Below are 144179 nucleotides of genomic sequence, written 5' to 3'. Positions count from 1 at the left end.
AATGCTGATTGGTTTACACATGCACACAGTTCAGCAGGTCTCTTGAGCAACCAGGCTTTTCATGCACAATGGAAAAAGTCTTAGACTATGAATTCCGTTCTTGGTCCTCGAGCAAGTCCAACCCAGCTGGTGGCCTCCAGGCAGAATTGAAATAACTAAATCAATCATGTAATTCAAACCCCCAATCAGACCACAGAGAGTACATCACAGAGATTAAATGGGCAAGTCAATTAGATTGAAATAACTGTCCATTGAGTGATAAGCAAAGCTGTCTTTCTGTGAACAATGCACTCAGTTTTGAGTTTGTATGGTTCTTGACCTATACAAGGTAGGCCTAAGGCAAGCTACCAAGGTAGAACACACAACTGATATGTTGTCATTCCTGCTAGACCTGCTGAGCCTAATCTAGAAAGGTACAGTTGAAGTCAGAAGTTTACATACACCTTAGTCAAATACATTTAAACCCAGTTTTTCACAATTCCTGACATTTTATCGTAGTAAAAATTCCCTGTCTTAGGTCAGTAAGGATCACCACTTTATTTTAAGAATGTGAAATATCAGAATAATAGTAGAGAGAATTATTTCTTTCAGATTTTATTTCTTTCATCACATTCCCAGTGGATCAGAAGTTGACATACACTCAAATAGTATTTGGTAGCATTGCCTTTAAATTGTTCAACTTGGGTCAAACGTTTTGGGTAGCCTTCCACAAGCTTCCCACAATAAGTTGGGGGAATTTTGGCCCATTCCTCCTGACAGAGCTGGTGTAACTGAGTCAGGTTTGTAGGCCTCCTTGCTCGCACACGCTTTTTCAGTTCTGCCCACAAATTTTCTATGGGATTGAGGTCAGGGCTTTGTGATGGCCACTCCAATACCTTGACTTTGTTGTCCTTAAGCCATTTTTCGACAACTTTGGAAGTATGCTTGGGGTCATTGTCCATTTGGAAGACCCATTTGCAACCAAGCTTTAACTTCCTGACTGATGTCTTGAGATGTTGCTTCAATATATCCACATAATTTTCCTGCCTCATGAGCAACATGATGCTGCCACCCCCGTGCTTCACAGTTGGGATGGTGTTCTTCGGCTTGCAAGCGTCCCCCTTTTTCCTCCAAACAACGATGGTCATTATGGCCAACCAGATCTATTTTTGTTTCATCAGACCAGAGGACATTTCTCCAGAAAGTACGATCTTTGTCCCCATGTGCAGTTGCAAACCGTAGTCTGGCTTTTTTATGGCGGTTTTGGAGCAGTGGCATCTTCCTTGCTGAGGGGCCTTTCAGGTTATGTCGATATAGGACTCATTTTACTGTGGATATAGATACTTTTGTATCTGTTTCCTCCAGCATCTTCACAAGGTCCTTTGCTGTTGTTCTGGGATTGATTTGCACTTTTCGCACCAAAGTACGTTCATCTCTAGGAGACAGAACCCGTCTCCTTCCTGAGCGGTATGACGGCTGCGTGGTCCCACGGTGTTAATACTTGCGTACTATTGTTTGTACAGATGAACGTGGTACCTTCAGGCGTTTGGAAATTGCTCCCAAGGATGAACCAGACTTGTGGAGGTTTACAATTATTTTCTGAGGTCTTGGGTGATTTCTTTTGATTTCCCCATAATGTCAAGCAAAGAGGCACTCAGTTTGAAGGTAGGCCTTGAAATACATCCACAGGTACACCTCCAATTGACTCAAATGATGTCCTGTGTGAATTTAAGTATGCTCTCTCTAATTCTCTCTTTCTCTCTTTCTTTCTTTCTCTCTCTCGGAGGACCTGAGCCCTAGGACCATGCCTCAGGACTACCTGACATGATGACTACTTGCTGTCCCCAGTCCACCTGGTCGTGCTGCTGCTCCAGTTTCAACTGTTCTGCTTGCGGCTATGGAACCCTGACCTGTTCACCGGACGTGCTACCTGTCCCAGACCTGCTGTTTTCAACTCTCTAGAGACAGCAGGAGCGGTAGAGATACTCTCAATGATCGGCTATGAAAAGCCAACTGTCATTTACTCTTGAGGTGCTGACTTGTTGCACCCTCGACAACTGTGATTATTATTATTTGGCCATGCTGGTCATTTATGAACATTTGAACATCTTGGCCATGTTTTGTTATAATCTCCACCTGGCACAGCCAGAAGAGGACTGACCACCCCTCATAGCCTGGTTCCTCTCTAGGTTTCTTCCTAGGTTTTGGCCTTTCTAGGGAGTTTTTCCTAGCCACCGTGCTTCCACACCTGCATTGCTTGCTGTTTGTGGTTTTAGGCTGGGTTTCTGTACAGCACTTTGAGATATCAGCTGATGTAAGAAGGGCTATATAAATACATTTGATTTGATTTGAAATTTGAATTAGCCTATCAGAAGCTTCTAAAGCCATGACATCATTTTCTGGAATTTTCCAAGCTGTTAAAAGGCACAGTCAACTTAGTGTATGTAAACTTCTGACCCACTGGAATTGTGATACAGTGAATTATAAGTGAAATAATCTGTCTGTAAACAATTGTTGGAAAAATGACTTGTGTCATGCACAAAGTAGATGTCCTAACCGACTTGCCAAAACTATAGTGTGTTTACAAGAATTTGTAGAGTGGTTGAAAAACAAGTTTTAATGACTCCAACCTAAGTGTATGTAAGCTTCTGAGTTCAACTGTATGATAGACAGGGACACAAAACTGAGTTGTATAGAGGATAGATACTACTGAAACCATGTTATTATATATGGGGTATGGTTGGGCGGTATCCAGATTTTCACACGTCATACCGTTTCTGTACCATACAGTATACATTATTACCGGAAGTGCCCACAAGGGGCGCTATTTATTAAATGGTATTGAAAATCATACCATCGGTATTTTGAAATTCCCCAGTAGACAATACAAATGGTATATCGCCCAAGGCTAATATGCGATGCCGAAAACTTTAGAAGTTTTCATTCTGTCCTCTAAATCGTCATAGTAAGTTGCAGCTCTTGTTAAGGGCAGGCTAAAAGTGTGGGATAGATAAAGAGAGGGGCATCATTATTATATGTGACCCACCACCTGGATTCGGTCCTATGGTGCAAAATTTGAAGTAGTGTATTTTACATTGGATAAAAGTAGAGACTCCTAGCTAGAAAATTGTAAATCATACACTGCAGTTGAGGAACAATGAGAAAGTTATTCTGTTTGGAAAGTTGATAGACTTGTAACCCCACTTTTGAGAAAATGTCCCATGAATGTTTTGGTACACCTACTAGAGTACTCTTCTTTGTTTACACCCATGCAGCATCGTTCACACCCTCTTAAGCCTCAGCTCCTCCCATTTCTTTAAGGATTCACAGTGTAGTAAAAAAACAAAGATTTCAAGACAAAAAGTGGTGAAAGTAGTAGCAAAAAGTATTATTAAAAATTAAATGTATCTAGTCCTTGGCCTATATCCTAATCTGACTTTGGTGCAGGTTCTTCACATTACCATCTCTGGTAAACACACACCATATCAAATAAAATCTAAGTTTATTTTACACATGCACAGGACACAGGTGTAAACGGTACAGTGAAATGTTTACTTGCATAGAAGTGGGATAGATAAGTGGAGTCTTTTGTTTAGACATGTAGCTAGCTAGCTAACTAGACCTCGGGCCTCTTTCTAGAGCTCCTACAGAGGTCATACATGTAATGTTATCTAGCGAGCCAGCCAGCTAAAGTTAGCTACAGTAGATAGCTAACAGTACACTTTAACTTACAATGAAAACGACTTTCTGACAAAATTAGAAACATATTATATCTTAAAATGTAGCTAAACTCTTACCCGTATACATGGATGAACGCTTCTCCCTCATGGATGCCATGGTTGCCCTTAGTTTGATGTAATCCGAAGACAGGAGTTTTATACAACAGCCTTCTTTCTGTGTTTTCTTTTTGGACTCTCTCTGCATTTGGCAATCATCTCTCTGCCTCCACTGGGCATTCCACTGATTTCAAAACTCGTTCAACATCTTCCATGACAACAACACTGTTTCTTCCCCACCATTGTCATCAGAAGACTCTACAATTTCTGGTTCAATGAAAATGTTTTTACCTAAATCAGGGATTTCCTCATTGTCTGAATCATTTTCAGAGTCAAAGAGAGTGAGCATGGCATGATCATCCTCCAGAAAGTAGTCCATCACAACGTTTTCACACTGTGCTTTGTCGATAGCGCTATTACCTTCAGGGCAGCAATGTTGAGAACAGTAGCTACATTTATTCAGTTCTTCATGATATATATTGTTTTAAAGCTGTGGAAAACAGCTTTAAAAACAGGATTTTCCACACATATTTAGCAGCTCATGTTATAGACAGAAGCATGCTACATAGCAGCACAATCCGAACTCATCTCTCGGCATGTCCAACTCATCCATTATCTCAGCCAATCACGGCAAGCAGGAAGGTTCCTGTATTTTTCGAGGCTAAGCCAACTAGGCTCGTTATTTAGCAATTTTATTCGTATTTACAGATGGCATACAAGTTCGTTATTAAGGCCTTCACATGTTCCACATGTTCCATTTGTGCCCAAAAATGTATTTTGATAAACATTTTTACAGAAACTTCAAATGCCTCTCCTGTGAAGTAGTGATGTGCGACATATTACCTATTTTCTTCAGAATTTTCCTTTGTCTACACCCATTCTTTGAGAGTGTCACGTGTGCTCCCTCTCCGGCCTCTAGGTCACCAGGCTGCTCGTTATGGCACACACCTGTCACCATCATTACACGCACCTGCGTGTCATCACTCATCTGGACTCCATCACTTCCTTGATTACCTGCCCTATATATGTCACTCCCTTTGGTTCCTTCCTCAGGCGTCATTGTTTCTGTTTTCTGTCTGTGCGTTGTTCGTGTTTCCTGTTTTGTATTATGTTTCATTTATTTATTAAAACACTCACTCCCCAAACTTGCTTCCTGACTCTCAGCGCACATCGTTACAGAGAGGGAGCTTTTGAGCATCCTCTGTTCTCTAGCCGAACCTGTCTCCCAGAGAGGCCTGAGATGTCCCACTCTCTCTCAGGCGATGTTTGTGCAGTATCTTTAGGGAGGAATTCATTAAAGTGAAAAACAAATGCTCTGGCATTATTTATAACATGCATTGTCAGGACTGTCTGGTATAGGGATCCCTCTGCATGGGCTGGAAAAGGAATGTGGTTGGAATAGGAACCCCAATTCTGTCTAAGTTTTACATTAATGGAGATTGAGATTACTAACATTTTCTTCTCCCACCATACATTCTATAGTTTCCTCATACTAGCGTTAACAGCAGTTGTCCATACTAAACAGTTAATTGATAGAGTAGTCTAGCAGGAAAATATTGGATAGCTCATTGGGGCGCTAACACATCATGGCGTAGAAATGGACCATGCTTGTGGCCTTCCTGGTTTATGGTGTTCAGCATGTTAGGCCATCAAGTATTCTTGGGAGAAAGAGAGTGATGCCATCTTTTTTCATATGTCCATACAGCTCAATGCAAATCTACAGGTACAGTAACTGCCAAAAATAAAGGAAACACTAACATAGTGTCTTAATAGGGTGTTGGGCCAACACAAGCTGCCAGAACAGCTTCAATCTACCTTTGCATGGATTCTACAAGTGTCTGGAACTCTATAGGAGGGAGTTTTTAGCCCTGAATACATCATTTGGTGTTTTGTTGATGATGGTGGAAAACGCCGTCTCAGGCGTCGCTTCAGAATCTCCCATAAGTGTTCAATTGGGTTGAGATCTGGTAACTAACACACACACACACACACACACACACCCAACCCCCTATGCTCCTTTTAAACCCCTCTTTCAAAGTCACTGATAGCTCTTCTTCCAGCCATGATAGCGAAAAATAATAGGCAACTGGGCATTTTTATACATGACCCTAAGCATGATGGTTAATTGACTCAGGAACCACACCCGTATGGAAGCACCAGTGATTCATTCTGCAGACAACTCTGCATACATTGTAATTCCTCACAAATCTAAGCCTGACCATTGGAAACACCAATAAAACACTTTACATGCTGTATGTGTGTAGTGGTGAGGTTGGACCCAGGCACAGAGAAGAGACGAGACAAGGAATTGGTGGTTAAAGATAAACATAATACTTTACTGAGAAACGGTAAACAAACAATCACAGTAACACTGGGAAAACAACAAACACTAAGTCTTGAAAACTCACTAAGGAAACAAACGCACACGTCAAACAATTCAAGCTTCTGCAAAGGAAACCAGAAAACACCCCTCTTTTAACAGGTAAATCATAATGAGTAGTAGGACACACCTGAGTGTCATTAATGTCTCTAGGACGGTCTCTGCCGCCCTTTGGTGACAGGTGAAACCATGACAATACCCCCCCCCCCTTCTAGGAGTGGCTCCAGCCGCGGAGCCAGGGCGACCACCACGTAGTTGGTTGAAGTCCCGAACAGGTCCTGGATCCAGGATGTCCCGGGCATGGGTCCTCATGGGTCCTCGGGACAATAGCCTTCCCAGTCCACAAGGGTACTGCAGGGTGCCTTGGACCCGACGAGCCTCTAACTGACGACGGACAGTGTAGGGTGGATGGCCATCCATAAGTCAAGGGGGCGGAGGAGCAGGTGTGGGCAGAGAGAAGGGACTGGTCCTTACCATCTTGAGATGGGAGACATGGAAGGATGGCCAGACCCTCATAGACCTGGGAAGCTGGAGACGATAGGTGACCAGGTACATGCGACTCAGGATCTTGAATGGTCCCATGTAGTGTGGAGCGAGCTTCCGTGAGTCCACCTTAACTTCTTGCGCATATCATCCTGTTAGCGGGATCATTTTCCAGCGAAAACTCCTAGCGACATTAGCATAACGAAATTCAATATTTTTTTTTTCAAATATAGGACTGTCTCATATCGTTTTATAGATACACCTCTCTTGAATCGACCCTCGTTGTCCGATTTCAAAAAGGTTTTACAGGAAAAGCACAATATTAGATTATGTTAGAGGAGTACATGGTAAAAGTAGCATCATATGAATTTTCCGACCAAGCACACGCATCACATATAACCAAAAAACAGCTAAATGCAGCACTAACCTTTTACAAACTTCATCAGATGACACACCTAGGACATCATGTTACACACAGCATGCAATCTTTTGTTCAATAAAGGTCATATTTCTATATAAAAACAGCATTTTACATCGGCACCTGACGTTGACTAACTATTTTCCCAGAAAATGCGTCCCGGGAAACAGTGCTACAATTTTATAAATTACTATTCGAAAACGATTTTTTTTTTTTATATTGTCAATCTAAGATTTATAGATGAATATCTCTTGAAAACACCCGTCATAACAGATTTTAAATTAACTTTACAGGGTAATCACACTTTGAGATAAAAGGGGATGCGATACCCAGAAAATGAGCTAGAAAGCCTAGCTCGTCGCCATCTTGGAAAAATCGCACATCACATCTGATCTTGTATAATATTGCCAATAATCCCTCACCTTTAGTTGTCTTCATCAGAAAGCACTTTCCGGGATCCCAGGTCCACGACAAATGTATTTTCGGTCGAAAAAGTCCATCCTTTATGTTCCATTAGCTTGCTGTTGTTAGCGCGTCCTAAGGCTGTAATCAAATGTTGATACGGGCGCGGGACCTGCCTAACGAAAAATGACTTTTTTGACTGCTGTAGGTTCGTTCAAACATGTCAAACGTTGTATAACATTAATCTTCAGGGCCTGTTTCAACAAGAGAGCCAATCAGATTCGAGTGGGACGATTTCATTGTGTTTCAAAAGGTTTCCAAAGGTGGGGGCAGACACGGCCGCCGACGTCACAATGCTGATGGCCCTACTACTGTGACCAGTTGCCACATCGTCTCCTTCACTGAGTTTCGACCGCAGAAGCCTCAAAACACTTTGTAAAGACTGGGGACATCTAGTGGAAGCACTGGAAAGTGCTCAATTATTATTTTTTCACGTTGTAAATTATAGGGAAGGCTGTGAAGTCGAGTCCACAATTCAGAATCCCACTTCCTGGTTCAATCGGTCTCGGGGTTTTGACTGCCATACGAGTTCTGTTATACTCACAGACACCATTCAAACAGTTTCAGAAACTTTAGGGTGTTTTCCATCCATATAAAATAAGTATATGCATGTCCTAGCTTCTGAGTTTGATTAGTAGGCCGTTGAAAATGGGAACGAATTTTTTCAAAAATGCGCTGTGGCGCCCCCATTGGTAGGGTACTCGCAAGAGGTTAAAGGGAAGATCATGGGTGGAGAGCCACACCCAATGACCCGGTCAGAGGAGCCAAAGAGGCCTTCGGTGTCAGTTTGCCTGGTATTGGTGTCGGGCAGAGGAGTGGAGCAAGGAGGATCGGGCTCTGATCCAGATGGTTGACATCGTCCAATGAATGCCTCGGCTGATGGCACCCCTGCATTGGCCTCTTGTTCAGGAAATGGGGGGTGAACCCGAACTGACACTCAAACGGTGACAATCCAGTGGATAAGTTCAGCAGAGTGTTATGAGCATATTCCGCCCAGACGAGGAACTTGCTCCAATTGCTGGCCTGAGTGCGGGTGGAACCCCGAGGAGAGACTCACTGACGCCCCCAACAGGGAGCAGAAGGCCTTCCAACACCGTGCAACAAACTGAGACCCACAATCTGAGACAATGTCCTGGGGAAGTCGGTGTAGTCGAAATACATGGGTAATCCTGAGATCAGAGGTCTCCTTCGCTGAGGGCAACTTGGGTAAGGCGATGAAATGGATTGCCTTGGGGAACCGATCGACGACCACCAGGATAGTGGTAAGTTATTGGGATGGAGGTAACCCTGTGATAAAGTCTGGGGATGGGCAGAGGTTAGAGCAACCCAGCCGGTCGCTGTCAAGAGGACTTGCTTTGGGCACAGGTGGAACAGGCCGCAACAAAGGATCTCACATCCTCAATCATGTTGGGCCACCAGAATTTCTGTCTCAGGAACTCCAGTGTCCGATTAACCCCTGGATGCCCAGTTAATTTAGAGCAGTATTCCCATTGTAGCACTCCAGAACAGGCTGATTGCGGAACATAAAGTCTGTTAATGGGACCCCTGCCGGGGTCAGGTTCTCAGGTCTGGGCTTGTTGTACCATGGTCTCAATACTCCATATCACAGGGGCCACAACGCGGGAGTTGGGGATGATGGGCTCAGAGTCCCTCTCCTCACTAAAGACATCATGTTGGCGGGACAGGGCATCTGCTTTCTGATTCTTGGATCAGGGAGATAGGCTAGTGTGAAATCAAACTGTTAAAAACAGCCTACCTAGCCTGGTGAGCGTTCAACCTCTTGTATTCTTGAATGGAGACCAAGTTCTTATGGTCCATCCAGATCACGAAAGGATGAGGTAACCTCCGCAGTAGAGATTCAGCACCCTTCGCACATTCACCTGTCATGCTCCTGTGGGCTCAGACGTGTGTGTCCCAGCTGCATTGGCTCCTCAATACTGAGTTCGGGGGGCTTGGGGTGCTCAGGAAACCGTGATACTGGGGTAGTGTCAAAAAGGCGCTCTCACGTTCTCGGAGGCGGTTGTCGATCCTGATTGCCAGCGTTATCAGGGACTCGAGGTCCTTTGCCAGTTCCCAACAGGCCAGTTCATCCTTGATGGAGTTAGACAAACCCTGGTTTGACCCAGGCGCAGAGAAGAGACCAGACAAGGAATTAGTGATTAAAGATAAATATAATACTTTACTGAGAAACGGTAAACAAAGGATCACAGTAACACTGGGAAAACAACAAACATTAAGTCTTGAAAACTCACTCAGGAGACAAACGCAGACGCCATACAATTCAAGCTTCTGCAAAGGAAACCAGAGAACACACCTCTGTGATTAATGTCTCCAGGACGGTCTCTGCCGCCCACTGGTAACAGTTGGAACCATGACAATACCCCCCCTTCTAGGAGTGGCTCCAGTCGCGGAGCCAGGGCAACCACCACGTAGTTGATTGATGTCCCGAACAGGTCCCGGATCCAGGATGTCCGTGCAGGCACCCACGCCCGCTCCTCGTGGAACCATGACAGTATGTCTCCCTCTTCACATTTTTTCATCATACCTGACTGGTAGTGTGCAGGCTTTTCTTACACTAACTTCTCTCACTGAATTCATTTATGCACTTGTCAATGTTCAGAGAAGCGCACAGCTTCACGGCTTAACCCATTAGGACTATGCATAAATGACTGAGCTATTGTGCAAACTCCAAATGTTAAATTTTTCCATTGCATCAAAATGTAACACCATTTTATTTCAGGCAGGAATTCAATACCCTTGTCTGTACATTATGCCCTGAATCTATCCTACCACACCCAGAAATCTGCTCCTTTTATTCTCTGTTCCCAACGCACTAGACGACCCGTTCTTATAGCCTTTAGCCGTATCCTCATCCTACTTCTCCTCTGTTCCTCTAGTGATGTAGAGGTTAACCCAGGCCCTGTGTGTCCCCAGGCCCTTTCATTAATTGACTTCTGTAACCGTAAAAGCCTTGGGTTCATGCATGTTAACGTCAGAAGCATCCTCCATAAGTTTGCTTTACTCACTACTTTAGCACACTCCGCCAACAATGATGTCCTAACCGTGTCTGAATCCTGGCTTAGGAAGGCCACCAAAAATTCTGAAATTTCCATCCCCAATTACAACATTTTCCGTCAAGATAGAAATGCTAAAGGGGGCGGAGTGGCAATCTACTATAGAGATAATCTGCAGAGTTCTGTCATACTATCCAGGTCTATGCCCAAACAGTTCGAGCTTCTACTTTTAAAACTCCATCTCCCCAGAAATAAGTCCCTCACTGTTGCCACTTGTTATAGACCCCCCTCAGCTCCCAGCTGTGCCCTGGACACCATATGTGAATTGATTGCCCCCCATCTATCGTCAGAGTTCGTACTGTTAGGTGATCTAAACTGGGATATACTTAACACCCCGGTCATCCTACAATCTAAGATAGATGCCCTCAATCTCATACAAATTATCAAGGAACCTAACATGTACAACCCCAAATCCATAAACATGGGCACCCTCATAGATATCATCCTGAACAACTTGCCCTCTAAATACACCTCTGCTGTTTTTAACCACGATCTCAGCGATCACTGCCTCATTGCCTACGCGTCCGTTATGGGTCTGCGGTCAAACGACCACCCCTCATCACTGTCAAACACTCCCTAAAACACTTCTGCGAGCAGGCCTTTCTAATCAAACTGGCCCGGGTATCCTGGAAGGATATTGACCTCATCCCGTCAGTAGAGGATGCCTAGTTGTTCTTTAAAAGTGCCTTCCTCACCATCTTAAATAAGTATGCCCCGTTCAAAAAGTTTTGAACTAAGAACAGATATAGAGCCTGGTTCACTCCAGACCTGACTGCCCTTGACCAGCACAAAAACATCATGTGGCGTACTGCACTAGCATCGAATAGTCCCCGCAATATGCAACTTATCAGGGAAGTCAGGAACCAATAAACACAGTCAGTTAGGAAAGCAAAGGCTAGCTTTTTCAAACAGAAATTTACATCCCACAGAACTAATTCCAAAAAGTTTTGGGACACTGTAAAGTCCATGGAGAATAAGAGCACCTCCTCCCAGCTGCCCATTGCACTGAGGCTAAGAAACACTGTCACCACCGATAAATCCACGATAATCAAGAATTTCAATAAGCTATTCTCTACGGCTGGCCATGCTTTCCACCTGGCTACCCCAACCCCAGCTAACAGCTCTGCACCCCCCGCAGCCATTCCTCCTGACAGAGCTGGTGTAACTGAGTCAGGTTTGTAGGCCTCCTTGCTCGCACACGCTTTTTCAGTTCTGCCCACAACTTTTCAATGGAACTGAGGTCAGGGCTTTGTGATGGCCACTCCAATACCTTGACTTTGTTGTCCTTAAGCTATTTTGCCACAACTTTGGAAGTATGGTTGGGGTCATTGTCCATTTGGAAGACCCATTTGCGACCAAGCTTTAACTTCCTGACTGATGTAATGAGAGGTTGCCTAAATATATCCACTTAATTTTCCTGCCTAATGATGCCATCTATTTTGTGAAGTGCACCAGTCCCTCCTTCAGCAAAGCACCCCCACAACATGATGCTGCTACCCCGTGCTTCACAGTTGGGATGGTGTTCTTCGGCTTGCAAGCCTCCCCCTTTTTCCTCCAAACATAACGAAGCTTCTAAAGCTATGACATCATTTTCTGGAATTTTCCAAACGTTTAAAGGCACAGACAACTTAGTGTATGTAAACTTCTGACCCACTGGAATTGTGATTCAGTGAATTATAAGTGAAATAATCTGTCTGTTAACAATTGTTGGAAAAATTACTTGTGCCGTGCACAAAGTAGATGTCCTTAACCGACATGCAAAAACTGGTTTGTTAATTTAACAAGACATTTGTGGAGTGGTTGAAAAACAAGTTTTATTGACTCCAACCTAAGTGTATGTAAACTTCTGACTTTAACTGTACCTACCTCATCCCCATATTTGTTTTTGTTTTTCTGCTCTTTTGCACACCAGTATTTCTACTTGCACATCCTCATCTGCACATCTATCACTCTAGTATTAATTGATAAATTGTAATTACTTTGCCACTATGGCCTATTTATTGCCTTACCTCCTTACTTCATTTGCTCACACTGTATACAGATTTTTCTATTGTGTTATTGACTGTAAGTTTGTTTATCCCATGTGTAACTCTGTGTTGTTGTTTTTGTCGCACTGCTTTGCTTTATCTTGACCAGGTCGCAGTTGTAAATGAGAACTTGATCTCAACTGGCCTACCTGGTTAAATAAAGGTGAAATATATATATTTTTTTAAGTCTCTCCAGCTCACGAAGGTATATTAAACTGCTGCTGTGCTGAGTTTCGTAGACGTAAGCTGTATTGCACTTGTTTAAAAGAGCAAGTTTAATGTTGTGAAGCTGACAGCTGTAAGCCTTAGTTATTATTCTGTTTTTAAGTTAACGATTACTCTTCTACCATACTGAGTAGGTATGCAAATACTTGGTGCACTCTGACCGAATCCATAGTAGAATAACAAAGAACTGTTTTCACTCTGAAAACCCTGATGGCATCATGTTTTATCTCTGAAAGTTGTAGAAACACTTTATTTGTACATCATAATATCTCAACACAAGAGTTCTGGCTCCAGTCTTATGTCTGTGTCCATAGTTTATACACACACATTGTCCACATACCAACAGCATGGGCTCTGTCTGTTCACATGGAGGTAGGAGGGAAAATATGCCAATGCACCCATGATGAGTGATGGATTACACATCATGTCAATACAATGATAAGGCATTCAAATGTTTTTTTTATTGATTATTATAATTGCTGGCTCTGCTCCAATCACTGAATACTGCCAACTTGCACATCCATGACAATAATCATAATAACATACAGGCTCCAGTTTATTACTGCTTTTATAAAAAAACATGTTTTACATCAACAATCAATAAATTGTTCAGGCAACAACCCTCATGTAAGCATTTCTTTTTTGCAGCTCATCATTTTCACACCTAGTCAATAATTATTGGCTTTATTAAAAAAAGCTTATGATTGCTTTAACTACAGGTTTGACTTGCTGAGGTATTATGAAACCTAAAGGCTTCTTCTGCAAGGAAGGCAGATGACCCATTTTCAAACCTTCGACACTGAGAAAAAAAACACTGAAATATTGCTGAAGCTCTGCATTGTCTCTATCGATCAATTCTATGAAATTTTCTACAGAATTATGCCTACAGAATCGTAATTTTCGTGAATGTTTGCAGTCTAAACCTATATAGTCGTGGCCAAAAGTTTTGAGAATGACACAAATATTAATTTCCACAAAGTTTGCTGCTTCAGTGACTTCAGACATTTTTGTCAGATGTTACTATGGAATACTGAAGTATAATTATAAGCATTTCGTAAGTGTCAAAGGCTTTTATTGACAATTACATGAAGTTGATGCAAAGAGTCAATATTTGCAGTGTTGACCCTTCTTTTTCAAGACCTCTGCAATCCGCCCTGGCATGCTGTCAATTAACTTCTGGGCCACATCCTGACTGATGGCAGCCCATTCTTGCATAATCAATGCTTGGAGTTTGTCAGAATTTGTGGGTTTTTGTTTGTCCACCCGCCTCTTGAGGATTGACCACAAGTTCTCAATGGGATTAAGGTCTGGGGAGTTCCTGGCCATGGACCCAAAATATTGATGTTTTGTTCCCCGAGTCACTTAGTTATCACTTTTGCCTTATGGCAAGGTGCTCCACCATGCTGGAAAAAGCATTGTTCGTCACCAAACTGTTCCTGGATGGTAGGGAGAAGTTGCTATCGGAGGATGTGTTGGTACCATTCTTTATTCATGGCTGTGTTCTTAGGCAAAATTGTGAGTGAGCCCACTCCCTGGCTAAGAAGCAACCCCACACATTAATGGTCTCAGGATGCTTTACTGTTGGCATGACACAGGACTGATGGTAGCGCTCACCTTGTCTTCTCAGGACAAGCTTTTTTCCGGATGCCCCAAACAATCGGAAAGGGGATTCATCAGAGAAAATGACTTTACCCCGGTCCTCAGCAGTCCAATCCCTGTACCTTTTGCAGAATATCAGTCTGTCACTGATGTTTTTCCTGGAGAGAAGTGGCTTCTTTGCTGCCCTTCTTGACACCAGGTCACCCTCCAAAAGTCTTCGCCTCAATGTGCGTGCAGATGCACTCACACCTGCCTGCTGCCTTTCCTGAGCAAGCTCTGTACTGTTGGTGCCCCGATCCCGCAGCTGAATCAACTTTAGGAGACAGTCCTGGCACTTGCTGGACTTTCTTGGGTGCCCTGAAGCCTTCTTCACAACAATTGAACTGCTCTCCTTGAAGTTCTTGATGATCTGATAAATGGTTGATTTAGGTGCAGTCTTACTGGCAGCAATATCCCTGCCTGTGAAGCCTTTTTTGTGCAAAGCAATGATGACGGCACGTGTTTCCTTGCAAGCAACCATGGCTGACAGAGGAAGAACAATGATTCTAAGCACCACCCTCCTTTTGAAGCTTCCAGTCTTTTATTTGAACTCAATCAGCATGACAGAGTGATCTCCAGCCTTGTCCTCGTCAACACCCACACCTGTGTTAACGAGAGAATCACTGACATGATGTCAGCTGGTCATTTTGTAACAGGGCTGAAATGCAGTGGAATTTTTTGGGGGGGATTCAGTTCATTTGCATGGCAAAGAGGGACTTTGCAATTAATTGCAATTCATCTGATCACTCTTCATAACATTCTGGAGTATATGCAAATTGCCATCATACAAACTGAGGCAGCAGACTTTGTGAAAATTAATATTTATGTAATTCTCAAAACCTTTGGCCATGACTGTAGTACTGTTTGTAATTATTGAACAAGAATTGCACTTTTTTGCATCAATCGCACCATCATCAGAATGTGGACTGTTGAGTGAAAATTCTGAGAGTAGTTGTCATTGGAGCTACATAAAATTAGCAAAAAAAGAAACATCCTCTCACTGTCAACTGTGTTTATTTTCAGCAAACTTAACATGTATAAATATTTCTATGAACGTAACAAGATTCAACAACTGAGACATAAACTGAACAAGTTCCACAGACATGTGACTAACAGAAATGGAATAATGTGTCCCTGAACAAAGGGGGGGTCAAAATCAAAAGTAAGTCAGTATCTGGTGTGGCCACCAGCTGCATTAAGTACTGAAGTGCATCTCTTCCTCATGGACTGCACCAGATTTGCCAGTTCTTGCTGTGAGACGTTGCCCCACTCTTCCAGCAAGGCACCTGCAAGTTCCCGGACATTTCTGTGGGGAATGGCCCTAGCCCTAGCCCTCACCCGCCGATCCAACAGGTCCCAGACGTCCTCTATGGGATTGAGATCCGGGCTCTTCGCTGGCCATGGCAGAACAACTGACATTCCTGTCTTGCAGGAAATCATGCGCAGAACGAGCAGTATGGCTGGTGGCATTGTCATGTTAGAGGGTCATGTCAGGATGAGCCTGCAGGAAGGGTACCACATGAGGGAGGAGGATGTCTTCCCTGTAACGCACAGCGTTGAGATTGCCTGCAATTACAACAAGCTCAGTCCGATGATACTGTGACACACTGCCACAGACCATGACGGACCCTCCACCTCCACCTCCAAATCGTTCCTGCTCCAGAGTACAGGCCTCGGTGCAACGCTCTATCCTTCTATGATAAGCACGAATCCGACCATCACCCCTGGTGAGACAAAACCGCAACTCGTCAGTGAAGAGCACTTTTTGCCAGTCCTGTCTGGTCCAGCGACGGTGGGTTTGTGCCCATAGGCGACGTTGTTGCTGGTGATGTCTGGTGAGGACCTGCCTTACAACAGGCCTACAAGCCCTCAGTCCAGCCTCTCTCAGCCTATTGCGGACAGTCTGAGCACTGATGGAGGGATTGTGCATTCCTGGTGTAACTCGGGCAGTTGTTGTTGCCATCCTGTACCTGTCCCGCAGGTGTGATGTTCGGATGTACCGATCCTGCGCAGGTGTTGTTACACGTGGTCTGCCACTGCGAGGACGATCTGCTGTCCGTCCTGTCTCCTTGTAGCGCTGTCTTAGGCGTCTCACAGTACTGGCATTGCAATTTATTGCCCTGGCCACATCTGCAGTCCTCATGCCTCCTTGCATCATGCCTAAGGCACGTTTACACAGATGAGCAGGGACCCTGGGCATCTTTCTTTTGTTTTTTTTTCAGAGTCAGTAGAAAGTCCTCTTTAGTGTCCTAAGTTTTCATAACTATGACCTTAATTGCCTACCGTCTGTAAGCTGTTAGTGTCTGTTCCACAGGTGCATGTTCATTAATTGTTTATGGTTCATTGAACAAGCATGAGAAACAGTGTTTAAACCCTTTACAACGAAGATCTGTGAAGTTATTTGGATTTTTACGAATTATCTTTGAAAGACAGGGTCCTGAAAAAGGGACGTTTATTTTTTTGCTGAGTTTACATTGGAAATATGTGGGAGGTGTTTTGGGGTAGATAACATATATGGATGCTGTTAGACAAAATTGAGTATTCTTAATCTGGCATGAATGACGTACTACACATGTACTGTAGTTGGGATGTTTCAGGGGATGCATTTACGATGCAGAGGAGTGGTATGAACCATCACCTTCAAGCTCTTCTTAAAACCCCATCAGTGTCAGAATAACAAAGTAGCTAGTAGCTGTGCAACCTTTTGAGTCTGTGCCTTTCTTCAGAATAATTATGAACATAAAATATTCTCAGTTGACATTACAAATTCTCTTGTTTGGGAAAGTATTGCAATCTTTTAGGCCAAATGTTTCTGACACATTAATTGGCATAAATAAATTTGTTAAGATGCTCCTTCTTTCCCTTTACCCAATCAGGAAGCTCAAACCTGGGGTATCAGGGCCTGATATCAGCAAGGATAGATAGCACTTACAAGTTGAAAGTCTTAATGCTGCATTACTTATTTATTGAAACACTGATTATTGGCTTACTGGTACATGCTCCTATGTCATCAATGTCATAATAATCCTCAAACTCTCAGAGACCCATTTACCATCACAAAACGCCTCATTGCATCACAGAGCTCTGCCTATAATAACATGAATGGACCATGAACCAAAATTTGTTCTAAATTAAAAGGAAATTACAGATTAAGCAAAGTAAATCCCATCGGTTTAATTCGAACTCCATTGAGCAGCAATGTTCAGTGTATGTGGAAACCATTCACAGCACAGTCAATGGTCTGTGACTTCACGCTACAATACCCAAGTAAATAAAGGAAAAACACAGGTTTAACCATGCAGGTGTGTGTGATATCTAGTTGATGATGTACATTTGCCACACCCTAATTCCCCCCTAAAATGGCTGCTTCCATTTGGCTCAATTATCAATCAACCAAGCCATTCCTCCCTTCCTCTGCAACATGCATAATAATGAGAAGAACATGCCTTCCACCAATAAACCACCACCATACCCTCCACCCTCTCAGCCACTTTAATGGTAGATACCGCCCGTCCGTGTCCACGACTGATTGAACCATAAAGTCTCCAGCAAGCTAATGGAAGGGGCCCACCCACAGCCTGCTCACACACAGGAATGGATTCAACCCTTCTGCAATTAAAGCTAATCTGAGGCCAAAGGCGTAGCCTAATGGATTTCAATAAAGGAGGCTGGCTGCACCAGACAATTGGGACTTTGATTTATGTGTGCTGAACTGGAGAGGGAGAGTGGTTGATGTACAGGAAGCACTGTGAGGAGCTGTGAACATCTCAGTGGATGTTTCTCCTAGAGGGACATCATGTACTGCTGAGGGTAATGACTACAGGCTCAATCTTTCAAAGGTGATGGGTTTGGGGATGGATTGACCTTTACACTGACTAGATTCCTGTTTCCACTCAACATACCATATCGTATGAGCATTTGTCTGATCTTTAAACCTGACCAAACACAGCAGAGCCATAACAGACGATTTACGATTATTTTATTGGATAGCAAAGGATTCGTGCCTTGTTCTCATTTGCAAAAACATTCTACATTTACAGTGCAGGCTGTTCAAGGTCTTTCCTCCAGTAAGTAAGAATGAAAAATACACAGTACACCACCTGCATGATTTATAAACAATTGCCAGTGGATTCCAGATTATTACTCTCTTCCTACAGACAATGGTGTAACTGTGCACACTATAGGAAACTGAAACAATAGCTATACCTGTCATGCTTGTCATATTACATAATACCACAAACACAATGTCTATACAGACATATATAACAACCTCTTGATAACCAGCTATCTATTCCTCCTGCATCCTCTCTGTCTTTTATCTCATAATCTTTGCTCTTGCTTCCACACACACCAACAGGCACGACAACGCCTCTTCCCCCTCAGGAGGCTGGAAAGACTGCAAGGCACTACAGAGGGTAGTGCATACGGCCCATCACTGGGGCCGAGCTCCCTGCCATCCAGGACCTCTGTACCAGACAGTGTCAGAGAAAGGCCGTAAAAATTGTCAGACTCCAGCTAGCCAAGTCACAGACTGTTCTCTCTACTACCGCACAGCAAGCAGTACTGATGTATCAAGTCTGGAACCAACAGGACCCTGAACAGCTTCTAACCCCAAGCCATAAGACTACTAAATAGTTAACCAAATAGCTACCTGGACAATCTGCATTGACCATCTTTGCACTAACTTGTTTGATTCATCATATACGCTGCTGCTACTGTTTATTATCTATCCTGTTGCCTAGGCACTTTACCCCTACCTATATGTATATATCTACCTCAATTACCTCATACCCCTGCACATCAACTTGGTACTGGTACTCTGTGTATATAGTAAAGTTATCGTTACTCATTGTGTACTTGTTCTTCATGTTGTTATTTTTTCTATATTTTTCTCTCTGCATTGTTGGGAAGGGCTAGTAAGGAAGCATTTCACTGTTAGTCTACACCTGTTGTTTACGAAGCATGTGACAAATAACATTTGATTTGATGGTTTTCACCATCCTGCTCTCAAGTATTCTCCATGCCTCTAATGAGTCTAATCCAACACCCCGTTTGCAATATCTCGCATATTCTCTCTCTCATTCACACACACTTCACACCCTAGTTTCTTGCTGTCTAGATTTCCAGCACACACTTAGACACTTCCAACCTATGCTCTCTCCCTATCTCTCTATTCTTTCTCTGCTTCCTTTGAGCTATGGATCGTTTGATGTATTTTCATCACACTGGGCATTTGGTTGGGATTATTATTCATTATTCAGGACTGTTCTTCTCTACCCCCCAGCTGGTGTGATAGACAGAGATCCAGCCTGGCAGCCTCCCTCCCTGGGTCTGGTGGTGAATCACACTTTATGTATAGTGACCTGGGCTCTCCAGGAATTAACATTTAAGAGGCGTGCAGTGGCAGCCCACATGCACAGACAGAAAAAGAACAAAGACAAAAGTAGGCATGCACTCACTCATACAAAACAAGAAACCAGATTATTTAATTGCTATTAGGTAAGGCAAACACCCCACCCAATCCCCAACTCCCCATTCCCCAAATCCCCACTGCGTGACTAGATGCGACTTACAAAATGAGCAGTGAACACTGATAAATCATTTTCATGAGCTCTGGTGGTCTTCGCCAACACTTAGGATGACAAGGGTGATTGGTCACGGTGCACAATAGTCTCAAAGGCGCTGGTAAAAAAAAGAAAGCGATAGAGAGAGAAAGCGTAGTGCAAACAGAACCCCCCCGACAAATGGAGCCCTTGGGATGTCACGTGTTTACACATTGATTATTTGGGGTAACTATAAAACAACATTACATGTTTACTATGCATGTTTTATGTGTTCCAACTATCATGCAACATTAGGCTACAAGATAATTTAAAAAGATAATATATCTATTAGCCTACATTGGCATGTTACAGGCTATATCTTCTCATTTAAACAAGTAAAGTACACATTAATTAGGCCTAGGCTATACATCAATAGTTGCGTTCAGACTTGCAATAGCAAGCACGGATATTTTTATAATATGTTTCTGCAAATCAACATAAAATCGTCTGCAAATTGAATCAGAGTATGCTAAACCAGTAAAAGACTAATAAACAAGCAAACACACGACACATTCGGATCTGATGTAAACGTATCCCATACGTACCTCGGATAAAAACGGACTTCATTATGGAGATAGAATCCAAAAGAAGGCACCTCTTGTGTGTGTGGTTTAATACTTGTTCTCTGCTTGAAAAGCAAAGACCCTGTTCAGAGGGATAGCAGTGGAAAATCCAGGGCACCGTCCATGAAAACTTTAGCCCAAGGTTTTAACATAGAAGCGAGATGGAGAACGCAGTCTCCTCTTCGCGCCACGCTTAGTCATTTGAGAGGTGCGCAGGGAACAAAACCTCCGATTTACATCCGAATACAGACAACCCAAAGGAACGTCTCCAAACGGACCACATAAACGCACGGGTGGCAGCAATCCAATGGGCTACAGAATTAAAACCAGCAGCTGTCCACGGTTAAGAACAGTCATATATCCAATCATCCTTCGTGTGGTTTCCAACGCAGAGTTATCCTAGATGAGTAGTTCATTGTCGGTTGGCTTGTGAAGGTTGGGATCCAAAGACCTGCGCATCTCTAGCAGCTTAGAACAAGACAGGGCAGTGGGGAGATGCAGGCGCGCGGGCGTCTTTTTGAGTCAGAACGTGAGGAAGCAACTGAGATCATAGACTCATTTACACAGGCAGCCCAATTCTGATATTTTTTTCCACTAATTGGTCTTTTGACCAATCACATCATATCTTTTGACATCTGATCTATTTCAGAGCTGATCTGATTGGTTAAAATACCTATTAGTGAAACAAATATCAGAATTGGGCTGCTTGTGTAAACGCAGCAAATATGTTGGTGTTGGTGAACTTCTCTGTACTCTGATCACAACCCATATCGTGGGACAACAACCACACACACGCAGAACCGATGATCGCAACAAACGACATCCACTTGGCAAAAACTGGTTGTATCAACGTTGTTTCCACGTCATTAAAAAAACACTCAAAGAAACAATATGATGACGATGAATCAATGTTGAAAACTGATTGGATTAGTGAAAAGACTACAATTTTTTTTACCCAACTTTTAACCTAAATCCAATGGCATGGTGACATTTGTTGTTGATTTAACGTTAAATTCACGTTGACAACTCAACCAAATGTAAATCACAACTAGACGTTGAAATTATGTCTGTGCCCAGTGGGTAATACGCATCTCAGGACCGTTAAGTGATGGACAGCAAAGAAACTGTATATTTTTATTTACTGATAGGTGTTATTGCTCTTGATTTATCTCGACCCGTTTAATTGATTGTAACACGTCATAGAAAACGAGTTTATATCATAGGATATTCGTAATGATAGGTGAGAATGAGATCTCCCTATCAGGCTATTCTAAATTAAGAGAGAGAGACGCCTCCCAGCGGTGGTGTGAACGCTCAAGTTACCGCACCTCCCTAACTGTACTGTCTCAACAAGCCTATATTACATAACTATTATACATGTTGCTGTAAAAAGCACACCATTTAATAGAAGCCTATCAGTCGTTGTTACATTAAATGTTTTCCATAGAGAAGACAAACATGTTTTTTCTTTGAATGTCTGTAAAACACACTTCAACAGAGATTTATATTTTTGCCTTTTCCACCTTGCCTCGTTGTGTTTATGCTAATCAGCACCATGGACAGCGCACGTACCCACCGCGCTCTTTCCCCTCTAGACGAGTAAACGTGAGGCTATCCTGCAGTAAGGAGTGCAGACGAGAACACTGGTTGTTGTAATTACTAGTCCTGTTTCCATGATAGTGTTTAATGACCACTGTGTGCAAGTAACAGCAGGCCTAGCTCATGCAATGGAAATTAGCACGTTGTTTACTAAACGGAACACTATTTTGCGCCATAGAAAACATAAACTCATCAAAAAAAAGAAATGTCCTCTCACTGTCAACTGCGTTTATTTTCAGCAAACTTAACATGTGTTCATACAAATATTTACACAACAAAATTCAACAACTGACACAAACTGAACAAGTTCAACAGACATATGACTAACAGAAATTGATTAATGTGTCCCTGAACAAAGGGGGGTCAAAATCAAAAGTAACAGTCAGTATCTGGTGTGGCCACCAGCTGCATTAAGTACTGCAGTGCATCTCCTCCTCAAGGACTGCACCAGATTTGCCAGTTCTTGCTGTGAGACGTTGCCCCACTCTTCCACCAAGGCACCTGCAAGTTCCCGGACATTTCTGGGGTGGAATGGCCCTAGCCCTCACCCTCCGATCCAACAGGTCCCAGACGTCCTCTATGGGATTGAGATCCGGGCTCTTCGCTGGCCATGGCAGAACAACTGACATTCCTGTCTTGCAGGAAATCATGCGCAGAACGAGCAGTATGGCTGGTGGCATTGTCATGTTAGAGGGTCATGTCAGGATGAGCCTGCAGGAAGGGTACCACATGAGGGAGGAGGATGTCTTCCCTGTAACGCACAGCGTTGAGATTGCCTGCAATTACAACAAGCTCAGTCCGATGATACTGTGACACACTGCCACAGACCATGGCGGACCCTCCACCTCCACCTCCAAATCGTTCCCGCTCCAGAGTACAGGCCTCGGTGCAACGCTCATTCCTTCTATGATAAGCGCGAATCCGACCATCAACCCTGGTGAGACAAAACCGCAACTCGTCAGTGAAGAGCACTTTTTGCCAGTCCTGTCTGGTCCAGCGACGGTGGGTTTGTGCCCATAGGCGACGTTGTTGCCGGTGATGTCTGGCGAGGACCTGCCTTACAACAGGCCTACAAGCCATCAGTCCAGCCTCTCTCAGCCTATTGCGGACACTCTGAGCACTGATGGAGGGATTGTGCATTCCTGGTGTAACTCGGGCAGTCGTTGTTGCCATCCTGTACCTGTCCCGCAGGTTTGATGTTCGGATGTACCGATCCTGTGCAGGTGTTGTTACACGTGGTCTGCCACTGCGAGGACGATCTGCTGTCCGCCCTGTCTCCCTGTAGCGCTGTCTTTGGCGTCTCTCTAAGTAATGTGCCATCCCGCTGTACAAAAACTGGTTGAATCAATGTGTTTTCCACGTCATTTCAAACCCAGAAATGTCAATGTGATTATGTTCAATCAACGTGGAAAACGAATTGGATTTGCAAAAAGTAATCCATTTAACTTCATTTAATCTTTTTTTCATCCAACTTTGAACCTAAATCCAATGACATGGTAACATTTTTTGTTGATTTCACCTTGAATTCACGTTAGTTGACAATTTAACCAAATGTAAATACAAAACTAGATCTTTAACTGAAGTCTGTCCAGGAGGATAGATAACACATAGCTTCAGAAAACAAAAACACATATCTGTTAGGGTCAGTAATTTGTGCAAATCTCTGCATTCATTATCTGTCTGTCACACTTGGCATCCATTCACATGAAACAGACATGCTTTATTCCATCGTGGCTGGGACCTCTGTTCCCAACAAGATCTCACAGTCTCATTTCAGCATTCAACATTTGTCAAATTTTGGAGGGTTAAGTTTGGGCATTAATTCTGACTGGTTAAGGTAAGAGTTAAGGTTTAGGATATGGTTAAAACAGTAAAAACATAATGGTTAGGTGTAGGCATTCATTCTGACTGGTTAATGGTGCAATATGCAGAAATCGCCATTTCCTGGTTACTACAATTCTAATAGTTCTCCCAATTTCAGCTTTTCTGACGTAACAAGCTATGTATAGTGTAGAGAATCATTGTACCGAATCGTACCGAAATAACATATATATATATTTTTTAATTCTTCTTAGACTTGCTTTCAATGAGAATGACAGATATATAACTCACATTTCTATGTGAATTTGGCCTGCTCGCCCAAAAAGTGACATAATGCAGCTTTAAGGTAAGGGTTAAATAAAAAAATAAATACAAATAAAATAAAATTGTGCTTGGCACTGGGATTGAACCCGCAATCCTCGGAGCTTGAGCGCACAGGTAATAGGAACTCACGTTGCCCCCAGTGGACGGTATTGAAGGAATCTCCTGATGTCCTGGATACCTGGCCGAATGTTGAATACTGAAGTCTATCTGGTGTGATCTAGCTACTCTTCCCTACTTATGAGATATGGCTAATTTGCCTCTCGAGGCTGAGAAAATGCTGCACTCCACTGCATTGTCTTTCAGAGAGAAACACAAACCTCATTAACATCTTGCAACCGGGACAATGTGAAATTGCTTATGTTAAGCTGCAATTACATGGCATCCTACTCTTTTTACTCACACTCATCATTTAATTGGATTTCCTAACACTTCCTGCTGTTTGCAGGCTGCAGGATGGAGGGGTGTAAGTGTAAGTCTCTCTAAAATGCATGTCTAAATCTGCCTACCCCTAACACTGTGAATAATAACTTTTGTCAGTAACTCAGTATAATGTAGAAGTAATTCTACCTGTTATACATGTTCCTATGATTTTCAGGGTTGGCAATCTGTTTATTAACCAATACATTTTAGCTGAAGTAATCATGTATCCAATTGACTTGCTCCTGCCATACAGTACAGCTATGACTGGGCTGTAAAGGATTTCCTTCACATTACAACCAGACAACAAGCACAATGATGCAACAAGCTCTTCTGCTTCTTGGATACACACGTTTATATGGAGCTTCATGAAAACTTAGTAGCTTATAAGCTGTCTATAATATTGGTGAATGCTCATGGCATGTTTGCTCTGGTCATCGGCTGTGTTTGTACCATCCCTTTGACTCCAGTTCCACCCTAATGTTGAGCACTAGTAAAGCCTTTGCCAGGTCATTTTTTCTGCTGCATTAATTAATGATGGGCATGTTCCCTCATATGCCTATGGAGTTTTTATAAATAAGCCAACATGTAAAGGAATGCATGCCCTGTCTGACGTATTACAGATATATAATAAAGTATCGTAATATGCTGCAGGCATTTATCAAAAGACAATCACTTTATTAAATGCATCACTTTATGCTGTTGATATTTTTCTGTTCAGAAACATATTTATTTTTTAAGTCCACACTTAAGACATGTTATATAAATCTTCTGTGCTCTGTCTTTTGGTATTAGGCTTACTGTGAACTTGGGGATACAGACAGTTCTGTGTTTCTCTAAACTGGTTGGTTTGTACAAAACAAGTACAACAGATCTGTTTACTCTATTTACTGTGCCTCAGAAAATTCTAGGTCATATTTTCTGCAAAATGTCTGAAATTATACATCAATACAAGGAAGGTAATGTAACTGTTACAAGTTTTGGCCTGAGGCAAGAAGACTTTATGGATTTTGAATCAGCTTATATATCTAGCCGAGAATTCTCCTCGGCATCACAAAAACAAGTTATCTTTATGTACATATACAATCTATCCACAGAACTCTACCCATCTCCCACTCGCTCCCAATTATATATGGAGCCTGTAATTAAAAGATGCAAATCACTGTGGGTGTTTCAACTGTCAGGGAAGGGGGTGAAACAGGAAGGGCTTTGTGATTCAGACCTTCTGAAGTACCTGTGACACATGGTTTGTAGTCAGTTGATTAATTCTATGCTCCGTGGACTCACTCACTACGCTTCTAGAAAGCTTTCCGGGTCTATTTGAAGACATCTCCAAAAACACTTTACATTTCACCAAGATACCCTAACCCTACAGAAATATGCACCTTTCATGGCACAGACATGTACTGCAACATCAGGTTCCAACAACAGTTTTATTTAAATCATAAATCATCCTAGTACTGTCTTGGTACTGTTGGAAAGAGCTGTGAGCAGGTTCAGCAAAGGTCTCTTAGGACAGGCAATTTTCTGTACAGTAAACTTGAGCAGGAGCCATATGATGGACGCTCCAGCACCACAATCTATGTTCTGATTAGAACTTAGCAGAGATTGAGTGATGTAACAACTCTGTTTGGAGATGTGTAGGCAGCTATTAATATTCTTGAGACAGTGTTCCGGAGCAGGAACCCAAAGCTTCTTAGCTGGGGGATGAAAAAGTCAATATGAACATGAATTAATGATTCCTAAGCTCATCAGCAGCGCAGTGCTCACCAAGGCCGACATTTTGTGTACAGTCATTAATTACCTCTGTGCATACATCAGGCAGGAAGGAAAACATTTGTGTCTGACATTGTGGAACTTCCAATATGGGTGGAAGACACTGATGGGCCCCAAGTCCAAAGAGGAGAAAGCTTGCCATCTGCCAATGACAGAGAGTCAATGACAGACACATCTGCTCTTTTCACCAGTTTGGCATTAGCGTCAGACATCTATGCAGGAGACACACAGACACAAAACATTTAGCAAAATGACTGAAAACGTATTTGTCATCTTATTACCGGTGATACTTTTTCAATAAGCTAAAAATTCCTCCTGCAGGATTGATGCCCCTTATTGAACAAAACATAGCTCAAGTTTCAAACTCATTCATTAGGTGAATGGTAACAGACCCTTTCTGCCTCCAATGGACAATACGAATGAACACAAGAATAGGAGGACCTTTCAGCATTAATAATCATCTGTTCCTGCTATTCAGGAGTACAAAATATAAGTCATCCAAAGAAAAATTAGAGTGTTATGATTGAGAAGTAATGCTCAAAGTACAGGGTTATGATTGAAAAGAAATGCTCAAAGTACAAGTTTATGATTAAAAATTGATTCTCAAAGTAAAGGGTTATGATTAAAAAGCAATGCTCAATGTACAGGGTTATTCTTGAAAAGAAATGCTTAAAGTGCAGGGTTATAAATGAAATGTAAGGTTAGGTTTCACTATCACCAGCACGATGACAATGATTTAAGTATAGCACAGGAGTGCATTTCTATTTCAACTGAAAAAGTAATGAAAAAAGGAAACTCAGAGTGATGCATCAACCTTACATATCCACATTTATAAAGCAATGGTTCAACACAATTACCCTTGTAGAAGTCATTGCCCTTGTGAATTATCCTCTAATAATGAAAAAGTTCACACCACAAAGCAAAATATAACATTTTATGCTTATTGCCACTCAAAATGGGCAAATTTCCACATTTCAACAAGGGCTAGAACAGTGAAGGTAAAGTAAAGTTCAGCTATTTCTCAACCCTGACATAGAAGTGACATTGACGTGTGGCCTAGTGGGCACCTTTCTCACAGTACGTCACCTTCGTCAAGGTGCTTTGTCTATATTTGTTGACCGACCTTTCCTACATTCAGATAAATTGGAAAGGTATGGTGTTCTCTGACAGGGTCTCTTTTAAACGTTCAAGACAATGACAAGACTGAGTCTCTCCAGCACATTACATTACCATATATAATACTGTACTTTATATTGATACAAAGACTTATGATTAATCTCTTCCATTGCTACAGTATCGTGTATTACATGTATTTGAAAGTGTATATATCCCAGGTAAAAAAACAGAAATCATATATTTTAACAGCATGATTACTGTCTCAGTGGTTACTAGAAAGAGCAGAAAGAACGGAGGCAAAAAAGCCATTACCTTGTCCTGGAGAGGGCTCTCTCTGGGTGCTTAGCTGACTTCTGATGAGCAATTACATCCTCAGGTTTCTTCTCTGTTGGTACAGTATTTAGAATAGCAATGGGAGGAAAGAGAGGGAAATGCTTCTGGATCATTATTTTCATAGATCTCCTGCAGATGGGATTTTCAGTCAAGTCTTGTCTACCTACTCAAACAGCTTGCTCTTGCCTGGGTTGCTCTTGGAAGGGGGGAGGGGGGGGGCTGAAGAAGTCACGTCTCACCAACAATCTGACATTCCTCAGAATTCACACCCACCTTAGCTGGGTGAGAAGCAAGCAGACCTGTAACGACAGGTGAAGAAGGGAGAAGGCCAAGCACGCAATAGAGTACTTTCTCCAATCTGTGCCTCAGGCACCTACACTCCAACACCACCATATTATGTGTCATCCTATATCTTGTCTAATATAGAGGTGATTGCAGTCTGAATGGCCCTAATAATGTAACAAATCCTGTTGTCGTTTTGTGAAAAAAGCAGTCTCAAAGGTCTGACAACTGTTGTGCGATCTGGAGCTGATGCTGTTCACACCTTGGTTCTCAGTGTTAAATAGAAACAGTCTCTCTCTCTCTCTCTCTCGCTCTCTCTCTCTCTCTCTCTCTCTCTCTCTCTCTCTCTCTCTCTCTCTCTCTCTCTCTCTCTCTCTCTCTCTGTGAAATGGAGACCAGTGATCTGTAAACAAGGCCATTCCACAGGGCAGAAGTCAAGGCTCAGCCCCTGTTGCTAATATACATAACCGGGGAATATCATAACACATCAAATGTTATTTGACACATGCTTCATAAACAGGTGTAGACTTACAGGTCATTTTCCAACAATACAGAATTAAAGATAATACAAATAAAAATAAAATGGTGACACAGTGAACAACGAATAACTATAAGGAATAATAAATTACTTATATACAGTGGGGGAAAAAGTATTTGATCCCTTGCTGATTTTCTACGTTTGCCCACTTACAAAGAAATGATCAGTCTATAATTTTAATAGTAGGTTTATTTGAACAGTGAGAGACAGAATAACAACAGAAAAATCCAGAAAAATGCATGTCAAAAATGATTTGCATTTTAATGAGGGAAATAAGTATTTGACCCCTCTGCAAAACATGACTTAGTACTTGGTGGCAAAACCCTCGTTGGCAATCACAGAGGTCAGACGTTTCTTGTAGTTGGCCACCAGGTTTGCACACATCTCAGGAGGGATTTTGACCCACTCCTCTTTGCAGATCTTGTCCAAGTCATTAAGGTTTCGAGGCTGAGGTTTGGAAACTCGAACCTTCAGCTCCCTCCACAGATTTTCTATGGGATTAAGGTCTGGAGACTGGCTAGGCCACTCCAGGACCTTAATGTGCTTCTTCTTGAGCCACTCCTTTGTTGCCTTGGCTGTGTGTTTTGGATCATTGTCATGCTGGAATACCCATCCACAACCCATTTTCAATGCCCTGGCTGAGGGATGGAGGTTTTCACCCAAGATTTGACGGTACATGGCCCCGTCCATCGTCCCTTTGATGCGGTGAAGTTGTCCTGTCCCCTTAGCAGAAAAACACCCCCAAAGCATAATGTTTCCACCTCCATGTTTGACGGTGGAGATGGTGTTCTTGGGGTCATAGGCAGCATTCCTCCTCCTCCAAACACGGCGAGTTGAGTTGATGTCAAAGAGCTCCATTTTGGTCTCATCTGACCACAACACTTTCACCAGTTGTCCTCTGAGTCATTCAGATGTTCATTGGCTGTCACGACTACTGCCAAGGGCGGTTCCTCTCCCTGTTCGGGTGGCGCTCTGCGGTCGTCGTCACCGGCCTACTAGCTGTCATCAATCCCTTTTTTGTTTTTCTGTTAGTTATGTCTTTATGAGTTACACCTGTTTCCCATTAGTAATTGGTTTTATTATTTAAGCCCGCCTCTCCACTTGTTCTGTGTGCGGGCTTGTTACGTGTCGTCACTTTGTATGTTTTGTGGTACATGTATTTTGGACTTCGGGGTTATTGTTTCGCCCTGTTGTGTTTGGACATATTTCCTCGGTTTTCAGTACTTATTAAATTACATATTGTACCAAACATTTTCCTGCTTCCTGCGCCTGACTCCACACCCACGAAGCCCAAAGTGTTACATTGGCAAACTTCAGATGGGCATGTATATGTATTCTTGAGCGGGGGACCTTGCGGGCGCTGCAGGATTTCAGTCCTTCACGGCGTAGTGTGTTACCAATTGTTTTCTTGGTGACTTGGTGACAAGATCCTCCCGTGTAGTTCTGGGCTGATTCCTCACCGTTCTCGTGATCATTGCAACTCCATGAGGTGAGATCTTGCATGGAGCCCCAGGCCGAGGGAGATTGACAGTTCTTTTGTGTTTCTTCCATTTGCGAATAATCGCACCAAATGTTGTCACCTTCTCACCAAGCTGCTTGGTGATGGTCTTGTAGCCCATTCCAGCCTTGTGTAGGTCTACAATCTTGTCCCTGACATCCTTGGAGAGCTCTTTGGTCTTGGCCATGGTGGAGAGTTTGGAATCTGATTGATTGATTGCTTCTGAGGACAGGTGTCTTTTTTACAGGTAACAAGCTGCGGTTAGGAGCAGTCCCTTTAAGAGTGTGCTCCTAATCTCACCTGGGAGCCTGGGAGACAGAAATCTTTCTAATTGAGAGGGGGTCAAATACTTATTTCCCTCATTAAAATGCAAATCAATTTATAACATTTCTGACATGCACTTTTCTGTATATTTTTGTTGTTATTCTGTCTCTCACTGTTCAAATAAAACGACCATTAAAATTATACACTGATCCTTTCTTTGTCAGTGGGCAAACGTACAAAATCAGCAGGGGATCAAATACTTTTCCCCCCCACTGTATAGGGAGTACCAGTGCCGAATTGATGTGCAGGGGTAGAGGTAAATTGATGTAGCTTTATACATATAGGTAGGGTTAAATTGACTAGGCAGCAGAATAGATAATAAACAGTAGCAGAAGTGTATGTGGTGTGTGAAAGTATGCATGTGTGCGCATGTTATGTGTGTGTGGGCGTATGTAGTGTGTGTGTACGTGTGTGTTGTGTGTGTTGAGGTGTCAGTGTAAGTACTGTCCATTCAGAAAGTATTCAGACCCATTGACTTTTTCCACATTTTGTTACGTTACAGCCTTATTCAAAATTGATAAAATATGTTTTTTCCCTCATCAATCTACACACAATACCCCGTAATGTCAAAGCAAAAAACAGTGTTTAGAAATGTTTGCAAATGTTTAAAAAAAAATACTGAAATAGCACATTTACATAAGTATTCAGACCCTTTACTCAGTATGTTGATGAAGCACCTTTGCCAGTGATTACAATATTCTTGGGTATGACTCTACAAGCTTAGCACACCTGTATTTGGGGAGTTCCTCTCGTTCTTCTCTGCAGATCCTCTCAAACTCTTTTAGGTTAGATGGGGAGAGTCACTGCACAGCTTTTTTCAGGTCTCTCCAGAGATGTTCAATTGGGTTCAAGTCCGGGCTTTGACTGGGCCACTCAAAGACATTCAGAGACTTGTCCCGAAGCCACTCATGCGTTGTCTTGGCTGTGTGCTTAGAGCCGTTGTCCAGTTGGAAGGTGAACCTTTGCCCCAGTCTGAGGTCCTGAGCGCTCTGGAGCAGGTTTTCATAAAGGATATCTCTATATTTTTCTTCGTTCATCTTTTCCTTGATCCTGACTAGTCTTCCAGTCCCTGCCGCTGCAAAACATCCCCACAGCATGATGCTGCCACCCCCATGCTTCACCATAGGGATGGTGCCAGGTTTCCTCCAGACGTGACGCTTGGCATTCAGGCCAAAGAGTTCAATCTTGGTTACATCAGACCAGAGAATCTTGTTTCTCATTGTCTGAGTCCTTTAGGTGCCTTTTGGCAAACTCCAAGGGGACTGTTATGTGCATTTTACTGAGGAGTGGCTTCCAACTGGCCACTCTACCATAAAGGCCTTATTGGTGGAGTGCTGTAGAGACGGTTGTCCTTCTGGAAGTTTCTCCCATCTCCACAGAGGAACTCTGGAGCTCTGTCAGAGTGACCATCGGGTTCTTGGTCACCTCCCTTACCAAGGCCTTTCTCCCCCGATTGCTCAGTTTGGCCGGGTGGCCAGCTCTAGGAAGAGTCTTGGTTGTTCCAAACTTCTTCCATTTAAGAATGATGGAGGCACATTGTTCTTGGGGACCTTCAATGCTGCAGACATTTTTTGGTACCCTTCCCCAGATCTGTGCCTCGACACAATCCTGTCTCGGAGGTCTACGGACAATTCCTTCAACCTCGTGGCTTTGTTTTTGCTCTGACATGCACTGTCAACTGTGGGACCTTATATAGACAGGTGTGTGCCTTTCCAAATCATGTCCAATCAATTGAATTTACCACAAGGGGACACCAATCAAGTTGTAGAAACATCTCAAGGATGATCAATGGAAGCAGGATGCACCTGAGCTCAATTATTAGTCTCATAGCAAAGGGTCTGAGTACTTTTATTTTTTTATTAAATTATTATTATTATTTTTTATTTTTTTATTTAATCCATTTCAGAAAAGGCTGTAGCATAACAAAATGTTGAAAAAGTCAAGTGGTCTGAATACTCGGTGAATGCACTGTATGTGTGCGTTTGTGGGTAGAGTCCAGTGTATGTGTAGAGAATGTGTAAAAGAGTTAGCGCAAAAAAGGGTCAATGCAGGTAGTCCGGGTAGCCATTTGATTATCTATTTAGCAGTCTTGTTTAGCGGTCTTATGGCTTGGAGGTAGAAGCTGTTCAGAGTCCTGTTGGTTCCGGACTTAGTGCATCGGTACCGTTTGCCATCCGATAGCAGACAGAGCAGTCTATGGCTGGTGGCTGGAGTCTTTGAAAAAGATTTTGGGCCTTCCACTGACAGCGCCTGATATAGAGGTCCTGGATGGCAGGGAGCTCGGCCCCAGTAATGTACTGGGACATACTCACCACCCTTTGTAGTGCCTTGCGGTCGGGTGCTTTGCAGTTGCCCTACCAAGCGGTTATGCAGCCAGTCAAGATGCTTTCAAGGGTGCAGCTGTAGAACTTTTTGAGGATCTGAGTGCCCATGCCAAATCAGCTTGCTGAGGGGGAAGAGGCGCTGTCATGCCCTCTTCACAATTGTGTGGGTGCGTGTGGACTATGTTAATTCCTTTGTTATGTGGACACCAAGGAACTTGAAGTTCTCAACCTTCTCCACTACAGCCCCATCGATGTGGATGGGGACATGCTCGACACTCCGTTTCCTGTAGTCCACAATCAGCTCCTTTGTCTCACTGACATTGAGGGACAGGTAGTTGTACTGGCACCACACCACCAGGCCTCTGACCTCCTCCCTATAAGTTGCCTCATCGTCGTCTGTTATCAGTCCTACCGCCGTCGTGTCGTCAGCAAACTTGATGATGGGGTTGGAGTTGTGTGCAGCCATGCAGTTGTGGGTGAACAGGGAGCACAAGAGGGGACTAAGTCCACACCCCTGAGGAGCCCCTCTGTTGATGGTCACTGTGGCGGATGTGTTGTTGCCTACCCTCACCGTTTGGGGCGGCCCGTCAGGAAGTCCAGGATCCAGTTGCAGAAGGAGGTGTTCAGTCCCAGGGCTTGGGGATGAGCATGGAGAGGACTATGGTGCTGAGCTGTAGTCAATGAGCACCATTCTTACATAGGTATTCCTTTTGTCCAGGTGGATGAAGGCAGTGTGCAGTGCAAAAGCGATTGCGTCATCTGTGTATCTGTTGGGCAAAGGGTCATTACAGGACTAAGATCGAATCCTACTGGTGCTCTCATGCATGGTTCAGTGTTGCCTCTGTATAGGGAAGGCTTTTTCAGCAGAATTGTCATATATTAAACCGGAAGAAAAACATTCTGTACACAATTCCAATTAGAAATTCGAATTAAAAAACTTTATTTGAAAATTTGTCTAAGGCTTCAGTAAATAAAAACAGATATTATGTAATATGCGCAAGTTTTATATCGACAGAAGGAGGAGATTGAGCTGCACTCACTGCAAGTTATGGTAAATCTCTAGCATAAACACACAGGGAGTTATTCTATATTCAGAATGACCCGTGACGTATGACGTGAGGGCGCATCAATTGACTACACCATCAGGAGCACATCATACTCGAGATCATTAAATAAACTTTACAAAAGTGCAAGTGCAGTTCCAAGTTAGTATACATTACATCATCACTGGTCTAAAAGCCATAATCAACATAAAAATGTATAATTAAAATAAATCATCATAATTAAATCATTAAGACTGAAGGGCACCTGGTCATCTACATAATTCAATAATTCATATGTACGTACATCATGATCCTAAAAAATTATATTAATGGCATAATCCATCCCCAGCAATCAAAATCATAATATTGCTGACAATTTGGTGAAAGCCTATGTTCTATTAGTGAGTAAAATTCTCCCTATGATTTAACTTCTAAGGGGTCTGTCTGTGAAATCAGGAAATCATTTAGGAATGCATCATAGTGTAACGCCCTGGCCATAGAGAGGGTTTTTTTGTTCTTTATTTTGGTTAGGCCAGGGTGTTACATTGGGTGGGCGTTCTATGCTCTTTTTCTATGCTGGTTTGTTTTGTTGATTTTGGCCGTGTGGCTTCCAATCAGGCACAGCTGTAGAGTGTTGTTGCTGATTGGGAGTCACACATAAGTGCCTGTTTTTCCGTTGGGGTTTTGTGGGTAATTGTTTCTGTTAGTGTTTTGCACCTGACAGGACTGTTTGGTTGTCGGTTTTCTTATTTTTGTATAGTGTTCTTTCGTCTATTAAATATTCAATGATGAACACTAACTCCGCTGCACCTTGGTCTACTCTCTCATGACAGCCGTTACACATAGCTACACTACATTACCAAAATGATGGGGACACCTGCTCGTCAAACATCTCATTCAAAAATCATGTGCATTAATATGGAGTTGGTCCCCCATTTGCTGCTATAATACCCTTCACTCTTCTGGGAAAGCTTTCCACTAGATGTTGGAACATTGCTGCAGGGACTTGCTTCCATTCAGCCACAAGCGCATTAGTGAGGTCGGGCACTGATTTTGGGCAATTAGGCCTGGCTCACAATCGGCGTTCCAATTCACCCAAAGGTGTCCGATGGGGTTGAGGTCAGGGCTCTGTGCAGGCCAGTCAAGTTCTTCCACCGATCTCAACTAACCATTTCTGTGTGAACCTCGCTTTGTGCACAGGGGCATTGTCATGCTGAAACAGGAATGGACATTCACCAAACTGTTGCCACAAAGTTGAAAGCACAGAATCGTATAGAATGTTATTGTATGCTGTAGCGTTAAGATTTGTCTTCACTAGAACTAAGGGGCCTAACTCGAACCATGAAAAACAGCCCAAGACCATTATTCCTCCTACACCAAACTTTACAGTTAGCACTATGCATTGAGGCAGGTAGCGTTCTCCTGGCATCCACCAAACCCAGATTTGTCCGTCGGACTGCCAGATGGTGAAGCGAGAACTGCAACACTGCTGGGTTTTTCACGCTCAACAGTTTCCCGTGTGTATCAAGAATGGTCCAGCAACCAAAGGACATCCAGCCAAACTTGACATCACTGTGGGAAACATTGAAGTCAACATGGGCCAGCATCCCTGTGGAACGCTTTTGACACCTTGTAGAGAACTGAGGCTGTTTAGAGGGCAAAAGGGGGTGCAACTCAATATTAAGAATGTGTTCCTGGTGTTTTGTACACTCAGTGTATTTAGCTAAGATGTGCTCAATCTAAACAGTGTACCAAATCATTCAACAAAATGTATCCTTCAAGTACCATCTCGGAATGGTCCCTGCGTATCTGTGGGAAACGTGGGAAAGGCTGTTGTTGCCATAGCAACATACTCTGCACTTGCTCTGAGCAGAGAGGAACTGCAAGATGAATTAGTGAAATAGACTCCTAAATTGACAGTGCAGTTTGTTTAGGCAATTGTACAGCTAGCTAGAAACTTCACATGCTGATATGTGATTGATCTAGCCAGCCCCAAGAGAGCATTGCATTGTGGGTTTTGTAGTCGACTTGAGCTGCAACAGATTTCCACAACGATTTTCACGTTGCTACCAACCTAGTCTCGGTTAGTAAAATTCTCTCGCGAAAGTATGTAATTTCCTGTTTTACTTCTGGGGGGTATGGCGTTAACAATTGCGATTACCTTTTTACAAAGAAAAGAAGCGAAGTTTCCTCCCTCGCAAACGGATTCTCTCTGCCAAACTCCTCCCTTCCGTTAATTTCACCAATGTTTATAATGAGCACATTTTAGCTTTCATACATTTTTCTGAATCAGTAAATGTTGACTTTGTGGCTGTGGAATCTTGTGGAAACTGTATATCATTCGCACACAGGCTTGAAATCACTGCACCAGTTTAAGCACTGCCTTTGCCCAATCCTGATTCGTGCAAATAATCAATGATAAAAACCCCAAACCAGGAACTGCTGCTGCTCGTAATCACATAATTATATGTGAGCCTTGATAGATTCTCATTGTTTCATCTGTCCATGAGAGATTACTACCAACCTTATTATAACAACAAAATTAAATATTTGTCCACCAAAAAATATTGTTTTCGCATATTTGTGTTATTTAACACTGTTTAACACTCTTAATCATAGGAATGAGTGTTTTCCCTTTAACAGTGACAATGACACATTCAGAAATATCAATGGAGTAGGTACCTCTCCAGTAAACCACTAACTGTCTGGCAAAGAGCCTTTGTAATACCAAATCCACTGTCAGGCCATTTTAGTAGTTGCACACCTCTAAATAGTGTGTCAGTGTTCTCTCAGCAGTCAGTGTCTGTCTCAGTAGCAGCTTGGCTGGTGAGTGTCTTCACACAACACAAACATTTGATCCCAGCTGTAATTGATATTCATCTAATCCCTCCTCCAATTCCAGGCGGTTAGACATGCTAAAATCATTGCATCCCTTCTGCTCATGCTCTAAAGCCTTCTCCTGCTTGGCAAATTGATGTGTGTCCCGGAGGGCCTTGATACACATTAATCTGCTTAATCCAAATGTAATTGCTGCATGCTTCCTCTTCTCTTCAGAACGGCTCTGACGGGTTTACTGAGTGGTGTTCATCATCACGCAGGGCATTATTTCCCTGTCTGTTCGGTTGTATTAAAGGCGGCTCATTGCCACCTTCACAGTTCACACCCTAACTGCCGGTCTGGTAAGAATTCCACGGCATGGAATGTTGGATACATACACTCATATGCTACTTTTCGACTGGTAACACCAGTGTTACACTAGGGCATAGACCCTTATGCTGTACTAGGGAAGTTGTGTTTCTAATGCTAGGGCTGTCAGTGAGGAGAATCAACAGGTGTTAAAGTTTACAGCTAACCAATGTTATTTAAATGAAAGCTGAAAAGTACCGGTGACATGGCTTTGGCCCAAAGTGAGAACCGGTCCGCCGGGCCATGGCCAGTGAGACACAGGTGCCGGCCCACGTAGATGCAAACAGAAAAGTCTGAGCCTTTAAATCCTGTATGGAAATGTGCCAATAGAGTGTATTACAGAGGAGGCTGGTGGGAGGAGCAACAGTTGAAGTCGGAAGTTACATACACCTTCGCCAAATAAATTTTAACTCAGTTTTACACAATTCCTGACATTTAATCTTAGTAAAAATGCCCTGTCTTAGGTCAGTTAGGATCACCACTTTATTTCAAGAATGTGAAATGTCAGAATAATAGTAGAGAGAATGATTCATTTCAGCTTTAATTTCTTTCATCACATTCCCAATGGGTCAGAACTTTACATACACTCAATTAGTATTTGGTAGCATTGCCTTTAAATGTTTTAACTTGGGTCAAATGTTTCAGGAAGCCTTCCACAAGCTTCCCACAATAAGTTGGGGGAATTTTGACCCATTCCTCCTGACAGAGCTGGTGTAACTGAGTCAGGTTTGTAGGCCTCCTTGCTCGCACACGCTTTTTCAGTTCTGCCCACAAATTTCTATGGGATTGAGGTCAGGGCTTTGTGATGGCCACTCCAATACCTTGACTTTGTTGTCCTTAAGCCATTTTGCCACAACTTTGTAAGTTTGCTTGGGGTCATTGTCCATTTGGAAGACCCTTTTGCAACCAAGCTTAAAATTCCTGACTGATGTCTTGAGATGTTGCTTCAATATATCCACATAATTTTTCTTCCTCATGATGCCATCAATTTTGTGAAGTGCACCAGTCCATCCTGCAGCAAAGCACCCCCACAACATGATGCTGCCACCCCCGTGCGTCACGGTTGGAATGGTGTTCTTCGGCTTGCAAGCCACCCCTCCCCTTTCTCCTCCAAACATAACAGTGGTCATTATGGCCAAACAGTTCTATTTTTGTTTCATCAGACCAGAGGACATTTCTCCAAAAAGTATGATCTTTGTCCCCATGTGCAGTTGCAAACCGTAGTCTGGGTTTTTTATGGCAGTTTTGGAGCAGTGGCTTCTTCCTTGCTGAGTGGCCTTTCAGGTTATGTCGATATAAGACTTGTTTTACTGTGGCGAAATATGCTTTTGTACCTGTTTCCTCCAGCATCTTCACCAGGTCGTTTGCTGTTGTTCTGGGATTGATTTGCACTTTTCGCACCAAAGTATATTCATCTCTAGGAGACAGAATGCGTCTCCTTCCTGAACGGTATGACGGCTGCGTGGTCCCATGGTGTTTATACTTGCGTACTATTGTTTGTACAGATGAATGTGGTACCTTCAGGCGTTTGGAAATTGCTCCCAAGGATGAACCAGACTTGTGGAGGTCTACATTTTTTTTCTGAGGTCTTGGCTGATTTCTTTAGATGTTCCCATGATATCAATCAAAGAGGCACTGAGTTTGAAGGTAGGCCTTGAAATACATCCACAGGTACACCTCCAATTGACTCAAATGATGTCAATTAGCCTATCAGAAGCTTCTAAAGCCATTACATAATTTTCTGAAATTGTCCAAGCTGTTTAAAGGCACAGTCAATTTAGTGTATGTAAACTTCTGACCCACTGGAATTGTGATACAGTGAATTATAAGTCAAATAATCTGTCTGTAAACAATTGTTGGAAAAATGTCTTGTGTCATGCACAAAATCTACTGGCTTTCATGTTGTGATCATCAGAGGGAACTGTCAAAGAATATCAACTGCTTATTCTTCATCTCGACATTTTGCCTAATTAGTTTAAATATTCTCTCCTATGAATCCTTCCTTCACTTTAATGTTACTGTCAAAATACAGATATCAAAAGTTCTATTCTAATCTGTCTTTGCAACTAAAGTTAATGTTTTTAGAGAGAAACTGAGAACTATGCTTTATCTATTCACTTTCATGTGCAAGCTCAAATATCAGTCATGAAACTTGTTTAGACCAGAGCCATACATAGCAGCTCTGGTCTCTAGACTATCCCTGGGTATGTGGTCTATTCGTGGTTGATGATGATGACACAGGTAAACCTGCTTCACCGGAACACTTGGTGTCGGTGTAGCTGTCACAACAAACACTGAGACAGCGCATTCAGCCATCAGTGAAGAACGGCACCAGAGATTGGAAGAGAAAGGTAATCACCCACGTAGCAAATACCTAGCAAAACTCAAGGATTTTTCACAGATCATTTGTTCTCCAGACTGGTTAGGTACTGTTATATTTTTCTGATTGTCTTAAACTATGTGCAAAGAGCCATACTCCCTGTGGTTCAGCTCCCTCATGACCAACTCTCTGATCATGGCAATCCATAGAAACGCGAATATTCCCAGTAGATACCCTACACAATTTCCGGTACCTAGTATGAGAAGGACAGATGCTATTTAAATATTTTCTGTAAATAGAAGAAATGTACAATAGCATCTATTATTCTCATACAAACATGGGAGTGTTTCCATTGGTATCCTAAGTAATGCACCATCTCCATCTCCGTTGAGCTATTCAAAATATTAGATTATTTTATTTCCAGATAAAGCTCCAACAGATGATTTGCATTCATTTATTTAGGTTTGTGATTCTCACACAATATTGGAAAATTATTCAGCTACGACTGTAGATAATAAGGGTCTTATTCAAGAAATGTTTTTGTTGAGGTAGTTATCTTATTTTTTTATGGGATACCTATTCACTATGTCATATGGCATGCTGACGTGTAATTTCTTGCCCTTAAGAAATTTGCCTTATCTTATGAGACTGTATTTCTCCATATTTAGGGTAGACTATATGAATATGATTCTTGATTGGTCTGGTATGGTATTTATATTCTTTACTGGTACACAGATTTATCCGGAACTCCTGTGCTGAGCAAATAAAATAGGTGCCTGGGAAGGACTCATGATCCAGTCCATCTCTACAGTAGAGTACAGGGCAGTGGTGGATAGCACCAATAGATCCAGTCTCAGGACAATGTAATTCATTTGGTGCAAGATATCATCATGGCGTACCACAGTTTTGTGAGCCCACCCCCCCACCCCCACCCCCCATTTTGCCATGAGACAGAGAGAATAATTTGTAATTTTATAGCCAACATCATGCTGTTCTAAAGAATGGTGCCGGAGGGGATGGCTGACGATTTACGGGCTCCTAACCAACTGTGCTATTTTGTGTGTTTTCTCGCATTGTTTGTAACTTATTTTGTACATAATGCTGCTGCTACGGCCTCTTATGACCGAAAAGAGCTTCTGGATATCAGAACAGTGATTACTCACCTCGAACTGGACAAAGATTTCTTCTTTAATGAGTCCAACACAAATTATATACTGTTTCACCGAGACCAAGCCCAAATCCCTGTCATTCTCGTTAAGAAAAGACGGAGGTACAGGGGGCGGTGATCGGGGTGCCATGTGAAAATTCATTGGCGAGTGTGTAACCTGCCTCTACCATCTGTTCTATTGGTCAACGTGCAATCACTGGAGAATAAACTGAATGATCTCCGTTCTAAACTATCCTACCAACGGGACATTAAAAACTGTAATATCTTATGTTTCACCGAGTCGTGGCTGAACGACAACACGGATAATATGCACTTGGCTTGGATTTCTGTGCATCGGCAGGACAGAACAGCTTTCCCTGTGGCTGAGTTGGTAGAGCATGGTGTTTGCAATGCCAGCATGGTGTTTGCAACGCCAGGGTTGTGGGTTCGATTGCCACGGGGGGCCAGTACAAAAAATGCATGAAATGAAATGTAAGTCGCTCTGGATAAGAGTGTCTGCTAAATGACTAAAATGTAAGAACAGCTACAGTGAGGGAAAAAGGTTTTTGATCCCCTACTGATTTTGTACGTTTGCCCACTTACAAAGAATTGATCAGTCTATAATTTTAATGGTAGGTTTATTTGAACAGTGAGAGACAGAATAACAACAAAAAAATCGAGAAAAATGCATGTCAAAAATGTTATAAATTGATTTGCATTTTAATGAGGGAAATAAGTATTTGACCCCCTCCCAATCAGAAAGATTTCTGTCTCCCAGGTGTCTTTTATACAGGTAACGAGCTGAGATTAGGAGCACACTCTTAAAGGGACTGCTCCTAACCGCAGCTTGCTACCTGTAAAAAAGACACCTGTCCACAGAAGCAATCAATGAATCAGATTCCAAACTCTCCACCATGGCCAAGACCAAAGAGCTCTCCAAGGATGTCAGTGACAAGATTGTAGACCTACACAAGGCTGGAATGGGCTACAAGACCATCACCAAGCAGCTTGGTGAGAAGGTGACAACAGTTGGTGCGATTATTTACAAATGGAAGAAACACAAAAGAACTCCGGCCTGGGGCTCCATGCAAAATTTCACCTCGTGGAGTTGCAATGATCATGAGAACGGTGAGGAATCAGCCCAGAACTACACGGGAGGATCTTGTCAATGATCTCAAGGCAGCTGGGACCAAGAAAACAATTGGTAACACACTATGCCGTGAAGGACTGAAATCCTGCAGCACCCGCAAGGTCCCCCTGCTCAAGAAAGCACGTATACATGCCCGTCTGAAGTTTGCCAATGAACATCTGAATGATTGAGGACAACTGGGTGAAAGTGTTGTGGTCAGATGAGACCAAAATGGAGCTCTTTGGCATCAACTCAATTCGCCGTGTTTGGAGGAGGAGGAATGCTGCCTATGACCCCAAGAACACCATCCCCACCGTCAAACATGGAGGTGGAAACATTATTCTTTGGGGGTGTTTTTCTGCTAAGGGGACAGGACAACTTCACCGCATCAAAGGGACGATGGACGAGGCCATGTACCGTCAAATCTTGGGTGAGAACCTCCTTCCCTCAGCCAGGGCATTGAAAATGGGTCGTGGATGGGTATTCCAGCATGACAATGACCCAAAACACACGGCCAAGGCAACAAAGGAGTGGCTCAAGAAGAAGCACATTAAGGTCTTGGAGTGGCCTAGCCAGTCTCCAAGACCTTAATCCCATAGAAAATCTGTGTCAATAAGAGCTGCTGCGCGATGTCTAAAATTAGTGAAGTCTCGAGGTATTGCTCACCTGAGGTAGAGTACCTCATGATAAGCTGTAGACCACACTATCTATATTTTTCGAAAGACCGTCTATTTACCACCACAAACTGATGCTGGCACTAAGACCGCACTCAATGAGCTATATAAGGCCATAAGAAAATGTGAAAATGCTCATCCAGAAGCGGCGCTTCCTGTGGCCGGGGACTTTCATGCAGGCAAACTTAAATCCGTTTTACCTCATTTCTACCAGCATGTCACATGTGCAACCAAAGGGAAAAGAAACTCTGGACCACGTTTACTCCGCACACAGAGATGCATACAAAGCTCTCCCTCACCGTCCGTTTGGAAAATCTGGCCATAATTCTATCCTCCTGATTCCTGCTTACAAGCAAAAACTAAAGCAGGAAGTACCAGTGACTCGCTCAGTACGGAAGTGGTCAGATGACGCGGATGCTACGCTGCAGGACTGTTTTGCTAGCACAGACTGGAATATGTTCTGGGATTCATCCAATGGCATTGAGTATACCACCTCAGTCACCGGCTTCATCAATAAGTGCCTCGACAACGTCGTCCCCACACTGACCGTACATACATATCGCAACCTGAAGCCATGGATTACAGGCAGCATCCCACCAAGCTAAAGGCTAGAGCTGCCACTTTCAAGGACACTAATCCGGATGCTTATAAGAAATCCCACTGTACCCTCAGACGAACCATGAAACAGGCAAAGCGTCAATACAATTTTATTTTATTTGATCTACAGGATACTGCCTATGTTAAACTTTCTAATTCATCGTCTGCCTTTTCCAGCCAAGAAAATGTATTGTCTAAACTGCTATGGGAAAACAGGACAAATAATGAGTCTGGGAAGAATGGAGCTCGATGTCCCTCCTTCCAGGCAGCCTTCTGCCCCCCCATAACATGTCCCTCTGATGAGGAAACGCTGTGAGTGCATGTGGCTCTCTTTCATACAGACACAGACCTAACCTACTCCCATCCATCGATTGGCTCTTCCTGACACCAGGACAAAGGCTGTGATCAGTCTTCCTACAGAAGGAGGATTAGCAGTGTGCTTTGTATCTGGTTACGCCAATAAAGATTTTGTCCCCTATTTTCTCTCCACTTTAGTGTAAAAATAAATGTAATCTGCGATTGCATTGATCATCTTGCTATAATGATGCACATTAAGTATGTAATAGAGCTTTATAGATGTTTGTGATAAATGGGTGTACACAATGTCACACTGCAATACAGAGAAGAATGATGTGTATTCAATTATGTTCACAAACAAATCAGCTGGCATACAGAATCAAACCAAAATTCTCCCAAATCAAATTATAGGCTAAATCTCTGAATCACAACTGAAAATGCCAAATCAATATCATGTTTTAGTTAAGCAGCAATCTCTATGTCCTCCAATGAATGTACATGCTCAGTTCAGTCCCTAAATCTCAAAATAAGATCGAATTATTCAAGCCGCGATAAATAAAATAAGGCTTGAATTTTGCAGTTCATTTGTAAATCTGTGTAATAATCCGTAAGGAAAAAAATCACCAAACTATTTTGGTGATAGCCTTCCACACTTTAGTTATTGTAAGTCAATTGTCCACACAAAGGAAATGTATCTTGATGATCAACACAATTTCCCTTACCAGCATTTAAGAAAGTTCTCACTTGTATGGAGCAAGAAAACTAGGCTTTTAAACTATACCGAACAAAAATAAATGCAACATGCAACAATTTCTAAGATTTTACTGAGTTACAGTTCATATAAGGAAATCAGTCAATTGAAATAAATTCAGTAGGCCCTAATGTATGGATTTAACATGACTGGGAATACAGATATGCATCTGTTTATCACAGATAACTTTAAAAAAGGAAGGTGCGTAGATCAGAAAACCAGTCAGTATCTGGTGTCACCACCATTTGCATCATGCAGCACGACACATCTCCTTCACATAGAGTTGATCAGGTGGTTGACTAAGCCCTGTAGAATGTTGTCGAACTCATCTTCGATGGCTGTGCGAAGCTGCTGGATATTAGCAGGAACTGGAACACGCTGTCGTACATGTTGATCCAGAGCATCCCAAACATGCTCAATGGGTGATATGTCTGGTGAGGTCATGGAAAAACTGGGACATTTTCAACTTCCAAGAACTGTGTACAGATCCTTGTGACATGGGGCTGTGCATTATCATGCTGAAACATGAGGTGATAGCGGTGGATAAATGGCACGACAATGGGCCTCAGGATCTCGTCATGGTATCTCTGTGCATACACATTGCCATTGATAAAATGCTATTGTGTTCGTTGTCCATAACTTACGCCTGTCCATACCATAACCCCACCGCCACCATGGGGTGAACAGAGTGTTCACAAACTTGTGTTGTGACTTGACTTTCATTAATCTGATGACTGTTATTTATTTAATCCACTAACTATGTTTAATTGTTACCCGATTAAATTAATCATGTAACAATAAACCCATTAGGAATTTGGGGCACCACGCAAGAAGTTGTTTAACGAGTTACCGTCTCCCGAATTAAACTGTAGAAGATATAAATTATATATCGATAACAGTCACTTATTAATCATTACCTCATATCGGTCTCATTCTGAACAGTTGTAACCTTTTGGATCCGCAAGAACCCCAGTCTTGCTGATTATTCAGTACTACACAAATCATTTATTTACTAATTAACTAAATAATAACACAGAATACACATACACACTTCAATGGGACAAAAGTCCCTAGTGGACTGACAAGATATGACGGTTTGTTAAAACATAACATTAGAGAGGGGAGAGAGAGACAAAGGGAAAGAGACACTTATCGTATATTTGGAAACTACGCTCACAGTAACCATTTACTTTGCACACGAACCACCACCCGTTGGGAGTAATAAATTAATGTATTTACGAGTTTGAATGCCCTCTTTCGTCATCTATCTCTGTTGAAACCAAACCTTCTTGAAAGGGGGTTTTGTTGGCCTTTAGTGTGGGTCACTTGTACACGCTCTGATTGTCCACCAGAGGTCACAATGTCCTTCTTCTTAGTTGTCCGGTCTCCAAAGTGCTGTCTCCTCAGAGCAGCTACTTAGCTGTACTCGTGATTGTCTGTGAGGATTTTCTCCTTTCTTCCTCGGGTAAATAGTCAAAGTTCCAAACTCACTTTACACGCACAGTTGCAGACTGGCGGGGTCCTGGTCTGGTAAGTTAATTTTCTTCACCTCGTGTTGAGAGTTTCAGAGTTTCTAACCATTTCAACAGGTGGTCTCACGTCTTTCTAGTCTAAAGGAACATGAGTTTTACTTCTTCACCTCGTGTTGGTTCAATGTTTCAACCATTTCCTACATGTAGCTAACGCTCCACACTTTTCTGGTCTCATTGGTGAGGTTATCTTCTGCACCTCGTGTTGAAATTGAAAGTTTCAACCATTTAACTTCTTATGCGCAGGGCCAACATCCGGTGAAATTGCAGAGCACGAAATTCAAACTACAGTATTATAAATATTTTACTTTCATAAAATCACAAGTGTAATACATCAAAATAAATCTTAATTTCTTGTTAATCCAGCCGCTGTGTCAGATTTCAAAAAGGCTTTATGGCCAAAGCACACCATGCGATTATCTGAGGACAGCGCCCCGCATACAAACACATGAAAAACATATTTCAACCAGGCAGGTGCGACACGAAAGTCAGAAATAGCGATATAAAAAATGCCTTACCTTTGATGATCTTCTTCTGTTGGCACTCCAAAAGGTCCCAGTTACATCACAAATGGTCCTTTTGTTCGATAATGTCCTTCTTTATATCCATAAAAACTGAGTTTAGTTGGCGCACTTCAGTCAATAATCCACCCAGTTTCCCTCCATCAAAATGCATACAAAATGAATCCCAAATGTTACTAATAAACTTTTCCAAACTAGTCAAACAACGTTTATAATCAAACCTTGGGTACCCTAATACGTACATATACAATTGAATTTAAGACGGAGAATCGTTATTATCTTTACAGGAGAAAAATAGCAAAGAACGCGCTCTCTTCCATGCACTTGGAAACACAACAGCCAAAATGGGAGACACCTAGAAAAACTACAATTTCTGGCAAATTTTTCCAAAAACCAGCCTGAAACTCTTTCTAAAGACTGTTGACATCTAGTGGAAGCCCTAGGAACTGCAATCTGGAAGGACTTTGTGTAATGGATTTCTTTTAGAGAAGTAGAGGAGTCAGGCGCAGGACACAGGGATCAATGTAAACAAACGTGTTTACTTGAAAAATCAATAAATCTTCTCATAGGAAAATACATAGTGCGGAGAAACACCTCCAACCACACAAAACAGGAAACAATCACCGACAAGACAAACAGGAAATGCAGAGGTTTAAATAATGAACATAATTAGGGAAAATCAAAAACAGGTGTACACAATAAAGACAAAACCAAACAAACAGTGAAACATCGATCGGTGGCAACTAGTAAGCCGGTGACGTCGACCGCCGCCCGAACAAGGAGAGGGGCCGACAGTACCCCCCTCCTGACACGCGGCTCCAGCAGCGCACCGACACCGGCCTCGGGGACGACCCGGAGGACGGGGAGCAGGGCGATCCGGACGGAAGCGGTGAAAATCCTGGATTAATGATGGGTCCAGGATGTCCTCCGCCGGTACCCAGCTTCGCTCCTCCGGGCCGTACCCCTCCCACTCTACGAAGTACTGAAGGCCCCTCGCCCGATGTCTAGAGTCCATAAGGGCTCGTACTGTATACGCCGGGGCCCCCTCGATGTCCAGAGGGGGCGAAGGAACCTCCCGCACCTCCGACTGCTGGAGTGGACCAGCCACCACCGGCCTGAGGAGAGACACATGGAACGAGGGGTTAATATGATAATCAGGGGGGAGTTGTAACCTATAACAAACCTTGTTCAATCTCCTCAGGACTTTAAATGGCCCCACAAACCACGGACCCAGCTTCCGGCAGGGCAGGTGAAGGGGCAGGTTTCGGGTCGAGAGCCAGACCCGATCCCCGGTGCATAAACCGGGGCCTCACTGCGGTGGCTGTCGGCACTCGTCTTTTGCCGCCTGATGGCTCGTTGAAGACGTACATGGGCAGCGTTCCACGTCTCCTCCGAGTGCCGAAACCATTCATCCACCGCAGGAGCCTCGATCTGGCTCTGATGCCATGGTGCCAGGACCGGCTGATACCCTAGCACATACTGAAAAGGGGTAAGGTTAGTGGAAGAGTGGCGCAGGGAATTTTGGGCCATCTCTGCCCAGGGGATAAATGATGCCCACTCTCCCGGCCGGTCCTGGCAATAGGACCGCAGAAACCTACCCACCTCTTGGTTGACTCTTTCCACCTGCCCGTTACTTTCGGGGTGGAACCCTGAAGTAAGACTGACCGAGACCCCCAGGCGTTCCATAAACGCCCTCCAGACTCTAGACGTAAATTGGGGACCCCGATCAGACACTATATCCTCAGGCACCCCGTAGTGCCGGAATACATGGGTGAACAGGGCCTCCACAGTCTGTAGAGCCGTAGGGAGACCGGGAAAAGGAAGGAGACGGCAGGACTTAGAAAACCGATCCACAACGACCAGGATCGTAGTGTTACCCTGTGACGGGGGAAGATCCGTCACGAAATCCACCGATAGGTGTGACCACGGTCGTTGCGGAACGGGAAGGGGTTGTAATTTCCCTTTGGGCAGATGTCTAGGTGCCTTGCACTGTGCGCATACCGAACAGGAGGACACATAAACCCTCACGTCCTTGGCTAACGTGGGCCACCAGTACTTCCCCGTAAGGCAGCGCACCGTCCGACCGATACCAGGATGACCAGAGGAGGGTGATGTGTGGGCCCAACAGATCAAACGATCGCGAACATCAAACGGCACGTACACGCGCCCAACGGGACACTGGGAGGGGGTGGGTTCAGCACGTGACACCCGTTTGATGTCCGCGTCCACCTCCCATACCACCGGTGCTACCAGGCATGAAGCTGGGATTATGGGAGTGGGCTCTGTGGACCGCTCCTCTGTATCATTCAGCCGGGACAGTGCGCCTGCCTTGACGTTCTGGGAACCTGGTTTGTAAGAAAGAGTGAAATGAAAGCATGTGAAAAACATGGCCCACCTAGCCTGGCGAGGGTTCAGTCTCCTCGCTGCCCGAATGTACTCCAGATTTCGGTGGTCAGTCCAAATGAGGAAAGGGCGTCTAGCCCCCTCGAGCCAATGTCTCCACACTTTCAGAGCCCCGACAACAGCTAACAACTCCCTATCCCCCACATCATAGTTTCGCTCCGCCGGGCTGAGCTTCTTCGAAAAGAAAGCACAGGGGCGGAGTTTTGGTGGTTTACCCGAGCGCTGAGATAGCACAGCCCCTATTCCAGCCTCGGATGCGTCCACCTCAACTATGAACGCTAAGGAGGGATCAGGATGCGCCAGCACTGGAGCCGTGGTAAACAGAGCCTTCAGGTTACCAAAAGCTCTGTCCGCCTCAGCCGACCACCGCAATCGTACCGGTCCCCCCTTCAGTAAGGAGGTAATGGGAGCCTCCACCTGGCCAAAACCCCGGATAAACCTCCGGTAGTAGTTGGCAAACCCTATAAACCGCTGCACCTCCTTTACCGCGGTTGGAGTCGGCCAATTACACACGGCTGAAATGCGGTCAGTCTCCATCTCCACCCCTGATGCGGACAAACGGTACCCAAGGAAGGAGACGGACTGTTGGAAGAACAGACATTTCTCCGCCTTGACGTAAAGGTCATGCTCCAACAGTCGACCAAGCACCATTCGTACAAGAGACACATGCTCAGCGCGGGTAGTGAAGTATATTAGAATATCATCTATATACACCACTACACCCCGCCCGTGCAGGTCTCTGAAGATCTCATCCACAAATGATTGGAAGACGGATGGAGCATTCATTAACCCATACGGCATGACGAGGTACTCATAGTGCCCAGAAGTGGTGCTAAATGCCATCTTCCACTCATCCCCTCCCCTGATACGCACCAGGTTGTACGCGCTCCTGAGGTCCAATTTTGTGAAGAAGCGCGCCCCGAGCAATGACTCTGTCATACTGGCGATCAGAGGCAGCGGGTAACTGTATTTAACAGTGATCTGGTTCAAACCTCGATAGTCAATGCACGGGCGTAAACCACCATTCTTTTTCTTCACAAAAAAGAAACTCGAGGAGACAGGTGAAATGGAGGGCCGAATGTATCCCTGTCCCAGAGATTCAGCGACATATGTTTCCATAGCCATCGTCTCCTCCTGTGACAGAGGATACACGTGACTCCTGGGAAGTGCAGTGCCCTCCAGGAGATTTATCGCACAATCCCCCGGTCGATGGGGTGGTAATTGAGTCGCCTTCCTTTTACAGAAGGCGATTGCCAAATCGGCATATTCGGGAGGAATGTGCATGGTGGAAACCTGGTTTGGATTTTCCACCGTAGTGGCACCTAAGGAAACACCTAAACACCTCCCCGAACACTGACTGGACCATCCCTTGAGAACCCTCTGTTGCCACGAAATAATAGGATCATGAGAAGCCAACCAGGGAAGACTCAACACAACGGGAAACGCAGGAGCGTCAATCAGAAATAGACTAATACTCTCTTCATGACTCCCCTGCGTTACCATAGCAATGGGAGCTGTGACCTCCCTAATAAGCCCCGACCCCAAAGGACGACTATCTAGGGCATGTACAGGGAAGGGAACATCAACAGGAACAATAGGAATCCCTAATCTATGTGCTAAGGACCGATCTATAAACTTCCCAGCTGCGCCTGAATCTACTAACGCCTTATGCTGGGAATGCGGGGGAAACCCCGGAAGTCCTATAGATACCCACATGTGAGCAACAGGGGGGTCTGGGTGAGTCGTGTGCCTACTCACCTGAGGCTACTTAATGTGCAAAGTATTCTCAAAACAAATATCTTAGAAAACTAAAATCACATTCCTATCTTAACAAAAATACTCTCATAATTTGTCATATTGTCTACACAATGTATTGGATGTAAACTTTTCCTCTAGATATTTACAGCAGGATATGAAGGGTGACCATCCAGCAGCTTCCCCTCTCCTCTCTGTGGGAGAGAGGCCAGGTTACTGTCACACACACACCACCACCCCCCCCCCCCCCCCCCCCCCCCCAGTTGACATCAGCAAACTGCTCGCTTACACAACGCCTTACACGTGGCTGCGGTTGTGAGGCCGGTTGGACGTATTGTCAAATTCTTGAAAACAACGTTGGATGTGGTTTTTGGTAGAGAAATTTCTCTTGCAACAGATCTGGTGGACATTCCTGCAGTCAGTATGCCAATTGCACGCTCCCTCAAAACTTGAGACATCTGTGCCACTGTGTTGTGTGACAAAACTGCACATTTTAGAGTGGCCTTTTATTGTCCCCAGGACAACGTGCGCCTGTGTAATGATCATGCTGTTTAATCAGCTTCTTGATATTCCACATTTGTCAGGTGAATGGATGTTGGCAAAGGAGAAAGGCTCACTAACAGGGATGTAAACAAATTTGTTCACACAATGTGAGAGAAATAAGCTTTTGTGCGAATGGAACATTTCTTGGATCTTTTATTACAGGTCATGAAACATGGGACCAAAACTTTACATGTTGTGTTTATATTTTTGTTCAGTCTACAAGCAGTTTCCTAGTTGCTAAACATTTTGGACCCCAACCTGGGGTGTTATTATTAGTCCAAACCGTAGCAAACAGTTGCGTTTTGCTACGAAAACAAGGGTTTCTATTGCACAAATGTAATTTTGTTCTTTTTGCTTCCATTTGGTTTTGTTTGGTTCCTATTGAATACTAGTCTGGTTAGCACCTTCCTCTCTAAGTCCTCCTGACTTCAGAATCTGGAATTACTTTTTGATGTTGTCGCAACAATGCATCAATAATGAACGGGGGCTGTGCTTTTACTGGTTGGCTCTCCTTTCTCACTCAAACACTGACATGTATAGCCACACACAGCCCCCAAGCGTCACCCCCTTCCATTACAACAGTTGGATTTTCAGATGCTATCAAGGAAAGCTCTCAAACACCTCAGCGTACAGCCTACTGCATTTACAGAATCTTCCTTTCATAACTGTCTGTAACAGCTCTCCCTGCGCTGTGATCCACGTGGGTCACAACAGCCAGGCTAAAGCCTCATTCACATTTCCCATTTTTTTAATTTAACCTTTATTTAAGTAGGCAAGTCAGTTAAGATTTTTTTTTTACAATGACGGCCTACCCCGGTCAAACCCTAACAACACTGAGCTGATTGTGCTCCGCCCTATGGGACTCCCAATCACAGCCGGTTGCGATACAGCCTGGAATCAAATTAGGGCATGTAGTGATGCCTCTAGCACTGAGATGCAATGCCTTAGACCGCTGCGCCACTCAGAAGCCCATAAGTACTCCATTATGTTGCACCAGATGTCATGCATTTCAATGGGCAGGTCCACAGCAAAGTGGAAACGCAACGCCCCCTTGGGGTTGAAGGCTATGTTGCGAGATGGACACGTCACACAGGAAGTTACCAAACAACAGAAGATGGCTTTATAGGATAGCTAGCAACTTGTAAACAATTATCCATTCCTATAAGTGACTACTATTTTAATAGTAATTTTAAATAATACACATTGGCTGTTAAGCCAATTATACTGAACAAAAATATAAACGCTGTGAATTTAATCGGGTAATGGTCCTGGCCTACCTAAAAAAAAGTGTCAAGGGAAGCCAGTTTGGATGTGGCTTCAGACCAATCACATCACAAGCCAAACATCATTATTGACAGAAAAAAACTAATCTCATTGTGTTGTGTTAATCAAATTTCAATCAAATGTATTTATAAAGCTGATGTCACAAAGTGCTGTACAAAAACCCAGCCTAAAACCCCAAACAGCAAGCAATGCAAGTGTAGAAGCATGGTGGCTAGGAAAAACTCCATAGAAAGGCCAGAACCCAGGAAAAAACCTAGAGAGGAACCCGTCTATGAGGGATGACCAGTCCTCTTCTGGTTGTGCTGGGTAGAGATTATAACAGAACATGTCCAAGATGTTCAAATGTTCATAGATGACCAGCAGGGTCAAATAAAAATAAATCCCAGTGGTTGTAGAGGGTGCAACAGATCAGCACCAGGAGTAAATGTCAGTTGGCTTTTCATAGCCAATCATTCAGAGTATCTCTACCACTCCTGCTGCCTCTAGAGAGTTGAAAACAGCAGGTCCGGGACAAGGTAGCACGTCCAGTGAACAGGTCAGGGTTCCATAGCCACAGGCAGAACAGTTGAAACTGGAGCAGCAGCATGACCAGGTAGACTGGGGGCAGCAAAGAGTCATCAGGCCAGGTAGCTCTGAGGCATGATCCTAACGCTCAGGTCCTCAGAGAGAGAGAGAGAGAGAGAGAGAGAGAGAGAGAGAGAGAGAGAGAGAGATACTTAAATTGACACAGGACACCGGATAAGACAGGAGAAATACTCCAGATACAACAGACTGAACCTAGCCCCCCGACACATAAAGTATTGCAGCATAAATACTGGAGGCTGAGACATTGTGTCCCCGTCCGACGATACCCCCGGGCAGGGCCAAACAGGCAGGGTATAACCCCACCCACTTTGCCAAAGCACAGCCCCCACACCCCTAGAGGGATACCTTCAACCACCAACTTACTATCCTGAGACAAGGCCGAGTATAGCCCACGAAGATCTCCCCCATGACACGAAACCAAGGGGGGTGCCAACCCGGACAGGAAGATCATGTCAGTGACTCAACCCACCCAAGTGACGCACCCCTCCTAGGGACGGCATGGAAGAGCACCAGTAAGCCAGTGACTCAGCCCCTGTAATAGGTTTAGAGGCAGAGAATCCCCGTGGAGAGAGGGGAACCATCCAGGCAGAGACAGTAAGGGTGGTTCGTTGCTCCAGTGCCTTTCCGTTCACCTTCACACTCCTGGGCTAGAATACACTCAATCATAGGACCTACTGAAGAGATGAGTCTTCAATAAAGACTTAAAGGTCGAGACCGAGTCTGCGTCTCTCACATGGATAGGTAGACCATTCCATAAAAATGGAGCTCTATAGGGGAAAGCCCTGCCTCCAGCTGTTTGCTTAGAAATTCTAGGGACAGTAAGGAGGCCTGCGTCTTGTGACCGTACCGTACATGTAGGTATGTATGGCAGGACCAAATCGGAAAGATAGGTAGGAGCAAGCCCATGTCATGCTTTGTAGGTTAGCAGTAAAAGCTTGAAATCAGCCCTAGCCTTTACAGGAAACCAGAGGCTATCACTGGAGTAATATGATAAAAATGTTTGGTTCCAGTCAAGATTCTAGCAGCTGTGTTTAGCTCTAACTGAAGTTTATTTGTTGCTTTATCCGGGTAGCCAGAAAGTAGAGCATTGCAGTAGTCTAACCTAGAAGTGACAAAAGCATGGATACATTTTTTGCCAAATTTTTGGACAGAAAGTTTCAACGTTTTGCAATGTTATGTAGATAGAAAAAAGCTGTCCTTGAAACAGTCTTGATATGTTCATCAAAAGAGAGATCAGGGTCCAGAGTAACGCCGAGGTACTTCACAGTTTTATTTGAAACGACTGTACAACCATCAAGATGAATTGTCAGATTCAACAGAAGATCTCTTGTTTCTTGGGACCTAGAACTAGCATCTCTGTTTTGTCCAAGTTTAAAAGTAGAACATTTGCCGCCATCCACTTCCTTATGTCTGAAACACAGGCTTCCAGGAAGGGCAATTTTGGGGCTTCACCATGTTTCCATGAAATGTATAGCTTTGTGTCATCCTCATAGCAGTGAAAGATAACATTATGTTTCCAAATGACATCACCAAGAGGTCAAATATATAGTAAAAACAATAGTGGTCCTAAAACGGAGCCTTGAGGAACACCGAAATGTACAGTTGATTTGTCAGAGGACAAACCATCTACAGAGACAGATAAGATCTAACCAGTGTCCTCTGGTGGTTAGCTAGCTAACTTGTGGTTTTACTTAATTCTCCATACTGGCCAATAATTATAACAGCGATTTTCATCCAACCATATACTCATATACTACTCAAAAAAAGAAAGGGAACACTTAAACAACACATCCTAGATCTGAATGAAAGAAATAATCTTATTAAATACTTTTTTCTTTACTTAGTTGAATGTGCTGACAACAAAATCACACAAAAATAATCAATGGAAATCCAATTTATCAACCCATGGAGGTCTGGATTTGGAGTCACACTCAAAATTAAAGTGGAAAACCACACTACAGGCTGATCCAACTTTGATGTAATGTCCTTAAAACAAGTCAAAATGAGGCTCAGTAGTGTGTGTGGCCTCCACGTGCCTGTATGACCTCCCTACAATGCCTGGGCATGCTCCTGATGAGGTGGCGGATGGTCTCCTGAGGGATCTCCTCCCAGACCTGGACTAAAGCATCCGCCAACTCCTGGACAGTCTGTGGTGCAATGTGGTGTTGGTGGATGGAGAGAGACATGATGTCCCAGATGTGCTCAATTGGATTCAGGTCTGGGGAACGGGCGGGCTAGTCCATAGCATCAATGCCTTCCTCTTGCAGGAACTGCTGACACACTCCAGCCACATGAGGTCTAGCATTGTCTTGCATTAGGAGGAACCCAGGGCCAACCGCACCAGCATATGGTCTCACAAGGGGTCTGAGGATCTCATCTCGGTACCTAATGGCAGTCAGGCTACCTCTGGCGAGCACATGGAGGGCTGTGCGGCCCCCCCAAAGAAATGCCACCCCACACCATGACTGACCCACCGCCAAACCGGTCATGCTGGGGGATGTTGCAGGCAGCAGAACGTTCTCCACGGCGTCTCCAAACTCTGTCACGTCTGTCACATGTGCTCAGTGTGAACCTGCTTTCATCTGTGAAGAGCACAGGGCGCCAGTGGCGAATTTGCCAATCTTGGTGTTCTCTGGCAAATGCCAAACGTCCTGCACGGTGTTGGGCTGTAAGCACAACCCCCACCTGTGGACGTCGGGCCCTCATACCACCCTCATGGAGTCTGTTTCTGACCGTTTGAGCAGACACATGCACATTTGTGGCCTGCTGGAGGTCATTTTGCAGGGCTCTGGCAGTGCTTCTCCTGCTCCTCCTTGCACAAAGGCGGAGGTAGCGGTCCTGCTGCTGGGTTGTTGCCCTCCTACGGCCTCCTGCATGTCTCCTGATGTACTGGCCTGTCTCCTGGTAGCGCCTCCATGCTCTGGACACTACGCTGACAGACACAGCAAACCTTCTTGCCACAGCTCGCATTGATGTGCCATCCTGGATGAGCTGCACTACCTGAGCCACTTGTGTGGGTTGCAGACTCTGTCTCATGCTACCACTAGAGTGAAAGCACCGCCAGCATTCAAAAGTGACCAAAACATCCGCCAGGAAGCATAGGAACTGAGAAGTGGTCTGTGGCCCCCACCTGCAGAACCACTCCTTTATTGGGGGTGTCTTGCTAATTGCCTATAATTTCCACCTGTTGTCTATTCCATTTGCACAACAGCATGTGAAATTTATTGTCAATCAGTGTTGCTTCCTAAGTGGACAGTTTGATTTCACAGAAGTGTGATTGACTTGGAGTTACATTGTGTTTTTTAAGTGTTCCCTTTATTTTTTTGAGCAGTGTATATTGTGACCCTGGCCTGAGAGGATGGAAGTTCAACATGTAGCTAGATGTAGTATGCTAATGTTAATTAGCTGGCCTGTCGTCGGAAGTTAGGCTAGCAAGCAAGTATTTTAGCCAGGTTGCCTTGGACAACAAAAACTAAACGTGTGTACTGTATGACAGAGTCATAGACTGTTTAGGCAACATGAAGGAGGAGGATGGCAATGGCGTTTCTCTACAAGTAGGTTGAGTCAACATATTTTTACTTGCACGCTTGCACACACACACACACTATACACACACACTATACACACACTACACACACACACACACACACACACACACACACACACAAATACATCAGCACCATGGACAGCCACATCATAGGTTGACAAAATCGTGTTTGGCATCTTTTAGTTATCACTGTATTAGACTAAGCATAGGTGATTAGATGATGTTGAAATGTTGAAGTTGAAAAGGTGCTGGAATAGTGGAGGCAGTAATGTAACTGTGTTACATGCAATATGTTTTGTGGACTTCACCGGACAGATGTTCCTATCCGGTTTTGTAATGAAACAAATGTGTGGTTGAATTTATTCTGCCACTGTGTCCACTTATTGTCTTGGCCTGAGGCCTATATATCACAGTGTCAAGACATATGAACTAACAGGTTATAGCGCAAACAATGCTATTATCACAACACATAGGATGTAATATGTTTTTTTTTCTGGATTGGCTTCCCCGGTGATTTTACCCACTAATGTCGCTGACAAGCAAAACATTTTGGGAGTATGTCAACAATCGACTTATGAAACAAATACCAAAAGATAGTTTTTGGGTGAAATTTTGAAAAATATAATTCCAACTTTGCCATTATGAAACATTGTGTGTAAGCCAGTGGCAAAAAATCTCACTTTAATCCATTTTAAATTCAGGCTGTAACAAAACAAAATGTGGAAAAAGTCAAGGAGTGTGAATACTTTCTGAGGGCACAAAATTGCACCGTATTTAAAGGGATGGCTTAAGGTAAATGTACAGAAAAACACATTGAATGAAAATTCAGTAATGGATTATTTGCTCACGAGTATAATTCATTGGCTGATCCCTCCTGTTGACCTGGATGTAATTATGTGATCCTTCCCTAACCCATAGGAAGTCCCACCTAGTTATCTACTTCAAAATGTTGAAAGTCCTCAAAGGCACTGCCCTGCTAAAATAGGCTTTTGGCACTGAAGTCCTCTATCTCTATGCTTCTGCCCTTACTGACACACCCACTCCCTATTTAACTCAAACCAGGAAGTGAGTGACTGCTAAATTCAAGTTCAACAACTGCAGATTTAAGTTGATCTTGATCCGGACATAACAGAGCTCAGAGACACAGCTTTCAGCTTTCCTGCTAAAAACAAATGAGCCCAGTCTGAGTTAAGACACTTAGCTACAGAGCCAAGTTCAAGAGCACTGCACACCTACATCTGTCATGAGATAGACAGGCTAATTAAAGCCTCTGTAGATTAATTGCAGAAGTGTTGTGGAATTAAACTCCACTCTCCATCTCGTACAGAATCAGAATCAGCCAGGAAGTGCAACTTAGAACATGCTTCACACAGAGAGCTGGTGCAGCTAGCTGTGGTCCCACTTCCAAACAATCAGCAAGCAACAAGAAGGTGTTGGAACAAGTCTTGGGTATAAATAAATAAAATATGTTAAAGACGTTGAATGCATCGCACAAATTTCACATTCTCTGCACGCCTTTCCTTAACTTAATGAGATAAATTGTGTGAATAATTATCACTTGTAAATTGCTTTGTTTGGAGCCAAACAAGGCAATACTAAAGCAATTCTCCACCCCATTCCAGAGCAATTACGCTGAGCCATAGCACCATTAGGCTGAGCCATAGCACCATTAGGCAGAGCCATAGCACCATTAGGCTGAGCCATACAGTAGCACCAAATAGGTCATAAAGTATAGCTGTAAAGGAGTTCATTTCTCTCTTTAATGTTCCCTCTAACTGTAGAAGGTTTGGAAATGTAGCTGGGCCCTATGAATGCCTCATGGTGCCAAAATACATAATTCAACAGGCAATTATCTGAGGAGTCAATTATCCCCCTCCAGACAGTTAAACTATGTCATCAGACATACACTGAGTATACAAAACTTTAAGAATACCTGCCCTTTCCATTACATAGACTGACCAGGTGAATCCAGGTGAAAGCTATGATCCCTTATTGATGTCACTTGTTAAACCAACTTCAATCAGTCTAGATGAAGGGGAGGAGACAGGTTAAAGAATGATTTTTAAGCCTTGAGACATGGATTGTGTACATGTGCCATTCAGAGGGTGAATGGGCAAGACAACATTTTTAAGTGCCTTTGAACGGGGTAAAGTAGTAGGTGCCAGGCGTACCGGTTTGTGTCAAGAACTACAACATTGCTGGGTCTTTGATGCTCAACAGTTTCCTGTGTATATTAAGAATGGTCCACCACCCAAAGGACATCCAGCCAACTTGACACAACTGAGGGAAGAATTGGAGTCAACATGGGCCAGCATCCCTGTGGAACGCTTTCAACACCTTGTAGAGTCCATGCCCCGATGAATTGAGGCTATTCTGAGGGCAAAGGGGGGTGCAACTAGGACTGTTATGAGGTTTCAAAGCCTTCTTTTCCAGTGTTCGCAAAGGCCAGTCCAGTACTATTATTCAGGGACAGCTGTTTCCATGACCTGCTCAGTATCAGAATCCATTTCATACAATTTAGATGAATTAAAGTATCACATTTTCCCACTGTGCTCCGGCCATAGGAAACTTATAGCGGGTATAATGCTATTCGCCATTGGGATCACGATGGGACTGAAATGAGAGCTCTGCCTGTAGGGTTTATGAGGTGTACAGCGTTTCACAAGCACACACACACACACACACACACACACACACACACACACACACACACATGACACGATAACGCACACACATACAAACATACACCCACACACTCTGTCATCATGCTACCCTAAACATTATCCCCTGGATTGACTGAAGCCAGTTGTTGCTGTTCAGGACACTTCCACATCCTGTCAGTCACACAATAATGCAAGATGGCGCCAACAGAGATGGTTGCCTCGCTTCAAGTCCTTAGGAAACTATGCAGTAATTAGTTTTTTCATGTATTATTTCTTACATTGTTAGCCCAGAAACAGCCAGGAAGAACTATTGAATATAAGAGTGATGTCAACTTACCAACACTACGACCAGGAATATGACTTTCCCAAAGCGGATCCTTTGTTCAGACCTCCAACCTGGACATTGGATCTAATCCCAGAGGCCGACCCAAAACAACATCGTCGCCGCAGGGGAGGCAGACGGAGCGGCCTCCTGGACAGACTTAGAAGGCAAGCACACCATCCACCGCTTTTGAGTATATTACTCACCAATGTCCAGTCTCTAGACAACAAGGTGGACGAAATTAGGGCACGAGTTTCCTTCCAGAGAGACATCAGATTGTAACATTCTCTGTTTCTGACAGAAACAAACATCTCTCTGGTAAGAAGAAGGGCGGGGGTGTATGCCTCATGATTAATGACTCATGGTGTAATCATAACAACATACAGGAACTCAAGTCCTTTTATTCACCTTACCTAGAATTCCTTACAATCAGATGCCGACCGCATTAACTCCCAAGAGAATTCTCTACGATTATAGTCACAGCTGTGTATATCCCCCCAAGCAGATACCTCGACGGCCCTGAAAGAACTTCACTGGAAACCATATATCCCGAGGCTGCATTTATTGTTGTTGGGGATTTTAACAAAGCTAATTTGAGAACCAGGCTAACTAAATTCTACTAGCACATTGATTGTAGTACCCGCTCGAGCAAAACACTAGACCACTGCTACTCTAACTTCCACGATGCATACAAGGCCCTCCCCCGCCCTCCATTCGGAAAATCTGACCATGACTCCATCTTGTTGCTCCCCTCCTATTGGCAGAAACTCAATCAGGAAGCGCCCGTGCTTAGGTCTATCCAACGCAGGTCTGACCAATCGGATTCCATGCTTCAAGATTGCTTCGATCATGTGGACTGGGATATGTTCCAGGTAGCCTCAGACAATAACATCGACGTATACGCTGACTCGGTGAGTGAGTTTATTAGGAAGTGCATTGGAGATGTTGTACACACTGTGACTACTAAAACCTTCCTTAACCAGAAATCGTGGACTGATGGCAGCATTCGCGTAAAACTGAAAGCGCGAACCATCGCATTTAATCATGGCAAGGCGACTGGAAACATGACCATAAACAAACAGTGTAATTATTCCCTCCGCAAAACAATCAAACAAGCAGTATAGAGACAAAGTAGAGTCGCAATTCAATGGCTCAAACACGAGACGTATGTGGCAGGGTCGACAGACAATCATGGATTACAAAAAGAAAACCAGCCCCTTTGCGGACATTGACGTCTTGATCCCAGACAAATTAAACAACTTCTTTGCGCGCTTTGAGGACAATACAGTGCCACCGATACGGCCCGCTAACAAAGACTGTGGGCTCTCCTTCTCCGTGGCCGACGTGAGTAAAACATTTAAACTTGTTAACCCTCGCAAGGCTGCCGGCCCAGACCGCATCCCTAGCCACGTCTTTAGAGCACACTCAGACCAGCTGGCTGGTGTGTTTACAGACATATTCAATCAATCCCTATTCCAGTCTGCTGTCCCCACATGCTTCAATATGGCCACCTTTGTTCCTGTTCCCAAGAAAGCTAAGGTAACTGAACTAAATGACCATCGCCCCGTAGCACTCACTTCTGTCATCATGAAGTGCTTTGAGAGACTAGTCAAGGATCAGATCACCTCCACCCTACCTGACTCCCTAGACCAACTCCAATTTGCTTACCGCCCCAATAGGTCCACAGACAATGCAATCGCCATCACACTGCACACTGCCCTATCCCATCTTGACAAGAGGAAGACCTACGTAAGAATGCTGTTCATTGAATACAGCTCAGCATTCAACACCATAGTACCCTCGAAACTCATCATTAAGCTTAAGATCCTGGGGCGGCAGGGTAGCCTAGTGGTTAGAGCGTTGGACTAGTAATCAAAAGGTTGCAAGATCAAATACCTGAGCTGACAAGGTAAAAAATCTGTTGTTCTGCCCCTGAACAAGGCAGTTAACCCACTATTCCTAGGCTGTCATTGGAAATAAGAATTTGTTCTTAACTGACTTGCCTAGTTAAATAAAGGTAAAATAAAAAACACTGGGTCTTGACTGTGTTCTGGACTTTCTGATGGGCCACCCCCTGGGTGGTGAAGGTAGGAAACAACATCTCAACACTGGGGCCCCACAAGTGTGCATTCTCTGTACTCCCTGTTCACCCATGATGCCTCCAACTCAATGATTGAGTTTGCAGATGACACTACAGTGGTAGACTTGATTACCCACAAGACAGCCTACAGTGAGGAGGTTGGGGCCCTCAGAGTGTGGTGTCAGACAAAATGTCCTCTCACTCAACATCAACGAAACAAAGAAGATGAATGTGGACTTCAGGAAACAGCAGTATCCACATTGACGGCACAGTAGTGGAGAAGGTGGAAAGTTTTAAGTTTCTCTGTGTACACATCACGGACAAATGGTCCATGCACACAGAAAGCATGGTGAATAAGGCGCAACAGTACCTCTTCAACCTGAGGAGAAATTTGGCTTATCACCTAAAACCGTGCACAACGCATCACCGGGGACAAACTACCTGCTCTCCAGGACACCTACAGCACCCGATGTCACAGGAAGGCCAAAAAGATCTTCAAGGATAACAAACACCCAAGCCCCTGCCTGTTCACCCCGTTATCATCCAGAAGGCGAGGTCAGTACAGGTGCATCAAAGCTGGGACCGAGAGACTGAAAAATAGCTTCTATCTCAAGGCCATCAGACTGATAAACAGCCATCACTAACAGAGATGCTGCTGCAAACATATAGACTCAAATCACTGTCCACTTAAACATTTTTTTTTAATAAAGGTATCACTAGTCGCTTTAAATAATGCCACTTTAATAAGGTTTACATATCCTACATTACTCATCTCATATGTATATACTGTATTTTAAACCATCTATCGAATCTTGCCTATGCCACACGGCCATCACGCGTCCATATATTTATATGTACATATTCTTATCCCATCCCCTTACATTGTGTGTATAAGGTAGCCGTTGTGAATTTGTTAGATTACTTGTTTGATATTACTGCGTGGTCGGAACTAGCACAAGCATTTCTCTACACTCGCATATACATCTGCTAACCATGTGTATGTGACCAATACAATTTGATTTGATCTTGTCAGTCATATCCTGTCAGTCACATGTCTCAGGGAGCAGAGCTCAGATTGGCTCACATTACACTGCTCTCTCTCTCTCTCTTGCTCTCTCTCTCTCTTTGCAAGCTGCTGGGTTTGACTTGACTGACATCTTGTGGTTGCATAACACTTTACCATTGTGCACATGGACTACCGGCAATGTTCCAAAAAAAGTCAGGACTTGTCATGATTTACATCATCACAATTCACCTATAGTTGGACTTCAATAAAGAATATGCTCATTATGAAGGGATTGTGAATACTGTCTGCCAGTAATCTGCTGTAGTTAGAGAAAGTTTGTCAGAGGAGAATACAATAAAAAAGTGTTCCAACACTCCTCTCTCTGCATAACACTTTTTTCTCTCACTGCCATCTGTGAGTCTCTTTGTAATCTGCCATAGAACTGTCTGTGTGCGTGCGTGCATGCATGCGTGTTTTGTACGCTTGATTTCTATTATAGCTGCTCTCACACTGTGCACCATCATGTTAACTACAAAGCTAGAGAACATGTTCCACGCTGACATACATGATACACTGTACACTACAATGTTGTGTAATAAATACTGAAACCCATTTCAGCCCACAGACATCCTCATTCTGTCTTCATCAGTTGTCGCACTGAAGTCGCACTGAAGCTATTATGACAAAGCTGTGCAGGTGCATGTGTGGTACGATGGTTGGGGTACATTAGAATGCCATGGAACATTTAGTAATGCTGCACAGCAGTGAAATAATGGCTCTGTGTACTGTCTCTACCAGCTGCTGCTGTCTGTGTTTGATTGGCAGAGACAGATCGTGTTTGCCCTGTTTGTTGTCATGGCTTTGTTGTCAAGGAGATGTCTGAAGGCTAGAATCATGTCTGGAATAGAGAGATAACAAGGTCTCTAGTCAAGACTAGCTCTAGAGAGCAACACAAATGAAATGTCAGATGTTATTTAAATCATGAAAGGATGATTCTTGTGGACCTAATTCACAATTGAAACTAAACAAAATGTTGGCCATGGCTGCTTACTCAATCATTTTTTTAGAAGAGGCATCATCATTTTACAGTCACATGGCTAACACTGTCTACAGATTGCTTTGAAATGGCATAGCTATTGACTGGCCAGAACATCGTAAATAAATCCCAAATAAATCAATGTTCCTGATGGACTGGACATTTTTGTGGAATGGGCTAACATATAACTAGGGCCAGACAGGAGATGTACTCTAAACACAAAGTAATTGGTTCCAGTAACCAGTTACACACATAAGCAGGCTTATTTTAACTTCCAAACTTACATAACAATCTCCAATAAGTGGCTGCATGGGCACATGCTCATCAACAGAAGACAATGAGCGGGAAAGACCACAAAGATCTGTGTATGTGTAGGCCTTACTCATTGTTACCTCATTCAACATGCCAGGGCTGGTCCATTTTCAGCCCAGTGGGCATGTCTAACTAGTTTTTTTCGTGCAAAATTATCATTATCTGGCTAATAATGGGGGTCTCAAGGAAAAAATTGCCCGGTTGGTCTAGAGGGCCGGTGTGAGGGCCTCAAGGAAGAAAATGGGCCGGTGTGATATTGTAGAAATGCCAGGGTCGATTTCTGTTCCCAGTCCAACTCCAGGTGACCAGGTTGGACACCTCAGGTTGGACACGTCTGTGTAATGCTTCAGCGACATCGATGTGAAAGTATTACAGAATGTGTTCCAGTCACTGGACAGAGATGAACGTACTTTGGTGCGAAAAGTGCAAATCAATCCCACAACAACAGCAAAGGACCTTGTGAAGATGCTGGAGGAAACAGGTACAAAGGTATCTATATCCACAGTAAAACGAGTCCTATATCGACATAACCTGAAAGGCCACTCAGCAAGGAAGAAGCCACTGCTCTAAAACCGCCATAAAAAAAAGCCAGACTACAGTTTGCAACTGCACATAGGACAAAGATCATACTTTTTGGAGAAATGTCCTCTGGTCTGATGAAACAAAAATAGAACTGTTTGGCAATAATGACCATCGTTATGTTTGGAGGAAATTAGGGGGAGGCTTGCAAGCCGAAGAACACCATCCCAACCATGAAGTACGGGGGTGGCAGCATCATGTTGTGGGGGTGCTTTGCTGCAGGAGGGACTGGTGTACTTCACAAAATAGATGGCATCATGAGGCAGGAAAATTATGTGGATATATTGAAGCAACATCTCAAGACATCAGTCAGGAAGTTAAAGCTTGGTCGCAAATGGGTCTTCCAAATGGACAATGACCCCAAGCATACTTCCCTGTGGCTCAGTTGGTAGAGCATGGTGTTTGCAATGCCAGCATGGTGTGTGCAACGCCAGGGTTGTGGGTTCGATTCCCACGGGGGGCCAATACACAAAAAATTTATTAAAAAAAATGCATGAAATGAAATGTATGCATTCACTACTGTAAGTTGCTCTGGATAAGAGTGTCTGCTAAATGACTGTAATGTAAAAATGTGGCAAAATGGCTTAAGGACAACAAAGTCAAGGTATTGGAGTGGCCATCACAATCCCCTGACCTCAATCCCACATAAAATTTGTGGGCAGAACTGAAAAAGTGTGTGTGAGCAAGGAGACCTACAAACCTGACTCAGTTACACCAGCTCTGTCAGGAGGAATGGGCCAAAATTCAACCAACTTATTGTGGAAGGCTACCTGAAATGTTTGACCCAAGTTAAACAATTTAAAGGCAATGCTACCAAATACTAATTGAGTGTATGTAAACTTCTGACCCACTGGGAATGTGATGAAAGGAATAAAAGCTTAAATAAATCATTCTCTACTATTATTCTGACATTTCACATTCTTAAAATAAAGTGGTGATCCTAACTGACCTAAAACAGGGCATTATTACTAGGATTAAATTTCAGGAATTGTGAAAAACTGAGTATAGATGTATTTGGCTAAGGTGTATGTAAATTTCCGACTTCAACTGTATGACAGTTGAGGCAACAACTGTACTGAATTTACAACTTAACAAAGCACTTATCATTTAAGAATACAGGAGGTCCATTTCTCATCAATACCCTAAAAGATTAGACGTTCTCCTTTCTAAAAAGGGCTACTTAGCAGGTGATTTAAAAAGTAATTGTCAAATGATCAATAGTATAATTCTCTTAGCAAAAACGATTATCTGTAATTTACAATGTGTAGAATCTATGAGAACAAAAAGGTTCAGAACTTTTGTGAAACATCACAGCACAGTTGAAAAATATATGGCAAATAGAAATCCAAATTTGGTGTTCAGAGATAGAGAGGAGGGGTTGAGTGGGGCTGAAGGATGGGACTAAAAACAAACAAAAGATAACTATTGTAAAATATACTGTGTCCGTAAAATGTATATAGCATGTTGCCCATTGGTTTACTCCAATTAGCTTAGGGGTGGTAGAGTTAGGGAAAAATAAGAAAGGAAAATATATATTTAAAAATATATATATTTTACATACAGTACCAGTCAAAAGTTTGGATACACCTACTCACTCACGGGTTTTTCTTTATTTTTACTATTTTCTAAATTGCAGAATAATAGTGAAGACATCAAAACCATGAAATAACACATTTGGAATCATGTAGTAACCAAAAAAAGTGTTAAACAAATCAAAATATATTTATATTTCAGATTCTTCAAAGTTGCCACCCTTTGCCTTGACAGCTTTGCACATTGTTGGAATTCTCTCAAACAGCTTCATGAGGTAGTCACCTGGAATGCATTTCAATTAACAGGTGTGCCTTGTTAAAAGTTAATTTGTTGAATTTCTTTCCTTCTTAATGCATTTGAGCCAAAAAGTTGTGTTGTTACAAGGTAGGGCTGGTATACAGAAGATAGCCCTATTTGGTAAAGTACCAAGTCCATATGGTAAAAGACGAAGTCTTTGCTCAAATAAGCAATGAGAAACGACAGTCCATCATTACTTTAAGACATGAAGGCCAGTCAATACAGAACATTTCAAGAACTTTGAATGTTTCTTCAAGTGCAGTCGCAAAAACTATCAAGTGCTATGATGAAACTGGCTCTCATGAGGACCGCCACAGGAAAGGAAAACCCAGTTACCTCTGGTCTGATGAGACCAAATTTGAGAATTTTGATTCCAACCGCTGTCTTTGTGAGATGCAGAGTAGATGAACGTTTGATCTCTGCATGTGTGGTTCCCACTGTGAAGCATGGAGGTGTGATGGTGCTTTGCTGGTGACACTGTCAGTGATTTATTTAGAATTCAAGGCAGACTTAACCAGCATGGCTACCACAACATTCTGCAGCGATACGCCATCCCATCTGGTTTGCACTTAGTGGGACTATCATTTGTTTTTCAACAGGACAATGACCCAACATACCTCCAGGCTGTGTAAGAAGGAGAGTGATGGAGTGCTGGATCAGATGACCTGGCCTCCACATTCACCCAACCTCAACCCAAATGGAGATGGTTTGGATGAGTTGGACCGCAGAGTGAAGGAAAAGTAGCCAGCAAGTGTTCAGCTTATTGGAACTCCTTCAAGACAGTTGGAAAAGCTTTCCAGCTGAAGCTGGTTGAGAGAATGCCAAGAGTGTGCAAAGCTGTCATCAAAGCAAAGGATGGCTATGTTGAAGAACCTAAAATATAAACAATTTTTTGGTTACTACATGATTCAATGTGTTATTTCATAGTTTTGATGTCTCCACTATTATTCTACAATGTAGAAAATTGTAAAAATGAAGAAAAACGTGCATCAAACTTTTGATTGGTACTCTATCAATTTACAAGAAAATATATGGTGGATTGGAAATGATGCAGACATTTACAATGATGGAAGCCACAACCTGCAATATTAAAGCTGATCCACCCCCTTAACAAAAAAAGGGCTATTTTCATAAAAATAACATTTTGATAAACTTTAACTAATTATCAGCAACACACATTGCGTAGCTCAAGAATAAAACTGACATACACAGTGCTTTTCTCATTGACATGCTTTGTAAAATAAGACAGTAATATCATCCTACTGTACGACCTTGTGTACATCAGTTTTATATATTTCTATTTAAATAATTAAAATATTGGTTTTAAAATCAGCAAAGCTAGAACCCTGTACAAAGTGTTTACAAATGGCCAATCATCCACTGCTCAGTAAAACATAGATATACAGGACAACTTTAAACATTACATGCTAACAAACAAGGGTTCCAAAGCAGTTTAATGAAATGATAAATAACTAAATCTTTACAAAACATACCGTTTCTGAACATGGAGGAAACAAAAAGACACTGGACACATTAAATAGGAGCCATAATAAATTCAGAAAAATCCTGACGACAACTACAGTTATATTAATATGACTCTATAAGCAGTGTTAACAAATCACACACTTTCCATGCTAGCTTGAGAACTACAGCTCAACTTTAAAAATGGCCAATAAGCCACTGAATAAGCTGCTAAACCACAGTGGATAAGATATTCTTATATAAAATAAGGACACCTTTGGCAGCAATAGATCAAAAGGCAGAGCCAGTCAGAGGGCCTTTTGGTATTAGGAGAGTATCTTAGTACTAGACAAGCCTACCTACAGTACATTCTAAAGCCATGGGGGTGAATGCTAACGTCCACTTCAGTCAATGTTTCACTTTAGGCTCCCATTGACATCAGAACATGACTAAGTGAAAATTCAACTTAAGTGGAAGTTAGTATTCACCCCATTGTGCGCAGGGCAGGTTTGGTTAAGACATTGGAATGTATTACAGGGGCAGAGTGCTGGTGTGCCAGACAGTCAGTCAGCTCAGTTAGTACACAGGCTTGTAGAGGATCTGTCCATTGAGCAGCCTGCGTTTGAGTTCCTTCCACAGCAGGCTGCGCTCCCTCTGGGATCCCTTCATGAAGCCCCTGTTCTCCAGGGCACGGCGAGACAGGTAGGGGATGACCTCGTTGACTGGGCCGTAGGGGACGTATTTGTACACTGGGAATCCAGCCTGGCCTGTTCTCAGACAGTGGGAGATGTTATGTGACTGGAGAAGCAACAACCACTGGCAATGTTTCACACAAGCACAGAAAAACATTGGAACCTAATTACATGTACAGGTATGGAAGGTATTTTTGTCTAAAAGTTAGTCTCTAAACTAATTTTCTAAATAAATAAAAAGCTAAATGATATAATAATAAAATGTGTAAGAACTGTGTGAACCCCTATTGATCTACACACTAAAGATAGCTATGGTATGGTATCAGGTGACTGATGACGGAGTGAGACCCTGAGGTTGTTGTTTGTTTCGCACAAGATTTCTGACCAAAATGACAATCAATAAATCTTGAACTCCAATAAACCCATTATTATTATTATGCAACACCTATCTACAGTTCTGAAGGTGTTGAGATTACAGTACCTAGTGGGAAGCTGATCTGGTCACACATTCCGAGCAGCTGTCCAAAATAGACCTTGTTCTCAGTGGGTGACAGACCCATCTGGTTCATCCTGCAGAGAGACAACACAGACGGAATGTAAATATTTAAAAAAAACATAACACTGTGCAAAAATAAACATCACCTCACTGATGTATGCATTTACGTTTTAGTCATTTAGCAGACAATCTTATCCAGAGCGACTTACAGGAGCAATTAGGGTTAAGTGCCTTGCTCAAGGGTACAGAAAGATTTTTTACCTAGTCGACTCGGGGATTCGAACCAGTGACCTTTCGGTTACTGGCCGAACGCTCTTAACCACTTGCTACATGCCCATTGATAGAATACATTTGGTTTCTGTGAAGTGGTTTTACTACTGGTTTGGTGCTTTGTGGTGCAAAATGTCTGTAGAAAAAGTCTAGTAACTAGTCTAACCACCTCTTGATTTGAATAAAGCCCAGAGGCTGGTCTTACTTCTCCAGAGTGAATTTGACAGTGTCCTCGTTGTGTGACGCCACCATGACATTAGCCTTCCTGTTGTGGTCGATCTCTTCCAACACAAACTCTAAACATCTTTGGAGAATCAAGGAAAGACAAGGAACTTTGGCTATTCCATTCAGCTGATATGATAACTTCATCACATAATGCATCCAAATTCAACTATGTAAATACCAATTTTCTAAAGTCACGCATTACACCAATGGGGGTAGGGTGAAGATGATCTTAGGTCAGTTTTGCATTTTCCACACGAATGGACTGGGGGTCGGGGAAGCTGATCCTAGATCTGTACCTAGGGGAAACTTCACCCCAAAGCACAGAAGGGGGTCTTACTTGTGGTACATTCGGTTGGTGGCCTCGTAGTCTGGGTTAATGGGGTCTTCGTAGCCGATCTCCTCCGCCCTGCTCCTCTCCTGGTACATGTAGGCCCCGCGGACCAGCTTGGCCCCAAAGTACCAACCTTCACGCCGGGACAGCTCCACGTCCACAGACACATTGTCATAGGCTTCCTTTACAGGTAGTAAAGGGTAACACAATTATATAACCCTGTGGTTAACACCACAAATCTTGACATTTTTGGCACCAGGCTGTCCATAACACCTCTTACAAAGGGTAGATAAGTAACACAATCGTGTTTAAATAGTTTCATTTCAGGTTTATGTCAAAAAACAAACATGGCTATGGAAGGTTTATAAACTAGGTTGGGCTTTTATGAGTCAAATATGGGAGGCTTACAAAACCTGTTTCACTCTAAGCGTATGACAAGTCTATACATAACAGGGATCCTCCCTACAAACATATATGAGATTGTACATGTAGTCCCAATAAAAAGTCCCAAGCTCTACACACAAATCAAAACACATTTTATTGGTCACATACACATGGTTAGCAGATGTTATTGCGAGTGTAGCGAAATGCTTATGCTTCTACAGTGGGGGAAAAAAGTATTTGATCCCCTGCTGATTTTGTACGTTTGCCCACTTACAAAAAAATGATCAGTCTATAATTTTAATGGTAGGTTTATATGAACAGTGAGAGACAGAATAACAACAACAAAAATCCAGAAAAACGCTTGTCAAAAATGTTATAAATTGATTTGCATTTTAATGAGGGAAATAAGTATTTGACCCCTCTGCAAAACATGACTTAGTACTTGGTGGCAAAACCCTTGTTGGCAATCACAGAGGTCAGACGTTTCTTGTAGTTGTCCACCAAGTTTGCACACATCTCAGGAGGGATTTTGTCCCACTCCTCTTTGCAGATCTTCTCCAAGTCATTAAGGTTTCGAGGCTGACGTTTGGCAACTCGAACCTTCAGCTCCCTCCACAGATTTTCTATGGGATTAAGGTCTGGAGACTGGCTAGGCCACTCCAGAACCTTAATGTGCTTCTTCTTGAGCCACTCCTTTGTTGCCTTGGCCGTGTGTTTTGGGTCATTGTCATGCTGGAATACCCATCCACGACCCATTTTCAATGCCCTGGCTGAGGGAAGGAGGTTCTCACCCAAGATTTGACAGTACATGGCCCCGTCAAATGATGCAGTTAAGTTGTCCTGTCCCCTTAGCAGAAAAACACCTCCAAAGCATAATGTTTCCACCTCAATGTTTGACAGTGGAGATGGTGTTGTTGGGGTCATAGGCAGCATTCCTCCTCCTCCAAACACAGCGAGTTGAGTTGATGCCAAAGAGCTCCATTTCGGTCTCATCTGACCACAACATTTTCACCAGTTGTCCTCTGAATCATTCAGATGTTCATTGGCAAACTTCAGACGGGCATGTATATGTATTCTTGAGCAGGGGGACCATGCGGGCGCTGCAGGATTTCAGTCCTTCACGGCGTAGTGTGTTACCAATTGTTTTCTTGGTGACTATGGTCCCAGCTGCCTTGAGATCACTGACAAGATCCTCCCGTGTAGTTCTGGGCTGAATCCTCACCGTTCTCATGCTCATTGCAACTCCACGAGGTGAGATCTTGCATGGAGCCCCAGGCCGAGGGAGATTGACAGTTCTTTTGTGTTTCTTCCATTTGCGAATAATCGCACCAAATGTTGTCACCTTCTCACCAAGCTGCTTGGCGATGGTCTTGTAGCCCATTCCAGCCTTGTGTAGGTCTACAATCTTGTCCCTGACACCCTTGAGAGCTCTTTGGTCTTGGCCATGGTGGAGAGTTTGGAATCTGATTGATTGATTGCTTCTGTGGACAGGTGTCTTTTATACAGGTAACAAGCTGCGGTTAGGAGCACACCCTTTAAGAGTGTGCTCCTAATCTCAGCTCGTTACCTGTATAAAAGACACCTGGGAGCCAGAAACCTTTCTGATTGAGAGGGGGTCAAATACTTATTTCCCTCATTAAAATGCTAATTAATTTATAACATTTTTGACATGCGTTTTTCTCGATATTTTTGTTGTTATTCTGTCTCTCACTGTTCAAATAAACCTACCATTAAAATTATAGACTGATCATTTCTTTGTCAGTGGGCAAACGTACAAAATCAGCAGGGGATCAAATACTTTTTTCCCCCCACTGTAGATCCGACAGTGCAGCAGTATCTAACAGGTAATATCTAACAATTCCACAACAAAACCTCATTTCTAACAAATTCCACAACAAAACCTAATACACACAATCTAGTAAAGGAATGGGATGAGAATGCATATAAGTATAAAATATATGGATGAGCAGTGACAGAGCGACTAAGATGCAATAGATAGGGAAGGATACAGTATACACATATGAGATGAGTAATGTGAGATATGAAAACATTCTTAAAGTGGCATTATTAAGTGACTACCGTAAATTCCGGACTATAAGACGCAACTTTTTTCCCACGCTTTGAACATCGCGGCTTAAACAATGACGCGGCTAATATATGGATTTTTCCCGCTTTCAATTTTTTCCCCCCAAAAAAACACATTCTGTGACGTGCTCAGTTTTTTGGCGGCATGAAGCTTTCATTAGACCAATGAAATTGCCGAACGGGTTAAGGTCAAACAACTTTTTTGTTTACTGTTTAGATTAAATCGAGCGCTCTCAAACTTCCCATCATTCTGATTACGATAGTCATTTTGTCACCCTCATCATGGCACAGACACGGATAAATGCATATGATGCAGCTTTCAAGTTGAAGGCGATTGATCTGGCTGTTGGAAAAGGAAATAGAGCTGCTGCACGGGAGCTTGGTCTTAATGAGTCGATGATAAGACGTTGGAAACAGCAGCGTGAGGAATTGACTCAGTGCAAAAAGACAACTAAAGCTTACTGCTAATTTTTTATTTTTTGTTACAAGCCGTGTTTCGTTAAAGCCTATTTATTTTTGTTACAAGCCGTGTTTCGTTGAAGCCTATTTATTTTTGTTACAAGCCGTGTTTCGTTAAAGCCTGTGTAAAGTTCATTTGTTTCAATGTACCGGTAGGCACCTGTGGCTTATAGACATGTGCGGCTTATTTATGTTCAAAATATTATTTATTTTTTAATTCAGTGGGTGCGGCTTATATTCAGGTGCACTTAATAGTCCGGAAATTACGGTAGTGTTCCATTTATTAAAGTGGCCAATGATAAAGTCTGTAGGTAGGCAGCCGCCTCTCTGGGTTATTGTCTTTTATGATCTTTTTTGCCTTCCTGTGACATCGGATGTTGTAGGTGTCCTGGAGGGAAGGAATTTGCCCCCAGTGATGCATTGTGCAGACCACACCAACATTTGGAGAGCCCTGCGGTTGTGGGCGGTGCATTTGCGCTATTGCGCCTTCTTCACCACACTGTCTGTGTGCATGGACGATTAAATTTTGTCGGTGATATGTACACCGAAGAACTTAAAACTTTCCACCTTCACGCCGGGCCTGCTGTCCTGTCGACGTGGATATGGGGGTGCTCCCTTTGCTGTTTCCTGAAGTCCACGATCATGACTTTTGTTTTGCTGACATTGAGTGAGAGGTTATTCTCCTGACACCACACTCCGAGGGCCCTCACCTCCTCCCTGTAGGCTGTCTTGTCATTGTTGGTAGTCAAGCCTACCACTGTAGTGTCGTCTGCAAACTTGATCATTGAGTTGGAGGTGTGCATGGCCACGCAGTCATGGGTGAACAGGGAGTACAGGAGGGGGCTGAGCACGCACCCCTGTGGGGCCCCAGTGTTGTGGATCAGCGAAGTGGACTACCTTCCCCACCTGGGGGCGTCCCGTCAGGAAGTCCAGGACCCAGTTGCACAGAGCAGGGTCGAGACCCAGGGTCTCAAGCTTAATGATGAGTTTGGAGGTACTGAATGCTGAGCTGTATTCAATGAACAGCATTCTTACAAAGGTATTCTTCTTGTCTAGATGGGATAGAGCAGTGTGCAGTGTGATGGCGATTGCATCGTCTGTGGACATATTGGGGCGGTAAGCAAATTGGAGTGGGTCTAGGGAGTCAGGTAGGGTGGAGGTGATATGATCCTTGACTAGTCTCTCAAAGCACTTCATGATGACAGAAGTGAGTGCTACGGGGCAATAGTAATTTAGTTCAGTTACCTTAGCTTTCTTGGGAACAGGAACAATGGTGGCCATCTTGAAGCATGTGGGGACAGCAGACTGGGATAGGGATTGATTGAATATGTCCGTAAACACACCAGCCAGCTGGTCAGCGCATGCTCTGAGGACACGGCTAGGGATGCGGTCTGGACCGGCAGCCCTGTGAGGGTTAACACGTTTAAATGTTTTACTCACGTCGGCCACAGAGAAGGAGAGCCCACAGTCTTTGTTAGCGGGCCGTGTCGGTGGCACCGTATTGTCCTCAAAGCGCGCAAAGAAGTTGTTTAATTTGTCTGGGATCAAGACTTCGATGTCAACGATGGGGCTGGTTTGACTGATTGTCCGTCAACCCTGCCACATACGTCTTGTGTTTGAGCCGTTGAATTGCGGCTCCACTTTGTCTCTATACTGACGCTTTGCTTGTTTGATCACCTTACGGAGGGGATAACTACACTTTGTATTGGGTCATGTTTCCAGTCACCTTGCCATGATTAAATGCAGTGATACGTGCTTTCAGTTTTGCGCGAATGCTGCCATCAATCCACGGCTTCTGGTTAGGGAAGGTTTTAATAGTCACAGTGGGTACAACATCTCCTATACAGCGTATACGTCAATGTTATTGTCTGAGGCTACCCTGCAATCGATATGCTGATAGAATTTAGGTAGCCTTGTTCTCAGATTAGCTTTGTTAAAATCCCCAGCTACAATAAATGCAGCCTCAGGATATATGGTTTCCAGTTTGCATAACGTCCAGTGAAGTTCCTTGATGGCTGTCTTGGTATCCGTTTGCGGGGGGGATATACACGGCTGTGGCGATAACCAAGGAGAGTTTTCTTGGAAGATAATACGGTCGGCCTCACCTTAAGATAGCACTGGTAGGTGTTGAAGATGATGGGCTTCTCTCTGTTGAAGATCCTCTGCATCTCCAGGGTCAGTCTGCTGATGGCCGGCTGGAAGTACGTCTGCTCAGCATCCACCATCAGCCTCACCCCGTTCTCCACCGCATGCTGGGATAGAGGGAAGGACAAAAGCTTTTTGTTAACTTCTGTCAGTTAGCATCAACACCCGGTCAGCTCCAGAAAAGTGAGCAGAAAATGTTGTTGATCATCTGAAACCCTTCAGTGATCTTGCTCCTACCTAGGCTATAGAAATGTATGAGTCTAAGTCTTCTATTTAAGAGCATGTTACATTTGACATTTTAGTCAAGACTGTGCTTTCCAGAGCTACTTACAATTACTGCATTCATCTTAAGATAGCTAGGTGAGACAACACATATCACAGTCATTGCATGTTGAGGTCTTTGGCAATCTTGTGTTGCCATGTAGTCCACCCATGCTAATGCAATCTCAAGGGACCAAGGTATTACTTGTATCTATAGAGACTCACTTAAGAGCAACTAGACTTTGGATTCAACACGTCATAGTAGACTCTTGGTCCTGTTGGAGCAGTGCAACTTCAATTCAAACACAACCTTTCCCAAAAATGATGACACACTGCTGAAGTAAATGAGAACCTTTGTAATAAGAACAAACAAAACTATTGCCAAAAGGTTAATTTCCAATAAACTCCCATATGGCCTGCTCACTGAGGCAGGGCTGAGAGTAAGAGAAGATTCTTGCAAAATCTGATATATACTACATCCCATGATTCAATTAGAATATGAATATGTGGACAACGACAAATACCTAGGTGTCTGGCTAGACTGTAAACTCTCCTTCCGGACACATATTAACTTCATTAGGGTAGGGGGCACTATTTTCATCGCTGGATGAAAAGCATGCCCAAAGTAATCTGCCTGCTACTCAGGCCCAGAAGCTAGGATATGCATATAATTGGTAGATTTGGATAGAAAATACTTCAAATAATGTCTGTGAGTATAACAGAACTGATATGGCAGGCGAAAACCTGAGAAAAATCCATCCAGGAAATGGGATTCTTTAATTTTTGTAGTTTTCTATCGAATGCCATTACAGTATCCATTGACTTAGGACTCAAATTGCAAATCTTGGGTGAGAACCTCCTTCCCTCAGCCAGGGCATTGAAAATGGGTCGTAGATGGGTATTCCAGCATGACAATGACCCAAAACACACGGCCAAGGCAACAAAGGAGTGGCTCAAGAAGAAGCACATTAAGGTCCTGGAGTGGCCTAGCCAGTCTCCAGACCTTAATCCCATAGAAAATATGTGGAGGGAGCTGAAGGTTCGAGTTGCCAAACGTCAGCCTCGAAACCTTAATGACTTGGAGAAGATCTGCAAAGAGGAGTGGGACAAAATCCCTCCTGAGATGTGTGCAAACCTGGTGGCCAACTACAAGAAACATCTGACCTCTGTGATTGCCAACAAGGGTTTTGCCACCAAGTATTATATCATGTTTTGCAGAGTGGTCAAATACTTATTTCCCTCATTAAAATGCAAATCAATTTATACAATTTTTAACAAGCGTTTTTGTGGATTGTTTTGTTGTTATTCCGTCTCTCACTGTTCAAATAAACCTACCATTAAAATTATAGACTGATAATTTCTTTGTAAGTGGGCAAACATACACAATCAGCAGGGGATCAAATACTTTTTTCCCCTCACTGTATGCTTTCGCCGTAAAGCCAATTTGAAATCTGACACCGTGGTTGGATTAACAAGAAGTTAATCTTTAAACCGATGTATAACACTTGTATGTTTTATTAATTTTGAATTTGGCACTCTGCAATTTCACTGGATGTTGGCCAGGTGGGACGCTACCGTCCCACACACCCTAGAGAGGTTAAGCATCTCCAATCCAAAATTAAATCTATAATCGACTTCCTATTTCGCAACAAAGCCTCCTTCACTCACGCTGCCAAACATACCCTCGTAAAACTGACTATTTTACCGATCCTCGACTTCGGAGATGTCATTTACAAAATAGCTTCCAACACTCTACTCAGCAAACTGGATGCAGGCTATCACAGTGCCATCCGTTTTGTCACCAAAGCCCCATATACCACCCACCACTGCGACCTGTATGCTCTCGTCGGCTGGCCCTCGCTACATATTCGTCGCCAAACCAGCGGCTCCAGGTCATCTATAAGTCTTTGCTAGATAAAGCGCCGCCTTATCTCAGCTCACTGGTCACCATAGCAACACCCACCCATAGCACGAGCTCCAGCAGGTATTGGTTTTCCCCAAAGCCAACACTTCCTCTGGCCGCCTTTCCTTCCAGTTCTCTGCTGCCAATGACTGGAACAAATTGCAAAAATCGCTGAAGTTGGAGACTTATATCTCACTCACTAACTTTAAGCATCAGCTATCTGAGCAGCTTACCAATTGCTGCAGCTGTACACAGCCCATCTGTAAATAGCCCATCCAACCACCTACCTCATCACCATATTGTTTTTATTTATTTTTGCTCTTTTGCACACCAGTATTTCTACTTGCACATCATCATCTGCACATCTATCACTCCAGTGTTAATTTGCTAAATTGTAATTACTTCGCTACTATGGCCTATTTATTGCCTTACCTCCTTACTCCATTTACACACACTGTATATATATTTTTTTATTGTGTTATTGACTGTACTTTTGTTTATCCCACGTGTAACTCTGTGTTGTTTTTTGCTTTGCTTTGCTTTATCTTGGTTTTTTGCTTTGCTTTATCTTGGCCAGGTTGCAGTTGTAAATGAGAACTTGTTCTCAACTGGCCTACCTGGTTAAATAAAGGTGAAATCATTTTTTTAAATAAAAATGAATATGTGAATAGCTGGGTTAATATACTGTTGTTAAATTTTAAAGCCATGCTAGTTAACAGTGCCTATGTTGCACTCAAAAATATCCCCCTACCTTGGCCAGAATATCCACTCTCTGCAGCATCCTCTTCATCTGTTTCTCCTCTTCAACAGTGAACTTCCTCAACAGAGGCTCCAGCTGACCAGTCTAGAAAATCAGAAGACACATTTCATTTAGAGTCAACCCTGACCTAAACTACAAAATGCATTTATGTATGTATGCATATACTGTATGTACACTGCATGGATGGATGAATTTGTGCAGGTACATAATGCACTTCATGAGTTTCTGTGTACAAACACATTCAGGTAGATATCCTACAGTACTATACCTGTATGTTAAATATTACAAGGATATGTCAATTTATGTGTGTGCGTGTGCATGTGTAATATGTGGCTAGCTCACCTCAACATTGGGAATGACAAGCAGGTTTGAGATCGATGTTCTGTCATTAATCAAGCTGTTCCAGTCCAGAAGGTCTATCGTTCTGGGGGACATGATGTAAATGACATATTCAAAGTCAAATCCAGTCCTGTACGCACATCCTATCTATTGAATAGTTGATTGTTTGTGTGCTCATGATGCATTCCAGGTTCAGCCTCTTACCCTGATGAGCCCAGTTTCTCTCCAGTAAACCAGTTCTCAATGTCATCTTTATTTCCAACCCCCAGCTTAGTCAAACTCTCCTGTAGCAAACAGAAGTACAGTATTATATAGAGCCATTATTGATGGAACTCCCATATCATATGCTCAAATGAACAGCAAACCTGGTTGAAAAAAATAGATAAAGCAACACCTAACAGCACTCCCCAATTTGACCTAGATATCTTGTATGTATTGATATGTAGGCTGTGTGTGCCGTTTAAAAATGTACAATATGTAGTTCTGTCCTTGAGCTGTTTTTGTCTTTTAATGTTCTGTATTATGTCATGGTTCATGTTTTGTGTGGACCCCAGGAAGAGTAGCTGCTGCTTTTGCAACAGCTAATGGGGATCCTAATAAAATACCAAAATAGGATTTCATTTTTTTTAATGAATATCAATAACTATTAACGATGAAACATTATAGATAGATCAAGGAAATTAGTAGCAGGAAAAACAATTAATAAATGTTTCATCATTTTGGTATGGTGTTTTCACAGGTGTTTTTGTCTCAAAGGAACCATAAGGCTCTCACAGATATGAAGTATGTTAGATCTAGGGAGTCTTCTTAGTAGCAGAGAGCCGGTTTGGGTGATTTTTAGCTGGGAAACTGCTTGAACTCGGTCACATCTCCACTTTGAGTGTTGCTCTAGGTGACACGCACCTTCAGCTGTTCCAGTTCCAGTTTCTGCTCCAGTGCATCCATGCCAGACTTCCCCTGCTGTGCTGCCAGCAGGTTGAAGAACCTCCTCCATTTCACCAGCACCTCTGAGAACTGGAGCTGGAGAGGGGAGGAAACAGGTCATAACACCAACAAACAATCTAAAAAAGCTGCACTCTGTCACAATCACTACCAATGTTAAATCAAGGGCTAAAAGAGAGAGTCTAACAGACAGAGGGTGTCTAACTCACCAGGAACTGTGGGCGGCCCAGGGCAGTCATCTTAATGGCAGAAAATCCATCTATAGAGGCCCCCCCTGAGAGTCAGAGATACAACATAACATTTAGTGCAGCAATAACACAATTGATAAATGTATCATAATAATCATATCAAGCATAATGTGACGACACTGGGTTTATAAGCGCGGAAATCGACTCTGCCGCTTGAGCATGCTTTTGCGGCACAGTCGATAGCGCGCCGGACTTCGGGTTTCAAGTTTACAGGCCCCTGCCTGTTTCATTACAATAATATAACATCTGCAAAAAAAAAATTGGGGGGACAAACGTAATTCATTGAACTCACTGCATTTGATTGTGTTCTCACCTGAGGCTTTTATGCAGTTGAGGAAGGTCTCCATCTGGTTGTCACACTTGGCCTCATCAGCATAGAAGTATGTCCTGGCACTGACCACGCCCCCACGACGGTCCCCAAACTGACGGTGGGCCTTGTACTTCTTCTCACGGTGGTCAACACCTAAAGTCAGAAAACAACATGAGACATAACGTTGTCTAATGTAACAAGACTTTCCTCTAGACTCGAGTATACCCACACAGAACACTGGGAGGGAAAGACAAGAGAAGCCTTTCCAAAGGAATGACCCTCACCACCATCACCTAAACAATCTAGATCTAAATTGGCATAGATACCTGGAGATCTGTTTTTCATAAAATGAACAATTGTGACAGCAGAATACTTCTACGTGTACCAAATATATTAGACAGGCATGCGCCTCTTGGTAAGACAACACATCTGCAGACCAATATATATATACACATATAAAGTTTGGACACACCTGCTCACTCAAGGGTTTTTCTTAATTTTAACTATTTTCTACATTGTAGAATAATAGTGAAGACATCAACTATGAAATAAGACATATGGAATCATGTAGTAACCAAAAAAGTGTTACATATTTTTGGGATTTTTCTATTTGTTTACGTAGCCACCCTTTGCCTTGATGACAGCATTGCACAGTCTTGGCATTCCCAAACAATCTCAATTGGGTTGAGGTCAGGTGATTGTGGAGGCCAGGTCATCTGATGCAGCAATCCATCACTCTCCTTCTTGGTCAAATAGCTCTTACACAGCCTGGAGGTGTGTTGGGTCATTGTCCTGTTGAAAAACAAATGATAGTGCCAAACCAGATGGGATGGCATATCGCTGCAGAATGCTGTGGTAGCCATGCTGGTTAAGTGCGCCTTGAATTCTAAATAAACTTGAAATGCATTCCAGGTGACTACCTCATGAAGCTGGTTGAGAGAATGCCAAGAGTGTGCAAAGCTGTAATCAAGGCCAAGGGTGGCTACTATGAAGAACCTCAAATATAAAATATATTTTTGTTTGTTTAACACTTTTTTGGTTACTACATGATTCCATATGTGTTATTTCATAGTTTTGATAACTTCACTATTATTCTACAATTTTGAAAATAGTAAAAATAAAGAAAAACCCTGGAATGAGTAGGAGTGTCCAAACTTTGACTGGTATTGTATATATAATTGGCTAACAGCCGAGGTATATCAGACCGTATACCAAGAGTATGACAAAACATTTATTTTTCGTGCCCTAATTTCATTGGTACAAGTTTATAATAGCAATAAGGCACCTCTGAGTTTGTGATATATGGCCAATATACCATGGCTAAGGGTTGTGTCCAGGCACCTTAGCCATATACACACCCCCCCCCCCCCCCCCCCCGCCTTATTGCTTAAATATACACACACCATGTTATAAGATACTGTATATAAAAATTTGTAAAAGACAAAAGATCTCTAAATATCTAGTCCCATGCTCAGAAAAAAGATATGTGGGAGAGGGTTATGTAAATATCCAGAGCCCCAAAACATTCAACACGACATGAACCAGGGTTTCAGCTGCTCTTTAACTTAACATGCATATCTATAGGCTTGGACGATATACTGTTTATACCGCATACCGGGGAATTTCGAAATACCCCCAAATCATAGCTTTCACCTGGATTCACCTAGTCAGTCTGTCATGGAAGAGCAGGTGTTCTTAATAGTTTGTTTGCACAGTGTGTGTGTGAGATATATATATATATATATATATATATACACACACACACACACACACACACACACACACATACATACATACATATACACAGTACAAATCAAAAGTTTGGACACACCTACTCATTCCAGGGTTTTTCATTATTTTTACTATTGTCATAATTGTCGTAATGATCGGACCAAACTGCAGCGGGTATGTGAAACATATTCTTGATTTATTAAAGAAAAATGAACGATGAACAAAAGAACGACGAAAACAGTCCTGTAAGGTACACTGACTATACATGGAACAACCACCCACAAACACAAGAGAAAATAAACCCACTTAAATATGGCCTCCAATTAGAAGCAACGAAAACCAGCTGCTTCTAATTGGAGGTCGTTCCCAAAACCCACATAGAAATAGAAAACATAGAACATAAACCAAAAACCCCGAAACACACTAAACAAACACACCCTTACCATGTCCTGACCGACTACAATAACAAAATGACCCCTTTACTGGTCAGGACGTGACAACTATTTTCTACATTGTAGAGTAATAGTGAAGTCATCAAAACTATGAAATAACACATATGAAATCATGTAGTAACCAAAAAAGTGTTAAACAAATCCAAATATATTTTAGATTTTTGGTTGTTCAAAGTAGCCACCCTTCGCATTCACTCAACCAGCCTCCTGAGGAATGCTTTTCCAACAGTATTGAAGGAGTTCCAACATATGCTGAGGACTTGTTGGCTGCTTTTCCTTCATTCTGCAGTCCAAATCATCCTAAACCATCTCAACTGGGTTGCGGCCAGGTGTTTGTGGAGGCCAGGTCATCTGATGTAGCACTCCATCGCTCTCCATAGTCAAATAGCCCTTGCACAGCCTGGGGATGTGTTTTGGGTCATTGTCCTGTTGAAAAACAAATGATGGGACTAAGTGCAAACCTGATGGGATGGCGAATCGCTGCAGAATGCTGTGGTAGCCATGCTGGGTAAGTGCGCCTTGAATTATACATAAACCACAGACAGTGACACCAGCAAAGCACCATCACACCTCCATCCTTCACGGTGGGAACCACATATGCGGAGATCATCCGTTCACCCACTATGTGTCTCACAAAGACACAGCGTTTGGAACCAAAAATCTCAAATCCGGACTCATCAGACCAAAGGACAGATTTCCACCAGCCTAATGTCCATTGCTCATGTTTCTTGTCCCAAGCAAGTCTCTTCTTCATATTGGTGTCCTTTAGTAGTGGTTTCTTTGCAGCAACTCGACCATGAAGGCCTGATTCACGCAGTCTCCTCTGAACAGTTGATGTTGAGATGTGTCTGTTACTTGAACTCTGTGAAGCATTTATTTGGGCTGCAATCTGAGGTGCAGTTAACTCTAATGAACTTATCCTCTGCAGCAGAGGTAACTCTGGGTCTTCCTTTCCTGTGGCGGTCCTCATGAGCGGCAGTTTCATCCTAACGCTTGATGGTTTTTGGGACTGTACTTGAAGAAACTTTCAAAGTTATTGAAATTTTCTAGATTGACTGACCATGTCTTAAAGTAATGATGGACTGTCATTTCTCTTTGCTTATTTGAGCTGTTCTTGCATAATATGGATTTGGTCTTTTACCAAATAGGGCTATATTCTGTATACTACCCCTACCTTGTCACAACACAATTGACTGGCTCAAATGCATTAAGGAAAGAAATTCCACAAATGAACTTTTAACAAGGCATACCTGTTAATTGAAATGCATTCCAGGTGACTACCTCATGAAGCTGGTTGAGAGAATGCCAAGAGTGTGCAAAGCTGTCATCAAGGCAAAGGGTGGCTACTTTGAAGAACCTCAAAAATAAAATATATTTTCATTTGTTTAACACTTTTTTGGTTACTACATGATCCCATATGTGTTATTTCATAGTTTTGATGTCCTCACTATTATTCTACAATGTAGAAAACAGTACAAATAAAGAAAAACCCTGGAATGAGTAGGTGTTTCCAAACCTTTGACTGGCGCACGCACGCACGCACGCACGCACGCACGCACGCACGCACCCCTGGTGAGCACATTAAGTAATACTGTATACCCCGGTATGGTACAAAAACAGTATGAGTATGAAAATCTGGATACCGACCAACCCTACATACTTGCCCTCATTAACCCCTCCAGACTAAATCCAGATCGAACCTGCTCCCTCAACCATGCAATCTCATGTAACAAACATCATGTAAGAGCTCTATATTAACCCTTAAATGACCGCTGGCATAGACCCAGAAAGTTAGCATTCAGGAACATTGCTGAACCGACAGATATTTTGGCAATGTGCCCCCACTGCTTCCACACGCACGGTTATGTGCCCCGTATGAAAGGGGTTCCGCCCCCCACCTCCACCAACCAGATGGCCTGATACATCAGTATTGAAACATTTATGTAAAGTAACATTACTGTGGTCATGCTCCTGCGTTACAAAGAATTCTGTAGCTGGCACTGCAATAAATTATGAAGTGCATAAATAACCAATCAATTACAACAAAACTCACAATCATAACCAAATAAATTAATTGTAAATCAAACTGAAAACTCATTTTGAATTGTTAATCCGTTTCAGTCAACAAATACACACCTGGACTTTCTTTCTCAGCTTCAGACACACAGGCACTGAAAGAGAGGAAACATCGAAATAACATGACAACAATTGAGAGATACTTATATCAAGTATTCAGGTGTTTAGTACCAAATAAGACATTGGAAATAATGTTGAAGTAAGTAGATGGGGTCCCAGTAATGAACTGGATTATGACTCATCATTTCATAAATCAAGGTCATGCACTAAAGATTATCACAATTTGTGGCAGCAGCCCCCCCAGAAGCTGTTAAAATCAGTTCCAGCTCAGCGTTTCACAACCACAGAGTGTGTGCCAGTATGTTGACTGTACTATGTGTGTGCCAGTATGTTGACTGTACTATATATATATATATATATATATATATATATATATATATATATATATATATATATATATATATATATATATATATAGTACGCACGACAGCGGGATTGGGGGGAGGGTGTTAACATTATGTAGAAGTGCAAATGTCCTGCTAGTTGATCTCTTGTGCCGTCGTGGACTTCTGATCACTGAGACTGTTGACTGTTTCAAAACCTCAGTGCATCCCACATACAGTAGCCTAGGTTAATCCAGAAAGATCCATTCCAGAACCGAACCTAATACAGAAGCTTGAATAACATGAAGGAAATTGATCTCTCATTAGCGCATTTCTGTATTTTTTTTAAATTACCCTTATTTTACCAGTTAAGTTGACTGAGAACACATTCTCATTTACAGCAACAACCAGGGAAATAGTTACATGGGAGAGGAGGGGGGATGAATGAGCCAATTAAAAGCTGGGGATGATTAGCTGGCCATGATGGTTGGAGGGCCAGATTGGGAAGGACACCGGGGCTAACACCTCTACACTCACGACAAGCGCAATGGGATCTTCAGTGACCACAGAGAGCCAGGGCACCTGTTTAAGACAGAACCTTACACCGGGCAATGTCCCCAATCACAGCCCTGGGGAAATGGCATATTTTTTTTAGACCAGAGAAAAGAGTGCCTTCTGCTGGCCCTACAACACCACCTCAAGCAGCATTTGGTTCTCCCATCCAGGGACTGACCATGATCAACCCTGCTTAGCTTCAGAGGCAAGCTAGCAGTGAGATGCAGGGTGGTATGCTGCTGGCATCTTTCCGTGCTGTTGGTTGTTTCAGTGATTGCCATGGCTTAATGTTATCAAGGGGAACATATTTGCACAGGCTAACTGCACAATTTGCAAGAAAGTTTTAACATCAGTTGAGTCTGGAAGTATGAAAGTAATAGAATTCAGAAACTCATTTAAAGCATGTACTTTGCCAACCTGGAATAAAAAAAATAAAAGGTTGATTACAACTCTGGTACACTCTCACAATGATTAATTCACAATGAGTCCTCTTCCTCTCTGGTACATCCAATTATTAACAAGAGAGAAGAGGATGTTGTGTGTTACTCCACCAATGTAGGCTGGCTCCAAAAGTCCTAATTAGTCTCATCTCCTGGTGTGGAGAGTTCCACAGAAATGAGGTAGGGTCAGACTGTTAGCAAGTTGGTCTTTAATGGTGTCACTAACCTTTTCACTATCATTCCCATCTACCACCCCACCCTCTTCATTATTCAGCCTATTAGTTCAGCTTGAATGTGTGCATAGTCAGGCTATAAGAACATCCCTAACCAAACAAGGGAAGGCTGTTTCTCAAAACACATGAAAACATAACACGCCCTGGGCCTCTTTTGAAAGGGTGCATCAAGTAACAACAGGGCAGGCTTGTCTCAATCCACCGCATGTGACTGCATTCTCAAAGGGACTGGAATAAACATGCTTCTTCAGCTAACAAATCAGGAGAGAGCCTCGAGGGGTGTGTCTAAACTAACCAATTGTGGCCGGGTAGTTCTGGGAAATGTCTGATGCTGAAAGTGATGCATTGTTTACAATCCATTTGAGACCATGAAAAATGGGATGGGCATGTTTTATGCTGAGAAGTTGTAAACACAGGTTTTTATGAATATGAAACATAAGTAGGCCTGTGTGTTTTAGAGGGAGAGAGTGTGTTTGATAGGGGAGATACAGACATAGCAGGGAGAGCCTACAATCTGAGAAAAGAGTCATATGGAACTGACCATATGACTTGTTCCCCAATAGTATTGGATCACCTAGTATTATTTTGACTGTAGCCTTTTGCCATAGGTCAATTGCAGAAAATGTTTACATAGTGACTACTGAGGTAAAAGTATAGGCCTCTCACGCCATATCACATTGCTACAAATAATCAATGATTCATAATAAATTATGAATCTATAAAATGTGAAAGCTTGTATTTGTAGTGTGTGGATACTGCAATAGTGCTATATCCTCTATTAGTGTTACTTCAGCTGGGGTTGTGACTAATGAGATACAGACTACTACAGCAGACTAGGATGGCAGAGACTACTTACTCCATCTCCTTCTTCTCTGCCTCCTCCTGGGTCAGGTCCTCCTCCACACTGTAATCCAGGACTGACCCCACGCCGAAGGCCTGGTTCTTATGGATCAGAGGCTTGATTGAGTTGTGGTCCTCACCGGCCACAAACTGTCCATAGAACGTCATCTTCATCAACCTCTCAAACAACCGCTGGCCAAATACTTTCTTGCTAAGGTCCATCAACTATGGACAGAGCAAATAAACAACTGAGTTAAACCCACAACTCGCCAGTTAAGAGTAGTGTTCCTTATAATTTGATCCACCCAGGAGCTGATCTACGAAAACCACCACCTTCGACTTTCATTTCAGTCACAAGATTCAATACAAATGGTATGATAAGTAGTTTTGTTAACACCTGCCTCAGTCACAGCGGCTGTGCAGACAGTCAGCCAGGCTAATGATAATAGGCCTAAACTACTTGTGCACCTGGAAATGTTAGGCTGTGAAATGAATGTAAGCTGTTCTTCTGCAAGTATGTTGAATAATAGCCCTTTTGATAGTCAGAAATGTCCATTACGTTATCTGATATATGACAGTTAGCCTACTAACCACACCTGTAAAAACGAATCAAAGGAATGTAGCAAAAACAATCTAATCAAAATAATGTCCCTACCATCTTGTTCTTGTCAACGAGGAAGTCGAATGTGCAAAGCTTGAAGACCAACAGACTTCTAAGCAGCTCAATGTTATCTTTACTTTTGTAAGCTTCATGAGTATTGTCAAAGTCGATTTCGATCTTCTGTGTTTGAGCATCGGTGGTATTTTTTGATTGGATGATGGTGTCCGCTTGAACAGCTTTCACCACAGTGCCCTCATCAACTTGCTTCTCTTTCCCTCCTTCAACCTCATCACCTTGCGTGGATGCGACCGTGGAGCGAAATCTCCCCTGAGACAAGCATATTCTCTTGATCTTGTCGGAACTTGACTTGACTAGAGCTGGTACTACTTTGTTGAACATTTTTTTTAATGTTATTTACTTTCGTTTTTAAATTCGTTCAAACTAGTTTTATTGCGTTTAAGGGCGCGTGGATCCACCACTTCTCGTTCCTGGCTAGACTGAAAGCCAGAATTAGTTGCTGCACAGCGTTTATAACCCAAGTTACGTATTTTAGTAGGCACGCCTACTCTGACGCATCTGGCAGGAACTCCGCGTCGTGAGGAAAGCCCCCTTCAGTAAAACCCGTTTCCCCTTGCCCCCTCCCCAGTTCCCACCGTTGTTGTGTAAACAATTGTTGGCAAGGTGTGCTAGTGTGTTTGACTTAATGGTATCTCCTGCCTGAAAGAAAGTACAGCAATCAATGGGTTTATTTATCCTACAATTCAATACTGCCTGGGAGCCAGATTTGTGCAACCATTCTGTCATAAAGGTTTTTGTTTGAGATAACATTTCACCCAAGTCAATACATATGCCGACAAGGCGGAAAGAAATGTTGAACTAGTTGTCATGAATCCGACCATAGACATAGTGTATGTGTACTGTGAGAATGTGCTACTTCCTATTTTCAACAACAGAGAGAGCCATTGACTAAGTACTGAATCTGCTCTGTAACTGCCCAGGTTTTCATATAGTAGTCTGTTTTACTAGAGGGTGGGGAGTTGGTGATGTAGTTGCATTGGGGAGGTCCCAGAGAGGTTTACAACTTTTTCCCATTACTTCTTCATACCGAATTTGCAAATTGTCATTGAAGCACATACTTTGGGCTAACAGCCTACCGGTAGGCTACTTCATTTACTAGAGCATACCGCCACCCTCTGGATGGGTAACTTTTTGGACAACATAGAAAAATTGTTTCAGTGCTTTTTGGAAGAAAGTCAGACATATTTCCACGGGAAAGCCCTTGGAGGGATGGTGTTCGTCACGACATGGAAACAACGAGAAATGTCTTTGTAATTGTGCTTCTAAATTTCTTATTTTTGGTGATTTACAGCCAAGAACTAAATCCCAGAGGTAGAAATGTATGCGAAGCTGGGTAAGTGATTATTATGTTAAATAAGTTTTAGGCTTGACATTGATGGACAAAACTATTACAGCCGCCTGATTCAAGTCAGTGACGGTAGATAAACATGCTTCACATTTTTTTAGATATAGTTTGAGATTTTCTGAATACTCAAGCCCTTTCTACACACAGATACTGTAACCTTCCTCAGATCTCTGCTTATTTGGTCTAATGCCTCATTTTTTCTTTGTGCCAGTAATTCCCTGCACTTTGAATGCTGTGTCCGATTTGCATCTCAACGTGATTAGGATCATGTTTAATATTTAGATTTATTAGACTATCTGTCATGATTGCAATGTGATCATAATATTAGTTTGGATAGAAATAGTTAAATGTCGTTAGTTTATGTGAATCAAATACAGATAACTTGTTTCTCCCTCCCATATCTGACAGGCTCCAATGCTGTAGTGGCTTCGCACAGCAAGGAGATGAGTGCTTAATACGTGAGTAGTTGAACGCCTCTTTTATAGGGATTAACAAACCTGAATCAGATCATTGGGAGTAGACTTCACAACTATTTTCTCTTTCATTTCTAAAAGCATAACCATTTAATGTGAACTAACTCACCCAATGGTTTTCCTTCAGCAATTTGTGAGAGTAACTTCACCTGCAAAGAGAATGAAGTTTGTGTGCGACCCAACGAATGCCGCTGTCGTTCTGGTTATTTTGGAGCCACTTGTGACACGAGTAAGTATCCTGTTACTACCTCACAGCTATCATTAAAGCGGTAATCAGTAGTTGAAACAATAACAAAAAGCTTAGGGATGGGGCTGGAGAAATGTGAACACTCTCCAATTCATAGACAGAGCTATGGATACATGGACTGACAATCCAAAAAGTAAAGTTTTAACCTGGTTTTGAGGCTATATAATGTTTGTTTACATTTACTCTGTTTACAAACATTGACGTAAAACAAGCTTATATTTTGGGTTCTGATGGGGTACAACAGCTGAACTAAGCTCCTGAGGCATTAATAAGTTATATTCTTCAAGAATCAATGGGTACATGTCATTAATTTGTAAGTCCAAAAATGGATGTAGCAACTGCAGATTGCCCCTTTTAAATTTAATTTTGACATTTATTTAAAGCATCAATTCCTGTGAAAGGTAGTGTTAATGTGTTAACACTAGTCATTTTCACATACAGCCAGTCCAGGTAGCCTACTACTCAGAACTACGTAGCCTACGTCCAGAGAGAACTTAGTACACAAATGATCTCATTATTGACACATATTTGCCTTTCATCCTCCCTGTAGAATGTCCGTCCCAGTTCTGGGGACCTGACTGTAGGGGTAAGTGTGACTGCCATCCCAACGGGAGTTGCGAGGATGTCACTGGGGCCTGCACCTGTAACCCTAATCGCTGGGGGCCAAACTGTGAGAGAGCCTGCGATTGCCAGAAGGGCCAATGCAACCAGGAGACAGGCGCTTGTACGTGCTACGCAGGCTTCTGGGGCTCCCAGTGCTCCAACAACTGTCACTGCAGCATCAACTCTGTGTGTGATGTGGAAACGGGCCAGTGCCACTGCAACCCCGGCTGGTATGGGAGGAACTGTGCTGCTCAGTGTGCCTGCAACGGTTCTCCGTGTGACCAGCTCACCGGGCGCTGCAAGTGTCGACAGCGTTTGTGGGGTACTCACTGCGAGCGCATGTGCCAGTGTATCCATGGACGCTGTAACCAGGCGGATGGATCGTGCACCTGCAGGCCAGGATTCAGAGGGAAGTTTTGCAGGGAGCCATGTCCAGCTGGGTTCTACGGACAGAATTGCAGAAACAGGTTTGTGACACAGCTGTGTTGGACAAAGATAACTTAGTTGGAACCACAGAGGTTAATTAGCTGGATATGACAAACATGTCTTTGCTCTTTTCTCTTTCAGTCTGCTGTACTGTGCCTATTGTGGTAGACATGTGGTGAAGCTGTCAAATTGAATGTGATTGGCAAACTGTTTTGAGCTGTGACCCACCTACAGTTTTTTGGCCACCTAAAGCTGTTGGCAACCAAAACCAATACATATAGCCGCAATCCAGTTTCTAGCAACAAAGGAACTAGCCTTGGCTGAAATCCTGTGGCAGATGCTATAAGGGAACCAACCATTTGGAAACACTAGTTTAGCATGAGTATGACTGTTATGAATTGAGTTGGACCATGCTATTCATGTTGTGTTATAATGTTACTGAGGACTTGGTCTTACTGTTCTTCCAGGTGTGGTCACTGTAAAGGCCAACAGCCCTGCAAGGTGGCAGAGGGACGTTGCGTTGCATGTGAACGTGGTTGGAATGGCACCAGGTGTGACCAGATGTGTGCTCCTGGGTTCTTTGGTGAAAACTGCGAGGACGTGTGCTCACCCTGCAAAGATGGACACTTCTGCAACCGCATCGACGGCTATTGTCCCCACTGCAACCCTGGTTGGATGGGTGATCGGTAGGAATATGATTATGAGCTTCCTGTCACATTCATCATCTTTAATAAATAGATCACTAGTCACTTTAATAATGCCACATTAATAATGTTTACATACGTTGCATTACTCATCTCATATGTATATACTGTATTTTTATACCATCTATTGCACCTTGCCTACAAGTGTGCCACTCTGTCATTGCTCATCCATATATTTATATGTATGTATTGTTATTCAATCCATTTACTTAGATTTGTGTGTATTAGGTAGTTGTTGTGTAATTTTTAGATTAGTTGTTAGATATTACTGCACTGTCGGAACTAGAAGCACAAGCATTTCGCTACACTCGCAATAACATCTACTAACCATGTGTATGTGACCAATAACATTTGATTTGATTTGAATAATCAAATGTAGATGATTGTAGAGAAATTATGAGAAGGGAATTATATCACCTCTGAGTTTTTTCAACCATTTTTGTCTTAACAGATGTGAGCTCAAGTGCCTGAATGGAACCTATGGAGAGAACTGTGTCAATAACTGCAACAGCTGCTTCAAAGGGATGTGTCACTTCGCTACAGGAGAGTGTCTCTGTGACCCTGGCTTCTCTGGTGCCTAGTGAGTGCAAAACATTTCAACATGCAAAAATAATGCAAAGAGCATATTGCCCAACAAAGTTTTCAGCCTTGTCGTTTGCCTCTCTTTCCTATGCAGCTGTAATGTGAGCTGTTCAGAGGGTCAGCATGGGGTTAACTGTGCCCAGATCTGTTCCTGCCATGACAACAACTGCAACACAGTGACTGGAGCATGTAACCTACGTAAGAACCTTTCCTAAAACATACGCATCTTATGTGATGAGGGAAAAAAGAGTAATGTACATCTATGCTTTTTCCAGAAAGCTTATTGGTAACGTATGTATCCGCCATAAAAACACTTAGGGACAATATTTATTTTAGAAAATATGTTTATTCTGTGGCAATGGTGACAGATTAGTGACCTCTGCTCTTTGAACAGAGCCTAACCAGAGGATGGGTGTGATGGCAGCAGGGGTGCTGGTCACCTGTCTCCTCCTCCTGCTCCTCTCCTTGTTGTGTTGCTGCTGTATCTGTAGACAGAACAAACAGAACGAGTAAGTAAAGTGGATGGAAAATGAAAACACAGATTCATTGTTGTTTGTATTGGGCACAGTACATCATGAGATATTGTCACATTGGTTGGATTTAAACTCAGACTTTACTGCTTGTTTTGTTTGTCTGGTGTTTGCTTTTAGCCCTGAGAAAAAATCCAAAAGAAGACTCTGTGGAGGGTTTACACGAATCAGCTCTAGGCTTCCTTGCATCCCACTGAGACGGCAGAAGCTACCCAAAGTTGATGGTACGTACTACTTGCACAAACTCATTTGCATTTCTGTCATACTTGTTGTTCAATGTTTAACATCCATGTTAATGTGTGTTTTCACCCGGTTCTCATGACTGATGATAAACCAGCCAAATTCCAATATATTCAAAGTAGCATCCTTTATCCTTGGTATTTTGCTTTGCTTTCTCTCTGAATGGCTGTGACAGTGAGCTCAGTGTCTTATCATTGTCAACAGATAAGTTCAAATCTTTAGTGAATGTAGGTTCTAAGGGTTAGAAGCTCTGTTGCTGTTCTCCACAGTGTCCCACCATGACACTGAGAATACTTTCAACTGTAGTTTCATCGAGCCCCCCTCCGCAGTAGAGCAACCCACCACCTGCGTGTCGTCCCGAGCCTCCTCTTCCGTAGAGACCACAGGGGATGGACATGTCTATGCTGGCCCTGACGGTCAGTGTCACAAACTAAATCTTCCCTGTCACTCTTGGATGATACTGCATGCTGCATTAAAACCCCCTCTGTTGTTGTCCATTAGTTTACTCCAATTAGGGGAGTGGTGGTAGGGTTAGGAGAAAATAATAATATATACAGTACCAGTCAAAAGTTTGGACACACCTACTCATTTAAGGGTTTTTCTTTATTTTTACTATTTTCTACTAGCAAATGAGTTTGTGCAAGTAGTACTACTACTTTTACTACAAAATAGAATCATGTAGGAATCATGTAGTAACCAAAAAAGGGTGGGCAACTAGCATCGGTGGCGGCTCTGGTGCGGGACGTAGCACCCGCTCAGACCGTGGATCCGGCCATGAACTGGGCACCGGCGCAGAGGAAGGTTCCGGCCATGGAGCGGGACTGGACGCCGTGCCTGGACTGGGCACCGGCGCAGAGGAAGGTTCCGGCCATGGAGCAGGACTGTACGCCGTGCCTGGACTGAGCACCGGCGCAGAGGAAGGCTCCGGCCATGGAGCGGGACTGGACACCGTGCCTGGACTGAGCACCGGCGCAGAGGAAGACTCCGGCCATTGAGCGGGACTGGACGCCGTGCCTGGACTGAGCACCGGCGCAGAGGAAGACTCCGGCCATGGAGCGGGACTGGACGCCGTGCCTGGACTGAGCACCGGCGCAGAGGAAGGCTCCGGCCATGGAGCGGGACTGGACGCCGTGCCTGGACTGAGCACCGGCGCAGAGGAAGGCTCCGGCCATGGAGCGGGACTGGACACCGGCACAGTGGAAGGCTCTGGCCATGGCACTGGCACAGGAAGCTCCGGGCCGTGGACCTTCACTGGAGGCTCCGGGCAGTGGACCGTCACTGGAGGCTCCGGACCGTGGACCGTCACTGGAGGCTCCGGACTGTGGACCGTCACTGGAAGCTCTGGACTGTGAACTGTCGCTGGAAGCTCTGGACTGTGAACTGTCGCTGGAAGCTCTGGACTGTGAACCGTTGCTGGAGGTTCCGGGCTGTAGACCGTCGCTGGAGACTCCGGACTGTACACACGCACTGGTGGACGAGTGCAGGGAGCCGCACAGGACTTACCGGGCTGGGAAGGTGCACTGGAGGCCTGGTGCGTGGAGCCGGCACAGGTTGCACCGGACTGATGACATGCTCCTCAGGGCGAGTGCGGGGAGCCGGCACAGGACGTACCGGGCTGGGGAGGCGCACTGTAGACCTGGTGCGTGGAGCCGGCACAGGTTGCACCGGACTGATGACACGCTCCTCAGGGCGAGTGCGGGGAGCTGGCACAGGACGTACCGGGCTGGGGAGGTGCACTGGAGGTCTGGTGCGTGGAGCCGGCACAGGACGTACCGGGCTGGGGAGGCACACTGTAGACCTGGTGTGTGGAGCCGGCACAGTTTGCACCGGACTGATGACACGCTCCTCAAAACGCCTGCGCTGCAGCATACTCCTAGCCAACATCTCTCTCCGATATCCCTCCTCAAACTGCTCCATCGACTCCCAGATGGTCTCTGGCTCTCTCCTCGGCTCGGCCGACCGCCCCTTGTGCCCCCGCCACCCAAAAAAAACTTGGGGTTGCCCTTGGACTGTTTGTGGCCGCGGACCCCGGCGTCGTTGCTGTCCTCCTTTACTCCTCAGGCGACTCCCGCCAAGGAAGGGTCTCGCATCCACCCAGTATTTCTTCCCATGTCCAACTCTCCTTCACCTCCTGGGCACGTTGCTTGGTCCTGTAATGGTGGGATATTCTGTCACGATCGTCATATAAATAATTGGACCAAGGCGCAGCGTGAGTAGAGTTCCACATTTTAATAATAGTGAAACTTCTCAAAACAACAAAGATATAACGATGTGAAATACGTGGCCTACACATACAAAACAATATCCCACATCGCAGGTGGGAAAAGGAACACACTAAGTATAATCCCCAATTAGAGGCAACTATTATCAGCTGCCTCCAATTGGGAACCATACACATACACCAACATAGATATATACTATCTAGAAACCCCCCTAGTCACGCTCTGACCTATTAGACCATAGAGAGCCCTCGGGTCTAATAGGTCAGAGCGTGACTAGGGGGGTTTCTAGATAGTATATTTCTATGTTGGTGTATGTGTCAGGGCGTGACATTCATGGTCGAATTGCTGCGAAGAAACCACTGCTAAAGGACACCAATAAGAAGAAGAGACTTGCTTGGGACAAGAAACATGAGCAACATAAATTTGGTTCCAACCGTCGTGTCTTTGTGAGATGCAGAGTAGGTGAACGTATGATCTCTGCATGTGGGGTTCCCACCGTGAAGCATGGAGGAGGAGGTGTAGGGGTGCTTTGCTGGTGACACTGTCTGACATTTATTTAGAATTCAAGGCACCAGCATGGCAGTGGTACACCATCCCATCTGGTTTGCACTTAGTGGGAGTATCATTTGTTTTTCAACAGGACAGTGACCCAAAACACACCTCCAGGCTGTGTAAGTGCTATTTGACCAAGAAGGAGAGTGACGGTGCTGGATCAGATGACCTGGCCTCCACAATCACCCGACCTCAACCCAATGGTTTGGGATGAGTTGGTCCGCAAAGTGAAGGAAAAGCAGCCAACAAGTGCTCAGCATATGTGGGAACTCCTTCAAGACTTTGGAAAAGCATTCCTCATGAAGCTGGTTGAGAGAATGCCAAGCGTGTACAAAGCTGTCATCAAGGCAAGGTGTGGCTACTTTGAAGAATCTCAAATATAAAATATATTTTGATTTGTTTAACACTTTTTTGGGGGTTCATACATGATTCCATATGTGTTATTTCATAGTTGAGATGTCTTCACTATTATTCTACAATATTAGAAAATAGTTAAAATAAAGAAAAACTCTTCAATGAGTAGGTGTGTCCAAACTTTTGACTGGTACTGTGTGTATATATATATATATATATGTATGTGTGTGTGTGTATATATATATATATATATATAATGTATGTATGTATGTATGTATGTATGTGTGTGTGTGTATTTAAAAATATATATATATAAGGGGGATTGGAAATGATACAGACAATTACATTGATGGAAGCCACAATCTATCAGCACTATTAAAGCTGATCATCCAATTAAGGCCCTAGTTTCAAGAGTAAACATCAACAGGAAATACAGCACTTCCCAGAGCATTACTATTTATTTCCTCAACATCTCAGGTTTGAAAGAGGAGTCTGATTCTGCTTATCGTTTATTTATTTGAAAAGAACATGATTGTTGTTTTAACTCTCTCTCTCCTCTCTCTAGAACCTGGAGAACAGAACAAAAATAAAGGGAACAGAATCAACACAACAGAGACTAGAGTACTGGCTGATTATGATGATATCTCTGAGGTAGACACATTGCCGGAGAACATGGACATGACTATGCAGGTCTCAGTTAACACCAGTGAGCTGCCACTCCACAGGTCCTCAGAGAATGAGGGCTCCTGCAGTGGCACAGAGTCAGCCAGCAGCATCCGCCTCCGGGCCCATGCTCCGCAGCCACCCCAGCAGTCCAGCAAGGAGAACAGTGTAGGGTCAAACACCGTCAAAGATAATGGAAAGCCTATAGCTGCTGAGAGGGTTAAACCTCGACCACCAGACCCCTCCACAAAGCCAAAGCTATCCTGGGTCCATGCATCTCCTGGGCCGAAACAGAATAATATAAGTCAGGAAAAGACTGTGGCTGAGGAGAAAATTAGTTCCAGGAAGAAAGCCAGCAAGCAGCAAGCTCCCAATGCCGCAGAGTCTGCATGTACAGATGGGGCTGGCTTCCAAGGGGAGAAGAAGCCAACTAAAAGCAGATCAGGTATGTTGCAGATAGAGCACATCAACGGGGCAGTGCAGAGTGTCCTCAGGAAAATGGGCAACTTCCGTGCTGACCGGAAGCCTGAAATCCCCAGAGAGTCCGCAGAGAAGAGCCCCAGTTTATCCCTAAACAGGGAAGTTAACCAACTGAACATACACTCGGAGGCAGCCTCTCTCTTAGCTGCTCAGCTGAAGGAGAAGACTCAGAGCCTGAACAGGAGTGAGACCGGCTGCTGTGAGGAGAGCCTGTCTCACCTCCAGGCCCATAGAAAGAAGCCCACCTCACCCCAAAAGACCACGGGCACCCAGCCTGGAGCAAAGGCTCTGCTTCCCACATCCGCTAGTTCACAGAAGCCTCTGCCAGATACGCCATCTAAAGAAGCCAAAATCCCAGAGAAACAGGACTCTAATCACTCTGAAAGCAGTTCAGAGAAGGGAGACTCCACAGTAAAGAAGGCCCCAATGACAAAGCCTCCTCGAAAAAAAAACAAGGAAGGAAATATAGACTCAAAAACAAAGACTATTACTCCAAGGTTGCAGTGACGCCACCTCAGGCTGCAAGTAAGTGTGGTCAGTGTTGATGATTTTAAATTCTGAGAAAACAACACACATGTTGAGATGTCTGAAATATATTTTGGGACACATTTGTTTCATTGTGTTTTGCACCAAATCGAATATCAATGGAATATTTTCCCTTCTGTGGGTGTTTTTCATCTTGAGAAATGTTATGATATAGTGCAGTATTCTTTATATTTTCCTTCACCATAGCTATTCTCAAATCAATGTATTGTATAACAGTGAGTGCTAGGAGGTCTGAATACTTATTTACCTTGATCAATCGTCATTATTGTACCCAACATTTGCTAATTTGTTCATATTGAATAAGCGAAACACCCCAAAAACCTGGATTTTGTATCTCCTAAATGTTTTAAGTTGGAAAGCCGATCCCACTGCCCAGAACTGTGAAGCCACATCAGGGCCTCAGACAAACAAGAGGTGTGTTGTGTTGATGGTAGAACAGTTTGGGGTCTGTGTTGAGGGCCCTGGGGCTGTCTGACACATGTGCTGCAGTTGTGTGTGCAGTTTCTGGGGGGAATGGTAGACTTTGATGCAGCTGTAAAGGCTACAGAAGATCATATGGTGTTTAATTGATTACAGACTGTTGGTGCCGGTCATCCTGAATCTATGCTGTGACCTGCTTAGACAGGAATATCTCTCATTTGCTCTCAGGACTCTCAGACAAAGCAAAGACCCATTTAAGAGCAACAAGGTCCTGAAAATAAGTTATTTAACATAAGTCACACAGTAAGATTGGCAGATGACCAGCTGCCTTGTTGTGAAAGGTAGATCATATTGAACACATTGATGCTTTCAAGACATGAAGACATGGCTGCATGCATAGGCGCTATTGCATCATTATTTAATTCTAGAAGTTTTACTGTGGAAAAGGTATGGGGCCTAGTGGTGGGATGAGGACTATAATTATGTTTTGACTGCCTGTTTAAACATCTCCCTGGAGCTTGGTCTATAACGTAATGCCAAGCATTGAGAAGCAACTGCCAACTCAATCATGTCCCAGAATACTATTGGGAGACAGTGGCTACCATAGAGACACCATATGAAAGCATTAACATCTGGTAGCCATTACATCGCTGGAGTTGAGGAAAAAAGCTAATATTTTCTGCTAAGCAAAGCAGATAACCTAGAGTGATATAACACCTAAATGTCAGAATGGCCTAATTGGAAAACTAGACCACAGTAACAAACATAAGTTGTTACCTAAATATGGTTGAAATTGTTGTCTTAATGTCTTTTGAATGCCAAGACGGTACAGGATCATTCATTGATAATTGTATTTTTCTGAAATTTAGCATAAATGAATATTCTTTGGATATGGGCCATGGCTCCAAAAGAACTGTATATCACACCGCAAGCAATTGGCAGGACTTTTCTATGGGCATGATTACCTGTTTGTAAGTGTCTAGTCTATACTCACTGTGATATGAATGGGACATTGTGGACCTTCTGTGTAGGCTACAACATGTTCTTTTCATTTACTGTTTGCTGAAACAGGAATGGAAAATGCAGACATCATGAAATTTCATGATTGGAAACAAACACAGCCATAAAACGACACAGAATGAACAGACAGTATCAGAGTTTTATGATGTAACTAGGGTTTCAAAAATCTGGTAACTTCCCCTAAATTCCCAGGTTTTCAAAAAATCCTGATTGTAGGATCCTGGAAATCATGCTTATTCCCTTTTGATTCCATTCTTTTTAAACAGTTCCTCTGGCTGCTACTAATCTTGATAAAGTAATTCCATCAAAACAATTTTGAGGTAAATTTATCAAAAAACGTTGTCATTTAGAAACAGCTGTAGATATAATCCAATTACCGTAATTTCCGGACTATAAGACGCAACTTTTTTCCCACGCTTTGAACCTCGCGGCTTAAACAATGATGCGGCTAATATATGGATTCTTCCCGCTTTCATGGATTCTTCCCGCTTCCCGCTTCCCCCAAAAAACACATTCTGTGACGTGCTCAGTTTTTGGGCGGCATGAAGCTTTCATTAGACCAATGAAATTGCCGAATGGGTTAAGGTCAAACAACTTTTTTGTTTACTGTTTAGATTAAATCGAGCGCTCTCAAACTTCCCATCATTCTGATTACGGTAGTCATTTTGTCACCCTCATCATGGCAAAGACACGGAGAAATGCATATGATGCAGCTTTCAAGTTAAAGGCGATTGATCTGGCTGTTGGAAAAGGAAATAGAGCTGCTGCACGTGAGCTTGGTCTTAATGAGTCGATGATAAGACGTTGGAAACAGCAGCGTGGGGAATTGACTCAGTGCAAAAAGACAACTAAAGCTTACTGCTAATTTTTTATTTTTTGTTACAAGCCGTGTTTCGTTAAAGCCTATTTATTTTTGTTACAAGCCGTGTTTCATTAAAGCCTATTTATTTTTGTTACAAGCCGTGTTTCGTTAAAGCCTGTGTAAAGTTCATTTGTTTCAATGTACCGGTAGGCACCTGCGGCTTATAGACATATGCGGCTTATTAATGTTCAAAATAATACTTTTTTTTTAATTCAGTGGGTGCGGCTTTTATTCAGGTGCGCTCAATAGTCCGGAAATTACGGTAAGTTATATCTATTTTTACACACACACACACACACACACATACATACATACATACATACATACATACATACATACATACATACATACATACATACATACATACATACATACATACATACATACATACATACAGTACCAGTCAAAAGTTTGTACACACCTACTCATTCAAGGGTTTTTCTAATCTTTATTATTTTCTACATTGTAGAATAATAGTGAAGACATCAAAACTATGAAATAACACATAACAATAACACACCAAAAAAGGTGTTAAACAAATCAAAATACACTACCGTTTAAAAGTTTGTGGTCACTTAGAAATGTCCTTGTTTTTAAAATTAAAGCAAAAACAATTGTCCATTAAAATAACATCAAATTGATCAGAAATACAGTGTAGACATTGTTAATGTTGTAAATGACTATTGGAGATGGAAAAGGCTGATTTTTTTATGGAATATCTACATAGGCGTACAGAGGCCCATTATCAGCAACCATCACTCCTGTGTTCCAATGGCACGTTGTGTTAGCTAATCCAAGTTTATTATTTTTAAAGGCTAATTGATCATTAGAAAACCCTTTTGCAATTATGTTAGCACAGCTGAAAATTGTGTGCTTATTAAAGAAGCAATTAAACTGGCCTTCTTTGTAGTACTTGAGTATCTGGAGCATCAGCATTTGTGGGTTCAATTACAGGCGCAAAATGGCCAGAAACAAAGAACTTTCTTCTGAAACTCGTCAGTCTATTCTTGTTCTGAGAAATGAAGGCTATTCAATGCGAGAAATTGCCAAGAAACTGAAGATCTCGTACAACGCTGTGTACTACTCCCTTCACAGAACAGAGCAAACTGTCTCTAACCAGAATAGAAAGAGGAGTGGGAGGCCCCGGTACACAACTGAGCAAGAAAGAGGACAAGTACATTAGAGTGTCTAGATTGAGAAACAGACGCCTCACAAGTCCTCAACTGGCAGCTTCATTAAATAGTACCCGCAAAACACCAGTCTTAACGTCAACAGTGAAGAGGCGACTCTGGGTGCTGGCCTTCTAGGCAGAGTTGCAAAGAAAAAGCCATATCTCAAACCGGCTAACACAGACACTGGACAGAGGAAGATTGGGATAAAAGTGTTATGGACAGACAAATCTGAGTTTGAGGTGTTCGGATCACAAAGAAGAACATTCGTAAGACACAGAAAAAATGAAAAGATGCTAGAAGAGTGCTTGACGCCATCTGTCAACCATGGTGGAGGCAATGTGATGGTCTGGGGGTGATTTGGTAGTGGTAAAGTGGGAGATTTGTACAGGGTAAAAGGGATCTTGAAGAAGGAAGCCAATCACTCCATTTTGCAATGCCATGCCATACCCTGTGGACGGCGCTTAATTAGAGCCAATTTCCTCTTACAACAGGACAATGACCCAAAGCACAGCACCAAACTATGCAATAACTATTTAGGGAAGAAGCAGTCAGCTGGTATTCTGTCTATAATGGAGTGCCCAGCACAGTCACCAGATCTCAACCCTATTGAGCTGTTGTGGGAGCAGCTTGACCGTATGGTACGTACGAAATGCCCATCAAGCCAATCCAACTTGTGGAAGCTGCTTCAGGAAGCATGGGGTGAAATCTCTTCAGATTACCTCAATAAATTGACAACTAGAATGCCAAAGGTCTGCAAGGCTGTAATTGCTGCAAATGGAGGATTCTTTAACGAAAGCAAAGTTTGAAGGACACAATCATTATTATTTAAATTATCTATAACCTTGTCAACATCTTGACTATATTTCCTATTCATTTTGCAACTCATTTCATGTATGTTTTCATGGAAAACAAGAACATTTCTAAGTGACCCCAAACTTTTGAACAGTAGTGTTGTTACGACTTCTTCCGAAGTCGATGCCCCTCCTTGTTCGGGTGGTGCTCGGCAATCGACGTCACCGGTCATCTAGCCATCACTGATCCATTTTTCATGTTCCATTGGTTTTGTCTTGTTTTCCTACACACCTGTTTCCAATCCCATTCATTACATGTTGTGTATTTAACTTCTATGGGCTAGGTGGGACATTTGCGTCCCACCCTAGTCAACAGCCAGTGGAATCGCGTAGCGCGAAATACAAATACCTCAAAAATGCTATAACTTCAATTTCTCAAACATATGACTATTTTACACCATTTTAAAGACAAGACTCTCGTTAATCTAACCACATTGTCCAATTTAAAAAAGGCTTTACAGCGAAAGCAAAACATTAGATTATGTCAGGAGAGTACCCTGCCAAAAATAATCACACAGCCATTTTCAAAGCAAGCATATATGTCACAAAAACCAAAACCACAGCTAAATGCAGCACTAACCTTTGATGATCTTCATCAGATGACACTCCTAGGACAATATGTTATACAATACATGCATGTTTTGTTCAATCAAGTTCATATTTATATAAAAAACCAGCTTTTTACATTAGCATTGTCACAGTCGTCGTCAAGAATGGACCAAGGCGCAGCAGGTATGTGGATACTCATGTTTTTTAATTTAAAAAAAGGAGTAAAGTATCCACTGGACAAAAACAATAAAGACGACAGCAACAGTCTTGCAGGCACATACAACGCAGTGCAAGGACAACTACCCACAATCCCAAAGAAAAACACACCCTTCTATATAGGACTCCCAATCAAAGGCAACTCAACACACCTGCTTTCAATTGGGAGTCAAATCCCCAACACAAACCCTTAACATACAAAAAACCTGCCACATCCTGACCAAAACTGATACAATACCTCCCTCTGCTGGTCAGGACGTGACAGTACCCCCCCCCCTCAAGGTGCAGACCCCGGAATGCACCTAAAAAAAGAAAACACAACAAAATCCCCAATACCCCAACAAAACCAATAAACAATAACCCCTAAACAATAAGGGAGGGTGGCTGCCGTCACCGACGGCACTGTGCTACACCCTCCCTCCCCAACCCATCTATCCTGGAGGTGGCTCAGGTGCAGGACGTGGACCTCGCTCCACCTTCGGCGTCGCCCACTTCGGTGGCGCCGATAGCTGCGCCGGGCAGACGGGCCACTCGGGCTGACCCTGGCAGACGGACCACTCTGGCTGGGCCGGAAGACATGCGGGCCACTCTGGCTGGGCCGGAAGACATGCGGGCCACTCGGGCTGGGCCGGAGGACAGGCGGGCCACTCGGGCTGGGCCGGAGGACAGGCGGGCCACTCGGGCTGGACCGGAGGACAGGCGGGCCACTCGGGCTGGGCCGGAGGACAGGCGGGCCATTCGGGCTGGGCCGGAGGACAGGCGGGCCACTCGGGCTGGGCCGGAGGACAGGCGGGCCACTCGGGCTGGACCGGAGGACAAGCGGGGCACCCTGGCAGATCCGGGCAGGCGGGCCACTCTGGCAGCTCCGGGCAGTCGAGCCACTCTAACTGATCCGGGCAGTCGGGCCACTCTGGCAGCTCCGGGCAGTCGGGCCACTCTGGCAGCTCCGGGCAGTCGGGCCACTCTGGCAGCTCCGGGCAGTCGGGCCACTCTGGCAGCTCCAGGCAGTCGGGCCACTCTGGCAGCTCCGGGCAGTCGGGCCACTCTGGCAGCTCCTGACTAGCGGGCGGCTCTGGCGACTCTTGACTGGCGGGCTGCTCTGGCGACGCTTGACTGGCGGGCAGCTCTGGCGACTCTTGACTGGCGGGCAGCTCTGGTGACTCTTGACTGGCGGGCAGCTCTGGTGACTCTTGACTGGCGGGCAGCTCTGGTGACTCTTGACTGGCGGGCAGCTCTGGTGACTCTTGACTGGCGGGCAGCTCTGGTGACTCTTGACTGGCGGGTAGCTCTGGCGACTCCTGACTGGCGAGGCTGGGCTGACGCACTAGACGCCTGATGCGTGGGGCTGGTACTGGACGTGCCAGCCTGGAGACACGCACCTCCATGCTAGTGCGTATAGTGGGAAACACCGGACCATAGAGGCGCACTGGCGGTCTTGATCACAGGGTTGGCATCACCCCTTCCGGCTCGATGCTCACCTCGCCCTGGCACATGCGGGGCGCTGGTACAGGGTGGACTGGGCTGTGCGAACGTATAGGCAAGATAGTGCGCACCTCAGCGAAGCATGGCGCCCTCCACCTCATACGCTCCTCCATGTAATCACGGGTAGCTGGCTTACGGCTCCTCCTTGACCTAGCCAAACTACCCGTGTGCCCCCCCAAAAAAATTATTGGGGGTGCCTCTCCGGCTTCCTCGCCAGCCGTGTTCCAGCATAACGTTCGCTCCCTTTACCTGCTGCCTCTGCTCTCTTGGCTGCCTCCACCTGTTTCGTTGCACTCTCTCTCCTCATAGAATCGCCTCTCCGCTCTCGCCGATTCAATCTCCCACTGCGGGAGGCGATAATCCCCAGCCTGAGTCCATGGTCCCTCTCCGTCCAGGATTTGCTCCCACGTCCATTGGTCCATCACGTTGTACTCCTGTGGCTCCTTCCTCTTCCGCTGCTTGGTCCTTTTGTGGTGGGTAGTTCTGTCACATTCGTCGTCAAGAATGGACCAAGGCGCAGCAGGTATGTGGATACTCATGTTTTTTAATTTCAAAAAAGGAGTAAAGTATCCACTGGACAAAAACAATAAAGACGACAGCAACAGTCTTGCGGGCACATACAACGCAGTACAAGGACAACTACCCACAATCCCAAAGAAAAACACACCCTTCTATATAGGACTCCCAATCAAAGGCAACTCAACACACCTGCCTTCAATTGGGAGTCCAATCCCCAACACAAACCCTTAACATACAAAAAACCTGCCACATCCTGACAAACTGATACAATACCTCCCTCTGCTGGTCAGGACGTGACAAGCATGTGATGTTCAGAACTAGCATACCCACCGAAAACTTCCGGTGAATTTACTAAATTACTCATGATAAACGTTAACAAAATACATAACAATTATTTTAAGAATTATAGATACAGAACTCCTTTGCAATCGCGGTGTCAGATTTTAAAATAGCTTTTCGGCGAAAGCACATTTTGCAATATTCTGAGTACATAGCTCGGCCATCACGGCTAGCTATTTTGACAACCACCAAGTTTGGGGCTCACTAAACTCAGAATTACTATTAGAAAAATTTGATTACCTTTGCTGTTCTTTGTCAGAATGCACTCCCAGGACTTCTACTTCAACAACAAATGCTGTTTTGGTTCCAAATAATCCATAGTTATATTCAAATAGCTCCGTTTTGTTCGTGCGTTCAGGTCACTATCCGAAGGATGACGCGCGAGCGCATTTCGTGACAAAAGATTTCAAAATATTTCATTACCATACTTAGAAGCATGTCAAACGCTGTTTAAAATCAATTTTTATGCAATTTTTCTCGTAAAATAGCAATAATATTCCAACTGGACAACGTTGTATTCATTCAAAGGCTGAAAGAAAAATTGGAGTAGTCTCTTGAACGCGCATCTCAGTCTCACTGTCCCCAGGCTGACCACTTACAAATTCTGCTGCTGTTCTTTGCCCAGAGACAGCAGACACCCCATTCCACTTTCTGGTGGCTTTACAGAGCCAATGGAAGCCTTAGAAAATGTCACGTTACAGCACAGATGCTGTATTTTCGATAGAGATGCAACAGAAGGACAACAAATTGTCAGACAGGGCACTTCCTGTATGGAATCTTCTCAGGTTTTGGCCTGCCATATGAGTTCTGTTATACTCACAGACACCATTCAAAAAAAGTTGTAGAAACTTTAGAGTGTTTCTATCAAAATCTACTAATTATATGCATATTCTCGTTTCTGGGCAAGAGTAGTAACCAGTTTAAATCGGGTACGTTTTTTTATCCGGCCGTGCAAATACTGCCCCCTAGCCCCAACAGGTTTTTACCCTCTGTTTTCCCTCATCTCCTTGTCTGAGATTGTTTTGTTAGTTATTGATTTTCGTGTATTTTTTGTATTGGTGAGCTAAGGGTATTTTTACCCATGTATTTTATGTACATTGGTTTTTGGAGTTCGCATTAGTTTATTTTTTTTTAAACTACTGTAGTTATACCAAGTTGGTTTCTCCTGCGCCTGACTTCCTTGCCACCTACACACACAACGATGACAGAATCTCGGACTAAAATATGAAGTCAGCAGGAGAGGGTACCCCGGACATGGAGGTGGAGGATCGCATCCAGGAGAATGAGGAGAAGCTTCACCATCTATGCGCCGCTATGGATCGCGTTGTCCAGAATATGGACCGCTGGGAGAGACAGTGAGTTTTTCTAGCGCCTCCAGCAGCCCAACGGGTCTATCCTGAGCGCCCCTTCTCAACCTGAACTCGGTGGCATCCGTCTATCCATGCCTCAGGGGTACGACGGAAGTGCTGCCACCTGCTGGGGTTTCCTACTACAATTATACCTTTTCCCGGCCACGGTCCACCCAGTTCCATCTGACCGTGAGAAGAGTTTCGCCCTCGTCTCGTGCCTCACCGGGAGAGCCCTGGAGTGGGCCAGCGCTGTGTCTAGAGGAGATGATGCGGCGTTGGACCATTATGAGGAGTTCACCTGCCGTTTTCGGGCAGTCTTTGACCCAGCACCCGAGGGCAGAGCGGTGGGTGAGCGCCTCTACCATCTGAGGCAGTTGACGAGGAGCGTCCAGGATTTTGCCCTGGAGTTTAGGACCCTGGCAGCCGGTGCGGGATGGAATCACAGGGCCCTGATCGACCATTACCGTTGTAGTCTGCGTGAGGACGTCCGTCGGGAGCTGGCCTGCAGAGACACCACCCTCACCTTCAACCAGCTGGTGGATCTGTCCATCCGGCTGGACAACCTGCTGGCTGCTCGCGGACGTCCAGATCGAGGTCTGGTGGTTCCATCCTCCCGCACTCCCTCTCCTATACCCAGGGAACTGGGAGAGGGGGTGCACAGGGAGACCGGAGGGGGTTCCCGCTCGTGCACCATCTGTGGCCGCAGAGGTCACACTGCTGGTCGGTGCCGGGTAGGTTCCTCTGGGAATCGAGGAAACAGGCAGGGCGCTCTGGCGCCACCACAGGTGAGTAGGCACCATTCTCATACAGAACCCTCTGTTGCACTTATGTTTGTCTGTTACTTTTCCTGATTTTTTTCCCTCGCGTTCCCAGCATAAGGCACTAGTAGATTCAGGCGCGGCTGGGAATTTCATTGATCAAGCTTTTGCTCATAGTTTAGGGATCCCCATTGTACGCGTGGATGTGCCTTTCCCCGTTCACACCTTAGATAGTCGACCCATTAGGGTCAGGGTTAATCAGGAAGGCCACAGCTCCTTTGAGTATGGTGACGCAGGGGGGTCACAAGGAAAAAATGTGTCTTTAAATTATGGACACTCCTGCGTATCCTGTGGTGCTGGGTCTACCTTGGTTAATTTGTCATAACCCCACGTTTTCTTGGCCACAGAGGGCTCTCACGGGGTGGTCGCGAGAGTGTTCAGGTAGGTGTGTACGGGTTTCCGTTGGTGCTACTACGGTGGAAAGTCCAGACCAGGTCTCCACCGTGCGCATTCCCCCCGAATATGCCGATTTGGCTCTCGCCTTCTGTAAAAAGAAGGCGACTCAATTACCACCCCATCGACAGGGGGATTGTGCGATAAATCTCATGGTAGACGCTGCACTTCCCAGGAGTCACGTGTATCCCCTATCGCAAGAGGAGACGGTGGCTATGGAGACATATGTCTCTGAATCCCTGCATCAGGGGTACATTCAGCCCTCCATTTCACCCGTCTCCTCAAGTTGTTTTTGTGAAGAAGAAGTATGGAGGTCTACGCCCTGCATTGATTATCGAGGTTTCAATAAAATTACGGTGGGGTACAGTTACCCGCTACCTCTGATCGCCACGGCGATTGAGTTAATGCACGGGGCACACTTCTTCACTAAACTGGATCTCAGGAGTGCGTACAACCTGGTGCGTATCTGAGAGGAGACGAGTGGAAGACAGCATTTAGTACCACCTCAGGGCATTATGAGTACCTCGTCATGCCGTACGGGTTGAAGAATGCTCCATCAGTCTTCCAATCTTTTGTAGACGAGATTTTCAGGGACCTGCACGGGCAGGGTGTAGTGGTGTATATCCATGACATTCTGATCTACTCCTCTAAAAGCGCCGAGCATGTGTCCCTGGTGCGCAGAGTGCTTGGTCACCTGTTGGAGCATGACCTGTATGTCAAGGCGGAGAAATGCCTGTTCTTTCAACATTCCGTCTCCTTCTTAGGGTATCGCCAATCCACGTCAGGAGTGGAGATGGAGAGTGACCGCATTGCAGCCGTGCGTAATTGGCTGACTCCCACCACGGTAAAGGAGGTGCAGCGATTCTTAGGGTTTGCCAATTACTACCGGAGGTTTATCCGGGGTTTTGGTCAGGTAGCTCCTCCCATTTCCTCACTGCTGAAGGGGTTCCGGTGCGCTTGCAGCGGTCGACTGGGGCGGACAGGGCTTTTGGGAAACTGAAGGCTCTGTTTTCCTCGGTTCCTGTGTTGGCTCATCCGGATCCGTCTTTGCAATTCATAGTGGAGGTGGACGCGTCTGAAGCTGGGAAAGGAGCTGTGCTCTATCAGCGCTCAGGTACGCCACCTAAGCTCCACCCCTGTGCCTTCTTCTCTAAGAAGCTCAGCCCGGCGGAGCGAAATTATGACCGGGAGCTGTTGGCAGTCGTCAAGGCTTTGAAGGTGTGGAGACATTGGCTTGAGGGGGCTAAACACCCTTTTCTCATCTGGACTGACCACCGCAATCTGGAGTACATCTGGGAGGCAAGGAGACTGAATCCTCGCCAGGCAAGGTGGGCCATGTTTTTCACCCGTTTTGTGTTTACCCTCTCTTACAGACCAGGTTCCCAGAACATTAAGGCAGACGCACTGTCCCGGCTGTATGACACAGAGGAGCGGTCCTCGGATCCCACACCCATAATCCCAGCCTCTTGTTTGGTGGCACCGGTAGTGTGGGAGCTGGATGCGGACATTGAGCGGGCGTCACGTGCAGAGCCCATTCCCCCTCAGTGTCCAGCTGGGCGTCTGTACGTTCCGTCTGCTGTCTGCGACCGACTGATCTACTGGGCTCACACGTTACCCTCCTCTGGTCATCCTGGGATTGGTCGGACGATGCGCTGTCTTAGTGGGAGGTACTGGTGGCCCACATTAGCTAAGGACGTGAGGGTTTATGTTTCCTCCTGCTCGGTGTGTGCCCAGTGCAAGGCTCCTAGACACCTACCCAGAGGTAAGTTTACAACCCTTACCCGTTCCACAACGGCCGGGGCCGCACTTGTCGGTGGATTTCATAACCGATCTTCCACCTTCACAAGGTAACACCACTATCCTGGTCGTTGTGGATCGTTTTTCTAAGTCCTGTCGTCTCCTCCCTTTGCCCGGTCTCCCTACGGCCCTACAAACTACAGAGGCTCTGTTTGCACACGTCTTTCAGCACTGCAGGGTTCCTGAGGATATAGTGTCTGATCGGGGTCCCCAGTTCACGTCAAGGGTCTGGAAGGCGTTCATGGAGCGTCTGGGGGTCTTGTTCAGCCTTACCTCGGGTTTTCACCCTGAGAGTAACGGGCAGGTGGAGAGAGTTAACCAGGATGTGGGTAGGTTTCTGAGGTCTTATTGCCAGGACCGGCCGGGGGAGTGGGCGGCGTTCGTGCCCTGGGCAGAGCTGGCTCAGAACTCGCTCCGCCACTCCTCCACTAACCTCTCTCCTTTTCAGTATGTGTTGGGGTATCAGCCGGATCTGGCCCCTTGGCATCAGAGTCAGACCGAGGCTCCTGCGGTGGACCACTGGTTCCGGCGCGCGGAGGAGACCTGGGACGCCGCTCACGTCCACCTTCAGCGTGCCGTATGACGCCAGAAAGTTGGTGCAGACCGTCACCGCAGTGAGGCCCCGGTGTTCGCACCAGGGGACAGGGTCTGGCTCTTGACCAGAAACCTGCCCCTCCGCCTGCCCTGCCGGAAGCTGAATCCGCGGTTTGTGGGGCCGTTTAAAGTACTGAGGAGAGTGAACGAGGTATGTTATAGGTTAAAGGTTTCCCTACATTACTGCATTAACCCCTCGTTCCATGTGTCTCTCCTCAGGCCAGTGGTGGCTGGCCCGCTCCAGGAGGCTGAGGTGTGACGTCGGGCGAGGGGCCTTCAGTACCTCGTGGACTGGGAGGGGTACGGTCCGGAGGAGAGATGCTGGGTTCCGGTGGAGGATGTGTTGGATCCTTCCCTGCTGCGAGAGTTCCATCGTCTCCATCCGGATCGCCCTGCACCTCGTCCTCCGGGTCGTCCCTGAGGCCGGTGTCGACGTCAGGGGGATGGGGGGGTACTGTCACGACTTCTTCCGAAGTCGATGCCCTTCCTTGTTCGGGTGGTGCTCGGCATCGACGTCACCGGACTTCTAGCCATCACTGATCCATTTTCATGTTCCATTGGTTTTGTCTTGTTTTCCTACACACCTGTTTCCAATCCCATTCATTACGTGTTGTGTATTTAACCCTCTGTTTTCCCTCATGTCCTTGTCCGAGATTGTTTTGTTTGTTATTGATTTTCGTGTAGTTTTTGTTATTGATTTTCGTGTATTTTTTGTATTGGTGAGCTCAGGGTATTTTTACCCATGTTATTTTATGTACGTTGGTTTTTGGAGTTCGTGTTAGTTTATTTATTAAACTACTCCAGTTATACCAACTTGGTGTCTCCTGCGCCTGACTTCCTTTCCACCTACACACACAACGATGACAAGTGTATATTTCAGATTCTTCTAAGTAGACACCTTTTGCCTTGATGACAGTGTTGCATTCTCTCAACCAGCTTCACCTGGAATGTTTTTCCAACAGTCTTGAAGGAGTTCCCACATATGCTGAGCACTTGCTGGCTGCTTTTCCTTCACTCTGCAGTCCAACTCCTCCGAAACCAAATCAATTGGGTTGAGGTCAGGTGATTGTGGAGGCCAGGTCATCTGATGCAGCAATCCATCACTCTCCTTCTTGGTAAAATAGCTCTTACACAGCCTGGAGGTGTGTTGGGTCACTGTCCTGTTGAAAAACAAATGATAGTCCCACTAAGTGCAAACTAGATGGGATGGCATATCGCTGCAGAATGCTGTGGTAGCCATGCTGGTTAAGTCTGGGTCTTTTACCAAATAGGGCTATCTTCTGTATACCACGCCTACCTTGTCACAACACAACTGATTGGCTCAAACACATTAATTTATGGAATTTCTTTCCTTCTAATGCACACCTGTAAATTGAAATGCATTCCAGGTGACTACCTCATGAAGCTGTTTGAGAGAAAGTCAAGTGTGCAAAGCTGTCATCAAGGCTGTCACGGCTGTCGAAAGGAGCAGACCAAAGTGCAGCGTGGTTGTAGTTCCACATTTTATTTAATCCGGGAAACTTTAAATATAACTGAATTGACAAAACAACAAACCGTGACGCAGAGAGAAACAAACACTACTCAAAATATAATAACCCACAAAACCCGGGAAGAAAAACCCCTTCTTAAATATGATCTCCAATTAGAGTCAACGAGGACCAGCTGCCTCCAATTGGAGATCAACCCCCAAAAATAAAACATAGAAATAGAAAACTAGAACTAAACATAGATATAGAAAACATAGAGAGAGAAAAAACACAAAACACGCCCTGACCTACTCTACCATAGAAAATAACATCTTACTTTGGTCAGGACGTGACAAAGGCAAGGGTGGCTACTTTGAATAATCTGAAATATATATTATATTTTGATTTATATAATGTTTTTTAGGTTACTACATGATTCCATATGTGTTATTCCATAGTTTTGATGTCTTCAATATTATTCTGCAATGTAGAAAATAGTAAAAATAAAGAAAAACCCTTGAATGATTAGGTGTCCAAACTTTGGACTGGTACTGTTTGCATACACTTTGGTTGTAGTCATTAAAATTTGTTTTTCAACCACTACACAAATTTCTTGTTAACTAACTATAGTTTTGGCAAGTCAGTTAGGACATCTACTTTGTGCATGACACAAGTAATTTTTCCAACAATTGTTTACAGACAGATTATTTCACTTATAAATGTAGACCTCCACAAGTCTGGTTCATCCTTGGGAGCAATTTCCAAATGCCTGAAGGTACCACATTCATCTGTAAAAACAATAGTACACAAGTATAAACACCATGGGACCACGCGGCCATCATATCGCTCAGGAAGGAGACGCGTTCTGTCTCCTAGAGATGAACGTACTTTGGTGCGAAAAGTACAAATCAATCCCAGAACAACAGCAAAGGACCTTGTGAAGATGCTGGAGGAAGCAAGTACAAATGTATCTATTATATTCACAGTAAAATGAGTTCTATATCGATATAACCTGAAAGGCCGCTCAGCAAGGAAGAAGCCACTGCTCCAAAACCGCCACAAGATAGTACTTTTTGGAGAAATGTCCTCTGGTCTGATGAAACAAAAATAGAACTCTTTGGCCATAATGACCATCATTATGTTTGGAGGAAAAAGGGGGAGGCTTGCAAGCCGAAGAACACCATCCCAACCGTGAAGCACGGGGGTGGCAGCATCATGTTGTGGGGGTGCTTTGATGCAAGAGGGACTGGTGCACTTAACAAAATAGATGGCGTCATGAGGCAGGAAAATTATGTGGATATATTGAAGCAACATCTCAAGACATCAGTCAGGAAGTTAAAGCTTGGTCGCAAATGGGTCTTCCAAATGGACAATGACCCCAAACATACTTCCAAAGTTGTGGCAAAATGGCTTAAGGACAACAAAGTCAAGGTATTGGAGTGGCCATCACAAAGACCTAATCTCAATCCCATAGAAAATTTGTGGGAAGAACTGAAAAAGCGTGTGCGAGCAAGGAGGCTTACAAGCCTGATTTCGTTACACCAGCTCTGTCAGGAGGAATGGGCCAAAATTCACCCAACTTATTGTGGGAAGCTTGTGGAAGGCTACCCCAAGTTAAATAATTTAAAGGCAATGCTACCAAATACTAATTGAGTGTATGTAAACTTCTGACCCACTGGGAATGTGATGAAAGTAATAAAAGCTTAAATAAATCATTCTCTCTACTTTTATTCTGACATTTCACATTCCTAAAATAAAGTGGTGATCCTAACTGACCTAAGACAGGGAATTTTTACTAGGATTAAATGTCAGGAATTATGAAAAACTGAGTTTAAATGTATTTGTCTAAGGTGTATGTAAACTTCCGACTTCAACTATATATATATATAGGGAAGCCTTAAGATAAATCATCCACTAATTTAGAAAGAAACATTTTTTATTGTTTTTGAGTAAAGTAGTAATATGTTAGGTTAGTATGTTGGGGGCAAGATGCCCCCCCTCCAATGGGGCCCCTTAATGGTTGATCATGTTTCTAGCTGTAATTTTTTATTTTTTTATATTTTTATTTCACCTTTATAGGCCAGTTAGGCCAGCTGAGAACAAGTTCTCCTTTTCAACTGTGACCTGGCAAAGATAAAGCAAAGCAATGCGACACAAACAACACAGAGTTACACATGGGATAAACAAACACACAGTCAAATAACACAATAGAAAAATCTATATACAATTTAGGCACTGGCTAGTCCAGTTAGCTACCTAGCAACCTCACTAGGAGAAAGTCTGAAGATAAATAAATGCTAGCCAGCTAGTTAGCATAGCTAGCTAGCCCCAGTTAGCTAGCTGGCAACCTCAATAACAGAAAGTCTGAGTTGAAATAAATGCTAGCCAGCTAGTCAGCATAAGCTAATGTCTGCTAGCATAGCTAGCTAACCCCCAGTTTGCAGGGTTAGAATTAGGGGTCAATTAGAATAGGGGTTAGGTTTATGGTCAGAATAGGGGTTAGGGTTAGGTTAGTGTCAGAACGTTAGGGTCAGAATAAGGGTTAGGATTAGGTTAGGGTCAGAATAGGAGTTGGATTAGGGTTCAGTTCACCATTCCTAAAATACTTTATTTTCAGATGTGAGTTTTCAAGAAATGATCTGATTGTGGTGGCTATGGCGAAGAGGCGCTTAGTTGTTCCCTGAATATTATTGAAAATGGGTAGGGCATTAAGGCAGCTGCCCATGCTTTTAAAGTGCCACCCAAAACCCAGAGGCGCCATCGAGACAAGCAGGTCAACACCCCAGGCCACAGCCATTTGGGTGGATTACCAGTCTTCACCGGCTCTTTCGAATGTGACCTGGTGAATCAACCTCCGCCACAACCTCCACCCCACAGCCTACCCAGCACCCACAGGTCTCCAGTGACCTTGCTCCAAATGTTGGTAAGAAAAAGAAACGTCAGCACACATTTTAGGAAATATATAGTAGCATATAGAGTGATTATAAATGTGTTTATTGAACCAATACTCATGAGTTCTTGTTTATTTGTTTTTGTTTAAAGTACCAGTTCTACAACAACAAATAGAGGTAGGGGTCATATTGGGGTTGTCCCCCAAGCCAAGGATACACGAGGCGAGGAATGAAAGGTTGAGCCGGCTACAGTCCTGACAGCTTCAGCCCACAAGAGGACAAGTCAAAAAAACTACTAGAGAAAGAAGAAAGCAAAGGGAGAAAGAAACCTGTAACGCTGAAGAAATCTGTGGCACTAAAAAAGGTTCCTCCATGTTCAAAAACCACAACAAACACCCTAAAAGAAGGGGATGCAGAATGCTTCTTGTGTAAAGGGCTCCTCTCTGTTACCAGTGGGGACTGGATACAGAGCGAGCAGTGTCAGGTGGGCTCACGAGCTATGCTCAAATTTAACTGGGGTGGGATTAATTTGCGACCTCTGTGTCAATAAAAAATCTGGGAAAATGCCATTGTGTTAAGTTATGGTTATGAAATGTTTAATGTGCGTGTGTGTGTGTGTATCTGTGTGTGTGTGTAATCTATATTTAATCAGATATATTCCAATTAATTTCTTCCAAAAAAATCTAATTATTACAAACTATTGAAAACCATTTGCTCTTGAATGTCATTTTAAAGACTATAAGTTAAGTTTAACTGTACATAATGGAGTGTAAGGAAAAGGTCAAAGAAGAAGGAAAATGTATGTTCAAGTGAGGTAAAAAATAGGGACACTTCTGTGAAATCCTATGGTATAATCTTCTACTGGGCTAAGTATCATACCCCGATTACACACAAATTTTAGCTTGGCAAAATGCCCCTGTCCTAAAAGATGTATTGTATTAAATAACTAAAACTCTGTCAACTGTAGCCATGTATTTTCCTTTGTTGTGTTACCCTAAGCACGCCATCATCCACCTGCATTTTTTTCTCTCCAAATGTTGCTTTTTTTGTGTCAGAAATTAGATATTGATCTTAAGGGGGTGAGCTCAGCTGTGAATGGTCCTAGCGCACCAAAAAGTGTCAAGGGAAGCCAGTTTGGATTTGGCTTCAGATCAATCACATCACATCAGAAGCCAAACGTTATTGACAGAGAAAAACTTGAATTGTTGCATCTTGTTGTGTTGTTGTTCTCCGGTGGGTAACTAGCTAGCTAAAATTATCCCTTTCCTAAATTAGCCATGGATGGAGATAGGGATTTGGACTTGGGGTTTTATTTAATTCTCATTACTGGCCAATGATTATAATAACAATTCTAATCCAACCATAAATTAATACACTGTGCCCATGGCCAGAGAGGATGGAAGTTCAATATGTAGCCAGATGTAGCATGCTAATGTTAACTAGCTCACCTGGTGCATCATTGCCCATGAAAGGAAGTTAGCCTAGCAAGCAAGCATTTTAGCAAGTTACCTAGGACAACAAAAACTACAATTGTGTACTGATGACAGAGTTATAGACCGTTTAGGCAACATGAATGAGGAAGTTGGCATTGGTGTTTCTTTACAAGTAGGGTGAGTCAACATGTTTTTTCTACACACAAACACACAAATCAGTACCATGGACAGACACATCATACACTGCTCAAAAAAATAAAGGGAACACTAAAATAACACATCCTAGATCTGAATGAATTAAATAATCTTATTAAAAAAAAATTCTTCACATAGTTGAATGTGCTGACAACAAAATCACACAAAAATAATCTATGGAAATCCAATTTATCAACCCATGGAGGTCTGGATTTGGAGTCACACTCAAAATTAAAGTGGAAAACCACACTACAGGCTGATCCAACTTTGATGTAATGTCCTTAAAACAAGTCAAAATTAGGCTCAGTAGTGTGTGTGGCCTCCACGTGCCTGTATGACCTCCCTACAACGCCTGGGCATGCTCCCGATGAGGTGGCGGCTGGTCTCCTGAGGGATCTCCTCCCAGACCTGGACTAAAGCTTCAGCCAACTCCTGGACAGTCTGTGGTGCAACGTGGCGTTGGAGGATGGAGCGTGACATGATGTCCCAGATGTGCTCAATTGGATTCAGGTCTGGGGAACGGGCGGGCCAGTCCATAGCATCAATGCCTTCCTCTTGCAGGAACTGCTGACACACTCCAGCCACATGAGGTCTAGCATTGTCTTGCATTAGGAGGAACCCAGGGCCAACCGCACCAGCATATGGTCTCACAAGGGGTCTGAGGATCTCATCTCGGTACCTAATGGCAGCCAGGCTACCTCTGGCGAGCACATGGAGGGCTGTGTGGCCCCCCAAAGAAATGCCACCCCACACCATGACTGACCCACCGCCAAACCGGTCATGCTGGAGGATGTTGCAGGCAGCAGAACGTTCTCCACGGCGTCTCCAGACTCTGTCACGTCTGTCACATGTGCTCAGTAGGAACCTGCTTTCATCTGTGAAGAGCACAGGGTGCCAGTTGCGAATTTGCCAATCTTGGTGTTCTCTGGCAAATGCCAAACATCCTGCACGGTGTTGGGCTGTAAGCACAACCCCCACCTGTGGACGTCGGGCCCTCATACCACCCTCATGGAGTCTGTTTCTGACCGTTTGAGCAGACACATGCATATTTGTGGCCTGCTGGAGGTCATTTTGAGGGCTCTGGCAGTGCTCCTCCTGCTCCTCCTTGCACAAAGGCGGAGGTAGCGGTCCTGCTGCTGGGTTGTTGCCCTCCTACGGCCTCCTCCAAGTCTCCTGATGTACTGGCCTGTCTCCTGGTAGCGCCTCCATGCTCTGGACACTACGCTGACAGACACAACAAACCTTCTTGCCACAGCTCGCATTGATGTGCCATCCTGGATGAGCTGCACTACCTGAGCCACTTGTGTGGGTTGTAGACTCCGTCTCATGCTACCACAAGAGTGAAAGCACCGCCAGCATTCAAAAGTGACCACAACATCAGCCAGGAAGCATAGGAACTGAGAAGTGGTCTGTGGTTACCACCTGCAGAACCACTCCTTTATTGAGGGTGTCTTGCTAATTGCCTATAATTTCCACCTGTTGTCTATTCCATTTGCACAACAGCATATGAAATGTATTGTCAATCAGTGTTGCTTCCTAAGTGGACAGTTTGATTTCACAGAAGTGTGATTGACTTGGAGTTACAATGTGTTGTTTAAGTGTTCCCTTTATTTTTTTGAGCAGTGTAGTTAGCTTGCGTTGATTGGACTAAATCGTTTTTGGTATCTTTTATTTGTCGCTGTACTAGACTAAACATAGGTGATTAGATGATGTTGAAATGTTGAATGGTGCTGGAATAGTGAAGGCAGCTCCTGTTTTCTTTGCGACTTGCTGTAACTCTCCATGGTTTCCAGACTTCCGGTTTGGAGCGAGCAGTCGCACTTTGCTTCGCTCCACAGGTAATATTACACTTCATTACATTACAACGGTTTGATTTGTTTGATCTGAGCAATTTTTCTTAGCTAGCTACATAGCCGTCTTTGTATCAAAGATAATTGTGTAGTTTAGAGTAATTCGAGTATTATCGAGGTTAGCTATTTTCGTCCTAACGTAGTCAACACTGCTAGCTAGCTAGTCAACACTGCTAGCTAGCCAACTAGCTAACTTCTACCGACTAGCAGCACTGTAGAAACTATTACATTACAACGGAACGACTTGATTAGTTTAGTGTTAGTGTTAGTTAGCTAGCTACATAGTTGTCTTTGCTGTCTTTGTATCTAAGATAATTGTGTAGTTTAGAGTAATTATCGAGGTTAGCTAGCCAGCCGCGACGCCGTTGTCCAGACTCCAGACTTAGTCATCATCAAACCCACTGCTAGCTAGCCAACCGTTACCGACTAGCAGCGCTGTAGATACTAATACATTACAACGGAACGATTTGACTAGTGCAGTGTCAGCTAGCTAGCTACATAGTTGTCTTTGTCATAGCTTGATAATTGTGTAGTTTAGTAATTATCGAGGTTAGCTAGCCAGCTATTTCCGTCCCCCGCGACGCCATTTTTCCAAAAGTAGCCAACTATTACCGACGAGCAGCACTGTAGAAACTAAATACATTACAAAGGAACGTCTTGATTAGTGTTATGTTAGCTAGCTACAAAGTTGCTTTTGCATCATGACAAGGTGTAGTACTGAAACTATCGAGATTACCTAGCCAGCTACACGTTCTAACAAAGTCAACAACGCAGCCACTGCTAGCTAGCCTACTCCACCAGCCAGCAGTACTGTATCATTTTCGTCATTTTAGTCAATAAGATTTTTGCAACGTAAGCTTAACTTTCTGAACATTCGAGTCGTGTAGTCCACTTGTCATTCCAATCTCCTTTGCATTAGCGTAGCCTCTTCTGTAGCTTGTCAACTATGTGTCTGTCTATCCCTGTTCTCTCCCCTCTGCACAGGCCATACAAACGCTTCACACCGCGTGGCCGCTGCCACTCTAACCTGGTGGTCCCAGCGCGCACGACCCATGTGGAGTTCCAGGTCTCCGGCAGCCTCTGGAACTGCCGGTCTGCAGCCAACAAGGCTGAGTTCATCTCAGCCTATGCTACCCTCCAGTCCCTAGACTTCCTGGCGCTGACGGAAACATGGATTACCACAGATAACACTGCTACTCCTACTGCTCTCTCCTCGTCTGCCCACGTGTTCTCGCATACCCCTAGAGCATCGAGCCAGCGGGGTGGTGGCACTGGAATCCTCATCTCTCCCAAGTGGACATTCTCTCTTTCTCCCCTGACCCATCTGTCTATCTCCTCATTTGAATTCCATGCTGTCACAGTTACCAGCCCTTTCAAGCTTAACATCCTTATCATTTATCGCCCTCCAGGTTCCCTTGGAGAGTTCATCAATGAGCTTGACGCCTTGATAAGTTCCTTTCCTGAGGATGGCTCACCTCTCACAGTTCTGGGTGGCTTTAACCTCCCCACGTCTACCTTTGACTCATTCCTCTCTGCCTCCTTCTTTCCACTCCTCTCCTCTTTTGACCTCACCCTCTCACCTTCCCCCCCTACTCACAAGGTAGGCAATACGGTTGACCTCATCTTTACTATATGCTGTTCTTCCACTAATTTCATTGCAACTCCCCTCCAAGTCTCCGACCACTACCTTGTATCCTTTTCCCTCTCGCTCTCATCCAACACTTCTCACTCTGCCCCTACTCGGATGGTATTGCGCCGTCCCAACCTTCGCTCTCTCTCTCCCGCTACTCTCTCCTCTTCCATCCTATCATCTCTTCCCTCTGCTCAAACCTTCTCCAACCTATCTCCTGATTCTGCCTCCTCAACCCTCCTCTCCTCCCTTTCTGCATCCATTGATTTTCTCTGTCCCCTATCCTCCAGGCCGGCTCGGTCCTCCCCTCCTGCTCCGTGGCTCGACGACTCACTGCGAGCTCACAGAACAGGGCTCCGGGCAGCCGAGCGGAAATGGAGGAAAACTCGCCTCCCTGCGGACCTGGCATCCTTTCACTCCCTCCTCTCTACATTCTCCTCTTCTGTCTCTGCTGCTAAAGCCACTTTCTACCACTCTAAATTCCAAGCATGTGCCTCTAACCCTAGGAAGCTCTTTGCTACCTTCTCCTCCCTCCTGAATCCTCCTCCCCCCCCTTCCTCCCTCTCTGCGGATGACTTCGTCAACCATTTTGAAAAGAAGGTTGACGATATCCGATCCTCGTTTGCTAAGTCAAACGACACCGCTGGTCCTGCTCACACTGCCCTACCCTGTGCTTTGACCTCTTTCTCCCCTCTCTCTCCAGATGAAATCTCGCGTCTTGTGACGGCCGGCCGCCCAACAACCTGCCCACTTGACCCTATCCCCTCCTCTCTTCTCCAGACCATTTCCGGAGACCTTCTCCCCTACCTCACCTCGCTCATCAACTCATCCTTGACCGCTGGCTACGTCCCTTCCATCTTCAAGAGAGCGAGAGTTGCACCCCTTCTGAAAAAACCTACACTCGATCCCTCCGATGTCAACAACTACAGACCAGTATCCCTTCTTTCTTTTCTCTCCAAAACTCTTGAACGTGCCGTCCTTGGCCAGCTCTCCTGCTATCTCTCTCAGAATGACCTTCTTGATCCTAATCAGTCAGGTTCCAAGACTGGGCATTCAACTGAGACTGCTCTTCTCTGTGTCACAGAGGCTCTCCGCACTGCTAAAGCTAACTCTCTCTCCTCTGCTCTCATCCTTCTAGACCTATCTGCTGCCTTTGATACTGTGAACCATCAGATCCTCCTCTCCACCCTCTCCGAGTTGGGCATCTCCGGCGCGGCCCACGCTTGGATTGTGTCCTACCTGACAGGTCGCTCCTACCAGGTGGCATGGCGAGAATCTGTCTCCGCACCACGCGCTCTCACCACTGGTGTCCCCCAGGGCTCTGTTCTAGGCCCTCTCCTATTCTCGCTATACACCAAGTCACTTGGCTCTGTCATATCCTCACATGGTCTCTCCTATCATTGCTATGCAGACGACACACAATTAATCTTCTCCTTTCCCCCTTCTGATAACCAGGCGGCGAATCGCATCTCTGCATGTCTGGCAGACATATCAGTGTGGATGAAGGATCACCACCTCAAGCTGAACCTCAGCAAGACGGAGCTGCTCTTCCTCCCGGGGAAGGACTGCCCGTTCCATGATCTCGCCATCACGGTTGACAACTCCCTTGTGTCCTCCTCCCAGAGTGCTAAGAACCTTGGCGTGATCCTGGACAACACCCTGTCGTTCTCCACTAACATCAAGGCGGTGACCCGATCCTGTAGGTTCATGCTCTACAACATTCGCAGAGTACGACCCTGCCTCACACAGGAAGCGGCGCAGGTCCTAATCCAGGCACTTGTCATCTCCCGTCTGGATTACTGCAACTCGCTGTTGGCTGGGCTCCCTGCCTGTGCCATTAAACCCCTACAACTCATCCAGAACACCGCAGCCCGTCTGGTGTTCAACCTTCCCAAGTTCTCTCACGTCACCCCGCTCCTCCGCTCTCGCCACTGGCTTCCAGTTGAAGCTCGCATCCGCTACAAGACCATGGTGCTTGCCTACGGAGCTGTGAGGGGAACGGCACCTCCGTACCTTCAGGCTCTGATCAGGCCCTACACCCAAACAAGAGCACTGCGTTCATCCACCTCTGGCCTGCTCGCCTCCCTACCTCTGAGGAAGCACAGTTCCCGCTCAGCCCAGTCAAAACTGTTCGCTGCTCTGGCACCCCAATGGTGGAACAAGCTCCCTCACGATGCCAGGACCGCGGAGTCAATCACCACCTTCCGGAGACACCTGAAACCCCACCTCTTTAAGGAATACCTGAGATAGGATAAAGTAATCCTTCTAACCCCCCCCCCCCTAAAAGATTTAGATGCACTATTGTAAAGTGGTTGTTCCACTGGATATCATAAGGTGAATGCACCAATTTGTAAGTCGCTCTGGATAAGAGCGTCTGCTAAATGACTTAAATGTAAATGTAAATGTAAATCAATAGTTGTTTAGTAGTCTGAAAATGTCAGAAACATTACCTTGCTTGACCATGCTGTAGGTCATTTTTAACCTTTATTTAACTAGGCAAGTCAGTTAAGAACAAATTCTTATTTACAATGACGGCCTACACAGGCCAAACTGTGCGCCGCCCTATAGGACTCTCAATCACGGCTGGTTGTGATACAGCCTGGATTTGAACCAGGTGTTTGTAGTGATGCCTCAAGCATCGAGATGCAGGGAAATGACCGCTGCGCCACTCGGAAGCCCGTGTTATGTGTAACTGTGTTACATGCAATATGTTTTGTGGATTTCACAGGACAGATGTTATTTTTTTTATTTTTGAAAAGTTTTATTGTTACATTTCCTTTAAAACAGCTCATATATTTTTGCACGTAATTGTATACACATAAAAACGGCATAAAAGCATAAAACACAGCATTTCAGTATTGCAAAAAAGTGTGTTAAAAATACATGTTGTTAAAACCAATAAAAACAACCAGAAATAAAATGTATTTGTTATGTAAAACATCAAATTCTGTAAAAGCCATTAAAATGTGTATAAATGATTTAACAAAAGTAAAACATTTTTAAGACATGGAAAACATGTTAAAAAGTAACTTTGTTAAAAGGCTGTCTTCGGTCTTTTGTACAGGAACGGGGTGAGTCCTTATCAAACTCGCCTCCTCCTGCTCCTCCGAATCAATTTCCGTCCTGTCCGTCGGGGCCCAGAGGAGATTCCTCCCCTAGGCGCCGCAGCGCTGTCAGGCCGTGGCCGGCAGGACCTTGGGTGTTGTGGGGGACCCTTCGCCTGGGGTCGAGGCCCCCTTTCTTCTGTACCACCCCAGGGCTTCCGTGGCTGCCATGGCCACTGCCTGGGGGGGGGGTCTCTACTCGTTTCTCTACCAGCAGGTTGCGGGAGGACCACAGTGCTTCCTTCAGACTAGTGCTTCCTACAGCACGAGCTGGGGCGTCAGGTCCTCCCATGCTGGCAGACACGGGGAGATCAGGGGGCCTGCTTCCTTCCACAGGTCCCTGGCGGCTCTGCACTCCCAGAGCAAGTGCCTTACTTGGCCGCAGCCTGGTCGGGGGCACGCGGATGTCCTCGCCATGCCCCGAGAGTGCATAACAGCCCTGACCTGGAGGATCTCATGGGCGACCATCCAAGACAGGTCCCGGTGCCGATTCAGCAGGACAGATGTTGCTATCTGGTTTTGTAATGAAACAAATGTGTGGTTGAATTTATTCTCCCACTGTCTAATTATTGTCTCGGCCTTAGGCTTATATATCACGGTGTCAAGCAGTGGAGGCTCCTCAGAGGAGGACCATCCTCAGAGAATTTCATAAAAATAAAAATAGTAAAACATTTAAAAACGTGTCCTTTTTTGATAAAACTATACTCTTTTACAATGAAGGTTTACAGTAGCCTCAACAGCACTCCGTAGGGTAGCGCCATGGTGTAGTCAGAGGACAGCTAGCTACCGTCCTCCTCTGGGTACATTGACTTCAATAAAAAACCTAGGAGGCTCATGGTTCTCACCCCCTTCCTTAGACCTACACAGTAATTATGACAACTTCGAGAGGACGTTCTCCAACCTAACAGAGCTCTTGCAGCATGACCTGGCATGTTGTTCACCCAATCAAGGGATCAGATAATGAATCTAGTATAAGCATAAGATACAGCTAACTAGCACTGCAGTGCATAACATTTGGTAAGTAGTTGACTCAAAAAATGCGACAATAGTTGAACAGTTAACAAATGTTTAAAAAAATTAAAGAAGCAAGAGAGATTTTTGTTGTTGCTTTCACTTACTTAGCTAGCAAATGCAGCTAGCTAGCTAGTTTAGCCTACTCAAACAGAGGGATGCTATGTTAGCTACAGTTACTGGCTATGACTATCCAACACAACACTGGAAACCTTCCAATTCAAGGTATGATTTCGGTTTACTAATTTAATGCCAGTGGGGCTCGCCAGTGTAACTGCTAAACTGCTTATTGAACTGCACACTAACGTTACTGCATGATTGTAGCAGGTTTACTAATGCGTTAGTTCTATTAGCTATGTTGACTATGACGTTACTTTAGCTAACATAGTGACAATGATGTAGGAGAGCACATAGATGTGAGAAGAAATACTACGTGGCTGCTATGAAAGTGAACTATGTTTATGTGTGATCAGGGGTGTATTAATTCCGCCAATTCTGTTGTAAAACATTTATTAAACAGAATTAAACGGAACAGGGATAAGCATACCTGGATTTGTCCAATAGAAACTCTCATTTGCAACTGTTGGACTAATGATTACACACTAGATCAGCTAGATGCAGGCAAGTACACGCAAGGCGGTATTGAATGTGTCACTGTCAAATTTCTCTTGACCTGTGTGCACCTACATGATAAACTTTCATTCATAGGCTAGGTTGATGGGCTTGATGGGTATAGGGAAAATATGAGTATCATGTAGTACCCTAAACCTATTGATGTTACATTGAACTGGGTAAATGGAATATGAATGACAGTCATCCAATATGCTGTAATAGAAATAAGGCAATGCTCATGAGACAAAAAAAATCGTCCTGCCTTATCTTAAAACAGAGCCTGGTGCCAAAACATATGAAATAACATGTTACAGAAAAAACAATGCAATCGACACATATTTTGTAATATTGCTTTTTTTAGGGTGGGGGGCTTGCTTGCTTTCCCGGTGATTTTACCCACGCACCGCTACTGCCGACCTTGGATGTGGGATATAAAGTATTACATAAACAGGACATGGATAGAATGATGCTGGATGGACTCTCCATACAGAGGAAATGGCTCCATCTTGTGTTCCCAACATAGAGCAGGACCTGGTTGTCAAACTTGTGACCAGACATTAATGACACTTTCAAAACTGGGAAAAAACAATCTCCTACTGGAAAAATCGATTTGAACGTGTCCTCCAACTCGATTTTCCAACTCAGACCTCTTTCTAGAGCTCTGACGTCATGATACGACCTCGTATTTTCCCAGTTGTTTTGAACGTGGCATCAAACCAGAGATACAATCCCTCAGATTAGTCAAATTTTGATAAACTCCCATATCTATTGGGTGAAATACCAGTGTGCCAAGATTTGAAACCTGTTGCCACAAGAAAAGGGCAACCAGTGAAGAACAAACATTGTAAATACAACCTATATTTACATTTATTTTCTCCTTTAGTACTTTTAACTATTTGCACATCGTTATAACATTGTACATAAGACAATGTATGACGTTTGGAATGTCTCTATTCCTGTGACGCTTTTGTGAGTGTAATGTTTACTATTCATTTTTTGTTTATCTATTTCACATGCTTTGGCAATGTAAACAGGTTTCCCATGCCAATAAAGCCCTTTGAGTTGATATTGTATATAATGGCGAGATGGTCTTATCTCCGCCCCAACAATGGGAGTTGTAGTCCCAATGGCAGGAAGGCAGGCGGTCTGCTAATCGTGGTCAGATTGATGAGTGAACCCTCTCGTCTCTTCCTCCCTGCCGTTGACCACTTCTCCCAGTGAGGGGAACGTTGGACAGCAATGCCTTGTGAAAGGGCTACTGATAGCTTGTATTGCGTATTCTGGTAGAAAACTTTTGGTTCTTACTGGGACTGACTGAAGGGCAGTGCCCACTTTAGATATCAACTGTATTAGGATACTTGTGGATTGGTGCCATTTTTCAAGTTTGAGTTGTTGTCAACAAGTTATACTATAGAACTTTGATACAGTGAATTATTTTGTACAATGGAATGCCAACCTAGTACCATCAGTCATGGCAGGGAATAATATTATCCAACAAGAGAATGTCAAGAAATGCTTGCTAGTTTTCTGATTCTACGATTCAAAACGTGTAGGTTTATGTTGCGTTTATTAACAGTTTTAACTTATCAGTACATTTACAAATTGTGAGGAACATGAGGGCATGACAATAACAATTGATAGGAAACACTTCCATGATTTTCTGAGTTCTGACAAGTCTAACGCCCATGAAGTTCCTGGTAGCCAGTCTCGTCGTGACAGATCAATGTCCATGCAGCTGATGGTCCATGATGACCGACTCAGGGGAATAGAACACTGAAAAGAGTGGCGTTGGCTTCTTTTCCACCGGAACATCGCCAGGCCACTTCTATTCCTCCTCTGTTTCGTATTGGTGTTTGATGTGTTTCCATAGTTTCTACGAACAAAACACAACATTGAAAGTTGAATTATACGTGTAACGACCTATGATGCATCCTTCCTATGAAGAGTTAAATGAACTAGCTAGCAAATCAAATAGCTGATGGACATAAACAACTAGCTAGCTAGGTTAGCTAAAAGCCTAGGCAGGCGGTCGTTTGTCCTTAGCAAGGTCAGACGTATGCTGCGGGAAGATCTATCAGTAGACTTACCCCCCGATTCAATTGCTCGAATATGGCATCGCCTCCCTGGTCAAACATTCGTTCAAAAAACACTGCTCCGACCATGATGGTAACGGCAAAAGTAGACGTTCTCCTGAAGAGCAAATTGTAGACACCTTTAGCGAGCGACATGTTAACTGATGGTGATTTCGAGAAAGGAGGAAATGACGACTATTAAATTAAACCAAAGTATGATGGGAAATGTAGTTCTAAACATGTGCGTCATATCAATGTGCGCCAAAGTAAACGTGAAAACAAAATACTGACGATATAACATAAATGGTCTTTGAGAGTAAACACTTACATACTTATCATACAAATATAATGATGGCAAACTGCGGAGTAGCTAAGCTGGATAGACAGCAAACCCGCTAGAGGAGATCCAACCTGTAGTTGCAGTTACTAGCTGTTCGAGGTCGTCACTAACTACCACAGCCACAAAGTGATACTTATTTCTAAACCCCGCCTGTTTCTACAATTAATCTTGTTAAAATATGATTTTGAACCTAACCTTAACCCCAACGACGCTGCTAAATTTATGCCTGTATTCAATGGAAAGATGCTATGCTACTAGCCTCATAACATGAATATGCATAGCCATCTCGAGACCACTACGATATAGTGTTTTTTTCTGAAAGTTGCAGGGATGTCACGTGTCCTACTTATGTCATTACACCGCTAACAATCTAAGCATTACGAAACGTATATTCAATCAAATAAACCATACATTCTTTTGGTTGACTTCCATACAAATACTCTGCTTTGTGGGCGAAAAAACGCCACCTGCTGGAGGGAGACAGATTTTCCTCCGAGTTTGGCCTCTCTACCTCATCCTCTCTGATAGAGGCCTCACACTCCAGTACAACAGGGGGCGGTGTTTGCACCTCTCGGTTGCGATCCGCCAATACAAATTTAAAGAAGAAGAATATTACGTGATATAGCTACCACCTGAAGAAGAAATTATACATTTGGACAGTGACAGTCTTTGCTGAAGGCTGTTGGGGAGGAAGTGGCTGGGTGGTGGTTGGAAGAGTGCGCTTGTTTGAAATGGTAAAGCTTCTTGGTAGCTACTGACAAAGAAGAACATCAAGACAAAGCAGCTGCTTTACAGCGTGGGATGCTCTACATTCTGAGGGGTTTGTTCTGATTGTACAGAGATTGTGGCAGCTGGTTAAATGGCATCCCTTGAGAGGGCAAGAACAAGATGTATGTCAGGAGTAGTGCAGTATTATCATAAGGAGACGTATACTTGGAATACGGAGGAGGAATAGAGGGGAAAAGAGAGGCAGAGGAGGTTGAAGAGAGTGTGTGTGTGTGTGTGTGTGTGTGTGTGTGTGTGTGTGTGTGAGAGAGAGAGAGAGCTAGAGTTGGTTAAAAATGGTGGGAAAAGGGGAGATGATTTGTTCAAGAAGAATGGTCAAAAGTGTAAGCAGAATGAACTGTACGCCGGATCGAAGACAGGAGGAGAAATGGAAGTAAATGAGGGTGAAGTATCAGAGGTGGTAGGTGTGGTCAGGATAAAGATGAGTCTGTGACAGTAGGAGTGACATTTTTTGAAAAAGTGGATCCTTTTGGCTGATCCATTTGTGGTTTCAAGGTGGGTGAAAACAGAGTTGGGTGCTGTGGAATTGGTGAAGGTAACCAGAAGAAGTGGTCTTGTGTTTCTGTTGGTAAGAGGGAGCAGGCGCTCTGCGTTAAACTAATGGGGACAAAAAAGTTTAATTGTTATGTAGCACTATATTGCATCACTCCAATATGGTATCCTTCTGCTCGGCAGGATACATTCCGAGTAAGAATTTCAGATTAGTCCTCGTGCTGAAGCTGACCCCCTTAAATAGCTGCTGCCGCTCTACCACTTCCTGCCGCTCTACCACTTCCTTTTCTCGGCTCATTCCAGAGAGCATGTCCTTGGTAAGAGCTCTATGTTAGTCTATAAGCGCAGAAATATACCTGCAGCTATTCAATAGCTTGGAGCAGCTAGCTAGCTAGCTAGGTAGCGCCTCCACCTGGGTCCTCTGCTGTCCCCCCGACTCGGTTTGGCTTGTGCCATCTCGTTTGGGTTTTGTCCTTGTATTTAATGACTTGTGTACCAACCTGGGAGACACTGAGTTTGGTCGACCAGTATTGCGGCGCTAGTTGTCTGTGTCTTGTCTGTCCATCGGAACCCTCCCGGTTAGCCTTCCAGCTCGGGGACCGTGCCGAACTCCGCAAGACCGGGAGTCTGTGTATGTTTCACTCCGGCGGGCTTGCAGTTCTACCCAGAGAGTGAGTCACGTGTTCCTAGGCGCACCACGCTTATTTCTCAAAGGGCGTAGCCATCTTGCCTAGACTCTTGTGTGTTCCACGGTGATGAGCTCTGCAGTAGTTAGCTTAACAAGAGCAGGCCACTGCAGGACTAAACATACTCCCAAATACACTCTCAAAGTAGATGCTGCTTGGCCTGCATCAAGCAGTGATTGTAAAAAGTGTAAAACCGTTTGTACATCACACAACTCGGGGGCAACATTATGACCCACACAGTACAGAATATGCCCCACCGCATTTGATATGACACGTTGGTGGAGGAAGCCCCGGCTTTCTGCAATGTGTTCACCACATTGTCCTGAATTCATATTGTCCCATTTACGCCTCTCAGGGGCCAAGCCTAAAGCTGAAGGCAATGTGGGTCCAGATGCCAGAGCGTCCCCCAAGCCTGAGAAAGCAGATCGGGCCTCATTGGCATCTGCCATGGGATCCCAGAGAGGAGGGACAACAGAAGGCTGAACCATAGTCGTCTCTGCCAGTATGGGGCTATCAGGAGCAGACGGTGGCCCTTTAAACTGACCCTGTTTAGCCTAGCTGTGATTAGGGGAAATGGAGGGAACATAGTGACGTTGCCAGCCAATTGTGAGCAAGGGCGTCCAAACCCAGAGTGCCTGCAGGGTCCGACATCGAAAACCAGCTGGGACAATGAGTATTCTCCTGAGATTCAAACATGTCCACTTGCGCTCTCACGAACCTTTCCAACAGCTGTAACACCACCTGAGGGTGTAGACTCTAGTCCCCCTCCGGTGGGCCATTTCTCGAAAGCATGTCCGCTGCCCGGTTCAAGACCCTGGGGATGTGCGCTGCCCGCAGTGATGCTAAGTCTGAGCCCACAGCAAGAGCTCCACGGCACCTCCATGAAATGGCTTGGATCTCAGTCCCCCCTGGTGATTGATATACCCCACTATCGTGGTGTTGTCTGATCTGACTATTACATGCTTCCCCTCCAAGTAGAGCAGGAACTGTTTGAGTGCCATGGAGGGCTCCAATGTCCGCTTGCTGCCATGCCTCTGAACACTGCCCCCCCAACCCGCTAGCGAGGCATCGGTGCACACTAGCTTCCTTCGGTGGGCTCTGTTCAGTATCACTCCTTCCAACAGGAAGGAGGGAGAGGGCCGTTTCAACAGAGTCTTCACACATGCATTTGTCACCGATAGCTGACTATATCTGTGTCATCTCTGGTGTGGATGGTGAGAGTTGAACCATCGTTGGAGTGGCCTGAGGTGTAGAAGGCCCAGCGGAATCAACAGAGAAGCCGACGTGAGTAGACCGAGTAACTTCTGGCACTCTAATACGGACACGGCCTGTATCTTCTCCAATCTCACCTGAGGGAGAAATGCTCTCATAAGAGTTGAGTCGATCAAAGGAAGACCACCGTTTGTGAGGGAGTCAGGTTGCTCTTCTCTCTGTTTAGGTTGAGGCCCAGGTCTTGAATGTGTTTCAAGATTATCCTTGAGTCTGCTGTAGCTTGCTCACTTGATTGAGCACACACCAGCCAGTCGTCCAGGTAGTTCAGCACTAAAATGCCCTGGGACGTGATAGGCGCTAAGACTGCGTCCATGCACTTTGTGAATGTACACCGCGCAAGTGAGAAGCCGAATGGGAGATACTTCCAGTGATCTTGATTAACAGGAACGTGGAAGTACGCATCCTTCAGGTCGAGCGGTGAACCATTGGTCGCTTAAGACTGCCTGCAACACCTGCACTGGCGAGAGCATCTTGAACTTGAGCTCGTTTAAACATTTGTTGAGGCCGCGCAGGTACAGGATTGGCTGAAAGCTGCCGTCCTTTTTCGGAACTAAGAAATACATAGAACCCACTTAGCCGTTCTAGAGGCTCTACCTTCCTTATTGCATCCTTGCTCATGAGCGAGGCTATCTCCAACCGGAGCACCTCCTTCCTCACCCCATCTGCCACCGAGGTGACCCAGGTGGCCCTGTAGGACGGTGGTCGGCATCTGAACTGTAGTTTGTATCCCCCCAGGACTGTGCCCAGTACCCAGGGAGACTCCGCCTGCCTCCCCCAGTTTGGGCATGGGAGAGACAGCCGAGGCTGATTGCCAGCACTTCAGGAGGACTGCCGGGGCCCATCCTTTTTATCTGCTTGCCTCTGCTTGTACGGGTTGTCACGACACCTGTCCTTGTGCTGTTGGGGTGTGAAATGCTGGTTCCCATTTCCCTGTCTAGGCAGGGGAGGAGGGGGGCTAAGATGTTGCTAGAGCGCCCTGCCCTGTCTTCCAGCTCCTCTGAGGGGCGGGTGTAGGGCACGCAGTTGCCAAGAACTCCTGAAAAGTCTCTGTCTTTGCGTAGTTTTGTAGTCTGCTGTATGATGTTGTCCACCCCTGGCCCAAAGGTGGAACCTGGCGTGAAGGGGAGCTCCAAGAATGTTTACTGAACTGGCGTTGTCAGTTTAGACTGTGCCAGCCAAAGATGGTGTGAAGTCACCACTGAAGCCAAAGCCTTGCCGTTGGCACGTGCCATGTCCATCTGGAGCATCGTGAGAAGCCTTGACACCTCTGTGGCCTCCTTAAGAAGCTCATCATCACCCCCTAGGAGGTGAGGGATCAACAGGGAGAGGTAGGATTACAGCATCGTAGCCGTGTTTACAAGGCATGCCATGATGGAGAGGGTCCCATTGTTAACTCTTTCAGGTCCTGGTTTGAGTCGAGGCACCTTGCCAACAATTTCCTTGTCAGGGAGGATCAAGGCAGCCACCATGTCATCCATCACCCGATAGTGGTCTAGCCCCAAGGACTCTGCATCCCTTAGGAGAGTCAACGGCCTGGTCTGGATGTCGCAATGGAAGCGCCCTCCCATCTTGCTCCAGTATTCACGGACTGCCAAAGCGAACTTGGGGCAGATTGGTATAAGGAGCTAATCAGATGGTGCTTCTTCCAGCTTGATATCAAAAGCGGTAGCCACTCTCGCTAAAAACTCCTGTGTTGCTTCCGTCACCACTGGGGGTGCCTCCGTAGCGGTGCTCCCAGCTACAGATGGCGATGTGGACTGGGTCGATCCTTGATGTGCTCGGAACACTGAAGCACTGTCACCCAACTCCAACTCGTCTCCAGCATGGAGAGAGGGCGTCGTCGCCGTCATTATCCTTTCCACCTGACATTCGAGACGGATCAACTCCTCAGCCATACTGAGTTTGGAGGAGGGCCCCCAAAGCGGCCAGAGGAGTGCTGCCATGACAACGCATCACCCCAGGGGGGAATACGGTCATCAGATGGGGAGGACTGTAATGTGGCCCTCATCCCCTCCAGGCTTGCTAAGCGCATGTCCACTCTCACATTGGACTATGGTCACTTACTACAGCATATCAGCTAGCTGGCTGGCCTTTGCCATCTTCTTTGGTGGCGCATTCTACTAGAAGAGTAGCTACATCGTAGGCCCTGCTCCGAATATTTCCCCTTGATGAAATTTGTGTCTTGGCCAACTGGCACTTTTGCTAGGCACTATTGAGTCAATGTTGCTGCGGCCAACCAGGTCGGGACGGCCATGTTGGGTGTTGCCTCCACTTCCCTGGAGGGGGGTGGAGGGAAACCGCAACCATGACTGCCATGGGCTCAGTCCTATGGGACTTTGGTATTGTCTGGCCATGCCTAGTTCACTGATTTAATCTGGTATTGTGAAGTTATTTGCGCTATTGGATCACTCCAATCCTCTTGTTGTGATCTACTACGCCTCGAAAAGAACTTGAGGTGGGAGTAGTGCGTCGGCAGCTATTTAAGGGTGTCAGCTGCAGCACCAACCAGAACACGGGACTAATATGAAATTCTTACAAGGAAAGTATCCTGTCGAGCGGAAGGATACCATATTGGAGTGATCCAATAGCTCACATAACCGTGGTTACATATGTAACTTTCGTTTTGCTCTCATCGAAAGGGCGCCATTGAGAGGAGTGATTACTGGGGTAGGGGTAAATGTGAAAGTTGACCACCTGAAGGGAAAGATTCCCGGTGTTTGATGCTCGTCGTTTGGTGCGACACAGACAGGGTGGTGTGAGTGGTGACGGGGGGGTGAGAGTCGTTGTCTGTCCTTTTGAGTTTTGATGTTGAGTCAACAAAGTGATGTTAGGATATATAAGTTATTCCGTACAAGCTTTTGTGCCAAATACATGACGTTGTTACAGGAGTCAAGCTTATGGGCATGTGGCGGCAGTGTGTAGGAGGGAGGTTCCTAGGTGTGAGAAGTGTGCAGAAGGGCATGAGACAAAGGAATGTGTAGCATTGGGGAAAGTAGTGGTAAGTGTTAGTTGTAGGGGTGATCTAAAAGAAAAAGAAACGCACACCTATTAAGGCGAGGTCTGGCTAGCGGAGTAGAAAACTTGAAAATAAGGAAGAGAACACTCTAGGAGTTCAGATGCAAAAATGTATATCCAATGTTTCGACAGCCAAGCTGTCTTCATCAGGGTATAATCACAAACACTGCGGATGACTCATTTATATAGTGTCAAAAGACACACAGGTGTCTGTAATCATGGCCATGTGTGGCCTAATATCATTGGTTAATTCTCAAATATAAAAATGGCATACAAAGGACAGCATACAAAAAACAAATGGATAGCATACGATCATAGATTCATTTTCGACTACACAAGCTTACAAACAATTACAATGGCAAAGTCACAATAGTCACAAGAATGCCTTCAGATCAAAGTCTATGTTGAGACCGAAGGGAGCAAGGGTCTTTAAGTTAAAGATCCAAGCAGCCTCTCATTTTAACAATAAATGATCAAGGTCACCCCCTCTATCAAGGTCACCCCCTCGATACCAATATAACACAGAGACGAAATCGAGTGGTTTGCTTCCAAAAAGTGGGCCACAACTGGGTAAGTCAAGTTTTTGCACCTAATGGTGCTACGATGCTCTGAGATAGGTACTTTTAATTCGCGCTTTGTTTTACACACATCATTTTTACCACAAGGACAAGTTTTAAGATAAATGACTGCCTTAGTGGAGCACGTAATAACACCTTTGATTGGGATCGATTTCCCTGTTTGTGGGTGTTTGAAGGATCTACATTTATAAGTGCCATTGCATTGAGCACAGCCATTACGCTTGTAATTTCCATCCAGTAGAGGCGCAAATAAACATTGTTCAGGAATATCTTGGGATGGTAAATCAGAGTGTACCAATTGATCTCTGAGATTTCTGCCCCGCGAGAATACGACCAAGGGAAGGTCCGAAAACACATTACCGAGACGATCATCGTATTTTAGAATGTGCCAATGTTTGTGAATGATTCCTTTAATTTGTTCAGAGCGCTTTGAATAGCGGATAGTTAGAATGCAAGAATGCGTCTTTTTGCGAGACTGACCTTGAAAACGGTCATGTCTCATTTTGTTTTGAATTTTCTCAATGGCAATATTAATCTGATCATTTTTGTACCCCCTCTCTTTGAACTTTCTTTGCGTCTCAGCCATATTTCTGTCTAAATCTGATTGTTTTTTTGCAAATTCTTTTGATTCGACAGAATTGGCTGTAGGGCAAACTATTTTTCAAGGGAAGTGGGTGACAACTGTCAGCCCTCAACAAACTGTTACGATCAGTAGGTTTCCTGTAAAGATCAGTGTATAGAACATTATTTTCACACAAGATCAGAAGATCAAGAAAACTGATTTGACGTGTATCAGATTGCATAGTAAATCTCAGATGCTCAGAACAGGGGTTAAGAAAAGCATGGAATGCCTGGAGCTGTTTTGCATCACCCCTCCATAGAACAAAAAAATCATCAATATACCGTTTCCAAATAATGATGTGAGGCAAGATTTTTTTTGAGAGAGGATTGAAAATAGACTTTCTCCATGTAACCCACATACAAATTAGCATAGTTAGGAGCCATGGGGGATCCCATAGCAGTACCCTTCGTCTGAGTAAAGAAATCATTTAGAAACATGAAATAGTTATGTGTGAGTACTATTTCAGCCAATGTTATAATGCAAGCACTGGAAGGTAGTTCATTAGCGTCACGTTGCAGAAGAAAATGTTCCATAGCTTCAATACCAGCCTCGTGTGGAGGGGTGCCCATGAGGCCGGGGATCAGAAATGTCCGGTGCGAGAGAGGCAGGTTGAGATTTCCAGGGTTAGAGTAGTGCAGAAGTTGTTGTATGCTGAGGCAATGAAGAATGTAGAGGGGAGTGCGAGTAGTAGAGCTATATCAGTACAGAGGGTTAGGCCAACAAGTGAACTACAGTACCAGTCAAAAGTTTGGACACACCTACTCATTCAAGGGTTTTTCTTGATTTTTAATCTTTTCTGCATTGTATAATAATAGTGTAGACATCAAAACTATGAAATAACACATTTGGAATCATGAAGTAACTGAAAAAGTGTTAAACAAATCAAAATATATTTGAGATTCTTCAAAGTAGCCACCCTTTGCCTTGATGACAGCTTTGCACATTCTTGGCATTCTATCAACCAGCTTCATGAGGTACTCACCTGGAATGCATTTCAATTAACAGGTGTGCCTTGTTGAAATGTAAATGTTTAAGCCATTCAGTTGTATTGTGACAAGTTAGGGTTGGTATAGAGAAGGTAGCCCTATTTGGTAAAAGACCAAGTCCATATTATGGCCAGAACAGCTCAAATAAGCAAAGAGAAATGACAGTCCATCATTACTTTAAGACATGAAGGTCAGTCAATCTGGAAAATTTCAAGAACTTTGAAAGTTTCTTCAAGGGCAGTCGCAAAAACCATCAAGCGCTATGATGAATCTGGCTCTCATGAGGACCGCCACAGGAAGGTAAGACCCAGAGTTACCTCTGCTGCAGAGGATACGTTCATTAGAGTTAACTGCACCTCAGATTGCAGCCCAAATAAATGCTTCACAGAGTTCAAGTAACACACATCTCAACATCAACTGTTCAGAGGAGACTACGTGAATCAGGCCTTCATGGTCAAATTGCTGCAAAGAAACCACTACTAAAGGACACCAATAAGAAGACGAGACTTGCTTGGAACAAGAAACACGAGCAATAGATATTAGACCGGTGGAAATCTGTCCTTTGGTCTGATGAGTCCAAATTTGAGATTTTTGGTGCCAACTGATGTTTTTGTGAGCAGCAGAGTAGTTGAACGGATGATCTCCACATGTGTGGTTCCCACTGTGAAGCATGGAGGAGGAGGTGTGGGGGTGCTTTGCCGGTGACCCTGTCTGTGATTTATTTAGAATTCAAGGTACACTTAACCAGCATGGCTACCACAGCATTCTGCAGCGATACGCCATCCCATCAGGTTTGCACTTAGTGGGACTATCATTTGTTTTTCAACAGGACAATGACCCAACACACCTCCAGGCTGTGTAAGGGCTATTTGACCAAGAAGGAGAGTGATGGATTGCTGAATCAGATGATCTGGCCTCCACAATCACCGGTCCTCAACCCAATTGAGATGGTTTCGGAGGAGTTGGACCGCAGAGTGAAGGAAAAGCAGCCAACAAGTGCTTAGCATATGTGGGAACTCCTTCAAAACGGTTGGAAAAGCATTCCTCATGAAGCTGGTTGAGAGAATGCCAAGAGTGCGCAAAGCTGTCATCAAGGCAAAAGGTAGTTTGAAGAATCTCAAATATAAAATATATTTTGATTTGTTTAACACTATTTTGCTCACTACATGATTCCATATGTGTTATTTCATAGTTTTGATGTCTTCACTATAATTCTACAATGCTGAAAATAGTTAAAATAAAGAAAAACCCTTGAATGAGTAGGTGTGTCAACTTTTGACTTGTACTGTATGTTTCAGTAAGATTGGATTTTTAGCATTTATAGCAATGGTTATCAACTGTACTGCAGGGATGGAACATAAGTCACAGAAAAGTGAGATGGTGGTGGCAGCTGCAGAGAGGTACTTGGGTGTGCAAGACTTGACGTGAGAAGAGTTACAGGGTGTGTTAAGTGGTGGTGTCCCATCCTTTCAGGCTGTTGGTCCGAGGTAGAACCAAATGGATTTAAATAGTGGAGTAGAGTGGTGGGTTTTTAGTGAGTGTAGTGTCAGATGGTAGGGTATTTATTTATTGGTATATTGTTATTTAAAAAATATATATAATTAAGCAAAGTATAACAGAGTTATACTCCAATCTAGTAGGTGGTGGTAATGCAACGTATATTGGATGCAAACCACCGTTAAACCTCATCGAAGAAGAAATGTTACATTTCAAGAAAACAAGCTCGCATCGATTTAACAGCTAAACCATTTGCTAAATGTTATGTTAGCTGAATACTATGACACATAAAAAGGTTTGTATTGCTTATTTCTTTATAGCTAGTAACATTAGACAAGGATGGTCAGTTCATTGGTCAACCATGGTGGCTGGAGTGAACGTAGGTTCTAGACCGAGTTTGTATCACGGCTGTATGGCCTTTGGTTCTCAAACTACCCTTTCTCCAGCCCTGATTTAGCTAACTAAAGTCTTGATGAGCAGGGGGTTGGAGGATTAGTAGCCTATGCAATCAGGTGTGTAGAGAGTCATTTTGGCACAAAAGCCTGCACACCCAGTAGCTCTACACAAGAAGGGTTTCCCAACCCTTGACTCACTGCAGGGTAAGCACTTGAAGGTCTTGGCACTTCGATTGAGTCCTGTAATGTGACAGTCATATTTTCAATCATTGGGATGGTTTGACATTGCATTCAACAGTGCTATCGACTGACTGATCTACAAATCACCTTGCATCAAAAATAACAACTCATTATTATTTGTAGATCAGTCAGTCTGTCACAATTTATGATACATCACGGTTTTGATGCTCTTGAACACAGCCATTGTTTGGTTTCAGAGATTTGAGGTGACTCTATAGCTGACTGAACTGAAGACAGAATCTCAACCATGGTGAAGCGGTATTACTGTGACTACTGTGACCGGCCATTTCAGGACAACATGCACAACAGGAGAAAACACATGTACGGTGTTCAACACCACAGATCTTAAAAAGCCTGGTTTGACCATTTCAGAGGTAAGAAGAGTTTAATTCCAACATAGTTGGGGCCTCGGTCTGAAGAAACATTGTGTTGGTGCGCTGAAGTGTGTAAAAAGTTTAAACTATATGTTCATGGAGAGATGCTTTTAGAAAAAGGGTTGTCTACTTTTGAAGAACAGATGAAGGAACTTCTTGATTTAAAAGGCTTTATTTACTTGGCATTTTGGCAGGCAGCAGGACCAACATCAAGTTGCCAATGTGTTTTCACTATCACGTTTATTGTCCTACATTAGGAAAATCTTGGCATAGCTCACACATTGCATACACAAAACATATAGATAACGAACTAGGAAACTAACACAGACATGAATAGTACTCCCCCACCTGCCCATACGATGAAGCTACTGGAATGTGCTTAGGCTTGGTTTCCTACATCAGATCAGGGCGTAAAGGTTTGACACAGTAACCAATCAGAAGACGTAATGTAATTACAAAATAACAGCAAAAAGAGATGGTTGGGGTTAAATTCAGATGGATGTGATCAAATGCAATTCGGTTCAAGTCCTTTTCTAAAAATAATTGACAGTGACCCTATCTCTGCAGTTGTTTTTTATCATCTGACATACTTGTGGTAATAGGCTGTAGATTTTAATGTACACATTGACACCTCTTCTCTCATCACAGATACAGCAGCTATCCTGTATGATGAACGGACTAAGAAACCATGCAGGAGGTTTCTAAATACTGGTAAAGATTGCAATTAAAGATACAAGGAACATGTCGTGTGAATTAAAGACCCTTACGATTTATCTGTGTAATGCTTATATTTTTGTCCTTTGCATCAGGCCAGTGTGTGTTCGGCAACAACTGCAGATTCTCTCACATGTCAGAGGGACATGGAGATCAAGCTGATCCTAACTGTTATAGGCCTATTTCTATTTTGACCTGTTTATCAAAAGTGTTGGAAAAACTTGTCAATAATCAACTGACTGGCTTTCTTGACGTCTATAGTATTCTCTTGGGTATGCAATCTGGTTTCTGGATGTGTCACTGCAACCTTAAAGGTCCTCAACGATGTCACCATTGCCCTTGATTCTTAGCAATATTGTGCTGATATTTTTATTGACTTGGCCCAAGCTTTTTATACGGTAGACCATTCCATTCTTGTGGGCCGGCTAAGGAGTATTGGTGTCTCTGAGGGGTCTTTGGCCTGGTTTGCTAACTACCTCTCTCAAAGAGTGCAGTGTATAAAGTCAGAACATCTGCTGTCTCAGCCACTGCCTGTCACCAAGGGAGTACCCCAAGGCTCAATCCTAGGCCTCACGCTCTTTACAATTTACATTAACAACATTGCTAAGGCAGTAGGAAGCTCTCTCATCCATTTATATGCAGATGATAGTCTTGTACTCAGCTGGCCCCTTGCCGGATTTTGTGTTAAATGCTCTACAACAAAGCTTTCTTAGTGTCCAACAAGCTTTCTCTACCCTTGACCTTTGTTTTGGAGGTGTTCAGAACAAGGTTATGTGGTTTGGTAAGAAGAATGACCCTTTTCCCACAGGTGTGATTACTACCTCTGAGGGTTTAGAGCTTGATGTAGTCACCTCATACAAGTACTTGGGAGTATGGCTAGACAGTGCACTGTCCTTCTCTCAGCACATAACAAAGCTGCAGGCTACAGTTAAATCTAGACTGTATTTCCTCTATCATAATCACTCCTCTTTCACCTCAGCTGCCAAACTAACCCTGATTCAGATGACCATCCTACCCATGCTAGATTAAGGAAACATCATTTATAGATCGACAGGTAAGGGTGCTCTCGAGCGGCTAAATGTTCTTCACCATTCGGCCATCAGATTTGCCATCAATGCTCCTTATAGGACACATCACTGCACTCTATACTCCTCTGTTAACTGGTCATCTCTGTATACCCGTCACAAGACCCACTGGTTGATGCTTATTTATAAAACCCTTTTAGGCCTCGCTCCCCCCTATGTGAAATATCTACTGCAGCCCTCATTCTCCACATACAACACCCGTTCTGCTAGTCACATTCTGTTAAAGGTCCCCAAAACACACACATCCCTGGATCGCTCCTCTTTTCAGTTCGCTGCAGCTAGCGACTGGAACGAGCTGCAACAAACACTCAAACTAGATAGTTTTATCTCAATCTCTTCATTCAAAGACTCAATCATGGGCACTCTTACTGACAGTTGTGGCTGCTTTGTATGATGTATTGTTGTCTCTACCTTCTTGACCTTTGTGCTGTTGACTTTGCCCAATAATGTTTGTACCATGTTTTTGTGCTGCTACCATGTGTTGCTACCATGCTGTGTTGTCATGTTTTTCTGCCTTGTTATGTTGTCTTAGGTCTCTCTTTATGTAGTGTTATGACTCTCTTGTTGTGATGTGTGTTTTGTCCAATATTTATATTGAATACATTTTTTTAAATCCCAGGCTCCCTTCCCTGCAGGAGGCCTTTTGCCTTTTGGTAGGCCTTCATTGTAAATAAGAATTTGTTCTTAACTGACTTGCCTAGTTAAATAAATAAAATGGAGAACCTAAGAATGCAGATTGAAGGTGAGTTGTTTCCACAAGATGGCACTGTCTGCCATGGACATGGTCCTCAAATGAAGGGTATTCAGTTATGAGCAATGGCGTCGTCGTCATTTTAGTTATGCCTTGCATGATAACATTTTTAAGAAGTCAAATTTACATCATTATGGTGGCAAGTTACTCTGGTGTTTGAATTATGAACATGCAATGCCACTCTGTTCATTTAGGTGGTTCAATGAAATCTCTCATAGTAAGCATCGTTACTAATTTTGCTCGGAATTCAAAGTTACCATGGTGCTTGTGTTAATTAGCTCCATATTAAGTGGTGCAGTCTGAACTCTAGATGAAAGACGGAGCAGAGAGGACACAGAGCACAGAGCATCCCCTGAGTGGAGCATAGAGGAGTTTCTCACCATGAGGGAGAAGAGGAGAGCCACCCTCAGCAGTGGAAGGTACAGTATGAATAAATGGTCAAAGGCTGTCAGTACTTACTGTGCATGCTAGTGGTAAAATGTTAGTTTCACTTGCACAGCGTCAGATTTGATACCATCAGTGCAAAGATAGCTTTTCCTAAAATTGTTAATCTATTTTACTCCCTACGGTGTTCTGAAAGAGGAAGATGATGACAATCAACCAGCGAATGATATACCACCACATTTCCTCACAATTCCTGACCTCCCTCCCTCACTTCTGCCCCCTCCCCCTAGTGGATGGAAAGTCTGGCTGAACTGAATGGGGTTAATTAAAGGAGATTCACCATTTTATTTCTCAAAGTTCCATTTGGTGATGCAAGAACTGATCATTTATTTTTATTAGGCCTCAAACCTTTACTTGATGAAGGTGAGTGAATTTTTTTATCTTCATATTTTCATTGAGTTTCTTCATTAGTCTACATGAGTCTTATGAGTTATGTGCATGCAGACTTGTTGAGTAAGTCCTTGGATTCAAGAAAATGGATTATGAATTATACATTTGCAGAATGTGAGGTTGTAATGCTTTTGAAATGATGACCTCAGGAAAGCAGCAGTACTGGAGTGGCTTCCACATTTAGAACAAAACTATATGTGATTTCCTTCCCTCCACCTATTCTTTATGATGAAAAGTGGTTTGTGTATTTTGGGAAGATTTATTTTGATTGGATGGATGTTACAGCTTTACCTCATCACTGATGTTGGCCACATGCACAAAAGATGGTGTCCATATTTGTAAAAACATATTTTTTGTGTCCCTATCTTCAGGTAATAAAATAGTGTTTCCCCACGTTTCATTTGTAGGGGATAATAGAACAAGAGCTATTCAGGACCTTACTTCAGTGTGTAATTGGAGCCCTGTCAGTATGTGCCACGCAACTGAGGGCCAGATCAGACCGTGCCTTGGCAGGATGTCACATCACCATGTGACGGCGACCCTTTGCCGGCATCATCTGCCTCTCCTGTGGCAGTGACACAGATTAAAACCCAAACTGCTACACCCTAGAATAACATTTTCAATTTGTTTCACATTGGCTCTGAGGGAGATGCCAGGACAGGGATACTTTGCTGGTTGGTTGGCCAGCAGTGTGAGTACCTCCTCTACTCTTAATATTATGGCCATGCTGGCTGTATTACATCTCTGGGCTCTGTTATAAAAACGCACATGGCCAATTTTGGAGCAGGACTACAGTTACTGACTTGTCTCAAGGCCTTAGTGTCTGCCTACCTGCCACCGAGAGCCCTGATAAGTTTCCCTGAACCAGGCATAAAATAACTCCACATAATTAAGTTGGTATTTACACTTGTAGTTTTGCATTTATTCAAACTATTCACCAAAATGTACTATGTACAGTCATTGTACTCAAACAAAATTCTAAGTAGAAAAGTTTGTAGCTATTAATAGTAGCTTTTTGCTACCTTCCAACCATTAGTATGCAGCTTGCATTGGTTGCTTAATTGCCGGTACACTGTGCTCTTTATATCTGCTCTGCTTCTCTTTACCATCCTCACTGGTCTTTAAGACCTTAACCACCTCCAATGAGAAGTTGCTGTGCTGAATACTGAGTCCATTCCCTGCTGAAATGTGACATATTAACAACGGTCTCTCTCGGCTCCGCAAGAGAATTACAAGCAGAGTCCTAATGTACGAGTGGCGCAGCGGTCTAAGGCAATGAATCTCAGTGCAAGAGTCGTCACTACAGTCCCTGGTTCGAATCCAGGCTGTATCACCTCTGGCCATGATTGGGAGTCCCATAGGGCGGCGCACAATTGGCCCAGCGTCATCCGGGTTTGGACTGGGTAGGCCGTCATTGTAAATAAGAATTTGTTCTTTTAATTGACTTGTCAAGTTAAATAAACTAAATAAATGAATACAAATGTACATTGAGTCTGTCTTTCTTGAATCCATGATAAAAATCTAAGTCACCTGTGTCTTGGAAATATCTCAGTAGGCTATTTTGTAACAGGTTGTTAGTGTAATTGTGTTTTACACAGGTGTTACTGAAAGCAGTTTGTATATTTTGTTATTCTACAACAGTCCCCCTCCCTACTGATGTTCCGTTATTGACTGTGTGCTGTAGGCACCTGGCAGTAGTAGAGGTCCTTCACTGTGAGTTGGTTTGTTTTTCACAGTCCGATCATTCAAGCATTGCATTTGGCTTTTATGGGCTTGAGGTTAAATGCAGAGTAAAATCCCCTAACAGCAAATCAACACTACAATTTAACTTCTGATTTGCAACACACAGTAAGAGAAATGGCTCCCCAGCAGCAGGTCTTCAGCTTCTCTGCTGAAAGCATATGCACCAGGAACTGATGAGATTCAGTTGTTGCCAGCACATGTCAGGCAGGTCAAACCTCATTTCACTGATTGGTCATTAATCATTAATGTCATATTTGTATTGCTATTTAATAGATATCACCCTAGTAGATAGCTTGGAATTAGGTTCAACATATGGAATTGTCACGACTGCTTCTTACAGTACGTAAGAATATAGACCATTATCCAGTTCTAGAAAATGGCAATGTAAACCAACCGGAAATGCATATTTGGTAAACATTCATATCTAATAAACATTCAAATTCCTTGTTTGGAATTGAAAGATTGATTGAAAATAAATGGAAAAGGAAGGTTGATTTTTGCATTATGCAGCAATAATGGTTGTAAAGATGCAGTGGGGTAATAGATAATATATTCATAGTGTATGCAGCTGCTTGTTGGACCTGTCATTGGTATGCAGTCCGAGATGCATTCATTAAATATTATTAAGGCTGGGCACATTCTCCCCTTCCCGAGACAAGCACCAAAAGTTGTAACACTTAATTAAGACGAGCAAGGTTCTGCATTGCCTTTTGGGGAACAAGTGCCAGGCTTACCCCCAATTGCTCTGAGTAATTTTAGCAACTGCAGACACTATTCCAAACTTAGATCCTGTTTTAAAACCATCCTACCATTTTAGCTTTCTCTTCTAACAAATGTAAATACTTAAAACAGCTTGGCAAATCTCAGGAGAATAACATGTTGTATGAATGTTCAAAACGTAGCTGTTGAGTCTTACTCTATCCACACAATATTATAAACAAAATGTGTCCCAGTGATATTTTTGTCATGGTCTGGAAAGCGGCCTAGATGTTTTCAAAGGCATGTAGATATTATTGGATTTTGTGGTCCCTGGAATATTATTTATTTAAACTCTTTGCTGTGGTGCTATGTGTTACAGTCTATGAAGGGCGATGTGGAGTTAGGGTACCGGATATGCAAAAGAAAAAAGATGGAAAAGGAATAAAGGCATAGATTACCATCATTACGTTTTAATTAGTTTCTGCATATCTGCACTGCTCAAAGAAACCCATTTCAAACAGCACCACTTTTTATTTAGATCCATTGCATAATAATTTCAGTTTATTGCATCTTTGGCTATTTACCATCGTTAAAAAAACAAGTTCCTATGAAAAATGTAACAGTTAATTTCTGTCCTTCTCCCAGGGGATAAACTAAACAGTCGTCAATATGATCCAAAGTCGTTCTGAATTGTCCCCCCCCCCCCCCCATCTTTGAGAGATCTTTGGCCAGCCAGCAACTAGAGTCTGCCTAAGTCCCCTTAGAGAAATGTTATAGACAGTCTACCAGACTCTTGTGAGACGGAGGTCCTCAAGGGAGAAAGGATGTGCCTTCCCTGGGTGTGAATCATAGACCTGTCACTGTCAGAGGGGTGAAGAGAAGACATGTCTTGTTTGGGACTAAAGTTCAGTGAGTGCCTTCATGTCAGATCCTCTCAGGTCATCAGCTTGTCAAGACACGATATCATCAAACAGGAGTCTGACATGTAAACAACGAGATATATGGGAACCCTTTGGGCAGTAGCTTTGTTTTCATGTTGCATGGTTTCATGGAAAATTGAGCTGCGTGATCAAATGGATCCTTGCCATTACTGTGCATTGAATAGGCTATTGATGTTACATTCATGCTGATGTAATATTACTGCCTTGAGAGGTTGGCTGTCAGCTTGTTATATCATCTCTTGAAGATATATTTTCATACAACAGCATAACCATATGTTGTATTGCTGATTCTCTTCAGATAACACGTCACTTTATCACTTGAGTACTCACTGTCTTGTATTATTTGATTCCTGTTAGTAAACAGGGCAGAAAGAACTGCCATTATGTATGTGTCAGACCCCAGAGGCTATGTATGGGAATTTCAGGCAGGTTTGCTGGTATCTCCCATATAAATAATTTATTAACAATTATATAATCACATAAAACAGAACTTGCAATTCACTCTCCTCTATGGTAATTCTGAGGATATTGAAGGTCCTAAAATGGCCTCAAATGTATGACTTCCCATGGGATTATTCTGGTATGCTCAGAAGAAAGTGAACTGGGCCAAGAACATTGAGATTCTGAATTCCAACACCATTATTTTTCCACCCAGTCTGTCTCCTTTTCCACCTCTTTCTGGTTTACTGAACATTTGG

At 43.9% G+C, this 144179-nt stretch overlaps 4 protein-coding genes and 1 long non-coding RNA gene across 7 annotated transcripts in view; 2 read left to right on the top strand and 3 right to left on the bottom strand.

Moving 5' to 3' along the window:
* Positions 1 to 28084, bottom strand: part of LOC115149204 (reticulon-4 receptor) — a 54592-nt gene extending 26508 nt beyond the window's left edge. Inside the window, exon 1 of one of the 3 annotated variants that reach the window (XM_029691841.1) lies at positions 27994 to 28084. Coding sequence is in view for 1 of the 3 variants with exons in the window: in XM_029691838.1 (XP_029547698.1) it covers positions 20611 to 20632 (22 nt within the window). In the remaining 2 variants the exon portion in view is untranslated. Of the gene's footprint in view, positions 1 to 20035; positions 20170 to 20610; positions 21207 to 27993 lie in introns of those variants that run through there. The other 2 variants (XM_029691838.1, XM_029691840.1) reach the window with 2 other exon arrangements.
* Positions 28085 to 67554: 39470 nt separating this feature from the next.
* Positions 67555 to 87263, bottom strand: LOC115149203 (proline dehydrogenase 1, mitochondrial). The gene is made up of 14 exons (XM_029691837.1): positions 86796 to 87263; positions 86157 to 86365; positions 83750 to 83784; positions 79434 to 79583; positions 79082 to 79146; positions 78834 to 78950; positions 78135 to 78214; positions 77934 to 78015; positions 77583 to 77675; positions 74628 to 74774; positions 69601 to 69776; positions 69244 to 69342; positions 68754 to 68842; positions 67555 to 68347 (listed from the first exon to the last, which is right to left on the bottom strand). Exons 1-14 carry the CDS (start codon positions 87138 to 87140, stop codon positions 68157 to 68159), a joined length of 1878 nt encoding a protein of 625 aa, XP_029547697.1. The 5' UTR covers positions 87141 to 87263; the 3' UTR covers positions 67555 to 68156.
* A 782-nt stretch (positions 87264 to 88045) lies between these two features.
* LOC115148322 (scavenger receptor class F member 2-like) lies at positions 88046 to 98536 on the top strand. The gene is made up of 11 exons (XM_029690245.1): positions 88046 to 88152; positions 88573 to 88622; positions 88765 to 88866; positions 89435 to 89954; positions 90381 to 90599; positions 91069 to 91197; positions 91294 to 91397; positions 91594 to 91708; positions 91850 to 91953; positions 92239 to 92385; positions 95663 to 98536. The coding sequence occupies exons 1-11, from the start codon at positions 88046 to 88048 to the stop codon at positions 96745 to 96747; spliced, it is 2682 nt and encodes an 893-aa protein (XP_029546105.1). The 3' UTR covers positions 96748 to 98536.
* Positions 98537 to 124909: 26373 nt separating this feature from the next.
* Positions 124910 to 125650, bottom strand: LOC115149201 (cytochrome b-c1 complex subunit 9). The gene is made up of 2 exons (XM_029691836.1): positions 125447 to 125650; positions 124910 to 125232 (listed from the first exon to the last, which is right to left on the bottom strand). Exons 1-2 carry the CDS (start codon positions 125585 to 125587, stop codon positions 125185 to 125187), a joined length of 189 nt encoding a protein of 62 aa, XP_029547696.1. The 5' UTR covers positions 125588 to 125650; the 3' UTR covers positions 124910 to 125184.
* Positions 125651 to 136542: 10892 nt separating this feature from the next.
* On the top strand, positions 136543 to 137487 carry LOC115149202 (uncharacterized). Its single transcript, XR_003866817.1, has 2 exons — positions 136543 to 136714; positions 137363 to 137487. It is a non-coding gene; the product is annotated as an uncharacterized LOC115149202 (long non-coding RNA).
* The last annotated feature ends 6692 nt before the right edge of the window (positions 137488 to 144179 follow it).

The sequence above is a fragment of the Salmo trutta genome, chromosome 15 (assembly GCF_901001165.1).
Source record: "Salmo trutta chromosome 15, fSalTru1.1, whole genome shotgun sequence".
Taxonomy (NCBI): Eukaryota; Metazoa; Chordata; class Actinopteri; order Salmoniformes; family Salmonidae; genus Salmo; species Salmo trutta.
This window is presented reverse-complemented; position numbering and strand designations above follow the sequence as displayed.

Coding starts and splice junctions, on each gene's coding strand:
- LOC115149203 (XM_029691837.1), bottom strand. CDS start 87,140: ATGTTCAACAAAGTAGTACCAGCTCTAGTCAAGTCAAGTTCCGACAAG. Junction 83,785..86,156: donor GCAGAGAAGAAGGAGATGGA/GTAAGTAGTCTC, acceptor CCTCTCTTTCAG/TGCCTGTGTGTCTGAAGCTG. Junction 69,343..69,600: donor ACCAACCGAATGTACCACAA/GTAAGACCCCCT, acceptor GATTCTCCAAAG/ATGTTTAGAGTTTGTGTTGG.
- LOC115148322 (XM_029690245.1), top strand. CDS start 88,046: ATGGAAACAACGAGAAATGTCTTTGTAATTGTGCTTCTAAATTTCTTA. Junction 91,398..91,593: donor GACTGGAGCATGTAACCTAC/GTAAGAACCTTT, acceptor CTCTTTGAACAG/AGCCTAACCAGAGGATGGGT. Junction 91,954..92,238: donor GAAGCTACCCAAAGTTGATG/GTACGTACTACT, acceptor TGTTCTCCACAG/TGTCCCACCATGACACTGAG.
- LOC115149201 (XM_029691836.1), bottom strand. CDS start 125,587: ATGTCGCTCGCTAAAGGTGTCTACAATTTGCTCTTCAGGAGAACGTCT. Junction 125,233..125,446: donor TCGAGCAATTGAATCGGGGG/GTAAGTCTACTG, acceptor TTTTGTTCGTAG/AAACTATGGAAACACATCAA.